At 51.2% G+C, this 142841-nt stretch overlaps 1 protein-coding gene across 4 annotated transcripts; it reads right to left on the bottom strand.

Annotated features, from left to right (window-relative positions):
- Nucleotides 1–54871: 54871 nt before the first annotated feature.
- LMX1B (LIM homeobox transcription factor 1 beta) lies at nucleotides 54872–142273 on the bottom strand. Of its 4 annotated transcripts, none has more exons than XM_054236833.2 (8): nucleotides 141648–142273; nucleotides 140666–140852; nucleotides 64165–64397; nucleotides 61971–62173; nucleotides 61716–61793; nucleotides 61527–61593; nucleotides 59503–59667; nucleotides 54872–59214 (listed from the first exon to the last, which is right to left on the bottom strand). In XM_054236833.2, the coding sequence occupies exons 1-8, from the start codon at nucleotides 141784–141786 to the stop codon at nucleotides 59057–59059; spliced, it is 1230 nt and encodes a 409-aa protein (XP_054092808.1). In that variant the 5' UTR covers nucleotides 141787–142273; the 3' UTR covers nucleotides 54872–59056. The 4 variants fall into 4 exon arrangements, with proteins under 4 accessions (XP_054092808.1, XP_035113661.1, XP_054092815.1 ...); XM_035257770.3 differs by having other exon boundaries at nucleotides 59524–59667; XM_054236840.2 differs by having other exon boundaries at nucleotides 61971–62152.
- Nucleotides 142274–142841: the final 568 nt, after the last annotated feature.

Here is a 142841-nt window from a genome sequence, read left to right as displayed (position 1 = left end):
TTGAGGACATTGTGCTAAGTGAAATAAGCCAGTCACAAATGGATAAATGTTGTGTGATTCTTCTTATATGAGGTACTTAAAGAAGTCAGATTTCTAAAGAAAGTAGAGTGGTGGTTGCCAGAGGCTGGAGAAGGGTGGATAGTGAAGAGTAAGTCTTTATTGAGGACAGAGTTTCAGTTTCATGAGATGAAAAGAGTTCTGGAGATGGCTGGTGGTGATGGTGGCACAACAATGTGAATTGAATATACTTAATGCTGCTGAGCTGCACATTTAAAAATGGTAAAGATGATGAATTTTACCACAATTAAAAATAAATTAATTTTTAAAAATCTAGACCTGGGCCAGGTGCAGTGGCTTACACTTGCAATCCCGGCACTATGTGAAGCCGAGGTGAGTGGATCACTTGAGATCAGGAGTTCGAGACCAGCCTGGCCAACATGGTGAAACCCTGTCTCTACTGCAACTTCCACCTCCTGGATAAAGCAATTCTACTGCTTCAGCCTCCTTCAGGGAGGAACTTGCTGCCCTGCCTCTACTAAAAATATGAAAATTAGCCAGATGTGGTGGTGTGCACCTGTAATCCCAGCTACTTGGGAGGCTAAGACGGGAGAATTGCTTAAGCCTGGCAGGCAGAGGTTGCTGTAAGCAGAGATCATGCCATTGTACTCCAGCCTGGGTGACAGAGTGAGACTCCGTCTCAAAATAAAAATAAATAAAAATCTAGACCTGGAGGGGCAAGAGAAGGTGTGTTTTGAGCACTCCTTCTTCAGGGATGTCCCCTTTCCAGGTATGTGTCTCTGTGAGAGCAGCTACTTTGTGCAATGTCAGCCTGATCCCATAAGCTCAGAGGATGGTCAAGGGGTGGACTGCATGTAGATTATGTTTTCAGGGAAGCAGGAACTGAGAAGGGGTTAGGAATGCAAACAACTTGTTGAGAAGTACTCCTGTGGAAGGAGAAAGGAGGAGGAAGTAGGAACGGGCGTGGGAGCCATGACATGATCGTGCAAACCAACAAAGGCTGTGCCCGCCCAGTGGAGAGCTCCAGAGAACAGTGACCGTCAGTTGGAGGAGTCCTGTGTTGGGGGCTCATCCACCACAGTCTTGCGCAGTCATTGGCTGGGACCACCCCAACGAGAGCATGACCTTGGCTGCAAAGCTGAGGCAGACCCAAAAGAATGAACAGTTAGGTTTGGCAGCTAACTCCCCTCCTCACAGCAGAGCAGCAAGTTCTTCCTTGAAGGGGGATCTGGGTGGTGCATCCCCACGTCTGCCATGGCCAGGGGCCCAAGCTGAGCCAGTAGTCCTTTCCCTAGATTTAGGATCTTGGATCTAGAGAGGGTTGAGTCAGGCTCTCTTGATGGCTGGGCTGTAACATGGTCAACCCTGGAGCCCTTGGTGGAAAAGTGTCCTGTCCTGTGGGCATATGGGCTGAGGGGCAGGGGAAGTTGGTTTACAGTGGGAGTGGAGGGTGAAGCAGGTATGCAGTGAGATGGGATGAGGAGAGATGGAGAAGCCCACAGAACTCCACTCTCCGGGTTCCAAGGACTGAGGCTTGGCCGCACCCCTGTCCTTCCTCAACTTGGTTGTTCACTATTCCCTAGTATTCTTCCGATAAATCCTCCTTTTTGCTTAAACTAGTAGGTTTTTAAATTTTTTTTGAGACAGAGTCTCACTCTGTTGCCAGGCGCCAGGCTGGAGTGCAATGGCACAATCTCAGCTCACTGCAACCTCTGCCTCCTGGGTTCAAGCAATTCTCCTGCCTCAGCCTCCGGAGTAGCTGGGACTACAGGCGCGCACCACCATGCCCAGCTAATTTTTGTATTTTTAGTAGAGACGGGGTTTCACCATATTGGCAAGGATGGTCTCAATCTCTTGACCTCGTGACCTGCCCGCCTCGGCCTCCCAAAGTGCTGGGATTACAGGTGTGGGCCGCTGCGCCCAGCCACTAGTAGGTTTTTTTAAAAATCACAATAACTCAGACTTTTAATTAATACAGAGAAGAGGTGCTGGGGCTAGAGGAGGAAGAAAAAGAACAACAGAAACAAGAAGACTAGGAGGAGGAGATGGCAGAAGTGTCTCTGCCTGGGGATGCTCTGCTGTCCTAAGGGTGTCTCTTGGGGTTCATCACAAACTCACCCACGCTGTGACTGCTTCTTCCTGGACTCTGGGTACTGATTAGTAAAGGTGAGGCTGGAATGGCACCTGGTCAAAGACTCCTGGTCTGCATAGGCCTTGGGGTGACTCTTGGCTGAACACCCAGCTCCTAGGGGCCAGGCAATCTGTTTTCCTGGCAGAGACTAAGAGAGCACAAAAATCTTGCCATCTTCCATTAAACCCAAGAAATGGTAGAAAAAGATTTATAAAATATGTTAATGAAAACAAAAGTGTACTCAAGAAGAAAAAGAGAACATTCTGAGCAATAGAAATAGAGAGGAACCTCTACAAGAAGGAAGCAGCTAAAAGCCACAGCAGAAAGAAGGCTGTGCTGCCACAGTATATGCTGGGGGCCCTTCATCAAGGTGAGCACCAGCTGAGAATCGGCCAGCAGCCAGGTGCCAGCACTACCAAGAGTGAAGAGCAACAGGCCAGGCGTGATGGCTCACACCTGTAATCCTGGAACTTTGGGAGGCCGAGGCAGGTGGATTGCCTGAGTTTAGGGGTTCAAAACCAGGCTGGGCAACACGGTGAAATCCCGTCTCAACTAAAAATACAAAAATTAGCTGGGTGTGGTGGCTCATGTCTGTAATCCCAGCTACTCGGGAGACTGAGGCAGGAGAATGGCTTGAACCCAGGAGGTAGAGGTTACAGTGAGTCAAGATCATGCCACTGCACTCCAGCCTGGTGACAGAGCAAGATGCCATCTTAAAAAAGAAAAGAGCAACAGTGAACTCAACAGGCTGGGGATGCACCCAAGGAAACAGATGAGCGAGCAATCAGAAAAGGACTTTTTTCCAGCACTTTGGGAGGCTGAGGTGGGTGGATCACTTGAGGTCAGGAGTTCAAGACCAGCCTGGCCAACATGGTCAAACTGTGTCTCTACTAAAAATACAAAAAAATAGCTGGGCGTGGTGACAGGTACCTGTAATCTCAGCTACTCAGGAGGCTGAGGCAGGAGAATCGCTTGAACTCGGGAGGCAGAAGTTGCAGTGAGCCAAGATCATGCCACTGCATTCCAGCCTGGCAACAGACCGCCCCACCCCCCAAAAATGACTACGAACTAAGGCTAGTCATGATCATAGCAATAAAGGAGGGAACGCCATTCATGGAACAATACAAATAGGCATTTATGAAAAAGAATCTGGCTGGGCATGGTGGCTCATGCCTGTAATCCCAGTGATTGGGGAGGCTGAGGTGGGAGGACTGCTTGAGCTCAAGAATTCGAGATAAGCTTGGGCAATGAAGTGAGACTCTGTCTCTACAAAAACCAAAAAAATTAACTGGGTGTGTGGTGCCTACCTGTGATCCCAGCTACTCGGCAGGCTGAGGTGGGAGGATTACTTGGCAGGAAAGATGTTGGCTACAGTAAGCCATGATCTTACAACTGCACTCTAGCCTGGGAGACAAAGTGAGACCCTGTCTCAAAAATAAAGAAAGAAAGAAAAAGAAAAGAAAGGAGGGAAGGAAGGAAGGAAGGAAGGAAGGAAGGAAGGAAGGAAGGAAGGAAGGAAGAAAGGAAGGAAGGAAGGATTAGAGACCTTATAATAAGAAGTAGGTAATTGTTGAAAAATTTTTTAAAGTTTGCTGAAGTGTAAATTAATGAGCTGGAAGATCAAGCTAAAATAAGGTTCCAGAACAGAAAGAAAAAAAAGGAAAAGTATCAAAGAAAAAAGACATGGAGACTGGATTTGAAACTGCAAACACCTATCTACTAGAGCTACAGAATCCTAACAGTGACCGTCCTTCCCAAAAGAGATAAATGACCTGTGAAGAACTGAGAATCAAATGGGCATCAGACTTCTCATCAGCTACAGTGGACGCAAGATAAAAGAGTAGTAATGTTTTGGATGTGCTGATTGGAAATAACTTTGAACCTAGAATTCTACACCATCATTTAAATTTCAGGGTATCTCAGATACTCAAGAAAGGCCATCTCTTACTAACCCTAAGTAGGCTGTGAGTGACCTACTTATTGCTAAAAAAAGATGAATTCTAGAAAGAAGACAAATAGGCCATGGTGGCTCACTCCTGTGATCCCAGCACTTTGGAAGGCTGAGGCAGGTGGATCACTTGAGGCCAGGAGTCAAGATCAGCCTGGTTAAAATGGTAAAACCCTGTCTCGACCAAAAATACAAAACAATTAGCAGGGTGTGGTGGCACATCCCTGTAATCCCAGTTACTCAGGAAGCTGAGGCATGAGAATCGCTTGAACCCAGGAGGCAGAGGTTGCAATGAGCCAAGATCCCTCCACCACTGCACTCCAGCCTGGGTAACAGAGCAAGATTCTGTCTCAAGAAAAAAAGGGGGAGGGAGGGAGGGAGGGGAAGACAGAGAGAGAGAGAGAGAGAGAGAGAGATAGGTTGAGAGAGAAGAAAAATAAAGCCAGAAGGAAATCGTGGCTATAGGAAGCAAAGGCAAGGCAATGAAACGTTAGCACATGATGCTGGTGATTTTTAGCGACTAGTGAAAGTCCAGGAATTATTTAAGTAACAAGCTGCAACCACAATTCAAACCTGAAAGTGTCTGTGTGTGTGTGTGTGTGTGTGTGTGTGTGTGTGTGGAAGAATCAGAAAAATATACAATTTCTTGCATTTTTGGGGGGTGAATTACATAGATTCGGATTAACTTTAGACATTGTTTGAAAAACGTATGTTTAATAAGCGTTAAAAAGTTGAAAGATAATCAATAAAATAACAGATATAGAATATATGACTTTCAAACTTGAAGAGGCAGAAAAGCCAGGGAGAGATAGGGCCAGATAGTGGAGTAGGAGGGAGGCCAAGATGTGGGAGGAGGGTGGTTGAGAAAGAGTGAGGAGAAAGATCACATACAATATATGTGATATGCATGCGTATATAAACATACACACATACATGTGCATGTACGTACATGTGTATGCATTAGGGAAATAGCGGCAGAGAGAGGCAGAAATGCAGAAAGAGAGGCATTGAAGTGGAGACAGAGAAACTGAGGGAAGGATAGACTGTGAAATAAATGCTGGGTGCTGTAACTATAATCCCAACATTTTGGATACTGGGGTAGGCAGATCACTCGAGTCCAGGAGTTCAAGACCAGCCTGGGCAACATGGCGAAACTCTGTCTCTACCAAAAATAAAAAAATAAAAAATAAAATAAAATCAGCCAAGCATGGTGGTGCATCTGTTGTCCCAGCTACTCAGGAGCTACTCTGGAGGCTGAGGTGGGAGGATCGCTTGAACCTGGGAGGCAGAGGTTGCAATGAGCTGAGATCGTGCCATTTCACTCCAACCTGGGTGACAGAGGGGGACCCCATCTAAAAAAAAAAAGAATGTAAAATGAAGAGAGAGAAAACAGACAGAATATAGTGAGACAGAGAAGGACAAAGAGAGATACACAAATGCAGAGGTGTCAATGGAGAGAGAAATGAGACCAAAAAAAAAACAGGCTGGGATAGGAAGAAAGAGAGAGGGAGAGAGAGAGAGGGTGGCTGGTGGGAGGAGGGCAAAGGAAAAAGGACAGGAAGAAGGAGAAAATCGTAATGAGAAAGAGGAAAGAGATGGCAACAGAAAGTGACAGAGACAGAGGAAAATCATGAGAACTAAGGAGAGGCAGAGGGAAGAGGAGGCAAAGGCCGGGCAGCGTTCGGGACTGCAGATCCCCTGAGCGCAGGGAGGCTGAGACCAGGGAGTGGCCGACTCCCCACCCCCATTGGGGACCACCCTCTCACTGCCACTGCAGCCAGAAAGTCCCCTTCTCCCATCCCCTGGCATCAACCCGAAATCAAACACAGGAGGGAGGAATTTGGGTGCAAATATTCCTCATTCGGAACAGAACCATTAATGTATTCTAAAAAGCTTTTTAGCTGTGGCCTGCTCTGCATGTTATTAATTTCTTTATTACAGATCTTGTTATTTTCAGAGGTCCCCAGGGACACATTAACAACGGGTTTTTATGGGAAAGAAGTCGGTTAAAGTGGTGGGAATAACTGCTCCTCAGCCCTGAGTCAGTAATCGGAGTTGCACTGAGGATAATGTAGGCTGTTTTAATTTCCAAAATAGCAACAGTTCAGACATTTAATTGCAGTTTTATGCCCATTTTTCATGCTGCCAAGTGTAAAATATGTGACCAGTAATATATAATGGCTAACCACTGAGCCGCAGACTGCCCCAGCCTCCTCATCTCTCCTGGAGAGGGGAACAGGGAGGAAGGAAGGAAGGAAAGAAAGGCAAGTGGAAGGAAGGGAGGGAGACTGGGAAAAACCTGGGCATGTTCACTGATCTCAAACCACTGTGTCAATTCAGTTCTTTTCAGCATCTCTCTCTCTTGCCCATTCTCCCCAGCCCTTTCTCCATCTCTATTGGCATCTTTTTTTTTTTTTTGAGATGGAATCTCGTTCTATCACCTCGGCTGGAGTGTAGTGGCACAATCTTGGCTCACTGCCACCTCTGCCTCCCGGGTTCAAGCAACTCTCTCGCCTCAGCCTCCTGAGTAGCTGGGCAGTCAATCAAACACCCGCTACCATGCCCAGTTAATTTTTGTATTTTTAGTAGAGATGGGGTTTCACCATATTGGCCAGGCTGGTCTCAAACTCCTGACCTCAGGTGATCTTCCTGCCTTGGCTTCCCAAAGTTCTGGGATTACAAGTGTGAGCCACTTTGCCCTACCTTGTTGCATATATGTGTATATATATATATATATATATATATATATATTTTTTTTTTTTTTTTTTGAGACAGAGTTTTGCTCTGTCACCCAGGTTGGAGTGCAATGGCTCTGTCTCAGCTCACGGCAACCTCTGCCTCCTGGGTTCAAACGCATCTCCTGCCTCAGCCTCCTGAGTATCTGGGATTACAAGTGCCTGCCACTGCGCCCAGCTGATTTTTGCGTTATTTAGTAGAGATGGGGTTTCACCATCTTGGCCAGGCTTGTCTCAAACTCCTGACCCTGTCATCTGCCTGCCTTGGCCTCCCAAAGTGCTGGGATTACAGGCATGAGCCACTGAGCCTGACTTGTATTGCATATTTTTAAAACTTCGTATTTTTTCCTGTTGCCTCCACGTCTCCACAGACAGGCTGTGAGCACCCTGCTAGGTGACTGGGTGCACCCATGTGACAGGGTGGGCTCCTGCGCTCCTCTGACCATGACCTAGTAACATTCGAATCAACAATGAAATTCCCTTGCACCTTTTCTTGTGCACTTCACCCTGAGCGTTGACAACAGCACTCAACCACGAGTCTTGCAGTGATTCTGTCTCTACAGGAGCTGTGAGAATAATACACTTTCTTTTCCTAAGCCTCTCCTATGTCCCCGGCTGTGGCCTTACCTAACTGACCATCACCTGAAAGAAGACAGAATAATCTCCTAGATGGCAACAGATGTTTAGGAAGTCTTTTTCGCTTTCGCATGTGAGCTCTCAGGTGACAGTGCAGGGGGCAGTGGTGGTCCCAATGATGAGCACGCCACAGGGGATCATTGGGGTTGTTGGTGGGAAAAGCTACTTATCTCCTGGCACCAGCAGGCTCAGCATCTTTTCTGATCCCTTCTTATTTTGTGTGCCAGGCTCCAACTACTTCAAACCTTCTAATTTGTAAGTTCCACAAAAGCTGATACTGTGTTGGTTCTGAAGCCTAACGCAGTTCCTGGCCCATAGGGAAAATATTTTGAGGATTTCCATTTTCCCTTTGGTTCCTGCCATCCTGGCACCCAAAATGGAGTATGAGCCCCTTCTCTGGGCACAGCCTCTACTTTCTCTTGTAATCAGGGTACCTTACATTAGTAAGCTGCTCTTCAAGTTTCTCGATTCCAGCTGGGTGCAGAGGCTCATGCCTGTAATCCCACTGTTTTGGGAGGCTGAGGCAGAAGGATTGCTTGTGGCCAGGAGTTCAAGACCAGTCTGGGCAACATAAGGAGACTCCATCTCTACAAAAATAACTTAAAACACCTGGGCATAGTAGCACACACCTGTAATCCTAGCCACTTGGAAAGCTGAGGCAGCAGGATCGCTTAAGCCTAGGAGTTCAAGGCTGCAGTGAGCTATGATCATGCCACTGTACTCTAGCCTGGGCAACAGAGTGAAACCCTGTCTCTAAAACAAACAAGCAAGCAAATATTCTAGCAAAGTTCTTGATTTTACACAATACTAGTTGAGGGCTGTGAACCGATTGATTCCCTTTTCTTGATTCTCAGGAGACGGCCACAGGCCATGTTTTACCATGCGACATGTGTCCCTTGGGCATAGCTGATTGGACCAGTTGTGAACACAGAACCCAAGCTGAGATCATCAGATTCTCTCTCCTTGCCATTTGGAGATTGCTTTGACAGAGCAATCTAGTCTCAATAGGCATCTGAAATAATAACTTGTAAGTTTATGAGCTCTAAAGCCATTATATTCCCTGTACTGCAATGTTCTAGTGCCAGCTTGGTTAAGCTATGAAATACCACTCCCAGAATCTCCTTCCAGGGGACACTGACCAATAGAGGAGGTGGCAGGTGGAAGCGCAGGAGTTGCCATGGTTCCCTGATCGTCGTCATGGTCAAGTATGGTTACAGACAGATGCTGAGGTGCTGGGTGGGTCCTAGTCTGTCTTCCTTGTTCTTGGCTCCACAACTGGCTCTTCTTGTTCACCAAAAACAGCTCCATGGTGCTCAGCTGTGGACTCACAGAGGAGGAGCCACCAAGAGGCAATAGCATCCCCAAAACCTCCTTACAAGGACCCCTTTGCAGTCCCATTTTGGTGGCTCAATGTGCTTGGTTTCCTAGATTCCTACGAAGCCAGTGCATCAGGAGGATGACTTAGTGACTTTTCCTCTGATCCTCCAGTTATCCCTCTGACCTTCACTTCCCTAGCTCTATCCACATTGTTCAGGTCTAATCCCTGTAATAAGTCTGTATCCTGTGGCTCACAGTGGCTTTGCTTCCCTAGCCAAACCCTGACTGATACAGTTATTGATACTGATGATACTTTCTGGGGAAGAGAATGTGAAGGATGGAAATGAATCCTGGTTCTCCAATCTGAGTAGATATAGAGGCATTAAGGATACTGCTTTTAGGAGTAAAGGGGATGCCAGTGGTTGATGGCATGTGCTGGAGAAGATGGATAAACAATCAAGATGCACTTCTGTCTTCCCTGAAAAAACACAAAACAAAACAAAACAAAACTTCACCTCTTGAAGCTGCAGGTTGATTTCTAAAAATCAAACTCCAAATCTACCCAAATCCTGTAGGTAGTTAAACTATGATGCTGATTGAATTTACAACCTTGGAGGGTCTCATGTTAAAGTTAGAGGTCATTGATTGCGAAGGAGTGGAACCCTAAATATTGGGGTGGGATATCTGGGAAGATTCTGATGAAGATAAGAACCTTGAACTCCCAATCCCACCAAACTTTTTGGCAGTGGAAGCATCCCTTCCTCTCCACCTGGAGAGTTTACTCACTAATTGCCTGGAAAATCTCTAATGGCCTCTCCTGAGATGATATTCCTACAAGGGAATGGCAATCTTCCTTAGGACCTACACCTCCTCCCTGCTCCCGCCCCCACACACAACTCATTGCTTCTAGAACTATAACCAAACTCAAGCCCCAGCAAGCTTCAGGGGATCAAATACAAAGTGTGACTCATGAGGAGGCATTGTGCATACTGAAAAGAGTTGTGAGGTGTCTCCAACTTATATCAACATAGGAATGGACCCTAACTGTCAGATTTGGGATCAATATAATGTAGAATCTGGCTGAATTTATTGATATAAATATATAAGCAAAGAGTCTAGATTTATTGCAGTAGTTTGAGTGCCTGAGAGTGGTTCTAACAGCTGCTCAGTTGGTTGATTGAATCTGGGTCCAAATATGGACCATACTGAATATGGATGAAATTTCATAACTTTCTTGATATACTATAGAGGGAGGTAACCAAAACTTAAGGACAGAAAGCTGGAATAGAGTCGTTATTTATGACCTACTCACCTACCCTCTCTCTATGTCCTCCAGGAAGGCCCTAAGTTTTTGCTTACCAAGGCTTTAGGAAATAATTAGCTCACCAATAATTAGTTGTAGGAAATAATATGCTCACCAAATCTTTAAGAAATAAGGCTGGGTGCAGTGGCTCACTCCTGTAATCCCAGCACTTTGGGAGGCTGAGGCAGGAGGATTGCTTAAAGCCAGGAGTTCGAGACCAACCTGGGTAACATAGTGAGAACCCGTCTCTACAAGAAAGCTTAGCTGGGCATGGTGGCACATGCCTGTAGTCCCAGCTACTCAGGAGGCTGAGAGAGGAAGATCATTTGAGCCCAGGAGTTCAAGGCTGTAATGAGCTATGATCAAGTGATAAATGAGATCTTGTCTCAAAAAGAAGGAAGGAAGGAAGGGAAAGAAAGGAAGGAAGGAAGGAAGGAAGAAAGCAAGCAAGCAATGCATTTGTATTGATGAGGGGTCTCAGCAACTCCAAGGAGTTCCATAGTATCAATTCTCCGTAAGAGAGGAATTACAGTGGGAAATGATGCCATGAGCCGTGAAACTGAGCTCTCTGGATTCAATAGGAATGATGGGATCCCGGAGTAGCAGAGACCAAATGGTAGCACTTAACAGAGACAAGGTGGGCATGATTCCCATAATGGACAGCCAAGCCAAAGCAGTATTCAGAATGGTCTGATCTGAAGAAGGCTTTAGCATTTGTGGTTGATTATTGAAGTCTTGCTTGATTTAGATAAGAAAAAAGCTCCAGGTCTGGTGAATGAAAGTCTGACTTGAATCAACACAAGGAATGCTACACTGCCAAAAGTGTGTACTGTAGCTTTTCCAATACATTATGACTCCTCTTCCTAGACTTTCCTAAAGGCACCAGCAGCCGTTTCCCAGGGTGACTATACACTGAGGAAGGGGAAACAACCAGATTTTTGGAGATCACTGCATGCTTAGCGCCCCAACGTGACACTTTGAAAGAAGGGGATTACAGCAATTGAAAGAAGGGGATTACGGCAATTGGGTGATTAATGGAGTTTTGACTTGTGTCAGCCTCACCATGGGCCTAGTGGGCCCCCAAACAACTCTGTGGTAGCTACATTATCATATTCCATCAATCCCTCCACAAGCAGAAGTGTTTTGTACTAGGTCGAGCTTGAGTGGATTTGAAAGGTACAAGTGACTCCTGGTTCTGCTACTTTGCCTCCTCCTTTTCAGTCATGAGAAGTTTCCCAGCGACCAGTTAATTGAGAAAGAAAACATTTGGACTGGAAAATAAATGGTTCTGCAAGACAGGCTGGAACAATCTCTAGGCTGCCCACTGTAGTACTAAACCACACTCTAGGGTGGTTCTGAAAAGCAGTGGAATGGAAGTTCTCCCAGTGGAGAGTTGACAAGTGTACCTTATTGTTCATTTCTCCTGGAAGGAGAGCTGACAAGGCATAGATCTGCACTGATTAATAAAAATTAATTGCAGGAGGTGGCTGATGGTTTGGTTGGATGCAGGATTGGATAGTTGGTGACAAAGAGATCTGGGGAAGAGATATGTGAATAAACCTCTCTAAATTGTCACATGGTGTGAAGATATTTGTGTCCATGTAAGTGTTCATCAAAGAGCAACCTTAGCAGACAAGAATCCTAACACTCAGGTGGACAGGATGCCCCATTCTCTGGACTCCAGTCAACCTCTCTCCCTCGTTACTCCTGTATGGGATCATTAACTAAGTGGCTATGTAGCCAGGGATGGAGGTTATTCATGGGCTCAGCAACGTGGTCTTCCACTTACCAAAGCTGATCTGGCCACAGCCGCTGCTGTGTGCCTGACTGGCCAGCAGCAGAGACCAACACTGAGCTCCCAAGATGGCCTCATTCCCCCCGGGCCCCACAGGGGCCCTATTCCCCCCATGTGGTGGCAGGTTGGTTATATGGGCTACTTATAGCATAAAAGGGGCAGCACTTTGTTGCCACTGGAATAGATACTCTGGACGTGGATTTGCTTTCTCTGCTCACTATGCTTCTTTGAAAATTACCATCCACAGCTATCTTAGTCTGTTTTGTGTTGCTATAAAGGAATAATACCAGAGACTGGGTAATTTACAAAGAAAAGAGGTTTATTTGGCTCATGCTTTGCAGGCTGTACAGGAAGCATGGTGCCAGCATCTTGTTCTGGTCAGGGCTTCAGCTTGCTTCTTTTCTTGGCAGAAGGTGAAAGGGAGCCACATGTGCAGAGATCACATGGCGAGGGAGAAAGCAAGAGAGCAGGAGAGGTGCCAGACTCTTTTTAATGATCAGCTCTTATAGAAACTAATAGAGTGAGGGCTCACTTACTCCTGACCCCTGAGGAGGGCATTAATCTGTTCATGAGGGATCTAACTCCGTGACCTGAACATGTCCTATTAGACCCAATCTCCAACCTTGGGGATCAAATATCAACATGAGATTTTGTGGGGACAAACAAATCATATCCAAACTAAGCAACAACCTTATTCACAGTCATTGCATTCTGTACAACACCACATCTTTTTTTTTTTGAGACGGAGTTTCGCTCTTGTTACCCAGGCTGGAGTGCAATGGCGCGATGTCGGCTCACTGCAACCTCCGCCTCCGGGGTTCAGGCAATTCTCCTGCCTCAGCCTCTTGAGTAGCTGGGATTACAGGCACGCACCACCATGCCCAGCTAATTTTTTGCATTTTTTTTAGTAGAGGCGGGGTTCCACCATGTTGACCAGGATGGTCTTGATCTCTTGATCTCATGATCCACCCGCCTCAGCCTCCCAAAGTGCTGGGATTACAGGCGTGAGCCACCGCGCCCGGCCCACAACACCACATCTAACTAGAGAAAACTCATTTTACAGAAAATAGGTGTGGCAGAAGGCTCCTGGCTCATTGAATTCACTGGTCTTATCAGGTTCCCCATTATTCTGTGGCAGCTGGCCTGTGGCTTTTGGAAGACTCAATTATGACACCAGATGTGTGGCAACATCTTGTAGGGCTAAGGCAGAATCTTCTAAGACATAGTACATGCTCGGAATCATTGTGACCAGTATGTGGTCTCATTTGTTCCATAAACAGGATTCAAGGCCCTGGAATCAAAGGGTGGAAATGAGAGTGGCTCTTTTCACTTTTACCCCAATTGTTCACTAGCAAAATTTTTGTTTCATGTCCCTGACACTTGGGACTCTGCTGGTTGAGAGGTGTTGGTTCCAAAGGGAGGAATGCTCTCATTAGAGGGTATAGATATGGTTTCATTAAACTGGACACACTGGGCTCCTCATACCAATGAACTAATGGGCAATGAAGGATTTATTGTAGTGTTTAGGTTGATTGATGCAGAAATCAATCCAGAATTTGGATTTCTATAATAAGGGCAGGGAGGAGTATGTCTGGAATACAGGAACTCTTTTCGGGGTACCTCTTGGTAGTCTCATGTCCTGGAATAAAGGTTAATGAAGAACTACCACATCCAATACAGGCAAGGCTGCTAGTTGTACAGACTTTCAGAATAAAAGCTTGGGTCAATCTAGAAAGCAAGGAACCACAGCCAGTTGAGTGCTTGATGAGTGCAAAGGGACTATGAAATAGGTGGTGGAAAGAAGGAAATTCTAAAAACTGACTACAAGCATGTCATCCATTGCAGAAATGAGGACTGCAGTATTTTTGAGTATTCCTTCCATACTTTGATATAAATATATGAATATACATATATATTGACCAATTCTTCAGAAGAGTTGTACTCTGAATGTGAAAAAGTTTTAGGAATTCATTGATTTCACTTACATTTTTCTCTTATATATTCATGAGAGTAATATATGATAAACATCTATGTCAAAATAAATCTTCGAATAGGTGTTTTTAACAAGCTTTCAGTAAGTGTAAAATTGAAGCACTGCATCAGAGTTTTGTCAGTCTCATTCTTTCCTGTAAAATGCTTTTCTATATTTATTGGCCATGTAGTTCTTGTCCTTTATTCATTAATATGGTGCATTAATTACATTGATTTGCTTTCTTATGTTGAACCAACCTTGTATTCCTGAGATAAATCCCATTTGGTCATAGTGTGCACTCCTTTTTAAATGTCAGTGGATTTGGTTTGCTAATACTTTGTTAAAAACTTTTATGTGTATATTCATAAAGAATTTGTTCTGTACTTTTCTTTTGTGTGATTTCTTTGTCTGAGTCTTGGTATTAAGATAATACAGGCTTTATAGAATGCATGGGAATATTTCATTTTCTGTTTTTTGGAAGAGTTTGTAAAGGATTTGTATAAACTCTTCTTCAAACATTTGGTAGAGTTCACCAGTGAAGCCATCTGGACCTAGGCTTTTCTTTGTGGAAAGCTTTTTGTCACTAATTTGAGCTCTTTGTTTATTATAGGTCTATTTAGATACTCAATATTTAAACTTCGTTTCAGTAGTTTGTGTCTTTCTAGAAATTTAGCCATTTCATGTAGGTTATTATGTTTTTTTCTTTTCTTTCTTCGAATTCCTGCGGATCATGTACATTATTTAATTTGTTCATCGTATTTGCTTATAATCGTTTTTATTTCTATAAGTAACATTTTCTTTTTTTCTGATTTTAATAATTACATCTTTTCTTGGTCAGTCTGCTAAGGGATTGTCAATTTTGTTGATCCTTTCAAGGAACAACTTTTGGTTCCGTTGTTGTTTTTTCTATTCTTTATCACATTTATTCCCATCTTAATCTTTATTATTTCTTTCTTTCTGCTTTTTTGGGGGTTTAGTTTATGTTTTATTTCTAGTTTTTTAAGGTGGAAGTTTAAGCTCTTGATTTGAGATCATTATTTTTAAATGCATGCATTGATAGCTATAAATTTCCCTCATAGCACTCTTTTAGCTAAGTTTGGTATGCTGTGTTTTTATTTTACTTCATCTCAAAGTATTTTCTAATTTTCCTTTTGATTTTTTCTTTGATCCATTGGTTATTTAGAACTATGTTATTGAATTTCCACATATTTAAGAATTTTCCAAATTTCCTTCTGTTATCGATTCATAATTTCATTCCATTGTGGTTGAAGAAGAAATACTTTGTATGATTCATATATATATATATAATTTTTTTTGAGACAGAGTCTTCCTCTGTCACCCATCCTGGAGTGCAGTGACACAATCTTTACCTCCCACTGCAACCTTTGCATCCCAAGTTCAAGCAATTCTCCTGCCTCAGCCTCCTGAGGAGCTGGATTACAAGTGTGCACCACCATGCCAGGCTAACTTTTGTATTTTTAGTAGAGATGGGATTTCACCATGTTGGGCAGGCTGGTCTTGAACTCCTGACCTCGAGTGATCTGTCTGCCTTTGCCTCCCAAAGTGCTGGGATTACAGGCATTAGCCACTGTACCTGGCTGATTCAAAAATTTTTTTATTTGAGGCCGGGTGCGGTGGCTCAAGCCTGTAATGCCTGCACTTTGGGAGGCTAAGGCAGGTGGATCACAAGGTCAAGAGATTGAGACCTTCTTGGTCAACAAGGGGAAACCCCGTCTCTACTAAAAATACAAAAAATTAGCTGGGCATGGTGGCGCGTGCCTGTAGTCCCAGCTACTCAGGAGGCTGAGGCAGGAGAATTGCCTGAGCACAGGAGGCGGAGGTTGTGGTGAGCCGATATCGCGCCATTGCACTCCAGCCTGGGTAACAAGAGCGAAACTCCGTCTCAAAAAAACCAGAAAAAACCAAAAAACAAAAAAACAAAAACTTTTTATTTGTTGAGACATTTTGGTGACCTGAGAAGAATGTGTATTTTTCTATTGTTAATAAAGTGTTCTATTAATGTGTGTTAGGTCTAGTTGGCATACAATATTTTTCAAGTCTTTTATTTATTTGTCGATCTTCTAACCATTAGTGAAAGTGGGTATAAAGTCTCCAACTATGAATATTGGATTGTCTATTTCTCCTTTCAATTCTCTCTGTTTTTGCTTCATGTATTATAGGACTCTGCCATTAGGTTGATATATGTTTATAATTATGACATCTCCTTGAAGGATTGTCCCCTTTCTTATTATATAATGCCCTTTGTCACTAGTGACAGTGTTTGTCTTAAGGTCTATTTTGTCTAATATTAGGATAGCTACTCTAGTACTCTTTCAGTTAATGTTGATGTAGTATACAGTCTTCCGTCCTTTATTATACTATCATTCTATTTGTATGTTTAAATTTAAAGTTTGTCTCTTATAGATAGTATATAGTTGGATCTTTTTTTTAAACAAATGGTTCTCCCAAACTCTGCTTTTTGGTTGGAATACTAGATTCACTTACATTTAATGTGATTACCAATAAGGTAGTGTTTAAATTTGCCATTTTGCTGTTGTTTTACATATGTTCTATGACTTTTTTGTTCTTCTATTTCTCTATTACTTCCTTATCTTGTGTTAAATACATTTTTTCCAGGGTACCATTTTCATTATCTTGTAATTTTTTAAACTTACTTGATTTATTTTCTTAGTGATTGCTCTAGGGATTATAATTAATGTTTTAACTTATAACAATCTAGTTTATAATACGACTACAATGGCATATAAAAACTTTATTCTTACGTATCTCCGTCCCTTCCTCCTTTTTTGTGCTATTATTTTATTTTTCTGTTTTCTTTCTTTTTTTTTGTTTTTTTGAGATGTAGTTTTGCTTTTGTTGTCTAGACTTGAGTATAATGGCTTGATCTTGGCTCACTGCAACCTCTGTCTCCCGGGTTCAAATGATTCTCCTGCCTCAGCCTCCTGAGTAGCTGGGATTACAGGCACCCACCACCATGCCCAGCTATTTTTTTGTATTTTTAGTAGATATGGGGTTTTCCCATGTTGGCCAGGCTTGTCTTGAACTCCTAACCTCAGGTGATCCACCTGCCTTAGGCTCCCAAAGTGCTGGGTTACAGGAGTGAGCCACCGCGCCCAGGCTGTGCTGTTATTTTCATACAAATTACAACTCTATACATTTAGTGTCCATCAGCACAGATTTAAAATTATTTCTTTATTCCGTTGTCTTTTAAATCATATAGGAGAAAAATGTTACAAACAAAAAATACATTTATACTATTCTTTTATGTTTACCTATGTTGTTACCTTTACCAGTGATTTTTATTTCTTCTTGCAGATTGGAATTGTTGCTTAGTGTCCTTTCATTTCAGTCCTTTCATTGGAGGGACTTCCTTTAGTTATTTCTTGTAGGGTTATAGCAGGCCTGCTAGTAATAAATTGTCTAGGATTTTTTCTTCATGTGGGAATGTTTTAATTTCTCTTTTATTTTTGTAGGATAACTTTGCTAGGTATAGAATTCTTGGTTGACTTGGTTTTTTTCTTTCAGTATTTTGATATGTCATCTCACTGTTTTCTGGCCTCCATGGTTTCTGATGAGAAATCAGCTGTTAATATTGTTGTGGATCCTTGTCTGCAGTGAGTCACTTTACTTCGGATTTTTTTTTTTTTTTGAGACAAGGTCTCACTCTGTTTCCCAGGCTGGAGTGCAATGACATGATCATAGCTCACTATAATCTTGACCTCGTAAGCTCAAGCAATTCTCCTGCTTTGGCCTCCCAAGCAGCTAGAACTACAGGCATGGGATGCCATGCCCAGCTAATTTAAAATTTTTTTTTGTAGAGACAGGGTCTTGCTATGTGTCCCAGGCTGGTCTCAAAGTCTTGGCATCAAGTGATTCTCTCACCTTGGCCTCTCAAAGTGCTGGGATTACAGGCATAAGCCACCATGCCTGGCCTACTTCTGATGTTTTTAAGATTCTTTCTTTGTCATAGTCTTTTAACAGTTTATGATGTGTTTAGGTGTGGAGCTCTTCAATTATCTGACTTGGAGTTCATTTGGAGTTCATTGAAACTTTTGGATTTGTAGTTAATATTTTTAATCAAATTCAGAAATTTTGAAGCCATTATTTCTTCAAATATTCTTTCTGCTGCTTTCTTACTTCTCTCCTTCTAGAACTCCCATTTTACATATTTGCTTTGCTTGATAATGTCCTGGAGGTCTCTGAGGCTTTGTCCATTTTTCTTCATTGTTTTTTTCTTTTTGTTCTGTTTCTCATACTGAAGAATCTCAATTGACCTATCTTCAAGTTTATTGATTCTTTCTTCTACTTGTTCAAATCTGCATTGAGCCTCTTTAGTAAATTTTTTACTTCGGTTATTTTACTTTCTAACTGTTCTATTTGGTTCTTTTCTATAATTCTTTTTTTTTTTTTTTTTTTTGAGAAGGAGTCTCATTATGTCACCCAAGCTGAAGTGCAGTAGCATGATCTCCACTCATTGCAACCTCTGCCTCCTGGGTTCAAGCAATTCTCCTGCCTCAGCCTCTCAAGTAGCTGGAATTACAGGTGTGTGCCACCACACCCGGATAATCTTTGTATTTTTAGTAGAGATGGGATTTCACCATGCTGGCCAGGCTGGTCTCAAACTCCTGACATCAAGTGATCCTCCTGCCTTGGCCTCCCAAAGTGATGGGATTACAGGAACAAGCCACTACACCCAGCCCTTTCCTATACTTTCTCCTTATTGATATTGATATTCTCTACTTAATAAGAGATTGTTTTCATATTTCATTTTAGTTTTTAGATGTGGTTTCTTTTCTTTGGACACACTTATAATAGCTGACTTAAGTTCCTTTCCTCATAAATTCAATGTCTGGATTTCCACAGGTACAGTTTCAATTGATTACTTTTTTGTTTTTTGTGGGTCATATTTTTTTGCTTATCTCAATTTGTGTTGAAAAATTGGCCATTTCAAATAATTTAATGTGGTAACTCTGGAAATCCAATTCCTCCTCTCCTCTCTGCCCCACAAGGTTTGTTTTTATGGAAGCTTTTCTTTGTTTGTTTAGTGACTTTTCTGAACAAATTCTGTAAGGTCTATATTTTTTGTCATCTGTGGCTACTGTGACATTTCTTGTCATGTATGGCTACTGAAATCTCTAATTGGTTACCTTAGTGGGCCAGGTAATAACTGGACAGACATTTTCTTAAATGCCTGTAATCCCAGCACTTTGGGAGGCTGAGGCGGGTGGATCACGAGGTCAAGAGATCAAGACCATCCTGGTCAACAAGGTGAAACCCCGTCTCTACTAAAAATACAAAAAATTAGCTGGGCATGGTGGCGCATGCCTGTAATCCTAGCTACTCAGGAGGCTGAGGCAGGAGAATTGCCTGAACCCAGGAGGTGGAGGTTACAGTGAGCCGAGATCACGCCATTGCACTCCAGCCTGGGTAACGAGCAAAACTCCACCTCAAAAAAAAAGAAAAGAAAAAAACGCCTGGAACCACTAAATCCCCACATCTCTTTGAGGGGCTGTATTTTTGTCTATGTGTGTTTCCGGGCATGTCTTCAACATCCAGACAGGCAGTGTCCACTTTCACCTTCACTTCCTGCTGACACAGAGCTTCAAGGTTATCCAGAGGTGAAAGTTTAAGGCCTTCTCACATCTTTTCTGAGCATGGGTATAGCCTACAGAGGTGTCTGGCCTTCTTGATTCCCTGGGATATGTCAGAGCTTTTAAAAGTCCCCCTGTTGTCATTTCACTCCCCAAATTTTCCTTTTAAGCTTTTTGGTCAGTTTCTTGCTTGCCCCAACAGCCATGGCAGCCTCCGGTACCCAATATTCAACCATTACCTCGAAGTTTTTAGACACATGGCCTTGAAGAAAGGTTGTTTTTATTGGCCGAGCTCTGAATCAGGTGGAATGAAGACAGCTTTGTAAGTAGGATCTTCTGTGGAACCACCAGGCAAGTCAAATAATGACAATTCTCTGGGAATGGGATTTTGAAGTGCTCCAACCCTTTCTGCCCCTTCCACTGGCTACCAGGCTGTTGACTTTTTACTGTAATTGCAGTTAAAAGGCTACTTCACAGCTGAGGACAGGAATATGGGAATAGGGAAAGTTAAAATGCCACAGAGCTTGCTGTTCTTACTGAGATTTAGCTGTTGGCTTTTTAAAAAAAAATACTTCCCAGATTGCTCCAAGCCTTTGGTTAATTTCCAGTTCTCAAAGAGTTGTTTCTGACAATTGTTGCCAGTGTTTTCATTGCTTTTATGAAGGAAGGAACTTTCAGAAGACCTTACTCTGCCATATTTGCTGATGTCACTCTCTTTTTTTCTTAGGGGACCACATAAAATACAGTGTTTCTTACAATTGCTGAAATCTTAGATTTGATAAAATATGGTAAGCCTTAGCTATAAAACATAACCAACTAACTAATGGGAGAGTTAAGAATAAGGGGAAACTAAAAGCTAGACAATAAAGATATGGATGATGGGGCTGACACATGAATTAAATATCTTGGTCCTCACACAGCTACAGAGAATAACAGATACTTATTATTATCGCTTGGCTTTGTTATGTCAATTATGTTAAAATTCATGAATAACTACTCAAATAATATAAGTAGAATATATAACTTATGAACCAATGGGGAAAGGGGGAAATGATTAATTTAATGGATGGCAGAAAAAAAGAAATAAAGGACAAAGAAAAATATAGTGAAGAGACTCATGTAGACATAAATAAGATGTTATAAATAGTTTTAAATAAAATGATAGTGCCAGTAAATATAAACAAATTAAATCCACCCATTAAAAGACAGATTTTCGGATTGGTTTCAAAATTCAGCTATAAGTGCTCTTTACAAGAGACACGTCTACAAGAATGACATAGGTTGTAGTAGATGTATGAAAAGAGACAAACAGTAAGAAAAAGAGCTGGTATAGTAAGGTTAATTCTAAACAAAATAAACTTCAGGGAAAAGAGGACTATTAAGAAAAGTGGGTGATAATTAAGGATAAAAAGAACTTCCCAGGAACATAGAATACTGAACTTGATGTAGCCTGAAATGCATTAAGCAAAAGTTGACAGATCCCCAATTACACTGGGGGATTTTAACACTTTTCAGCAGAGGGAATATGAAAGAAAACTAGTAAAGATAAAGAAGATATAGAATACTAAATAACAGAATTAAGCTAATGTAAAGAATCCATGTAGAATTCTGAATGTAGCAAATGGAGGATATACATTCTCTTTCTGAATATGTGGAATATTTATAAAAATTGATTGATTCTAACACATAAACGAAGAATCAAAAGTAACTAAGAAGCACTATCAGGCCTCAGGAAATTGGCTGGATGCCGTGGCTCATGCCTGTAATCCCAACACTTTGGGAGGCTGAGGTGGGTGGATCACCTGAGGTCAGGAGTTTGAGACCAGCCTGACCAACATGAGCTTACATTCTAATGCAGGAAGCAGGCAAAAATAAACCAACAATTTATATCAGTCCTAAGAAGAAAAATAATGTAGGATAATGGAATAAAGAGCACTGTATACATGTGTATTACTTTATATCAAGGAAGCCCTGACTGATTAAATGATATTTGAACAGAGACTTGAAGGTTGTGAAGAAATAAACTATACAGATATTTTGGATAAGTGAGTTCCAGGCAAAAGGAATAGCAAGTGGAAATATCTTTGATATGATTTTCAACATTGAAAATTTACAAAATATATTAGAATTAAGAAGATAATTTAGCAAGGTTGCTAGATACAAGATAAATGTTCAAAAACCAGTTGGGAGATTGATCCAAGATGGCCGACCACTAACAGCTCAGGACTGTAGCTCCCAGTGAAAGCCCAGAGAACAAGACGACGCCACACTTTTAGAAAAATTTTCGTCACTCACCGATCAGCCGATTCCCAGTGGAGGAGCCCCACGGGTCGCCAGCGCTACTCTTGTGGCCGCCGCAGCGGTTTTGCCGTCTAGGCGCAGCAGCTCTTCATGCAGAGCCAACAGGACTGCTTCCCCTACTGATCGGAGTTTGGAGCTCCAGGAAGTCAGAGCCGCTTGTTGCGGACTCAAGAGGGAAGCCAGACCAGAGATTCCCGGGCAGAAGAGCACCATCAGTCTTATCGCTGCTATTTAGGCCGCCACAGTGTGTTGCTCGGATCCCAGCACTGGGAATCAATAAGTCGGACGTCGACTCAGAAAACTAATTAGAAAGGCGGTTCATCTACAATGAAGGGAAAAAAACAGCCTAAGAAGGCCGAGTTTACTCAAAATCAGAACCCATCAGCAACAGAACAAGCCCTGATGGAAAAGGACTCATCAGCAACCGAACAAGCCCTGATGGAAAAGGACTCATCAGTAACGGAACAAGCCCTGATGGAAAAGGACTGTGTTCCATTATCTGAAGTAGGCTTTAAAAGGTGGATGATAAGAAACTTCTGGGAGTTAAAGGAACTTGTTCTAACCCAATGTAAAGAAACTAAGAACTTGGAAAAAAGGTTAGATGAAATGTTGAAAAGAATAGACAATATAGAGAGGAATACAAATGAACTTATGGAGTTGAAAAATACAACACGAGAACTTAGTGAAATTTGTACAAGCTTAAACAGCCGAATGGATCAAGCAGAAGAAAGGGTATCAGAGGTCGAAGATCAACTTAATGAAACAAAACAACAAGAAAAGAATAGAGAAAAAAGGATAAAAAGGAATGAGCAAAGTCTCCAAGAAATATGGGACTATGTGAAAAGACCTAATATACGCTTGATTGGTGTACCTGAATGTGACGGAGAGAATGAATTCAAGCTGGAAAATACTCTCCAGGACATTATCCAGGAAAATTTTCCTAATTTAGCAAAGCAGGACACTATTCAACCCCAGGCAATACACAGAACACCACAAAGATATTCCTCAAGAAGACCAACCCCAAGGCACATAATCATTAGATTCACCAAGATCGAAACAAAGGAGAAAATATTAAGGGCAGCCAGAGAGAAAGATCAAGTTACCCATAAAGGTAAGCCTGTTAGGCTTACAGCAGATCTCTCAACGGAAACCCTACAAGCTAGAAGAGAGTGGGGGCCAATATTCAATATACTTAATCAACAGAACTTTCAGCCCAGAATATCATATCCTGCCAATTTAAGCTTTACATTTGAAGGAAAAATAAAATCTTTCAGGAACAAGCAAGTACTCAGAGATTTTATTACCACCAGGCCTGCTCTACAAGAACTTCTAAAAGAAGCATTATACGCAGAAAGGAACAACCAGTATGACCCTTTCTAAAAATACACCAAAAAGTAAAGAGCATTAACATAAAGAAGAATTTTTATAAACAAAAGGACAAAATAGCCAGTTAATATCAAATGGCAGCAACCCTAAATTTAAATTGACCAAATCTCCCAATTAAAAGATACAGACAAAATCTAACGGTATATCCAAAGATATACATAGACTCAAAATAAAGGGTTGGAAAAAAAAAATGTACCAACCAAATGGAGAGCAAAAATAAATAAATAAAAAGCAGGAGTTGCAATTTTCACATTTGACAAAATAGATTTCAAAGCTACAAGGATACAAGGGTAAAAGGATTAATGTAATAATAAGAGATCTTAACACCCAGATACATAAGACCCATAATGAGATTTAGATTCAACGAGACAGAAAATTGATAACGATATCCGGGACTGGAACTAAGATCCAGAACAAATAAACTCAATAGAGCTCTCCATTTTAAACACACAAAATATATATTATCCACAAAATCTAATGATATATCTAAAGATATACAAAGACTCAAAACAAGGGGATGGAAAAAAAACTCACCAACCAAATGAAGAGCAAAAATAAACAAATAAAAAGCAGGAGTTGCAATTCTCACATTTAATAAAATAGATTTCAAAGCTACAAGGATGCAAGGGTAAAAGGATTAATGCAACAGTAAGAGATCTTAACACCCAGATACATAAGACACATAATGAGATTTAGAGTCAACGAGACAACAAATTGATAACGATATCCAGGACTTGAACTCAGAGCCAGAACAAATAAACACAATAGAGGTCTCCATTTTAAACACATAAAATATGCATTAACCACTTTAAACACTCAAAATATTGATCGGCCATTATTGAAACCCATTTTAGGAATGAAGTAATATTCCTTTTTCCCTCTTTTTCTTTTTTTTTTCCCTTCTTTAAAAAAATTAAAAAAAAAAAAACAAAAAACCAGTTGGGTTTCTATGCAACAGCAGCAACCGATTCAGACATAATGTAAAGAAAGAAAAATATTAATTCACAATGGCAACAAAATCCACATAACTACAATTAAATTTAATAGAAGATACACCGACCTATGTATAAAATAAATTATAAATCTTTATTAATCTAATAATATAAAATCAAATAAAATCTAACAACATTTAGTAAATAATATCTAAGTAATTGTGGACTGTGTTTATGAATAAAAAGACTCAGTATTGTAAGGATAGTAGAATTAATATAGAATTAATTAATTCTATATTATTAATTAATTAGAATTAATAATATAGAAATTAAATGGAATTCCAACAAAAGACATAGCAAATTTTTTTTTAAAGGAAGTCAGTCAATAGATCTTCAAATTCCTGTGCGTATAACAGCCAAGAACAGTCAAGACCATTTTAAAGAGGAGGAACAAGGGGGAGGGTAGCTATATACTTAGCCATGCTGTATTAGGGTAACACTAGCTGCTGAAACAAACAAACCTCAACATGTTTAAGGCTCAAGCATAATAAAAATGTATTTCCAGCTGGTGTAAAATCCAAAATGGGTGTTTCTGCTCAGTGGGCAGCTTTCTTTATGTAGCAATTTGGAGACTCAGGCTTCTTCCATTCTGGGATCCCATCTTTGAAGGTCATCATGCTTGTTTGCATCAAGATGGTGGGAGGGGAAAGAGAACGGAGGGTCATGCACAGGAGATTTTATAGGCAATGGCTCGAAATGGTGTACGTTGTTTCCATTCACGTCACTGGTCAGAACTCACTTAAGTGGCCACAACTACTTACAAGAGAGGTTGTGAGATGGAGCCCAGTTGTGGTCCAAAGAACAGGAGGAAGCAGGTGTAGTGAAGAGCTAGCCAGTCTCTATGGCACCTGCCCACTGCTAATATTTCTTATACAGATACAATCATCAAAACTGTGTGAGTGGGGCAAATGATAAACCAGTAGATCAATAGAACAAAAAGCAGAGCCCAGAAACTGACTTCCTTATGTATGAAAACTCTGTATATACATGTGACAGCTTCATTAATCAGTACAGAAGTGGGGAACTGTGTAATATATAGTACTAGGAGAATTGGCTATCAATATGAAAGCCAATATAAAATAACATGTAATATTTGAAAGGTTATATATAGAAATAAATTATAGGTGATTGAAGGCCTAAAGGTAAAAGAAATCAAAGTGTTTAAAACAGAAAAAATCGGCTGAGTGCAGTGGCTCATGCCTATAATCCCAGCACTTTCGGAGGCTGAGGTGGGTGGATCACCTGAGGTCAGGAGTTCAGGACCAGCCTGATCAACATGATGAAACCCCATCTCTACTAAAAATATAAAAATTAGCTGGATGTAGTGGTATGCACTTGTAGTTCCAGCTACTCAGGAAGCTGGGACAGGTGAATCGCTTGAACCTGGGAGGCAGAGGTTGTAGTGAGCGAGACTCCATATAATAATAATAATAATGAGATAGAAGAAATTATTAAAGAATATCTCATGGTCTTGTTTAGGGAAAATTTCTTTTTTTTTTTTTTTTTTTGAGACGGAGTCTTGCTCTGTCACTCAGGCTGGAGTGCAGAGGCACGATCCTGGTTCACTGCAACCTCTGTCTACTGGGTTCAAGCGATTCTCCTGCCTCAGCCTCTTGAGTAGCTGCGACTACAGGCACGCGCCACCATGCCCAGCTAATTTTTTGTATTTTTAGTAGAGACGGGGTTTCACCATGTTAGCCAGGATAGTCTCGATCAAGAGATTGAGATTCACCTCGTGATCCACCCACCTCGGCCTCCCAAAGTGCTGGGATTACAGGCGTGAGCTACCGCACCCAGGAATTTCTTCAGCATTGGAAAGAAAGAAAGAAGGAAGGAAGGAAGGAAAGAGGAATGGAAGGAAGGAAGAATTAAAAGGAGAAAGGAAGGAGAGAACAAGGGAAGAAAGGAAGGAAAGAGGGAAGGAGGGAGGAAGAAAAGCACCAACTCTGAAGGATGGTGAATTTGACTCTTCATTCTGTTCTATTGTTTTATTTGCCTATCCTCATGCCAGAACCATTACATATAAAGACATCCTAAATTTTTAAAAGTTTTTACATCCATTGAAGTATAGAAAAAAAATTGTCAAAATTACTGAGTTGATTTTATGTTTTGACCACGAAAAATTAAGAATGTGCAGTGATTGATTTAATTAGCTTGCTTTGATCATTCCACAATGTAAACGTGTATCAAAACATCACATTGTACCCCATAAATATATAATATATACATTTATGTTTGTCATCTAAAAATGAAATAATATTTGAAATAACACTCTTCAATGAAAAACAGTAGTCACTTCTGAGTGAGTAGAGGTGACGAAGGTAATAAAAAGATATGAGGAAGGCACAATCAGATAGAAATAACAAGGCAAAATCTTTCTTTTTTATTTCTGGAGATGGGGTCTTACATATCACCCAGGCTGGAGTGCAGAGGTGCAATCACAGCTCACTGCAGCCTTGAACTCATGGCTCAAGAGATCCTCCTGCCTCAGCCTTTCAAATATTTTCAAAAATATTTTAAAACCACGAAGTTGGAGAAAATATTTTTCACAATCAAAAATGTAAAGGATTTATATTCAGTTTATATAAACAACTTCTTTAATCCAATAAGATTATTGGCAAACAACCAGTAAAAAAGTAGATAAACGGTGTGAACAGCCAATATGCAAAGGAGAAAATGGAAATCCGCCTTAACAAATGAAAAAATGCTCAACTTCACTAATAATTGAGTGAAGACCGTTAAAAGGCGCGGTGGCTCAAGCCTGTAATCCCAGCACTTTGGGAGGCCGAGGCGGGTGGATCACGAGGTGAAGAGATCGAGACCATCCTGGTCAACATGGTGAAACCCCGTCTCTATTAAAAATACAAAAAATTAGCTGGGCATGGTGGCACGTGCCTGTAATCCCAGCTACTCAGGAGGCTGAGGCAGGAGAATTGCCTGAACCCAGGAGGCGGAGGTTGCGGTGAGCCGAGATCGCACCATTGCACTCCAGCCATGGTAACAAGAGCAAAACTCCGTCTCAAAAAAAAAAAAAAAAGATTAACAAGATATCGTATCCCATCCTTCAAATGGGCAAAAATGTAAAAGTCTGGCAGTAGCAAGTATTAGTAAGGACGTAGAGAAATGTAGACTTGCACACTGCTGGTGGGAGGGTGGATGAGGGCAACAACTTTGGAGAGCAATTTGGAAATACAATTTGACAATATACACACCCTGACACCCAGCAATTCCACTCCTTAATATATGTGCCAGAGTCATTTTGCTGTAATACACAAATAGAAATGCATGAGGATGCTCATTTGTAATTGCAACAAAATCAGGAAATGATCAGTATGTCTACAAACAGTGGAGTAAATAAAGAAATTTCGGTTGTTTTGTGCAATGGACTACTCATCATCAGATAAAATGAGTGAATGAAAGCTGCATATTTCAATTTGAACAAATCCTAAAAAATAATGTTTTGTGAAAAGTTGGGAATGGTTCTTTTCAGGCAAATATGTATGTAACAGTTTATAACAACTTATGTAAATACATGAAATAATGCTACATTTTTACAGATACCTTTATAGTAAAAGTGTAAACATGAGAACAGGCAGAATACATACCAGTTAAGAGAAGTAGTCACCTGGGCACGGTGGCTCACACCTGTAATAATCTCAGCATTTTGGGAGACTGAGGAGGTCAAATCATCTGAGGTTGGGAGTTTGAGACCAGCCTGATTAACATGGTGAAACCCCGTCTCTACTAAAAATATAAAATTAGCTAGGTGTGGTGGCGCATGCCTGTAATCCTAGCTATTTGGGAAGCTGAGGCAGGAGAAGTGCTTGAACCTGGGAGGTGGAGGTTGTGGTGAGCCGAGATAGCGCCATTGCACTCCAGCCTGGGAAACAAGAGTGAAACTCCATTAAAAAAAAAAAATCACTTCTGGGTGAGTAGGCATGAAGGAGGTAATAAAAAGAAATGAGAAAGGCACAATCAGATAGACATAAGGCAAAAACCTTTTTTTTTTCTTGAGACGGGGTCTTGCTCTATCACCCAGGCCGTGGGGCAGTGTGCAATCATCTTGAGATGGGGTCTTGCATATCACCCAGGCTGTGGGGCAATCACAGCTCACTGCAGCCCAGATCTCATGGCTCAAGAGATCCTCCTGCCTCAACCTTCTAAGTAGCTGGGACCACAGGCATGTACTACCACATCCTGCTAATTTATTTTATTTTCAGTAGAGACAATGTCTCGCTATGTCGTTCAGGCTGGTCTCAAACTCCTGAGCTCAAGTAATTCTCCCCCCTCAGCCTCGAAAAGTGCTAGGATTGCAGGCATGGGCCACTGCACTGGGCCAGCAAAATCTTAATGTTTGCCAAATATGGGTGATGGGCAGGGGGTTGTATTAGATTACTCTCTATCCTTCCAAATGTATGAAATGTCTCATATTTTAAAACTTTAATAAAATAATTTCTAAAAATCCCAGAGAAGGAGTCTGGTTGGCCTATCCTGGGTCAGTTACCCATTTCTGGACCAATCACCTGCATCATATCAGAACATGGTAACTTGTGCTCCAGCCACACATGTGCAAGTGGGCTGGGGCTGGGGAGTGATCTTGAGATGAGAAGGGAGCTGTCCAGACAGCACCAAAGATGCTGTCCACTTTGGTCCCAGGGGTATAAGCAGCCGTGATATGTTGGAAATGAACCAGGGAGCCCATCAGAATCCCCTAAGGTCATCTTTCAGGACCCAAACTCAGCCTGCTAAGTCAGAATTTCCCGGGCAGCCATATTTCAAAAAAATCCAGCGGTGCTTCTGATGGAAACCCTGGATAAAGAACATTCATCTAAGGCCTTGGGTTCCTGCCATGGTGTTGAATCCCTGGCTCAGGTAAGCAGGAACAAGCCTTTACCTGCCTAGCATGTGCAGGGGTAGGAACTCCTTCCTCATGACAGACAAACTCTGGTCCTCCAGCCTGCAGCCACACGAAGACAAAGGAGAGGGCACACACAGGTGGACTGGTTCTAGGAAAGCTCCACTCCCAGACTTCACCCTCCAGTATACCCTTGGCCTTAACCACCCACCTTGGCTCCTTGGGGGTGTGGCTTAGCGGTAGGTTCGGGAAGTGAGGAACCTGAGCTTTCCTAGAGGCCAAAAGTTTTCATGCTAGTGATTCTCCAAACTCCAATGCATGTCGAAAAAGAACAATAATGAAAACAATGACTTCCAGAGCACTTCTGAAGTGCCAGACACTGTGCAGAAATGACATGCCCAAAGTCCCTAAGCCAGGGGGTGGCAAAGTCAGGATTCAAGCCCAGGTCCTTCAGACTCCCTAAGCCTGGCTTTTAATCACTGTGCTACAGGAAACTTGGGTCATTTTTTTTTTTTTTTTTTTTTTTTTGAGACGGAGTTTCGCTCTTGTTACCCAGGCTGGAGTGCAATGGCGCAATCTCGGCTCACCGCAACCTCTGCCTCCTGGGTTCAGGCAATTCTCCTGCCTCAGCCTCCCGAGTAGCTGGGATTACAGGCATGCGCTACCATGCCCAGCTAATTTTTTGTATTTTTTAGTAGAGACGGGGTTTCACCATGTTGACCTGGATGGTCTCAATCTCTTGACCTTGTGATCCACCCGTCTCGGCCTCCCAAAGTGCTGGGATTACAGGCGTGAGCCACCGCGCCCGGCCCTTTTTTTTTTTTTTTTTTTTTTTTTTGAGATGGAGTCTTGCTTTGTGACCCGGGCTGGAGTGCAGTGACGGGATCTCGGCTCACTGCAACTTCTGCCTCCTGGGTTCAAGCGATTCTCCTGCCTCAGCCTCTCGAGTAGCTGGGATAACAGGCATACACCACCATGCCCGGCTAATGTTTGTATTTTTAGTAGAGACGGAATTTCACAGTATTGACCAGGCTGGTTTCAAACTCCTGATCTCACGATCCTCCCGCCCCAACCTCCCAAAGTGCTGGGATTACAGGCATGAGCCAGGGCGCCCAGCCACCTTGGGTCATTAAAGATCCTTCATGGTGTGGCCCAAATCGGTTTCCTCTATTTACTGCCTGCCCATGACTGCCCTGTCTGCCTGCTCCAGAGAGTGCTCTTCTCCAAGCACACGGAGCACCCCATCGTAGCAATGACGCTGTTGACAGTTGCATGCCTTTCTTCTTACTGTGGTCCTTCCTGCCTAATGCCATCTATGTGGCAAGCCCTCATTGTTCCTGAGGGCTCCGCAAAATGCACCAGGCTGTTGGCTGCTTTCCTCTCTGCCTCCCCCATTTCAGCTGTGCGATCTCAAAAGTGGAGACCGACTGACTCATCTCTGTATTCCCAGCTGATGAATAAATTGAGGGGATGAGTGATACACGAATGAGTGAATGAATGAATGGAAATGGTGATGGGAATCAAGTGGCAGCAACGCAGGAGAGAGAGATGCGGTGCCTGTAACCATGGTAACGACGATGTCGCTGAGTGATAAGGCTAGGAAGATGGTAACCATGGTAACACTGATGGTAAGGCCTGCTCGGACAGTCCTGGCCCGGCAGCTGTTGTGGTCCATGCCAAGCCCGACCTGCTCAGTGGACAAACAAGATGCAGAGCATAATTAGCCACTGCAGTTCTGCTCCGTCCCAAGACTCCCGGCCAGGGCTGAGTTTCACTGTAGTCACACCTTCTTCCAGGGTGGCTCCAAAACTCAGGAAGGAACACATGTTGGGTCCGCGGGGGTGAGGGAGAAGGGGGCGTGCATCCTGCCTGGATGTGTGTGTGCGTGCGCGGAAGAGGCAGTGTGATGGGCAAGTGGGTAAGGTGTGGTGTGCGCTAAGGGCAGTCTTACTGGTGCGAGCGCCAGGGGACTGGGAAGAGGAACAGTTCCCTGAGTGCGCGCCAGGCAGATGTGGGGGGTGCCGCGTGAGTGCGCGGGTGGCTGGGAGTCCGGCTGCCGCGTATGTGGAAGTGGGGCAGTGTTTCTGGGAGGTGCTCCCGGTTCCGGGGCTGGGGGGCAGGGAGCTCCGCCCCATCCATCACCCGGAGCGCAGCGAGCCAGGCGGATATCACCGTGTCAGGCGGCTCTACTCTCAGATCTTATCCTCTTCATTTCCGCCCAAGCGTAGCCCGCCCGCGCGGGCTCCGTCAAAGCTCCATCCATCACCTGGGATCGACCGAGCGGCCCGGGGCGGGGTGGGGGGGGCGGTCTCAGACTGCGCTGGGAGGGAGGGGGGGCCGGGAACCAGACCCACCGTGGTCACCGGGAAAGGAGAGGGACTAGTGGCGGGGGTGGGTGGTCTGGGTCTGCTTTTCCACGTAGGGAAGGGGACGCTGTCTGCCCTGGAGGGGGAGAGCGACTCCGGCCAGCTCGGCCACCTCCTGAGACTGGGGCCGCTGGCTGGGCCTCGATCCCTGAACTCCTGGGGGAGCGAGGGGAAGGGAGCCCGGCCTCGACCGCCGGGGGAGAGGCTGCTGAGCTTGGGGCCCGCACCTGGACCCTCCGGGGTGACCTGCGGCCCAGGCCGCGCAGGCGGGGCGGGCGCCCCGGGGGGAGGCCTTATTTCATTTCCCCGCGCCGCTGAGGTTTCTGCGAAGTGTCTCTCTCACCTCTTTAAATTTTACGGCGCTTGGCCCGTGGCCGCCGGCCCCGCCCTGGGGAGGAAGCGGGTGCTGGCTCTGGGAGCCTCTCCGGCCGAGGGGCGGCCCCACCAGGCCGCGCGCGGGTCAGGCCCGGGGCGTTCGAACTCCGCGGGGTGCCCGGCCTGCGCCCCACTCTTGTTCCCCGGGCCTTCCCAGAGCGGGTCTGGGCTGTCGGGGCGCAGGGGGCGGGGCTGGCCTAGGAGAGGCTCAGGTCCGGCCCCACCCCCTTTCCGGGCCACGCCTCTCTCCGGCTCCCGGGGAGCGCGGCTGGGTGGGCGATGGGAGGGGGCTGCTGGGGGAGGGAGTCAGAGGAGCAGAACTGCGGGCCAGCCTGGAAGCCCAGTTGCCAGCGCCACCCGCAACTTCCCCTGGGGGGCTGAGCGGTGTTCCCAAGACCCTGAGTCAGGGCGGAGTATTCCGGTCGAGCCGGGTAGGCCAGCCAGGTCCCTGAGGTCGGCTTAGGCTGGCACCTGCCTGGAGACCAGGATGGGGGCTGGAGGTAAAGGGAGGGGCGTGGAGTGGCCTCTGGGCCCCAGGCTCTTCCCTCAGAAGCCTGAGGTGACTGACCAGCATCAATCTGGAGACAGTGGGAACCTGCCCTAGGTGTGGGCGTTAGAGGAGTGTGGCTTTGAGGGGAGGGGGGTTCAAGGGGGAGAGGGGGGCATGAACAGGAAATAAGTGTGACAAGAGGGGACCTGAGGGAAGACGGGCTTGAACCGCAGAGGGGTGAGGGAGGAGGAAGTGTGAGCAGAGGGCATGAAGGGTTTAAGGAGCCACGGCCCAAGACACAGAGCCAATTAGGATTTGAACGCGGTTCTGTCTGACTCCCAAGCCACCTGCCTTAAATTTGCAGTCACCAACTTGATTCCTCTGCAATGTACTCCTTATTAATTCAGCTCCAGGCTACACAGCAAGCTGACACAGACATAACTTTGTGACTCACATGCAGCCAGAACAAGGAAACAGGACACGGAACAGAAATTTGGTTCCACTGGTCTGGGAGATGCCCCTGCAGAGGCTGTGCACTGCAGAGTGGGTGGGGGCAGGGCGAGACTGCAGCTGGCACTCCCCACAGAGTGACTGGAACCTGCTAGAAGCCTCCAGGCTGAAGAAGGCTCTGGAACATTCTTTTTCTCTATTGACCTGGAGAGAAAATGTCCTTCATATCATACTCCAGGGAGCTCAGCCCCAGCATCTATCTGTGTAAGGAAAGCATGGCCACCCCTCCCCGGGTCCCTCTTTGATCCTGTGCCCCCCTCAGGTTGATGCTCCCATCTTTTCCACCCCAATATCTCACTAAGTCCAGCTGCTCTGTCCTTCTAAATGTCTCCGCAGTCCACCCTCCACACTTTTTTTAAGACGGGGTCTGGCTCTGTTGCCCAGGCTGGAGTGTAGTGTCCTGAACTTGGCTCTGCCTCCTGGGTTCCAGCATTCTGGTGTCTCAGCCTCCCCAGTAGCTGGGATTACAGGCATTCATAATCATGCCCGGCCTTTTTTGTGTGTGTGTTTTTGGTAGAGATGGGGTTTCCCATGTTGGCCAGGCTCGTCTCAAACTCCTGGCCTCAAGCAATCCACCTGCCTCGGCCTCCCAAAGTGCTGGAATTGCCCCTTTCTTGCATATCCCTGCAGCTACACCCCTTGTGCTGGTTACTGTGGTCTCTCCTTGCATTACTGCAAGGGGCCCTTTGCTGAGTTCCCTGACTCCTATCTATCCTTGATGCCATGAAGACAATAAGGCCATGTTGCACCTTCCTAAAACCATTTAAGGCTGCCCACTCTTTCCGGGATAAAGCAAGTTCACAGCAAGGTCCTACAAGCTCTGGCATGGCTCTTCTCTGTGGTCCCCTCTTCTACTTCCCTCCGCTTGTTTTACTAAAGTCACTGCTGTTGCCTGCCTCTGAGGTTACCGAATTGTGCTTCCTTCTGCCTGTAGTGCCCTTCCCTCCCTTTTCTTTTCTTTTCTTTCTTTCTTTTTCTTTTTAGAGTTAGAGTCTCAATCTGTCACCTGGGCTGGAGTGCAGTGGTGCAATCTTAGCTCACTGCAACAATCTCTGCCTCCTGAGGTCAAGCAATTCTCCTGCCTCAGCTTCCCAAGTAGCTGGGATTACAGGTGCCCGCCACTATGCCCAGCTAATTTTTTGTATTTTTAGTAGAGACAAGATTTCACCATGTTGGCCAGGCTGGTTTCGAACTCCTGACCTCATGATTTATCAGCCTCAGCCTCCCAAAGTGCTGGGATTACAGGCATGATCCACCACACTCTTCCCTCCCTTTTCTACCATGCTAATTTTTTTGCGGCTTGGCTCAAATATCTTTGCTTTGAGAAGCCTTGCAGGGAGCACTCACTCTTCTGTGCTCTCATGGCCTCTGTGCTCCTTTGTCCTCTGGTTGTAATTGGTTTTTAGGACCTGTCTGGGTCTTGCACTAGCCAGAAAGCTTATTACAGGCAGGGACCCTCATCTGTCAAAGGAGCCCTGAGGGCCTGGTCAGAGGAGGCCTGAGGGGACTGTTGTGGAATGAAAAAGGTAGACCTGGTATTGTGTGGGGCTTAGCAGCAGGGTTACTCCAGCCTGTTTCTGGACTTCCTTGGACCTGGGACTCTGGGGCCATCATAATTGGGCTATGGGCAAAAAGAAAAGGGCTAGGAAGTGGCCTTGTGGCCAGTTTGAACATGACTCCTTCACACAAATGCTTTCTTCTCTGAGCCTCCCTCACACTGTCCCCAAGGCTGCTGGAGACCCACCTGCAAAGAGGGCTCCAGATTTAGGAATGTTCCACTCACTGCCTGTGGCTTTTGCATCTCATCACACAGGGTGGCTGGTTGCCATGGAAACCCAATGCCGGAAGCGCCTGCTGGCTCCTTCCCAGGGTGGGAGGAGGTGCAGGCTGAGTGCCCCGCGCAGACCGGCTGATCCAGTGCTGGATGCCCGGGGCCTGCCCTCTCTGGGCTGGGCTGGGTCTCCTCATTCCTTCCCTTGCAGAAGCTTGTGGGTTTATCCCAGAGCATTGGCTAAGGCTGCAACCCTGAAAATGCATTTCCTCTTATTTGGCGAGCAGCAGCTTCTGGTTAAACACTCAGGCTCTGGTGTGTTATGTGGTCTCCAGCAAGACATTTGATTTTATAAGCCTTGGTTTTCAATCTGTAAAATAGGGATCATAGTAGCACCATGGAATTTCTACTTTTGGCAAGATGGTGGACTAGTACTCTCAAATGTCACCTCATGAAAATATAACTGGATTCTGCATGAATTACAAAAACAAGGCTGGGTGGGGTGGCTCACGCCTGTAATCCCAGCACTTTGGGATGCTGAGGTAGGTGAATCACCTGAGGTCAGGAGTTCGAGACCATCCTGGCCAACATGGTGAAACCTTGCCACTACTAAAAAAAAAATACAAAAATTATCTGGGCATGGTGGCGGGTGCCTATAATCCCAGCTACTCAGGAGGCTGAGGCAGGAGAATCGCTTGAACTCAGGAGGCGAAGGTTGCAGTGAGCCAAGATCACACCATTGCACTCCAGCCTGGGCAACAAGAGTGAAACTCTGTCTCAAAAAAAAAAAAAAAAAGAATTACGAAACAAAACAAAAATCCATTATTTTAATGCATTGCTGGACTTCCTAGAGAGTAATGGAAATCTCTAAGGACTAAATGTCCTCTGCCAAGAAAAGCATGGCAAGACAGTGGGGGCTGAAGCTAAAGCACGGAGTGATGACTAACAGGGATACAAGAAAATCGAGCTAAATGATGAAATAAGCACCGTGACAGGCAAATTAAGTCTAGGGCAGAGGCGAGGGGAGATAACATGAGGCTCCTGCCTTGTGCCAGAGTCTCTTAAAGGTGGTTAAAGTCATCCCAGGTTAATCTCAGCCCCTTGCTTCTGGTAGAAGCAAATGCAAATGCCTCAGTAGAAATAGACCTTCAGTGTAGGTTCTCAGGATTCCCATAGATTACAGTTCAACAAACTATGAGCTCACAATCAGTGCTCACCAAACTACACAGAAACAAGCCACTATGAGTGAGAGCAAATAAAACAATATGCATAGACACACCCCTTTAATACTTCAGCTGTTGGAATGACCAAATACGGAAAATAACATAATTATGTAGAAAATATTTAAAGAAATGCAAGATGAATTCACACACACACACTAAATGCATAATACAAACTTACCAAAACTGTTCAGGAAGATTGGAAAATCAACCAAAATAGAACTTGCATAAATGAAAATGATAATTGATGATAGAAAAATCTCATCAGATGATTAAATAACAGATCAGATGCAGCTGAAGAGATAACTATGAACTATTAGGTTGGTGCAAAGTAATTGCAATTTTTGCCATTAAAAGTAATGGCCAATACCGCAATTACTTTTGCAGCACCCTAATAGAAAATAGCTCTACCAAAGTACATATATCTGCATAATTTGCAGCACAGAAAAAAGGAGATGTAAACTATGAAAGATGCTTAAGAGAGAGCGAGGGAAAGATGAGAAGGTCTCCTGTATAACTGAGACCCACAGGAAGGAATAGAGAGAGTAAAGGTGAGGTTACATTCAAAGAGATAATGGGTGAGAACCTTCCAGAACTTATAAGAAATATGAATTCACACCTAGGCACATTGTAATAAACTTACAGAAGACCAAAAGTAAAGAGAAGAACTTGGAATCAATCAGAGAAAAGAAGTTGGCTGCAAAAGAATGACATTTAAAATACTAGTAACTGAGGCCAAGGCAGGTGGATCACTTAAGGTCAGGAGTTCAAGACCAGCCTGGCCAACATGGTGTAATGCCATCTCTACTAAAAATACAAAAAAAAAAAAAAAATTTGGCTGGATATGATGGTGTGTGCCTGTGATCTCAGTTACTCAAGAGGCTGAGGCAGGAGAATTGCTTGAACCTGGGAGGTGGAGGTTGCAGTAAGCAGAGATTGTGCTATTGCACTCTAACTTGGGTGACAGAACGAGCCTCTGACTCAAAAATAAATAAATAAACAAATAAATAAATAAAGCAAGATACTAGTGACATCAACAGCCACCATGGAAATCCCTAAGAAATGGAAAAGTATCTTTGGAGTGCTAAGACAAAGTAATTATCATCCTAAACTTGTACACTCAATATAACTATCTTTTCTTTTTTTTTTCTTGAGACAGAATCCCACTTTGCTGCCCAGGCTGCAGTACAATGGAGTGATCTTTGCTCACTGCTACCTCTGTCTCCCAGGCTCAGGTGATCCTCCCTCTACAGCTTCCCAAGTAGCTGGAACTACAGGTGTGTCCCACCATGGCTGGCTAAGTTTCAAATTTTCTGTAGAGATGGGGTTTTGCCATGTTGCCCAGGCTGGTCTCCAACTCCTGGGTTCAAGTGATCCTTCCACCTTGGCCTCCTAAAGTGCTAGGTGTAAGTGACCGCCCCCAACCAGTGTGACTGTCTTTAAAGAATGAGATCAAAATAATGTTATCTTCACATGAACCAAAACTGAGGGAATTTATCACTGTTAGACTTTTACTAAAGGAAATGAAAGGAAAATGATCTCAAAAAGTAATTCTAGTTTACAAGAAGACATGGTGACAAAAAGTTGGCAAACATGTAGGTATATCTAAGCAGAAATTGTCTGTATAAAATGGTATCAATAGTAATAATAACATCTACTTGGTGGACAAAAAAGGGCAGAACTAAAATACTGGATATCAGTTGTATGCAAGTTGGAAGACATGATTGGAGTTAATATGCTTTAAGCACCTTGTATTATTCAGGAGGATAAGATAATTATTAACTTTAGACTTTTTAAATTTTCAATACCAAATTTACCGGGTAATTACTGAAAGAATAGGAAAGAAGTATGAAACTACCAAATATGTACAAGAAAATAAATGGAATCTTTTTTCCTTTTTTGTATTAATTTTAATTCCTTCCTTTCCTTCCCTTCCCTTCCTTCCCTCCCTCCCCCTCTCCCTCTCTCTCTCTCTTTCTTTCTTTTCTTCTTTCTTTCCCCCTCCCCTCCCCTCCCCTCCCCTCTCCTCTCCTCCCCTTTCCTTCCTTTCCATTCCCTTCCCTCCTTTTTTCTTCCCTCTGTCACCCAGGCTGGATGTAACATGATCATAGCTCGTTTCTACCTTGAGCTCCTGTGTTCAAGCAATCTTCCTGCCTTAGCTTCCTGAGTAGTTAAGACTACAGGTGCACACCACCACACCCAGCTATTTTTTTTTAATTTTTTTTGTAGAGAGAAGGTGCCCTATGTTGCCCAGGCTGGTCTTGAACTCCTGGCCTCAAGAGATGCCTCCACCTTAGGCTCCCAAAGAGCAGGGATTACAGGTATAAACCACCACACCCCCGGCCACCATCAATTTTTTAAAAAGTAAAAGGAGCAACAAAAACTATGGAAAAGATGGGTGAATCAGAAAGAAAGCAAAAAGTTAGATGGCAAATGCAAATCCACATTTGTCACTAGTTTTTAAGAAATGTAGATGTGCTACTAAGCTTCTTAGGTAAAAAAAAAAAAAGAGGATTATCAGATGTAAGATTTAAAAAATTCAACTATAGATTGCCTAAAGACCCACCTCTAAAATGCAAGGACAATGAAAAGCTGAAAATAAAGATATTCAAAGGAGTATATTAGAAAAAATACCAATCAAAATAAGAGCGGTTTTATTAGTATCAAAAAAATAGTCAGCTGGGCCCTGTGGCTCACTCCTATAATCCCAGCACTTTGGGAGGCTGAGGCGGGTGGATCACGAGGTCAAGAGATCGAGACCATCCTGGTCAACAAGGTGAAACCCCATCTCTATTAACAATACAAAAATTAGCTGGACACGGTGGCGCGTGCCTGTAGTCCCAGCTACTCGGGAAGCTGAGGCAGGAGAATTGCTTGAACCCAGAAGGCGGAGGTTGCGGTGAGCCGAGATCGCGCCATTGCACTCCAGTCTGGGTAACAACAGCAAAACTCCGTCTCAAAAAAAAAAAAAGAAAGTCATTAAGGTCAACATTATTATAGAGATAAAGAAAGTTTCTAATAATGATAAGTTTTAGTGCACCTGGAAGATATGCCAACTCAGCTAATAAAGTAGCCTCAAAATACACGAAGCTAGAAGGGATAGAGCCACAGAGCAAACTTAATAAATCTATGATTATTATGGAAGAGTTCAACATATCTCTTCTAACTATTGATATTTCAAAGTAAAAATTAAGAAAGATATAGAAGGTTAAAACTACATAATTAAAAAACTTGAACAAATGGATGTAAATAAAATCCCAAATCCAGTAATTAGAGAATACAAATGTATTCACGAGCACATAGGAAATTTATTAAAAGTCACTACATATTGTGGTCATAGAACATAAAGTAATTCTCAGCTGGGCTCGGTGGCTCACATCTGTAGTCCCAGCACTTTAGGAAGCTGAGGCAAGTGGATCAGGAGGTCAGGAGTTTGAGACCAGCCTGGCCAACATGATAACAACATGATAAAACTCATCTCTACAAAAAGAAAAAAAAAAACCACACAAAAAAGAACATAATATAATAATTCTCAACAAATAACTATATACAGATTATGTTTCTGTGACTCACAATGCAACTAAGTTAAAAGTCAAAGACAAAACGAATAAAAAAATTTCCATATGTTTATAAATAAGAAAAACATCATACTATATTTTTCTTTTTTGAGACTGAGTTTTGCTCTTGTTGCCCAGACTGGAGTGTAGTGTCGTGATCTCAGCTCACTGCAACCTCTGCCTCCCTGACTCAAGCGATTCTCCTGCCTCAGCCTCCCTAGCTGGGGTTACAGGAACCCACCACCACGCCTGACCAATTTTTTTGTATTTTAAGTAGAGACAGGGTTTCACTATGTTGGTCAGGCTGGTCTCGAACTCCTGCCCTCAGGTGATCCACCCACTTCAGCTTCCCAAAATGCTGGGATTACAGGCATGAGCCACTCTGCCCAGCCCACACTGAAAATCTAAAAGGTACTTAGAACTGAATGAAAATATTACACATCCAAACTTGTGTAATGAAGCAAAACAATACTTTATGGAAAATTTAGAGCTTTAATGCCTTTTTTAAAAGGCTAATAACTAATGAGCTAAAGCATGCAACTTAAGAAATTTAACAAAAAACAGAGCTCAAAAACAGTAGAATAAAGGATGCAATAAACCAATTAAATAGAAAAATAAAGACTCAATAGAATCAACCAAGCCAAAAATTGAAAATCTTTGAAAGACTAACAAAGTAGATAAACATTTGGCAATATTTATAAAGAATAAAAATATATGACACAAAGAAATATCCTTAAGAATGGGAAAAGAAATATTGCTACAGCTGGAGCAGAGATTAAAAAGATAAGGAGAATATCCTGAGCAGCTTTGTATTAATAACGTTAAAAACAGCCAAAATGGACAAATTCTTTGAAACACATAACCTACTAAAAATTGACCCAAGAAGAAACAAAAATCCTGGTTAGTTTCATAACCACTAAACATAATTGAGGCAGTAGTTAAAATATTTCTACATAGAAAACACCAAGCACTGGCTGGGCATGGCGGCTCACACCTGTAATCCCGGCACTGAGAGGCTGAGGCAGATGGATCACTTGAGGCCAGGAGTTCCAGACCAGCCTACATGGTGAAGCCCCATCTGTGCTAAAAATACAAAAATTAGCCAGGTGTGGTGGTGCAGGCTTGTGGCTACTCAGAAGGGTGAGGCAGGAGAATTACTTGAACTGGAGAGGTGGAGGTTGCAGTGAGCCAAGATCACCTGTCTGCGTTCCAGCCTGGGTGACAGAGTGAGACTCTCTCCCTCCCTCCCTCTCTCTCTCTCTCTCTCTCTCTCTCACACACACACACACACAAATATTAAAAAACAAAACAAAACACAAAGCCTAAATTATTTTAAACATCCAAAGATTAGATACTATAATTTTAAATAGACTCCTTTAGAAAATAAAAATGAAGGAACACTCATCAGCTCACATTGTGAAACCAACATAACCTTATTGCCCAAATCAGGACAACCTCATGCACGTACCTAGGTGCAAAGATCATGAAAGAATAGTAGAAAACTGAATACAACAAAATACTTTAGAATGCATGGCCAAACTGGGTTTACACCATGGATTCAAGGGTGGTTAAACATTAATACATATTATAGATTAACATCATATTAATATCAGAAATGTGGCTTATTTATAATATGTTACATATTAGTATATCATATGTTATATATCATATAATACTATTTTTATGTATATGAAATGTGTAAATAAATGTAGTGACAGTGGACTAAAGGAGAAAAATCTGTGCAAAACTGCATTTAATAAAAATCAATATCCTTTCATGATTAAAATTTTTATCTCACTAGGAATACGAGGGAATTTTCATAAGTTGCAAAATTTAGCAAAATCACACCTAGTAGTAAAAAGTGAAAAACATTATCCTTAATAGAACAAGGCGAGGATCCCAGTTGATAGCTACCTTAATAGAATCAACGTTTTATTGGAAGTTCTAGCCAAGGTGTTTAAAACAAAAGAAAGAAAATGAATAATGATTAGAAAGAAACAAAACTATCATTTCCAGATGCTATGATTGTCTACATAGAAAAATCCAAAGTAATCTACTGAGAGTTGTGAGAATTAATGAAAGAGTTAATTGAGGTGGCAGGATATGTGACTAATATTCAAAACTAAATTGCTTTTCTCCATACTTGTTTATAAAAGTAAACAATTCAGGAAAAGACAATGTTTATAGTAACAACAGACAGGAATGTGAAAATAAATCTAATGTACAAGACCTGATACAGAAAATGATACAACTTTATTTAAAAAAACATTAAAGAGCCAGGTGTGGTGGCTCACACCTGGAATTCCAGCACTTTGGGAGGTCAGGAGTTCGAGACAAGCCTGACCAACATGATGAAATCCTATCTCTACTAAAAATACAAAATTAGCCAGGCATGGTGGTGCATGCCTGTAATCCCAGCTACTTGGGAGGCTAAGGCAGGAGAGTCACTTGAACCCAGGAGGTGGAGGTTGCAGTGAGTGAAGATCACACCGCTGCACTCCAGCCTGGGGAACAAGAGCAAAACTGTCTCAAAAAAAAAAAAAAAAAAAAAAGTTAAGGAAGACCTAAACAAACAGGGGGGATTTATTTTTTTCAGTGGGGGAAAGACTAAAGTTGTCTTTAATTTTATCAATTCCTCATATGGATCAAGAGTGATTATAATTTCACTCAAAATCCCAACCAAATTCTTCAGGGTACTTTACAAACTTTCTAAAACCTACACTGAAGAGAAAAAGCTTAAGAGTAGCTGTACACTCCTGAAGAAGAAATGGTAGAAGAACTGGCTGTAAGTGCAAGAGACGTTGTTATAAAATATTAGTAGTTAAAATGATGTGGGATGGCACAGGAATAGACCAGCAGACCAGTGTGACAGTAATAAACACAATAATGGAAACCTGACGTATGATGGGATGGGTATTTCGGATCACTAGGCAAGGCCAGCCTAGGGTGATGTAGGATGCTGGGATAATTTATCCATTTGGAAAAATGGGACATTGGATCCTTTCTTTATCTCTACCCAAAAAGATAAGTTTTTTTTTTTGAGACGGAGTTTCACTCATGTTACCCAGGCTCGAGTGCAATGGCGCAATCTTGGCTCACCGCAACCTCCGCCTCCTGGGTTCAGGCAATTCTCCTGCCTCAGCCTCCTGAGTAGCTGGGATTACACGTGCCACCATGCCCAGCTAATTTTTTGTATCTTTAGTAGAGACGGGGTTTCACCATTTTGACCGGGATGGTCTCGATCTCATGACCTCGTGATCCACCTGCCTCAGCCTCCCAAAGTGCTGGGATTACAGGCTTGAGCCACCGCGCCCAGCCAAAAAGATAAATTCTTGATGGATTAACATTTTAAATGTGAAAGTCAAAACCTTAAAATGTAAGAAGAAAATATAACAGAGTATCTTTATGAATCAGGTAGGAAAGGATTTTGTAAATGAGACAGAAGTAGACAAAGAATCACTAAGAAAGTATGATAAATTAGCCTACATTAAGATGAGCAACTTCCACACGTCAAAAGGCAACATAAAGAAAGGGAAAAACCCATAAACTGGAGGTCATTATCTGTAACCCATATCAGATACAAAGGATTTATATTCATAATATATTTTAAAACTCCTAGAAGCATAAATGAGAAAAAGACTAAAAACCCAAAAGAAAATTGAGCAAAAGAGAAAACACAAATGGAGAATATAGATACAAAAAGATGCTCAAACTAGTATAGGTGCAACAAATGAAGAAATGTAGCTGATATATTACTCACATGTAATTTATATGATATATTAGTATATCATTTATTATATGTCACATAATATTTATATATGAATGAAATGTGTAAATACATGCAGTGACAGCAGGCAAAAAGAGAAAATCTTTGCAAAAATACATTTTTGGGGAAGGTAAAAACTGACAGGTATGGTCAAGGATGGTCAACCATAGGAATCTTAGGGATTGCTCGTTGGAATGTAAATTGGTAAAATCATTTTGGCAATCACTGGTTTGTCTTATAAAGTTGATCCTGTGCATACCCTGGCAACCCAGCAATGCCCCTACCAGATTATGTCCTAGAAAAGTTCTGGTGTGCACACATGAGGAAACATGTAGACAGACACTCATTGCAACACTGTTTATTCTAGTGGAGAATTGGAAACAACTCAAATATCTGCAATAAGAAAACAAAGAAATAGGCCAGGTACTGTGGCTCATGCCTGTAATGCCAGCACTTTGGGGGGCTAAGGTGGACGGATCATGAAGTCAGGAGTTCGAGACCAGCATGGCTAACATGGCAAAACCCTGTCTCTACTAAACATACAAAAAATTAGCTGGGTATGGTGGCGCCTGTAATCCCAGCTACTTGAGAGGCTGAGGTAGAAGAATCGCTTGAACCCAGGAGGCGGAGGTTGCAGTGAGCCAAGATTGTGCTACTGCACTCCAGCCTGGGCGACAGAGTGAGACTTTGTCTCAAAAACAAAAACAAAAACACACAAAAAACGCACAACAACAATAAACTGAATGCCATTTTTTATTTTTTTGAGACGAAATTTCGCTGTTGTTACCCAGACTGGAGTGCAATGGCACGATCTCAGCTCACTGCAACCTCCACCTCCTGGGTTCAAGCAATTCTCCTGCCTCAGCCTCCCGAGTAGCTGGGACTACAGGCACACACCACCATGCCCAGCTAATTTTTTGTATTTTTAGTAGAGATGGGGTTTCACCTTGTTGACCAGGATGGTCTCGATCTCTTGACCTCGTGATCCACCCGCCTCGGCCTCCCAGAGTGCTGGGATTATAGGCGTGAGCCACTGTGCCTGGCCCGGAATGTCATTCTTATATAGCTTAGTGAATGTGGCAGTGTGAATGCAGCAATGCGGGTGAATGCTAGAAACAATCTTGAGAGAAGAAGGGAATTAGCAGAAGACTGCACGGATATGATATCACTCACATGAAGCTCAAAACAAGCATAACTGAACAATATATCATTAGGGGATAAGAAACTATTTTCTAAAAAGCAAGGCAACCGGTCAGGCACGGTGACTCACACTTGTAATCCCAGCAGTTTGGGAGGCTGAGGTGGGAAGATCACTGGAGCCTAGGATTTAAAGACCAGCCTGGGCAATATAGGGAGACCCTATCTCCACAGAAAAATAAAAATACAAAATTAGATGGGTGTAGGGGTGTGCAACTGTAGTCCCAGCTACTTGAAGCTCAGGTGAGAGAATAATGTGAGTCCAGGAGTTGAAGGCTGCAGTGAGCTGTGATTGTCCTACTGTACTTCAGTGTAAGGAATGGAGTGAGAGCCTATCTCAGAATAATAATAATAATAATTACTAGAAATAAATAAATAAAAACAACGCATGATAAACATACAACATAAGATAGTGATTACCTTCAGGGGTGGGATAGAAAGCTGAAATGCAGTGGAATACGCAGGAACACTCGATGGTTTTGGCAATATTCTAGTTCTTACGGTTGGCATTGAATTCATAGGCATTCATTTTACTGTGCTTAATAACTTATATCAGTTGTATATTTTCTTGGTGTTTGTATAAAATATAACACAGTGAAAATACACTCCAGTATTGTGCTGCCTTTTTTTGTTTTTAAAGAAAGACAAGAAACGCCAGGCACAGTGGCTCACACCTGTAATCCCAGCACTTTGGGAGGTCGAGGCGGGTGGATCACAAGGTCAAGAGATTGAGACCATCCTGGCCAACATAGTGAAAACCCGTCTCTACTAAAATACAAAAATTAGCTGGGCGTGGTGGTGCGTGCCTGTAGTCCCAGCTACTCGGGAGGCTGAGGCAGGAGAATTGCTTGAACCTGGGAGACGGAGGTTGCAGTGAGCCGAGATTGCACCGCTGTACTCCAGCCTGGTGCCTAATAACAGAGTGAGACTTTGTCTCAAAAAAAAAAAAAGGACAAGAAACAAACAAACAAAAAAGGCAAAGAAAGATTGTTAAATAAAAGGTTGGACAAAGACAAAGATATAGTAGATCAAGGTAAAGAAAAAATAATGTAGGAGCATCAACAGTATTACCAAGGTGGAATTCAAGGCCAAAAGCATTTAACAGAACAGAGAGGGTCAATATTTAATAAAGAAAGATACAGCCTTCCCCAAGAAACATAAAACAATCATAAACGTTGTTGTACCAAACAACACAGCAGCTACATGTATCTATATATACGCATATATAAAATGCAAAACCTCCAGGAAAAATCACAATACTTTGTCTTAATATTGTCCGGCTCAGTGGATATCCCTCCCATGCAGTGTCCTGTCCTGAGGAGTCCTGGCTTTGAGCGTCTTCCTGTGTGTGCTGACTGGTTATATGACCACTGGGACAGGTTTCTACCTTCTCCAGTGATTTGAAGAGGGCCCAACGAGTATGGTCAGGCTCCCCAGCACTCCCAGTCTGACCTTGTCCAGCCTCCCAATCCCAGTTCCTACACCTGTACCTATACCTGGCCTCCCCATGGGATGATCCCTGCTCCTTCTAGCTTCCCCTGACCTGCTGTATTAGTTGGTGCTCATGCTGCTAATACTGGGATACCTGAGACTGGATAATTTATGAGGAAAAATAGGTTTAATGGACTCATAGTTCCATATGGCTGGGGAGGTCTCACAATCATGGCCGAAGGTGAAGAAGGAGCGAAGCAATGTCTTACATGGTGGCAGGCAAGAGGGGTGTGCAGGGGAACTGCCCTTTATAAAACCATCAGTTCTCAGAAGACTTATAAACTGTCACAAGAAGAACACTGGAAAAACCCACCCCCATGATTCAATCCTCTCCCACCAAGTCTCTTCCACGATTTGTGGAGATTAAGGGAGCTACAATTCAAGATGAGATTTGGGTGGGGACATAGCCAGACCATATCACCTGCCTATGGTTTGCCTTTTTTTTTTTTTTTTTTTGAGATGGGGTCTCTCTCTGTCACCAGGTTGAAGTGCAGTGGCCTGATCTCTGTTGATTGCAATCTCCGCCTCCCAGGCTCAAGTGATTTTCCTGCCTCAGCTTCCCAAGTAGCTCAGACCATAGCTGCATGCCACCATACCTCTACCATATTTAGTATTTTTGGTAAAGATGGGGTTTTGCTATGTTGCCCAGGTTGGTCTAGAACTCCTGAGCTCAGGCAGTCCACCTGTCTCAGCCTCCCAAAGTGCTAAAATTACAGGTGTGAACCACTGTGCGCAGCTGTTCTACAACTTTCTAGGCTGCTATTCTACCCAGTGCCTTCTCCTGGAGGGTCTTTATTCTGCCAAAAATGAACGCATTTTATTCCCTTCCCTTCCAACTCTATAAAGCATTTCCTACCTGTGCTTGGTTATGTGACCTTAGCAAGCTACTGACCAGTCTGAGATCTGCTTTTCCTCTCTGAACAGCACAAGGCAAGGATGTAAGGAGCCCAGATTGTGTCTGTGTAGGGCTGGGATGGGCCAAAAGAAGGAGCGTGGCTCTCTGGTCCTCAGTCCACTCTCTCCCTGTTCCTCTTGTCATGTCTGAACCAACCTGCTGGCTGGTGCCCAGGGAACAGCTTAGGAGGGGCCACACCTCTCACCCTGCCACTGAGTCCTCACTATAAAGAGCCCTTCACCCCTGTCCCTCAGGCCATTCCAAGGCACTCCTTGGCTTGGAGCTTGGGTTGGTGAAGGCTGCCCCACCCTTCAGAATAGCATAGTTGCAGAAAATTTGGGGCTTTTCCTGTCTGGGTCTGTCCCGGCTTTTCTTCTAGGCAGAGTTGCTTGTTTCTCCTGGTAACCTGCTCTCAGGAACTGCTGTTCACCAGCTCTGTGACCTTGAACAAGCCCTTTTGCCCCTCAGAGCTTCAGTGTCTTCATCTATGGAATGGGGATACTAATAACACTGTGAGTGAGAATTAATTGAGATAATACCATGGCTGGGCTCAGTGGCTCATGCCTGTAATCCCAGCACTTTAGGAGGCCGAGGCAGGCAGAGCACTTGAGGTCAGGAGTTTGAGATCAGCCTGGCCAAATATGGTGAAACCCTGACTTTACCAAAAAATATAAAAATTAGGTGGGTGTGATGGCGTGCACCTGTAATCCCAGCTACTTGGGAGGCTGAGGCAGGAGAATCACTTGAACCTGGGAAGCAGAGGCTACGGTGAGCCAAGATCATGTCACTGCATGTCAGCCTGGGCAACAGAGTAAGACTGTCTAAAAAAACAAAAAAACAAAGAAACAGAAAAAGAGAGAATGTCTGAGAGAGCTGAGCCGTCACGATAAGGACTCAGAGCCCAGCAGCATTCATTGCGGTGGCCTTCTGCATTATTACCACTATTACTAGGCGTCAGCAGGGCATTTTAGAAGCAAAAAGGTCAAATGCAGTAAGTTGCCTTCTTGCAGAATTGCAGCTTCTCTTCATTTTTGCAGAGCTTGCTTGCAGTTTTCTGCTCTTGTCACAATCACTCTGTTTGTGGACATCTTTGTGATGGGTATAACCTGATTATTTGCTTATTAGTAACTCAGCACCAATAATTCACTTTTTCAATTGAACTCTGTTGCATATGAAGTACCCTGCTGCCTGTCCCTGGGGCACACACTCGAGTTCCAGCTGTGGGTAAATCAGAGCTGTCCCCGCTCTGTGTGTGTGAGGGGCCAGAGGAGATCCCACACCAGGCAGGTGCTCATGACCACAAGAGCCGTGATGGCAGGAACCTCTCTTGCAGATATGATGTATGTGGTCCATTGTGTATTTTACATCAAAAATCAGCATTTTCATTTGTTCCCAGGAAATCTCTTGTCAATATCCTGTTGGATGCAATTTGTGGAAAAAATGTCTCCAAAATAATGCCTCTTAAATACCAGCTCAAAATCCATGCACAGGTGAGGTGTAGAGTTTTCGCAAACTATATTTGTATAAAAGTGGAGTGCTGTTTTGAAATGTGAAGGATAAAGGGCAAAGATAGTTACTTTTCTCTGTCGAAAATCATTTTAGCTACTTCTTTTTTGAGCACTAATTTTTTTTTTCTTTTTTTAAAATTTTTTATTGGATTTTAGGTTTTGGGGTACATGAGCAGAGCATGCAAGACAGTTGCGTACACACATGGCAGTGTGCTTTGCTTTCCTTTTCCCCTTCACCCACGTTTGGCATTTCTCCCCAGGCTATCCCTCCCCACCTCCCCCTCCCACTGGCCCTCCCCTTTTCCCCCCAATAGACCCCAGTGTTTAGTACTCCCCTTTCTGTGTCCATGTGTTCTCATTTTTCATCACCCGCCTATGAGTGAGAATATGCGGTGTTTCAATTTCTGTTCTTGTGTCAGTTTGCTGAGGATGATGTTCTCCAGATTCATCCATGTCCCTACAAACGACACAAACTCATCATTTCTGATTGCTGCATAATATTCCATGGTGTATATGAGCACTAATTTTTATACCAGAAACTTAAAAACGTTATCTCATTTGGCCGGGTGGGGTAGCTTATACCTGTAATCCCCGTACTTTGGGAGGTTGAGGAGGGCAGATCACTTGAGGTCAGGAATTTGAGACCAGCCTGGCCAATATATATGAAACCCCGTCTCTACTAAAAACATACAAAAATTAGCTGGGCGTGGTGGCGCACATCTGTGGTTCCAGCTACTTGGGCAGCTGAGGCAGGAGAATCGCTTGAACCCACGAGGCAGAGGTTGCAGTGAGCCGAGATCGCGCCACTGGACTCCAGCCTGGGCGATGTAACAAGACTACGTCTCAAAAAAAAAAAAAAAAAAAAAAAAAAATCTCATTTATTCACCTTAAAACCTAAAACTCTGTGAGATGGTGTGGGGTTTAGTGCGGAGTCTTTGGTGACAAGTGATAGAGACTCAAACTAACTTAAACAATAGATGCTTTATTGGCCATGTATTCGTTAGCCCTTTAATGCCTTCATAAACTGAAGCCTTGGGGCCCGCCCACCCTCTCTCTTTTCCTTCTGCCTGTGAATTGACCATGAGCTCTAGGGCTCCCTCGCGTGGTGAGGAACATGGCTGAGCGCATCCCCGCACCGTGATCGAAGAAGGCGCCCCAGCTTCAGCCTTCGATGGGTCACAGGAAAGAGGTGCTCTGGCTACCAGGCTCAGAGATGGCTGACTGGCAGGCACAAACTCCCACTGCCCAGGCCTGGATGCCGCCTCTGGCTCGGCCCGCGTGGTCCCGGGAGGCCCAGCTGTCTGTTCCCCTGCCAGCTGCCCATCAGCTTCAAGGAAGAGAGATGGGGCAAGGAAGGCGGTGTCAAGGAAGGCAGGAAACACAGCTGGCAGAAGCTGCCCTGGCCCAAAGGGGCGTGGGCGCCCCGGCATTGCCAGAACCGTTGCCTCCGCATTGCTGGGTCACAGTGATGAAATGATGACCAGGAAACACTGACCCCCCAGTCAGGGGCTCCCGGCTGTGACCTGTGACCCCGTGACCCCTGTTCTGGAGGTCTCCACAGGGACGGCTCATGCCCTGGATGGACATGGGCCTCGCTTTGGTCAGGGAGCCCCACTCAGTTGCCCCGAGGCGGTCCTGGGGAAGGGGAAGCTGGCCTGGGGTCTGGGCATGGCCTGAGCCTGCTAACCCTGCTGTAGGGAAAGGGGTCGGCTGGGCTGAGGCTGAGGGTGGGGGTGGGAGGTGGCAGGCAGCTCAGGGGATGGGGGTGAGAGGTGGGGGGTGGCAGCTCAGCTGTCCCCTGCTTCCTCCTCATGGCCCTGCTTCCGGCGCTCGGGGAGCGCCATAGGCAGAGGCCAGGCTTTTAGCCTTCCTCAGCCTCAGCGCCCCCAGCCATAAAACAGGGTGGCGACAGTCCCCATCGCACAGGTAGGCGTGAGGCGTCCGTGGGTGGGGCATAACACGGCTCCGAAGTGGTTGCTGTCAGTTTTGCTTTTTTCCTGCCTATTTCCTTCTATTTTCCTGCTCGCGTGTCTCTGCACTGCCCCAGGCCTGGTTCGGGCCCCATCCTGCCGCTTCCCAGCTGTGTGCCCTCAGGCAGCTTCCATAAATCTCTGAGCCCGTTCTCCTGTCCCATGAAATGGGAATGCGCACTTCCATCCACTCAGGGTTGCGGGGGGAATCCGCGGTGTCCTCGGTGCGCAGTGCCCACGCAGTGTGGGGCTCACAGAAGCCTCTGGGGAGGCGGCGTCCTCGCTCCTGCCCACGCGGCCCGTCAGAGCTCGGCTGGCTGCGTGGACTGCACATGCCTGACTCCCGATCGCCACCTCGTGGCCTAATGGGTGACTGCAGGTTTGCAGTGAAATTCAAACTCGCTTCTGGTCTGTTTTGGGGATTTAACGCAAAGCGCCCCAAGATTTGATGTGGGGAGGGGGGTTGGGGGCGAGGAGTGAAAGTAGAGTGCTTCCCGCAGCAAGCCACCTGTATGTTCGAAGCAGAGAGAAGATGTACCAGGGGCCTCCTGCCCCTGGGCCAGTTCCCACGAGATTCTGGGCTTTCTGTGCTGTGTCTGAGCTATTGGGATCAGTTTCCCCAGTGAAGAAACGATAGCTCTTGAGACCATGGTGGGGGAACACCCTTGACTCTAAGAAATTAAAAATGTACATTTTCTTTATCCAGGAAGTGGGCAAAGAAGTGTTTATCTTTCCTCTTTAGGCCATGAATAGGTATATTTGAGAATACATATACTCCTCTGATTTATTCCCTGCTAAATCAAAGTACAGGAGGTGACATGTCAAGTGCCTCTTGCTGCCAAGGGCCTGACTGACCCTGGCATGCCCAGTGCGGTAGCGCTGAGGCTCTCACCTCCCGCCACCTCCAGCCTTCAGACTCTGAATCCAAGCTGGGTGTGCCCTGATGCCCCAGAGTTCGGCAGCTCGAGCCTCTGAGCCTGTGGCTGCTCCCCACCAGCCTCCTCTCACCCCATGCTGACTCATCTTTGCAGTCTCATCGAGAACATCCCTCCTCTAGGAGGCTTTCTCTGATTTCCCAGGCAAAGCCATCAGCCTGCCATGCTTTGAGTCCTGTATGTCTTTCTCCTAACTCCTTCTAAGGCTCCACCCAGGTGGGCTGAAGGGCAGAGTGAGGAGCAGCCCAGAGCTGCTCTCCATTCTCCTGTCAGGCTGCAGGAGTTGCTCTGAAGTCAAAGCCATAAACAGAGTCCCAGTGTCCATCAGTGCCTGGGGTCAGGGTGTGTCTGGCATAGAGTCAGGGGACACTCATGCCAAAGGGGGCTTCTGGGGCAGACCAGTGGCAGCTGCAGGACAGGGAGTCCCGGGAGGAATGGGGGTTGGAGGGCAGTGTCCTCGTCTTCCAAATGTACATCATTTTCCCCCAGGGCTGTGAGGTGTCAGTGAGGCAGGACACCGGAGACTCAGCCAGCATCAGGTATGTGGGAGTGCTCCCTTCCCTGCTGATGGGGAAGTGAGGATAATCTGGCAGCCTTCTTCCAATACCCTGCCTCTCCTCCGGCCGACCACCCTGCTGGCCAGGCATTGACCTGCCACTGCACTGCCTGCATCTGGGGTGCCACTCACATGGTGCTAGGGATTGCATGGCCCTATGCAGTGGCCCTCCTGACTGTCCCTCCTGTGCCTGTTGGTTCGTCTAATGCCCATCTGTCCAGGCTGATTGTCAATCTGTGCAGCTGCTACACATACCTCACCTTCTCCAGTCTGGGGTGTGAGACTGGGATCGGCAGCAGTGAGGGGTTCCAGAGGCAGGACTGGGGGCTCTCAGAGCCCTTGAAGATGCGTTTTGTAGGGTGACCTCAGAGTCACCTTACTTGCCTGGGTCCTCTCCTTTCTCAACTCCACAGGATCTATGGCCTAAACCACCAACCACAAATTCCTGGGAGGAATCACAGCCTCAGTTTCTGTATCTGTGCAATGGGCTAGGAGCTGTTCTGAGTTGTTGTGAGGGTCAGTGGGCCAAAGCCTGAGACTGGCAGGGCGGGAATTGCACAAATATCCATCCTGTTTCATGTTGGCCCCTGGGCTGCGTACAGTGACTCCCACCTGTAATCCCAGAGCTTTGGGAGGCCAAAGTGGGAGGACTGCCTGAAGCTAGGAGTTCAGGACCAGCATGGGCAACATAGTGAGACTTTGTGTCTACAGAGAAACTGAAAAAATTAGCTGAGCATAGTGACAAGTGCCTGTAGCTCCAGCTACTTGGGAGGCCTGGTTTGGAGGGGGAGGCTTGGTTTGGAGGATTGCTTGAGTACAGGAGTCTGAGGTTTAGAGTGAGCTATGATTGCACCACTGCACTCCAGCCTGGGTGACAGAGTGAGGCCCTGTCTCTAACAAAATTAAAAATCTACTCCCAGAAAGGTGGCTCAGAGGGTGTATGCTTATCCCCCGGAAATCAGCATACATTTTCTCTGCCAACCTATGTCTTAACCTTCCGGGTTAGGGGAGGAAGACAGGCAGGTGACAAGGGAGAGACGGATTAGCACAGCTCCTCCCCTTAACCCTCCCACCCCACATTTTTTAGTGACAGGATTTTAAACAGTTGCTGTTGGCAAGAGCGCTGTCAGCCTACTATAGGTGAGGGTGGAGGTTAGAGGGCCCCTCACATCGATCCCAGACTGGGGCGTGGACAGGAAGCCCATTAGTCCTGCCTCCGTGCTGTGCAGTCTGGGCTGAGTGACTTGATTTCTCTGAGCTTCAGTGAGGCACTCTGAAGATAGGAGTTTCCTTGTTCCCCAGGCTCTGGGTCTGACCATGGAAGACCGATCACAGGGCCAGAGAGTCTGGCGTTGGGGGGCAGCTGAGGTGGTGGCAAGGCCACACAGCAGCATCTGGGTTCGAATCCTGGTTCTGCTGTCCTTTGCTAGCTTTGCTGCATTGGGCTGGTCGCTTTCGCCTTCTGAGCCTCTATTTTCCCTTCAGAAACATGGGGACCTGCCTCTTGGGGTTGCTGGGGTGTAGATGAGGACGTGAACCGGGGGTCCTTCATGTGGCTAGACTCCGGAGGCAGCTGACCGCCCAGGGGCTATGAATGGCAAGCCCAGAAGAGGGTGCAGGGTGGGGCCTGCCCCAGGGGGCGCTGGTGCCTGTGGACAGCCAGAGGAAGGAGAGGTGGCCTTCGGTGGTCCCCACCACAGGGGTGGAGAGAGGAGGCCGAGGAGCATCCAGAAGCCTGGGGGAAGGGAGAGAACACTGGGACATCAGTTCTGTGGACAGGAGGCCCAGAGGCATCCCAGATGCAGACATGCAAAGATAGGCAATGATGCCCCGTGTTGGGCAGGCAAACGTCCCCATGAGCATACCGCCACATCGGGGACTCACCTCTCTGGGTGCAGAGACACGCAGCCACTCCAGGAGACACAGTCATGCATGGCGCCCTGATACTTCTGAATGCCCAGCTTCATGCATGACACATCCAGGCAAACCGGCCCACAGAACTACTCCATAGACACATGCGCGCGCCCACACCCTGAGATTCCTCATCACATGCGGAGGAACCATGAGACTTCAAGGAACCCACCTTGAAAGCCAAATTCCTTTGAGGCTCTACTGTCACCACCACACTTGCCATCCCTGCTGCCGTCTCTGGAGAACCCCAGCCACATCCCATCCCAAGGCATCACGATTACTCAGAATTTGGCTTCAGCTTCTTCCTTCTCCCATGCCATACTCCTCTGGGAGCTCATCCATCCCGTGCCTCAGTGGCCAGCCACCTGGTTCCTGAAGAGCCGAGTGTTCGGCATCCAGTCACTTTGAGGCCCAGCTCTGGCCCAGGACGTCTTCACTTGGATGCCCATGAGATCCCCAGCTCACATGGCCAGATCACACATCTCCCTACTTCCTATGCCTCCTGTGCCCCCATCTTGGTGATCCAGAGACCTAGATGCCGCCTGGACAGCTCCCCACCAATATCTCCAGGATCTGCCCCCTCCTTTCTCCCCACCATTGCCATCCTAGTCAAAACCATCATCACCTCTCACCTGCTGACCTAATTCACCTCCCTCCTTCCATCCAGTTCCCCTATCTAGTTGGATCTATTCTCTACTCGGCAGCCAGGCCCTGACTAGTCCGGCCCTGCCTTCAGACTTTACTGTTCTTTCCGTTTAGGAGATTCACAGGATTTTGCCTGCCTCAGAGGTTTTGGACAAGCCTGGAATGCTCCCAGACACCCCTCCCCACTCCCAGTCCCCCCGGTGTCAGGTAACTGCAGATCTCAGTTTAATATGTAGCTTCTTCCAGGAAGCCTTCCACGATGCTCCACCCTCTAAACAAGGTTGGGTACCCAGGTAACGGGGCTTCTTTGTACCACATCTGAGCTCATATCACACTGTTGATCTCCTTGAAGCAGGGATGACCAATCCCCAGTTCTCAGCCTGGGGGCTGGCACTTAAGGGCCCTTCGCAAATATTGGTTGATTGAATGAATGAAAGTGTTGGAAAATGGGATAGAATGAAATGGAGACCAGGTGAACGCATTTCTTTTAAGGTTGGAGATGGCTCTGGGTTGGGATGAGATAAGGGTGGAAGAGATGAGAATCACGGGAGGATTGGGCAGGAACAGGGACCTCAAGCCCTCCTGCCTCCTGACCTGCTGTCCCTGGTGGCCATCAACAAATCTGCTAATGTCACATGCGGGAGAGGCCCAGGCCCAGGAAGCCCCTTCCTACATCCAGGCCCTGCCCCCCAAGAAGAAGCACCACAGGCGTGTACAGGTCGGTTTATTTACAAATATACTGATGTCTCGTCTTTTTTTGTTGTTTCCATTTTCTGCTGTTGTGGGAAGAAGTGGAAGGTGAGAGTGGAGGGCAGGGCGGGGGTGATGGTGTGGTAAATGCTAATAAATAATTTAACAATGACGAGTTATTAAATAAAATGTGTCTGGGGATGGCGGGTGGGCAGTGAGAGTCTGTCTGTACAAGGAAAACAGGCGTGGCCGGTGGCCCATCCCCACACCCGGCTGGACTGGGCTCCCATGGGACCCCCGTGGGGGGAGGGTGGGGGAAACCAGCAAAGAGGCTCATTGGTAACAGTGCCTTCCAAGGGCCAAATGTTAGAGGGTTCGTCTTTCCTGCTCCCCTGGGCCCCCAGGCCCCATGTGCCTGCGAGTGTGGGTCCGTGAGCCTCAACATGCATCCAGGTGTGAGTGTGTGTGTGCGAGTGCGTGTGTGCAAGCGTGGGGCCCTTTCCCCACAGGGCAGACTTAGCCCCAGAGCTGCAGGCTCTCCCTCACCCTAGGTGGTGCCTAGAGCTCAAGGATGGAGCCAGGCAGGCATCAGGCAGTCCTCCTTCCCAAGGCTCCCTGTGTGCAACATGAAAAGGGTGTTCAGAGGGAGTTTGGGGGAGGCAGCTTCTTGCTAGTAGGCTGCAGGGCTTCCCAGAGGAGAAGAGGCTGTCCCCAAACCTATGCTGGGAGCTTGGCACTCATCTGATGCAGTGCCAGGGCCTTCCCACCTTCACCCACCCTCAGGAAGCCTCCTAAGATGCCCAGCCGTGTGCACCAAGCCCCTCTCCGGCCTCTTTCCAGGCTATGCTGGCACCTTGGTCTGACCCTTGTGAGGAGCGTATCTGTGTAGCCTCCCTGTGTGTTTCCTGGGATAGCGAAGCGGCTGGGAGGCTTCACGGAGCAAGCAGATGAGGCTCTGGCTGGGGCCATGAGCCGGGCTTCGTGTCCCTCCTCTGCCCTGTGTTAGCTGGGCTGATTCTTTCCTCTTTCTAAGCCTCAACCTCCCCAGCAGGGAGGTGGAACTTGGCTTTTCGTCAAGACCCCTCCTGCACACCTCTCATTCTGTGTTTTGCTCCGGAGACTACACAGTTATCTCCCTCTTCCCAACCCAGCCCCCCTAGTGATGAAGATCCCATGTCATGGCAGGGGTGAGGGGTGGTCCTGGCTACTCCCTGCCCAGCTCCCAGCGAAGGCTGCACCTCCTCCCATAAGGTGGGAGAGGCCTGCCCGGCCCTGCAGACCTTTGCTTGCTGGCCCTGAACACATCGCCTCCCTTCTTTGAGCCTCAGGCTCATCTGAGAAATGGGTCCCTGCCATGTCTAGACTCTCTGGCTGGGCTTTCCTTCTGGGAGAGAAGCCCTTGAGGGCAGGCCCTGCATTCTTGTTCATCTGTGTGCTACGCCCAGTCCAGGGCTGGGTGGAATGGGTGCTGGTGTCTAAGAGCCTGTGAGCAGCAAGGCACAGCATAGAGCAAAGTGTCCCTAGCCACGGCTGACAGGGCACCTCCAGCATGAGGGGCTCTCTGAGGTCCCTTCTGGCTTTAACAAGCGTGCTGTCCCTAGACCAGCTCCCAGCATGGGGTCCTGGCTAGATTCGGGGCCTTGTGAGGGCCCAGAATGGGAAGAGGTGACCCCAGGGGCTGGCAAGTTTGCTAAGAACAAGTTGTGACCCCCTGACCTGAAGGTCATTCACAAACCACAGGGGACGATGGGGCTGGCACGATGTACCTGTTCTCAGCTCAGCTGTCACTAACCCGGACCTCGGACAGGTCTCTTCCCCTCTCTTGCCTCAGGGTTTCCAGCTATAAAATAAGAAGTGGGGGGTGAGATGACCGTTTCTGATGTCGCTTCCAACGTATCGGGTCTGGGAGAGAAGGGCCAGGTCTCCTGCGAGGTCAGGTGTCTGCCCCTGCATCTGCCCAAAGTGTCCCTGGCATGATTCAGATGGTGCATGTGCAAAGGGAGAAAGAGGGGTGTGTCTCCAGAAGCCAGCACAGCTGCTGCCCAAGGGACCCATGGTGGCACAGTCCCTGGTGGGCTGAGGTGGCAGAAGGACCAGGACATCAACTGAAGTCCTTGAAGAAGCTCTGTTTGGAAGAGCTTCAGCAGGGCCAGCTGGCTGCTGGGACCCGATGGTTGACACAGGGCTGCATGTCAGGCGAGGAGGGTGGCCTAGGATGCACTGGGGGAGTGAGTTCCCCAGCAAACAGGGGAGCAAAACCACAGGACAGGTTGAACTCGGAGAAGTCCAGAGATCCAGGCAGAGGGTCTCAAAGGTGGAAAGGGATACTTGTCATCCTTACTTGCTCAAAGGTTGGATCAGGCAGACCTTGTGGTGGCGGCTTAGGGCTTGACTTTAGAGTTAAAGGCAGGGTTGTGAGCACCTGAGCAAGGACACAGTGACCAGCAGGGGCCAGGGTGGGCTCCCCAGTCAGGCCCCAGCAGCTCAGCCTCCTTGCTCTGACGGGGTTAGAAGTTGAGCAGACCGGGGCTGGGCTGGATCGAGTGTATCTGGCTTCCAGCACGGCGCCCAAAAGGATCTGCCATCTCCCTGGGGGAAGGGGGCAGGAAATGCAATTGGAATGTATCCCCCAAAGAGGATGGATTAATGGGCCAATGTCAAACACGGAGAGGCCACCCTGGTCCACACACCTCGGGTGAGACACCTAGGGCCAGCTCCTCACTGGGCAGGTGTGCTGGGAGAGAGCAAATCAGTGGTCACAGAATCAGGGTGCAGAGAAATTCCACAGGCGGGAAGGAATCGAGTAGGAGGGAATGGAACGGGAAAGAGGGCACGGTCCCTCACTCGGTCTACACAGTAAGTGCCCCCATCATCCTGTGTATACAGAGGGAAAGATGTGGCTTAGCTGTCACCTGTGTGTGGGGTCCGGGATTTAGTTACAGCAGAGCAGGGTGACTTTCCAAGGTCATGTGGCCAAATCACTCATTGGTTTTCAGGCCACATTAACAGGATCAGGGTGCCACAGCCGGAGAGGAAGGTACCTGCTCCCTTCTGGCCAGCTGACAGCAGCGGGAAGGTGAAGTGATACTGCCCCAGAGACAGCTGGAGGCCTGCTAGAGGGACAGTGTTGAGAGGAAGAGCTGGAGAAGCCTGGCTCTGGGAAGCAGAAAGGCACAGCTGCCTTGGCTCACTCATGTAGTGAGCCCCTTGTCATTGGAGGTATGTGAGGGGAGGCAGAGGGGCTGGGGAGGACCACATTGCAGATGGGGTGCCCAGCAAGTGCTTTTGAGGTCCCTGGCCACATGGAGTTTCTGCCGTCTGGCCTGATGCTATCTGGTTCTCGGGGCTCCATTTGCCTCCAGAGTTGGTGGGCCTGGGGCTGCCCTCCCTGCCCAGGAAGCCCCCATCTGGGCCCAGGCTGGGATACAGCTGAGTCCGCATGCTTCAAGCTCACCTCCCTCTCCAATTGCTCTAAGAAGCGGGGGTTCCCTGTCCCTATCTGGCCTCCTTTCCCCTTTCTGACAGGCCAGGGCAGACCCACTGAGCACCCCGTCCCTTTCGGGCTCCCCACAAAGCTGTGTGCATGTTTGCGTGGGTCTGCCTGCGCGTGTGCATGTGTCTGCATGTGCCTCTCTGTACCTTCGCGCCTGGCCAGACTCAGGCCACGAGCACACCTCCTGACCGTGCCTCCTCCTCGGGCCTTCCCCACTGCTGCTCCAGCCTATTCCAGGCAGTGGGCCTGCCCCCAGAGGCCATCCCTTCCCTGCTGGGGCACAAGTACACACACTTCTCAGGTCACCGCCTCATGACACCATTGTCTTGGGGGGCTTGCATGGAGGGCCACGGACACAGAGAGGACATTTAAAAAAATAGAGAGAATTTAAGCTTCCCAAAAAAGAGATGGGGAGGAGGCGATGGAGGCCAAGGTGGGGCTGGGAGGCAGGTGGCCATCCGAGAGCTCTGGGTCCCTGGGGATGACAAGGTCTCTGTGGGCAGGACACAGCCCCTGCCCAGGCTGTGCCCCATCTACCGGTCTGGCTGTACCCCATGGGCACAGTGGCCAGGCCTGGCTGGCCGAGGGGAGGGCACCGTATGGCTGTCTATAGTCTGTGCAGAGAGCAGGGCGGGGTGGCCAGGCTGGCCAAGGAGGCTGGCGGTCCCCCCCAGGCCCCTGCCCAAGCGTCCGTGCACCCGGCTGGCTCTCAGGAGGCGAAGTAGGAACTCTGCATGGAGTAGAGCCGGTCGATGGGGTTCCCCACACGGGCCTGCAGGGAGCCAACATCTGAGGAGCCAAGGAAGCAGTCACTGAGGCTGGTTAAGGAGGTATCGCTGTCGATGTCGTGGAAGATGGAGTCATTCCCTGGGGGGCAGAAGGGGTGTCAGGACCGGCATGCAGGCTGGGACTCCTGGGGGACCTGTTAGTCCTGTAGGCTGTGTGACTGGAGGCCAGGGAGTGGTGGGATGGCCTGCTGGCCAATGTCACCCAAGAGGGGCTGAGGCCCTTCCTGTCAGCAGGAGGCAGGAGGGCTGTGCTGGCCACGCTGCCTGAGGCCGGGGGCAGCAGGTGGCTGTCATGGCCCTAGGCCTGCCCAGCCTGGCAGGGGGCAGGGGTTGTGCTGGGGTGGGGGGCAGAGGTAGGGCGGCTTACCATAGGGGTTCATGTGGTCACCTGGCATTTGGGGTGGCGTGAGGCCCTGCTGGAAGGGGTCGCTGCTGCCATAGGGGCTCTGCTCCATGGCCACGATCTGCTGCTGTGGCGGGGCCAGCGGCGTGTAGGAGGCCATCATGCCCTCCATGCGGCTGGACAGGACCTCTGGGGACACAGTGAGCCTTCACCCACTGGCCCGGCCCATGCCCTCCCGGCTGCACCCCATGGCCCAGCTTCCCCAGCAGCCTCTCCTTCTGGCCTCCTTGGGACTCCCAGGTACCCCTCTCTAGCTGAAGCTGTCCAGACACTGACTCCCCAGCCCTTCCCCAGGTGCACGCTCCAGCTCCTCCTGCAGACTCGGTTTGATAAAAGCCAGAGTCCTCCCTTGCTATCTTCTTTCCTCCCATCACCCACCTACCCAGGGGATCCAGGGAACAGGGGGAGGCAGACCCCACACAGGCAATAGCGACTCTGCCCTGCATCTGGGAGTGCCAAGGTCTCAGACCCAGGCCAAAGAGGCCCCGGGAAGGCTTCCTGGAGGAAAGGGCATCCACCCTGGTGTGACTTAAAGAACTAGCAGGGGCTCGACAGGCTGGAGCAAGGGAGGCAAGCCAGGCTGAGGGGCAGCAAAGGCCCAGAGGAGACAGACCAGCAGTGGGTAAGGGTGCAGCACGCAGGCTGAGAGCCAGGGAGAGAGGTTGGTGTGTGGGGAGACCAGCTGAGAGGGACTGCAGGTCATGGGGAGCCCTGGGGGGAGCCCCCTAGGCTGTTGGGAGCCACAGGAGGGTCTTGGCAGGTGAGGACTAGAAAGGCTGGAGGGAGAGACCAAGGCTGGGGCCAGTGGGGGAGGAAGCCAGAGGAAGGGCAGGGTCTCTGTCAAGGTTGCTGTGGGAGAGAGCTCCTGGGAGGGTGGGAGAGACACAAGACTTCACTCCCCAACTTGGCACCTCAGCGGATCACAGCGTGGGACAAGAAGGGTCAGAGGTGACTCCTGGTTCCTGGTATAGACAGAGTGGATGGTGGTGGCATTTGCAGAGACAGGGTGGGGAGGAGGAGGGCATGCCATGTGCGTGTGGGCAGGAGGGAGGGGCGCAGGATGGAGGGAGGCAGGAGGGAGGGTGTGGCATGGGCTGGGATGAGCTGGGGGGACTGTGGGACTTCTCGGGCTGTGTCCAGCAAGTAGCTGGGAACACAGGGGTGAGACACAGCCCAGGATCTGGCTGGGAGACCAGAGGCCAAGAATGTAGCCTTGGAAAGGGCAGAGGGGGAGTGAGGAAGAAGCAGGCTCTGAGGCTGAGTCCAGCCTAGGTCACTGGCCTGGCCCCCAGTGCCCTGGCACCTGGCCAGAAGCCTCCCTCTCATGGGGGAGCAGGCAGCTGTGTCCCCCACCCGCTTCTGTAGTCCCAGGGAGCTCCCTGCGCCTCCCTTCATGGTCTTGAAGGTTCAAATTCTCATGCGTCCCAGTAACCAGCCTGGCTGGAGATTCTGATGTGGAAACAGCAGTTTTGGTGAAGCCCAGTGATGAGGGACCTGACTCATGTCCCTGAAACCAGTCCCTCACACCTCAGCAGGAGCCTCTCGCCTGCCCGGACAAGCTTTGCCTGCAGAATTCCAGCAGTGGGGTAGTGTCCTCCTGTTAAAGGCACAGGCTCTGAGCACCAGGCTTGGGGCCGAGGTCCAGCTTTGCACCTGACTGGCTGAGGGAGGGATCCCAGGGAGTCCCTCAGTTTCCTCATCTGTGAAACAGGACATGGCAATACCCTCCCTTGCAGTGATCTGTGAGGACGGCATAAGAGGGCGTGTGCTGAAGGCTGAGCCCGCGTCTAGCTGCCTCTGTCTCTCCTCCCAGGGTCCCCTAGTCCCCATGGCTTCTCTATTTCTCTATGTCTCCATGGTTTTAAGGCAGAAGTTCCCTGGGCTCTGATGGCCTTGGGGGAAGGCTTTTCAGAAGTTTTATTAAAGGACACATCCCGGGTCCCCTGGTCCCTAGCCTTGGGACAGGCACAGCCCCGGCCCCAGCTCACCCTGGCCCAGCCGCTGGGAATTCTGCTGCTCCTGCTGCTGCTGGTGCCGCCGAGCCAGCTTCTTCATCTGCAGGGAGAGCTGGTTCAGGCCGGTGCCACCCCTCCCCCCAGGCATGGCCAGCCCCACCCCCTCTGGACCCCTGTCTTCTGGCTGCCCCCTCTACTCCCACCCTACCCGGGGCCTCTTACCTTTGCTCTTTGGTTCTGAAACCAGACCTGGACCACACGCACACTGAGGCCCGTCTCAGCTGCCAGTGTCTCTCGGACCTGGCCCAGAGAGAGGGGGACAGGTCAGGCCCTCCAGGGGCAGCAGCTGGGAGACGGTGGGTTTAAGGGGATGATGAAATGTCGGGGAGAGATGGAGGGATGTCCCTAGCCCCAGCAGGAGCAGGGGGTGGTATCCAGAAAGGCAGCCCTCAGCCCCACCCCCCAGCCGCCCCTCACCTTTCGGCAGGGCTTGGATGAGACCTCAAAGGAGGCCTTGAAGGCTCTTCGCTGCTGTGTAGTGAGGATGGTCCGGGGTCGCTTGGGCCTCCTTGGGTCCTTCCCGTCATCCCCGCTGCCCTTGCTCTGGCTGCCCTGCCCCTTGGCCGGCTTCATGTCCCCATCTTCGTCCTCGCTCTTCACTGTGGGGGACACAACCCGGCCTGTCAGGAAGGGCCAGGGACAGCCCAGGCCTCAGTCTTGTCCCCTTTGGCAACCTGCTGCCCGACAGGAGACTGCACCCCTCTGCTGACACCTGCCATGGCTCCCCAGTTCCCGCAGGATAAGGCCTACTTCGCTCCTCTGGCCCTCGGGCCCTGCCTCACCTGGCCCCTCGTCTCCTGCCCGCTGTACCCTGCAACTCCCTTCCCCGGCACACACTCCTCACTTCCTCATCCTGGGCCGCAGGCACACCTGCACAGGAACTCAGACAGGTGCACCTTGGACAAGCACAGCATGGGCGTGCACACACATACATGCGGCCACACACACACTCAGGAAGCCAGGCCCACTCAGGAAACAGGCACACAGGCATACACACATGGTCATGCACGTGGCTCTGTGTGTGGACATACGCAGAAGTGTGCAAGACATGCACCTTAGATATTCATGCAAGAGTGCTCATGAGCGTCGCATACGCACACACTCATAAGACTCACACACTTGGTACAAGCGGCTCACAGGTGTATTCACACACACGGGCCCATGCTCATGGGCAATAACAGACAGGCATGCATGCATGTAAACAGACATACAGCGTGTGCATTCACCCAGCACTACAGCCACACCCACTACACACACACAGAACTTCCACGCCCCAGGTTTGGGTCTCAGAAATGCCAGCCCCAGATGGATGGCCAAACTATCCACTGGCCCAATTCTCCCCAGCCACCACTGGGCCTCCTGCTGCCCCCTGGGCTGGTCTCCCTTCTTCTATCCTGTCCTCTTCAGAATGTGGGGGTGATCTCCCACTGAGACCCCTCTGTTGGGCCTGGCATGAGGGGATCACTGGCGCCTGGCCAGCCTTTGCTCTTCCTCAGGAGTCTGGACAGCCATAGGGCCAGCTGCAGTGGTGCCCTGCCCAGGGAGGGGTAGGGACAGATGGTGGAGAACTCGCTGCTGGCCATGGCAAGCCCTTCCCATATGGCAGATCCTGTTGCCACAGGGCTGCAGGTTACCACGGGGCCTGGCAGACCGGGACACCTCCTCTCCACACCGCCTGCTCCAGTCCTTCCCCACTGTTCCCATGAACAAGGGCTGAAGCCACTTCCTGGGCTTTCCCTCCTTAAGGCTCATTCCTGGCTGGGCTTGCCCTGTCCACCAAGAGGGTTCCAAACTGCCCTCATCCTTCTGGGGGCTAGAGCAGAGTAGGGAGGGTCCTTCACCCTGGGAAATGGGGTCTTTCCCTCAAGCACAAAGGGCCCAGCCCCTATCCCTTGCCTGGGAAACAGTATGGCCCAGGGCTGTTTGCTTTACCGGATGAAGGTTTCAGGGGGCCGAGGAGGGGAGAGCACACCAGGCCCCTGCCTCTCAGGTGTCCCCAGCCTGTGGACCGGGTGCTGGTGAGGACCCCTGTGGAGCTGTGCTGTGTGTGTGGGGGGCATAAAGAAAGAGAGCACAAGGGGGATGGGCCAGAGAATAAGAGCTGTGTGTGTACACACATGCGCAATCCACAGTACATGTGAGCATGTGTACAAACATGCATGTGCAGCCGTGTGGATTGGTTAAATACCACTAAATGTGCACACGTGTGCTGTATCATATGCCTATGTGTGTGTACGCCTAAGTGTGGTTTTTGTATTCCCAGGTATGTGAACATATATCTCCACATTTATTTACATGTATATATGCTCAGGGTAGGGATACTCCTGTGTGCATTTTATGTGCTTGTGTGTACATGTGATCACACATGTGTTTATATGTATGGATGTATAGCTCTCAGGTAGTGAGCAGAGCACATTTTGTGAGCCTGGGGAGATGCACGTTCGTGTCATGTGCACGCAGGTGGACACATCAGTGTGCAAATGCATCGGGACGTGCATGCATCATCTGTGTCCAGCTCAGGTCCTGGAAGCAGGAGATGGCTTTTCCAGCCAGGACCCCCCCCCCAGGACACCCCAGCAAGCCCCATCCCCGAGGCCTGCCCCCAGCTCACCAGAGTCGGACTCGTCGGGGCTCACGGAGCTGAGCAGGTCCTTCTCCTTCTCGTAGTCACCCTTGCACAGCAGCTGGCCCTCCTTGAGCACGAACTCGTCGCCCTTGCGTAGCTGCCGCTCACAAACGCAGCAGCAGAAGCAGCCCAGGTGGTACACGCACTCCAGCGCCCGCATCACGAACTCGGTGGGGGCGATCTTCTCCATGCAGCCGCTGCACTTGGCCGCGAAGAGCCTGCGGATGCACAATGTGGGTGTGTGGGCTGTGCTCAGAAGTCCCTCCCAGAGGCCACTCTTGCCGAGGGCCTCTCCCTCTTGCCACCCTGACCCTCAGACCTAGGTGAGAGGGAGAGGCCCCCCTTGGGCACTGTCAATATAGTAGGAGGGCCCTGCAGCCCTATTCTTCTGCCTACAGGCCCCCAGTGGCTCTGGGACGGGTGCTGGCAACCTGCCTAGAGTCACCTCTCCCAAATGAGGCAGCTCAGGGCCCTTCCAGCTCAGAGACATGGTGGCCACTAGAGGGCAGTGTGCAGGGTCCACCCAAACTTTTCCTGGGGGCCAGGTCAGCCCCCGTCTGGAGAGGATCCCTTTCTACTCAAATTCCCCATCTGCCGCTCCTCTGATTCTCCCTCACCAACACATCCAAGCAACTCCCAGCCCCGACTAACCCACTGCCCAGCCTGGGCCTCTCCTCTCCTGCCCGAGCAGCTGCCTGGTCCCTTCCCTGGGCTCCTGGCCCCTTCAATCCTTCAAACCCCAGCCCACACAGCAGCCATCACACACACAGGAGCCAGGGAGATCTTTCTAAAATACAAATCGAATCAGGTTGCTTCCCTGCTCCAGACTCTTCCATGGCTTCCATGGGCCTTGGAGAACATCCGAGCTCCTGAGGCTGGTACTCAAGGCCCTTCATGATCCTGCCTCTCCCCTCTTTACCCTCTGCTTCCCCAGGCTTCAGCCCCAAAGAACAGCCTGAAGTTTCCCCAAAGCACCATCATGGCAGCCTTTCAACATATTCCTTCTCCGTCCTTTGGCTTGGCTAACATCTTCCTATCCCTCTGTCACAGCTTACGCATCTTCATCCTGAACAGATATTTACTGAGCACGTACAGAATGCCAGCCCTGCTCTAAGCACCTTATGTGCAGAGATGCATTTAATCCTTGCAACAACCCTACAAGAAGAGAATGAACATTAACCCCATTTTAGAGATGAGGAAACTGAGGCGCTAAGAGGCAGAGTCACTTGCTCTGGGTTGAATGGGTAGCAAATGCTGGAGCCAACTACCAGGCTGAGCCTAATTCAGTCCCTATGTGACAAAGTGGTAGCATCTCCCATCATCTCCGCAGACAAATGAGGGCGGGGGTCTCCGGGCCCTGGCCAGCACTAGCAGGAGGGGCTGAGCAGCACACCCTCCTCCGCTGTGTCTGCTGACCGCTCCTCCCGACACTCCTCCACCCTGTCACATGTCCTGCTCTGTGGGAACTCAACTCAACAACACTTTGATGGAAAAATTTATGAAGAATCAAATTATTGCTGCTGGGAGGGAATTAAAACCATTTTTCATTCCCGGCATCCCCGGGCCACGTCTGCGGGCGCCACCTTGGGAGTGCTGTGCACATCCCATCCCTCTTTATGGCCCGCCATCACGGGCACAGATTACAGCTGCAATTCTCTACTAATCGGTTCTGGAACAGAAATGGCCATAAATGGGAGGCACTGCCTGCCTCCCTTCTCGGGGCTGCCGTCAGAACCACCCATGGTGAGCTGGTGGAGCAAAGTGGGCAAGGCCACTTTGAGCTCTGCCTGCTGCCCGAGCACTGGCCAGGGCACTCAGCTGGGGGCATGCCCAGAGACCCCTGCCACCCACCTCTATTCTACCCAACAGGCTCCTACTCATCCTGCAATGCCCAACTCCAATGCCACCTCCTCTGGGAAACCTCCTCTGACGCCCCAGTCTGGGGGAGGTGGCCTCCTCTATGCTCCCTGAGCTTCCCCCAGCCTCAGTTTACTCCTGTAAAATGGAGATGTCAAGCCCTTCCTGAAGGCTGTTGTCAGGATTCGAGGAAGCTGAGCATGTAACTCAGTGTGTGGGTATCACGGTGGAGTGACCTGCATGTCCCTGTCGGTGCCCTACTCTACCAACTCTACCGGGGTTCCACGAGTCAGGACCTAGCCCCATTCGATCCTCAAGGGGGCCTCAGTGAGTGTTCATAGAGCAGGTGAGTAAAGGCCTGGGGTGAGCCGAGGCTGAGGCCAGGCTCTGCTGTGGACACGTTGTACCCCAGCAGCCCGCAGGGCATGGCTCTGTAAGGGGAATGTGGGCTGGATTTTGGCTCTAATTTGGCCCTCTGGCTGAATCACCTTGTTCAGGGCACAATCTACCCAACTGTCAGTGACAGCTTCAGGCAGAGGCCCTGGGAATCCGGCTTTCTGTCCAGCTCTACTGAGGGGCTGAGGAATGAGCCTGGGTTTGTAGAACCTGCCACTCTGACATGGAGGGCACTCCTCTCCCAACCCCCAGTGCCCCTCTGTCCCCTCCCCAGGCTCTACCTGACCTAGTGGCCCTACTAAGGTCTGTAGCCTGACCTCTGTGGCCTCCCAGCGGACAGACACTGGCTACGTCGTTGCTAGCATGGCAGGGCCAGGGTCTCAGGGTCCCAGGCCAGGGTCGGCATACCCAGAGAGAAGCCGTTTTTAGGCTGGGGAGGGGGCAGCAGGGCGGGTGACCTGCATTTGCAGTCAAAGCCACGGTGATGGCTGTGTGCAGAAGAGCCGCGCTAATGCCTTGGCAGCAGGGGGTCGATTGCTACTTTCTCCAAACTCATCAACACAATCTATTATTAATACTTCTCCAAAGGCTCGGTGCCGCCATTATGGAGGCAGCGCCAGCCACTCAGGGCATCATCTGTTATCTAGATTGCAAAAACTCGGGAAATAAAACAAACTGCACGCACTTTATAAACAGAATGCGCCATCCGTTTGGTCTCCAAGCATCTCTCCACCCAATAAAACATCGGGGGGGATGAATGAAATACTCACTCCCAATTACCGGGCTGCCTTTGTCTACTGGGCTGGGGTGAGAGCGACTAATGGCTCGTGTGGGAGGCGTTGGGGATACCAGCGGGGTCCCCTCTTCTCTGTGAGCCTCCATTGCCCTTCTCTTCGTGCCTCCTACCACGGAGGACTGTGGAGCCAGTCCCAAAAGCAGGCCCAGCCACAGACAGGTGGCACTGGAATCACGTGGACTTGAGTTCCATGCCTTGTCCCACCAATTGCTAGCTGGTAACCGGGAAAGTAATGTTGTCTTCTCGAGCCTCAGCTCATGTATCTGTACGATGGGCTGAAAGACACTGCCTGCATCTCAGCATGAAGATGTAGTAAGCTGTCAGTATAAAGCAATGGGTGTGGCAGGCACAACCTCCATAATTTCCTTGCTGTGTGGCTTTAGGCAAGGCATTTAACCTCTCTGAGCCTCAAATTCTTCATCTATAAAATGGGAGTGATCAGGCCAGGCGCGGTGGCTTCTATCTGTAATCCCAGCATTTTGGGAGGCTGAGGCAGGCAGATCACTTGAGGTCAAGAGTTCAAGATCAGCCCAGCCAACATGGTGAAACCCTGTCTCTACTAAAAATACAAAAAAATTAGCTGGTGTGGTGGCACACACCTGTAGTCCTAGTTACTTGGGAGGCTGAGGCAGGAGAATCTCTTGAACCCGGGAGGTGGAGGTTGTGGTGAGCTGAGACTGCGTCACTGCACTCCAGCCTGGGCGACAGAGTGAGACTCCATCTCAAAAAAATAAAAAATAAAAAGAATGGGAATGATCATCCCCAACCATGGGGTTGTTGGCAGGGGCTGGATTCCTTTAAAGCCCTTGGCACCATGCTGGCATGAAGGAGGTCCTCCACAGAAGTCTGCCCTTCTCTGCCTTTCTTTGGTTTGGTGTGTGCCCAAAACGCCTTTGTTACTCGCCCTTGCTAGGGTCTCCATGATTCCTGGGAGCAGCCTGCAGCCTCCCATCCTAACATTGACTGGGTTTACAGGGCCCCACTGTGCCTCCTTCTCACACCACCCTGGGCTCTGGCCAGCCCTTCCAGCTTGTCTGGCCTGATCTGGACAGAGCACTCCTGGCTCCATTATCAGTCTCAGAACATTATTGAGCACTAACAATGCTCAGTTATCAGCTACCTGTGTCACCTCATTCAATCCTCATAAAATCCTGAAAGGAAGACGCTGTTTCCATTATTCCCATTTTACAGATGACCACAGTAATGTGCACAGGCCAGGTCACTCTTTCCAGGTCACACAGCAGCATCACCAGATACTCCCTCCCTGCTCTGTACATCTCAGCGTGCCTTTGCCCATAAGATGCCCTTGCCCTGGGCCCCGGGTACCATGCCCGTGTCTGTCTGTTCTTGAGACTTGGGGACCAATTCACCCCACGTTCTTATTATTCAACATAAGCCCGGCCCCCAGAAGGTGGGGCTGGGCATTTGCATCTCCCGCACAGGCAAACACTTTCCTCCTGCTGTGGGATCATCTGAGATTATGGAGTAAGAAATTCCATTTTCAGGGATGTCCTTCCTATGAAGAGTCCCAGGGTGTGAGAAGATATCTCCATATCCTCTGAGTTTTTATGGGTGTATTTGTTTAATGCTCAATTTATTAAACTCATAAGGCTAATAAACAAAACTCCTGAAAACCAATTTTTTCAGGAGCATGTGAACATGGATTACAACTCTGATTAATTTCTTAAGAGACACAGAGTATGGCTGATTCATTGACAACTGCAGAGACACAGAGTATGGCTGATTCTTTTACCTCCAATAACATCGGCTTCCTAACGTCCTGGGAGCACTCCAAGCAGGTCTTCATGCGCAGATCTTAGGGTCCAGACAGCAGATGCCAAGCTTGGAATCCTGGGCCTATCACTTCCTAGCACTGGAATCTTGCACAAATCCCTTCTCTTGAGCCTGTGTCCCCACCTGTCCAATGGGATGATGATGGAGACTGCCTTACAGGGCAAGGCCCATGAGATGGACTCCATAAACAGCGACTGTGATCACTGTTACCAACTCTCCAGGACTTCCCAACTTCCGCTTACTATCCTTACTGAGTCAAGATGTCCTACCCTCTCCTCAGTGCCATTCCCACACCCTGTCACTGCCCTTTACAGTTGATGTGGCTCTTCCTTGGGTTCTTAGAACATTTGACACTCCACACTCCATGAGTGTCAACCTACTCTCAGTGGGCCTCTTCCACCCGTCAACACAACCCTGTCCAGCCCCTCCCCACAGCCTTTGTCCAGACACTGCCACCTCCCACTTCACAGAGAAAGCAGAAGGTTAGGGGAGAGACATCCAAAGTTTGGTCTCGACTCCTCATCAAGTTAAATCAGATTACAAACCCTCTTCACTTCCAAAAGTCCAAGAGCACCCAAAAATGTCAGGATGAGCCCAAAGACCTCACTGTGGCACTCAAGGCCCCACCCACGCTGTGACACCTGGCTTTTGTTGCCAGGCTTCTCACTACTCCTGAACATAGCAAGTCACTTCTTGCTTCCTTAGGGCTTAAAATTCCAACTGCTTCCAAGGCCTGGCTTCTCTACCTCCTTCCTTTGCATCTTGCTAAACTCTCCATCCTTTAAGACCCAATTCAAGTGTCACCTCCTCTGTGAAGCCTTCCCTGATGCCCAGAATCCCAGCCACTCTCTAGTTATTTGTGTGTCTGCAGTCCCTACTGACCTAGGGTCTAATTTATCCCCTAGGCTCTGGCATGGAGAAGGTGCTTAGTGAGTGTTTGTCAAATGAATGCACAACCTTGCGTGAAATGAAATGGGCAGCCAGGTAGCACAAGAAAACATCAGGTATTCTAATCCCAGGGGTCTGAGACTGCCACCAGGTAACAAGGTAAGTGAACTTGCCCTCCTCCCGCCTCAGCCCCTTCACAATGACACAACTTGGAGTCCAGTTTGTTAACTTTGTATCCATGGAGCTCCATGCATGCCTCCTGCGGGGCTGGGAGTCCTCCACCCTAAAAGCACCCTCATCCCCTGTACCCAGGGAAAGACCCTGGGGGTACCATGTTTGTACTAAGTGACTCTTGTGACCTGAAGTGATTGGACCAGGCCTGGACATCTGACTCAAGGTGGGGGCCAGTGGGACCCTCTATCCCGTGCCCCTTCCTTCTCTTGCTCACTCAAGAGCTCTGTCAGTCCCCACTCCATTTTCAGGGGTGGCTCCCATACCTCCATAGCCAGCTGCACAGCCTCCAGTGAGTCACCCTCCTCCTCCAAGCCTCAGATTCCTGTTCCGTAAAATGGAGGTTTGACCTTTCCCTCCGTGGGTAATTGAGAATCTGGTAATTTTAACCCATGTGGGAAGGCTTGGTCCAGGAGGGATCTCAATAGGTGTGTGCTCCCTCCTCCTCCCCAATCTAAGTCTCTGGAACTTCCTCTTTGCTACATCCCATTTTTGTCTGAAGCACCCTAATTGCACTGCTGGGTCTGTGCTCTCCGTCTGTCCCTTTATAGGTATAGGCTGCACTGGGGACCAGGAAGATTCTGGGCTGGTTTCCTTTAGGGCCTCTCCATGCCCAAGCCCCACAGCCCCTGGGGCAACGACTGCTGGAAACACCTTCTCCCTCCGTGGGGACCCCGAGGTTTGGCCCCTGTAATTGCAACCCTTCTGTTCCCACGGGCTACACCCTCTCACATTTACCCAGTAAACACCCATGGAGGCTGAATCTGGGCTAGGATCATGGAAGATGCTTGGGGCATGAGTTGGATGGAATCTCATCCCAAAGGATGCATGCTTGGGAGGGGTACTGGGGGCATGGTGGGCAAGCTGAGAGGCACAGAATGCAGCAGGAGTCCATCTGGGGACTTCCTGGAAAAGGTGACATGACACATACTTAAGAACCTGGTTCTGGAGGCAAAGGTGTGAGTCTGAATCCCAGCTCTGCCACTTCCTAGCTGCCTGGCCTGGGCAAGCCACCTCCACTCTCTGAACTGGTTTTTCCATTTGAAAGCTGGCGATCCCAATGCCCACCTTACAGGTAATCATCAAAATGTACTGACCTCCCTGTGTCACACCTCCCCAGGCTGGTCGGAGGTGCCCAGGGTAGCACCGCCATAGAGCCTTTCTTTCCGACAGTAAGTGCTCAGTGTGGTGGCCTATGTTATGACTGTGGGCGGCTCTGATGAGGCCGTTGAAGGATGAACTGCAGTTCACAGGAGCTATGGGACAGGACTCTAGACACTCTCGGGGGCCGGGGGCCGGGGGCCGCGGCAGCTGCTGCTGCTAGAGTCAGCCTGTCACTTGGAGAGGGAGCCCCCCCCAGCCCCCGCACCGGCCTCCTCCCTGCCGGACTCGCTGACATCTCCCCCACGTGCCTGCCGCGTCCTTATCATTCCGGGCGTAGCTGTTTTTTATTTTGAGACAAAAAAGGGCCTGTTGATGGGGATCCAACTCAAACCAGCTGCAAACATCTGCTTTGATGCGGTGGCTGCGGGCCGGGCGGGCGGCGGCGGGAGCCGCGGGCGGGGGCCCCGGTGCGCGCGTCAATCACGCGGCTGGAATGCGCAGCGAGGCGGGCGTTCCTCGGGCCTCGCGGGGCCTCTCCCGGCCTCCCAGCCTCCCCAGGCCTCCTCGCCGGGCCGGGGCCGGGCCTGCCGCGAGGGCTGCCCCGGCGCTTCCTGCAGCCCGGGCGCAGACGCAGCTGTGCGGGGCCACTGGCCCCTCGGCCCTTTGATCCGCGCCAGGGGCTCTGCTGGGAGCCCCCAGTCGGGGCTGGAGGTCACGGGCCGGGGACAGGGAGGGACGGGCACAGCCGGGAGCCCGGGAGCCATCCTAGGCCAGCCTGGCCAGGGAGGCCCACATGCACATTCGGCGATTCCACAAATATTTCTTTTTTTCTTTCCTTTTTTTTTTTTGAGATGGAGTCTTGCTCTGTCGCCCAGGCTGGAGTGGCACGATCTCGGCTCACTGCAACCTCCGCCCCCTGGGTTCAAGAGATTCGCCTGCCTCAGCCTCCCGAGTAGCTGGAACTTACAGGCATGTGCTACTATGCCCGGCTAATTTTTCGTATTTTTAGTAGAGACAGGGTTTCACTGTGTTAGCCAGAATGGTCTCCTTCTCTTGACCTCGTGATTCGCCTGCCTCGGCCTCCCAAGGTGCTGGGATTACAGGCCTGAGCCACCATGTCCAGCTCTACAAATATTTCTTTAGTGCCTCCTTTGTGTGGTGCCCAGTGCTGTCTGGAGGTGGGGCTAAAGCAGTGAGCAGAGGCACAGCCCTTACCAATGCCCTCACCCCCAGCTCCTTCTCATCAGTGGAGGACATTCTCATGGGCGGAAGGACAATAACACTGATCTATTTTAACACATAGATAAATCTATTTCATACAGAGTATGAAGAATGGTGACTACAAGACAAAGAAGAGTGAGACAAGGAAGAGAGACAGGGCTGCAGCTTTAGAAGGAACAGTCAGAGGCATGACTGAGGCACACATTTGAGCAGACACCTGGGGATGGTATCCACAATATTGGGGGAAGGAGCTCCCTGCAGAGGAGCAGACAGTGCAAAGGCCCCGGGGAGGCCAAGCTTTGTGGCTGACTCCTGGAATCCCAGCACTTTGGGAGGCCAGGGTGTATAGATTGCTTGAGCCCAGAAGTTTGAGACCAGCCTGTCTCAACATGGCCAAAGCCTGTCTCTGAAAAAAAAAAAAAAAAAAAAAAAGGCCCCAGGGACCGAGTATCTGGGGTGTGGCTGGAGCAGATGCACTCAGAGGACAAGGTACATGCAGAGATGGGGGGCAGAGGGGACAAATCACATGAGACGGGGACCCTGGGAAGGTTTTGAGTGGGGGCACTGTGATCTGATTGGCATTTAATTTTTAATTTTTATTTATTCATGGAGACAGAGGGTCGCTCTGTTGCATAGGCTGGAGTGCGGAGGTATGATCTTGGCTCAGTGCAACCTCTACTTCCTGGGTACAGGCGATTCTCCTGCCTCAGCCTCCCAAGTAGCTGGGACTACAGGCACATGCCACCATGCCTGGCTAATTTTTGTATTTTTAGTAGAGATGTGGTTTCACCATGTTGGCTAGGCTGGTTATGAACTCCTGACCTCAAATGATCCACCTACCTCAGCCTCCCACAGTGCTGGGATTATAGGCATGAGGCACCGTACCTGCCCCTGACTGGCATTTTAACGAGGTTCCTTAGGCAGCTGTAGGGGGGCACCAGGTTAGAGGGAGGAGCAGGGAGTGGCTTTGAGAAGTTAGCACAATGAGGCTGTAAGTTCAGAGCCAGGAGGGCAGGGGAAGCCTTGAGAAGGCAGACAGGGACCCGAGAGGATGCGCGAGAAAGGATGGCATCGGGGATGAGTCCAAGATCTCCTGGCCTGAGCATCCAGAATAATGGAGTTGCCATTAGAGGACATGGCGTCTGCGGCGAGGTGCAGGGAAGAACGGGGAACGCAGCCCTGGATGTGTTAGGTCTGAACTGCCTTTCAGGCAGCCATGTAGATAGTTCCAGGGACAACTGCTTGTTCGAGGCTGGAGTTCAGGGAGGGGCCCAGGCTGGAGATGCTATGTGGGGGCTGCCAGGATGGAGACACACCCAGAGATACACATCACACAGACACACTTACACAGACACACTTACACAGACACACTTACACAGACACACTACTACAGGGTGAGCAGCCATGCCCATGGGGCTTGGCAGCTGACAACTGGTTTCCCACCTTTGGGGCTCTGACTTCCAAAGGGTGGTGGGAATATGGAGGCTTCTGTGGGGCCAGACCTTCCCTGGTGACAGGCAGGAGCCCTCCTGCCATCAGCGAGACGGGTCAGGTACAGGTAGGAGGTGGAGCATCACATCCCTCTGACAATCCTTCCCTGCATCCTTTCTGGCTGAATTTGGGACTTGAGTCCAGGATAGAAGAGCTGCAGAAAATCCTGGGCCAACCAGGCATCAGAAAGGCTTCGAGCTATCCGCCAGGGACCACATAAAGGGCTTTACCTGTATTATTTCACGAACTTTTGGGTTCACCCTCTTCCCCCTTCTTTCTGGCCCTTCACTAGTGAATTCAATACATTTGACGATTTTGTGATTCTCCCCCTCACCTAACATTTACCCAATGCCTACTATGAGCCAGGTCCTCTCCTGGTCCGCAGTAGGAACCTTCTCCTCCCACCTGCTCATCAAACCCTTTGAGCTGGTCCCAGCTACCTTCCCCTATTCTCATTGAGGTCACCAGCTCCTGGTTGCCAAATCCAATGGTCATGATTATCATTATTATTGTTTACTAAGATGTATGGACTAGTTTCCATATAGCAGGCTCTGTGCTTTATTTGTCCATGGGCTCCTCTTCCAACAGACCCCCGAGGGGTCCGCACCATCACTCTTTGCTAGAGAGGAAAGTGGTGCTTGGAGAGGGCACATGGCTGCTTAGTGTCTGAGCTGGGGTTTGAGCCTGGCACACTGTGTCCCCGAGCTCCTGCTCACCCTCCCAGTCTCTGCTTGGATTCTCAGACCTCCCCGTTCTTGAAGCCCTTTCCTGCTTTAACCTCACCTGTCCTGGCCTCCTCCCAAAACAACTCTGCACTTGCTTCATGAGCATGGAGCTGCTGGCCTCTGGCCTGGGTTGGGGGCACTGGGGTTGTGGGAGGATGATGGCCCCTACAGTCCAGAGGTCTGACAACACACGTGGAAGGTGAGAAACCCTAGGCCATGGGAGACAGAGGCCTTTGGATTTCTCTCCGGGGTCCTGCATGGCCAGAATAGGCCAGGTCCAGAGCCAGGTGTCCAGGAAGGGCTGGGGGCTCCACGCAGTCTGAAGCCAAGCAAACTCAGCCAGGTGGAGGACAGAGTGGTGGGGCAGGAAGGACTTTCTGGACACTTCAAAGAGTTCAGAAGATTCCAATGGGGGAAGTGTTGGGGCTGGGAATGTGTGTGTCTGAGGCCAGAGTTAGGCTCTCTGTCGAGGTGGAAAAGCAGAGAGCCCATTCTGGGTGGGAGAAGTTGAAAAACAGCAAAGGTGTGAAGAAAATGGAGGCCATTTTCAGGGTTAGGAAGATAGTGGGTCAGGTTGGAATATGGGTGACAAAGAAAGGTCAGGCTGGAAGCCTGGTCATATCTCTTTTGTTCTCATCAAATCATACATTGATCTACCCATCAATTCATGCATCCATCCACCTACCCAGGTATCCACCTGTCCCCCATCCGCCCACCCCTTCAACCATCTATCCACCCATACGAACATCCACGTGTGCACGCATCCATCCTTCCACTTATCCATCCATCCACCACCCATCTATCTCCCCATCCGCTACCCATCCACCCTCTCAACCAGCTAGCTGTACAAACATCTATGCCTCCATCCATCCAACAAATACTTAGCTACTTGCTCTGTGCCAAACCCCATGTAGTGATTCAGCTCCTCCTGAAAGGGCAGAAACTTTGACTATACGACTTGTCTATACTGTAAGCACTCGCAAGCACCCACCGTGAGTAAGCTCTGTGCTAGATAATGGGAAATCAGCAGGGTCACAGCCTCCAGGGAGCTCCTGGTGGAATGGGGAAGCAGGTATTCCATGGAGTGGAGTCTCAGATCTCCAGGGCACCATTAGAGTGTCCAAGTGGTTGACCCAGCTCATATTTTGACCCCACCATTCTGATTCCAAGGATTTTGGACTGCTGTACATAGACCATAGCATTTTTTGTTTTGTTTTGTTTTGTTTTTCGTTTTTTTTTTTTTTTGGAGATGGAGTCTTGCTCTTTCACCCAGGCTGGAGTGCAGTGGCGTGATCTCTGCTCACTGCAACCTGGGCCTTCTTGTTTCAAGCGATTCTCCTGCCTCAGCCTCCCAAGTAGCTGGGATTACAGGTGCCCACCATAATGCCTGGCTAACTTTTGTGTTTTTTGGTAGAGATGCGGTTTCACCATGTTGGCCATGCTAGTCTTGAACTCCTGACCTCATGAACTGCCCACCTTGGCCTCTCAAAGTGCTGGGATTACAGGCATGAGCCACCGCGCCTGGCTGACCATAGCATTTTAATTAGGGTTATAACAACACTGATAAACTTTCATTGAGCAAGTGTTTTCTGGAACAAACTCTATTAAAGCAGTTTAATTTTTTGATCAATCTTCTTTCTTTTTGATCAATAATTTTCTACTTTTGCCATTATTTCCCTAAAATTATTTTCATTGAGATAAATTATTTTTCATGAAAAAATTTCCATAAAGCTTTGCTCTCTCATCAGGTTTTTGCCTATATTGTATCCTGCCGATGGGCTCTGGTTAATTTGTGACCAGTGACACATCTTACCGTGGTCATTTCACTGCTGTCAGTTATGTTTTATATGGATTATTTTACCAAGTTACATTTTCTCCAGGCTTAGGCAGGGTGGTTTTCAATGTTAACAAAATTACCAAAGTTTATTACTACAAATTTTACCAGGCAACTGAAAAAAACATGCTCGGGGTAAAAACCATGGGGTCAAGACAGATTTGGGGGTGTCGTATGTTGGGTTCAAATGTCCAGCTTTAGCTGGGGCCCCACAGATTAAGTGAGCCCCTTCTTGCCTTTCAGAGACTCAAAGACAGTGACACCTCCCTCTCTTGGTTAGGCTTCATGGCAGTTTCTCCACATTCTTTTCTTTCTTCTTCTTTTTTTTTTTGACAGAGTCTCGCTCTGTTGCCCAGGCTGGAGTGCAATGATGCAATCTCAGCTCACTGCAACCTTGGCCTCCCTGATTCAAGCGATTCTCCTGCCTCAGCCTCCCAAGTAGCTGGGATTACAGGTATGCGCCACCATGCCCAGTTAATTTTTTGTATTTTTAGTAGAGATGGGGTTTCACCATGTCGGCCAGGCTGGTCTGAAACGCCAGACCTCAAATGACCCACCTACCTTCGCCTCCCGAAGTGCTAGGATTACAGGCCTGAACCACTGTGCCCAGCAGTTCCTCCACATTCCAGTCACCCTCTGAATGAACCTCAGTTTGTCCATGTAAGCCCTTGAGGTATGAAGTCCAGGAGCTCTCTCCTCCAGAGGGAAAGACCAACCATCTCCTCCCTTATTTCCCATCCTATGCTCCTCTTAATGCAGCCAGGGATAGCATCAACTTCGTTAGCCCAGTCACTGAGAGCCTTACTGCCTAGTCTCTCTCCTTCTCAATGCCCTTGAGCATATGCCCTGTGCTCCTGCTTGAATGTTTGAATCCAGGCTGTGAATGAAGCTGGTAGACGTTCCTACTAGATGTTACACTCCACTCACTCATGGGAACCAGCCCAGCCCTGTGCTGGGAGCTTCACACTCAGGGGCCTCATGGATGCCTCGTGACCACTGCTGGAGGTGGGAGTCTCTTCCTTACACGGGTCACCCAGCTGGTGAAATGCAGAGCTGGGGCCTGGGAAGCAAATGCCCCAGACGTTTGGAAGTCTGATACCTGCTGCTAGCCAGTGGGCTGTTGTGTGCCGGGCTGACTTTTTGTGGGGACATAGCTGTATTGGGTGGGCAGGATGAGTCCCCTGGCTGAGTCATCTACAGAGGCCTGAGAGAACACTCTGAGAAGCAGGTGCCAGAGAGGAGCAGGACTCCATGCTGAGCCCAGGGAAGCCCGGAGTGAAGGGAGCAAGAGCGGGAATTAAAAGGAGGTATATGAAAATGTGGGTGGCACTCATTTCCTGCCAGAGACAGGGATCCTCTGCCAGGGAAGGAGAAAAGAATCTGGGGGACTACATCCCTGGGTCTCTTGCACTCTGGCTGGGGACGGGCAAAGGGTGGGCAAGACAGGTCGGGACCCGGCCTCTGGGACAGGCAGGGCCCGCTGCCCACCCATTTAGTGGGTAACAGATCGCCCCAAGCCCCACCCGAGCCGCCCGCAGCCTGCGGTAGCCGCTTAATCACCGCCCGCCGGCCACATTAGCATAGTAATGGCCTTTAAATTGAGCCTCTTTGTTTTTTAATTAAGCTCCCAGCAGGTACAGAGAAGAGCGATTATTGAGGAAGCTGCCAGTGCTAATCGCCCGCAGTCATTTGACAATTAAAAAGCGCCTAGCTTTAACCCTTTCCCCTCGCCCGCAGCGGTTCCCCCAGCATTTATCCAGCACCAACTGTGCGCAAGCCTTCCCTATGGGATCTGTGGACTCCACCCCTAGCAACTCAGAGATATCTGAGAGGTCTCTGCCAACACCCCCATTTTGCTGATGAGCAAACTGAGGCTCAGAGAGGGGAGGTGATTTGCTCAACATACCCAGCTTGGGCATGGAAGAACTGGGGTGGCAGACAGGTTGCTAGAGAAAGCTGGCTGCTTGTTCTTTGCACCTTGTCCTGTGCTCTGCTTGGAATACTGTCACGCTCTGGATCTGGCCAAATGCTCCTCATCCTTCCCAAGCCCCATGGCATGGTGTTCCCAGGGTATCCTCCTCTTCCTGCCAGTTCATCCATTCCCCCAAATACTGATGCAGTGCTTATTGCGTGCCAGGTGCGGTGTTGGGTGCTGGGAACGGCAGCGAACAAGCCGATGGGAGACAGCCCATCCCGGGGACTATGGTGGGGAGCGAGTCAGAGAAGGCCACTTTTCGGAAGACAGAGATTTGGGCTGAGACGGGGAGGGGAGAGGAGGGTGAATCAGCCAGGCAAGTATGGGAGGTGATGGAGAGGCCAGGCAGGAGAGAAACACTGAGTGCAAAGCTCCTGAGAAACAACAAGAATCAAAGAGAAGTGAAAGGTGCAGAGGGTTTTGAGGAGGGCGGGCTCGTGGAGCAAGAGGAAGCTGGGGAGTGCAGGAGCTTGCCCAAGTGTGCAGAGTCTTACACACTATCTGCTTGACATTTTTAATTTTTAAAAATAATTGAATATGTTTTTGAATAGGTAATGCACTTCGTGATTTAATACTGAAATGTACAAATACAAAAGGGTGTTCTCTGCATCCTCCTCCACCCCGTGCCTAGCCATTCGGTCCCCTCCCCAGAGGCAACCCAGGTCTTTTACTTGATCCTACACCAGAGATACGCCATACAGACCCAACCCGACACAGAAGAATCCGAGTATATCCATCATTCCACTCCCAAGCCAGGGTTTTGTTTTGGTAATGAGGACTCGTTGCGATTTTTTTTTTTTTTTTTTGAGATGAAGTCTCACTTTGTCGCCCAGGCTGGAGTGCAGGTGCAATCTCGGCCTCCCGGGTTCAAGTGATTCTCCTGCCTCAGCCTCCAAAGTAGCTGGAATTACAGGCAAGTGCCACCACACCCAGCTAATTTTTTTTTTTTTTTTTGAGACAATGTTTCGCTCTTGTTACCCAGGCTGGAATACAATGGCGCGATCTCGGCTCACTGCAACCTCTGCCTCCTGGGTTCAGGCAATTCTCCTGCCTTGGCCTCCTGAGTAGCTGGGATTACAGGCACGCGCCACTGTGCCCAGCTAATTTTTTGTATTTTTAGTAGAGACGGGGTTTAACCATGTTGACCATGATGGTCTCGATCTCTTGACCTCGTGATCCACCTGCCTCGGCCTCCCAAAGTGCTGGGATTACAGGCGTGAGCCACCACGCCCGGCCAATTTTTGTATTTTTGTAGAGACGGGGGTGGGGGGGGGTGGGGGGGTTTCACCACGTTGGCCAGGATGGTCTCTATCTCCTGACCTTGTGATCCGCCCGCCTCGGCCTCCCAAAGTGCTGGGATTACAGGCGTGAGCCACCGTTCCTGGCCTTTCTTTTTTATACAAACACTAATATGCTCTATAACTGTTCTACACCTCATCCGGCCACCTGCCACCCCCATCCCATGACTGGAGATGACTCCCGGTCAGGGCAGGAGAACCTGATTTTACAGCTGCCTGATCCTCTATTGCAGGGCAAACCCTAATTTATTTAACCCATGCCCTGTTGATGGCCTCATGGGCCATTTAAAGGATTTTTGTCTTAATCTCAAGAGCCACAGGAAGTCATTGAAAGGTTTTAAGTAGGGAGTGGCTTGAGTGATTTACATTTTTTACAGATCACTTGTGGGGAGACTGGCTAAGAGGTTCCAGGCTGGTGCCCTGCAGGTGGGAGGTACTGCAGTAGGCTGGGGATGCCAAGTGGGAAAGGGGGTGGGTTACCAAAAAGTGAAGTAGTTAGTTCCTGAAGTGGACAGGGCTTTGGGAGTGAATGGGAGAAATGGGGTTGCTCCCTCGGCCCTGTCAGGTGCCTGGTGGGTGTGGACCGAGGAGCCCTGGCTGAGATGGGGGCACAGGGTGGCAGATGGGGGACCATGTGGAGATGCCAGGCAGGCAGTCACCTGACAGCCAGCGTAGCATCCATTCATCTTTCGGTCAGGGATCTCCCCATGTCAGGCTCTCTGATGCCCAAGAGGAGATAGATGGAGCTTAGCTGCCCCACAGGTGGTCCCAAGCCCCATCTCTGCCAGGTCACACTTAGCAGGGGCCTGTTGTTGATGTCCCTGAATGCCCCCCCAACTGCCTCCACCCCAGACCCCAGGTGGAGCAGGTGCTCTTGAAGATGAGCGGTCCTGAGAAAGCCGGGCAGTGACTTTTTAATAAAGGAAGAGCGTCTGCAGGGCATGGTGTTGGGGTGAGGAGGGGTCCAGACACTCAGAGACATATTCTGCCCCTAGTCAGCACTGGGGGAGACCCCGTTCTCTTCTGTCCTTGGCTCCCTGGTCGGGGGAGGAGTAAGCTGTTGATGCCCTGGAACCCCCTTACTCTGTCCCTGACTCAGAACTACAGATGCCCCCTAGAGAGGAGCTGGGGGCACAGCCAGGACTACCATCTAGTTGCCTTGTACCCCATGGATGAAGCAGGGAGCACATAGCAGTGCAGGCAACAAGGGGTTAACAGTCTGCCCATCCCCATCTATCAGCCAGCATCTCCCAAACAGACGGACAGACAAGGCAGCTGTCCAAACAGGCCTGTGTACCTGGCCACGGCCGCAGAGAGGACAGGGCAGCGGCTGTTTACTCTGCTGCTGCCACAGCCGCACACTCACACACACACTCGAAGGCCATTTCCATCCAATCTCCCCATGGGGATGCACCCTCCACCCTGCCCCTCCCACCACCCCTACACAAGCAGATTCCTAAATGCTCATCTCCCAGACAAGGGCTGGGAGTCCCCAGGAGTCCGTGAGGAGGGGAGGCTCCCGAGGAGCACAGTGCTGGCCCCTAGCCATGCCTCAATGCTCCGTCTCTGCCTAGGGCAGAGGTGGAGTATCTGAGAGCCTGGGGACCTGGTGAAGCTGGGTGCCTGGGGAACCACCCCTTCAAAGCCCCCCTGGCCTCACTGTTTGGGCCCAAATCTGTGTCCCCTTGTCTATTTCCATTTCCCTGATGGTGCCAAAAGCGACCTCCTGCCCTGCCTGATTGACCCCTGGGTTAGCCTCTCTCTATACACTGGTCCCTGAGCTTGACCCCATCGGCCTCCTGTGAGGCCTCAGATCGCCCAGCTCCCTGGTGCTGAGTATTTGTGGGGCCTGGTGTGTCAGGTGCACACAACAGCACGCAAAGCCCTCCCCACCCTCTGTGGGTGGCTCCCCATTCACTCTGACAGCTCCCATCAATGCCCTTTCCCTTGGGAGGGGCTCTCCCCCATCCCAGCATGGATGCCTGCTGTGAGCCAGGCTCTGGGCTGAGCTCCTGGAGTTCTCATCTCCTCTCGACTCTGGAAGGCAGGGAGAGTCTTTCCATTTCTCAGATGGAAAGCCTCACAGCTACACAGTGCCAGAGCCCCCAGTAAGAGATAGGTCAGCGTGTGGTTGGACAAAAGCCAAAGAGCCTCTTGCTTTGTGTGTGCAAAGAGTCCACAGGTGGGCAGCAAGGGGTGCACAGTTCTGACCAAGTCCTGCGCCAGGCACCATGTACCTGGGCATGTCACCGGCATCACTTCTGGCATCACCGGGGCCGGCAAGTGATAAAAGCCAACCCTCGTGCTTACTGGTACCTCTGGAAGGGAAGCTCCTGCCAGGCTTAGCTGGCCAGGACATCGTGCAGCCAGGATTCTGTCCTGGGCTGTGCGCCCCCCTCCCTAAGGCCAGGCCCTGGACTGCTCCTCAGCCCCCCACGCCCTGTGTGACATCTTTACGGCACATGCTGGGTCTGAGAAGGCCTGAATGGAGCAAGAGGGAGGCAGGACATCCCTCAAGTAACGGATTGTAAATTCCTGGGCCCCGGCTTTCCATCCCTAACAACCTCCTCCCAGGCTCACAGTGCCTGTCCCTTCGAAGCCAATTTAAATGAGGGGTCCCAGACACGGGGTGTAAAGCATTCCAGACTCGGGAGAGGGGCAACTATTGTTTCTCTGGGAAAAAAAATAAAATAAAATAAAATAAACTGAGTCTCTGCAGCTTCTAATCACTCTCACATGTGCCGCATGGGTCCCGCCGAGGACAGCTCTCTACAGCGTGTGAGCCGTGCCCAGGCACAAACCCTGCCTCCCCCAAGAGCCTGTGAGGGAGGCCCCTGACCTCCATTGCTCCATGGGAGAAACTAAGGCAGGAGGAGCTGCGCAGACACTGGCTCTCATTCAGTCCCTCTAATAGCCTCACACTGTCACTAATGATCCCATTCCACAGAGGGTACAACTGAGTACCTTGCTCAAGGTCACCAGCCAGTACTGGGCCAGCCAGGATGGCCTCCAGCAGACAGGCCCAAGGGATTTGAAATCAGTCCTTCCCTGAGCTGGAGACCTTTGTCCCTTTCGGTGTGGCCTCCCTACATGAGGAGCATCCAACGACCCCTTGGAAGGAGCCCGGCCCCAGCAGCCCAGCCCCAGGCAGGTCCCACCATGGCCACATCTGGGGCCCGGGAGCATCAGGGCTGATTTTTAATAAGGAAGATGAATTTACTTGGAAGCCCCAGTTCAGGAGAAGGGGGTGGCGGAGGCTGCCGACCTCGCTTCCCTCTGCCCTTTTGGAGGGAGGGGAGTGGAGGCTTGGCCAAGTGGCCTCTGGGCCGCTGGGGGCCTGGGCTGTGGGGGGCGGCTGCCCTGGCCTGGAGGGAGCTGGCTCACTCTCTCTCCCCGAGTAAGCCCACAGGATATTACACTGCCTTTGTGTGCCTGGTGACCCAGCTGCTGGTTATTGAAAAATTCCACCGCTCGGCACAGGGCAGGCCCGCTGACCCCTCATCCCGGGGCGCGCCTATCTTTCAAAAGATACAGGATTAGAGAGCCAGAGCCGGCCTGGAGCAGTGCCCCGTCTGGGGTGTCTGTGTTTTTGCGGCCTCTCGGGATACTGGCTGGAGTGGGCTCTTGGCGCAGGATTTAATTAGTTGGAATCAGCCTGCGATTACTGCGGCGACTATTTACCCAGCCACTCTGCAGTCTGAGCTGTGCTCGGAACAAAGATGGGCCCCTCGGCCCCGGCTGGCCAGGCCAGGGGCCCCAGCTGAGCCTGGGCCCAGCTGCTGGGAGGGGAGGGCTGTGGGCCTGGCAGGCCTTCTGCTGGCGCACCTCATTTAGCTGATATTTGTGGGTTTTCGCAATGCAAAGCATCTACGTGGGGCTTTTAAAAAATTAAAGCATCTCGAGAAATTTATGACCGATTTCCGAGCGGGGTCCCCTCCCCCAGCTCAGGGCTCCGCAGTGGCCACGCAGAGCTGGGTTTACTGGGGTAGGACTGAATTCCTGCTGATGGCCAATAAGCTGGGCATGGGGCTGTGCCCACTGCCAAATTCTGGAGAGTAGGGGAGGTGCTCGAGCTGATGTTTCTCTTGCCCCTGCTCTGCCACCTGGGATGGCCCCCTGCTGTGTATCTGTCCTGCACTCCCCTCCAGACAACTACAGGGGTGGCAGCTGGTGTGGGAGGTCCGTGTGTGCTCCTGATGCCTACCCACAGCTATACCCACACCCACAAGAATTTGCCTGTGACACGTACAATAAGTCTTCACGTACCCTTGTGGAGGGGTTCTTGGGAAACTGCGACTTTAAGAGAGAAGTCGTATAATGAAATAAACTTTTTTCATGCCCGCTATATGGAAACGTTATTTGAGGAACTGCTGTCTGTGGTTTCACTTAATGTCGCAGTTTCCAAGAACCTATCCAGGAGGGTGAGGGAGGACTGACTGTACTGCCGCCCATAGCAGCGAGGTACCACGCATGTGTGCACACCTGTACTGCATGTGCCAACAGTCTACACCCTCACATACCTGCCAACACATAGGTGTATGTTGACCATATGTGTATATACCTGTACTCAAACATGACTACCTACACATACTTGTAATCCCAGCACTTTGGGAGGCTCAGGTGGGTGGATCACCTGAGGTCAGGAGTTAAAGACCAGCCTGGCCAACATGGTGAAATCCCATCTCTACCACCTGTCCATTTGCATCTGCCCAAGCCTACTATTTACACATGCCCACATAAGCCAGCACAATATGCCGGCAAACCTGAGTGTGTCTGCACCCACATGCACACATACAGGCCACGTACACTCACGTGAACACTGATACATGACCGCTAAACCAAGGATGCGTACATGCACAACTCTACCTACAGGCGGCTCTCAGAGCATGCTGACACATTTACAATACACACAATTGCTGATGCATATGTACACACATGCACACGTCTCCAGCCGTGGGGAGGTCTGCTGTCTCTACTCATGTATGCATATGTCTGGCCCTGGGAGGCACTGTGGGGGCAGTTTCAGGCTCTGCCCCTTGGAGGAGGTCACTCAGAACCAGGGTCAGGTGACTGCTCTGGGGGCCCAGCTGGTATATTCTGGGAAGCTGAGGCACACACCAGGGATGCTCTTGGGAACTGGATTTGGGTTAGGGCACTCCCAGAACCAGGTTTCTGGAAAAGTTGCCAGGGTGGGGGTTTCCTCGTTGTCTGCTTGGTAACCTTGCCCCTAGATGTTACCGATCCTCTGCCCAGGAGCCCTGTCCTCAGCCTCCTCTGAAGGCTCATTTCTCTCACCTGCCTCCTCCACTTCTAACCACGGCCACCGTGGTTCCTGTCCTCCCTCACAACCTGGGGAGTGCTTGGAAGCCATCGTGGGGGAAGGGATGGAGGAGCAGGCTGCCCAGATCCAGAGGAACTTTGGGCTCTGACGATCTCCCTTTCTGCTCTGCTCTGCCCTGCCCTGGAGACAACTGACCCCAGCCCTCACCCCATGGACACACATGCTACCACATACAGAGGTACATACAGGCACCTGGGGTCACACACAGTGTGCACTGACACACCCGGAGGAACACAAAAGCCCAAGGTATACACTCACACACACAATCACAAGAGATGCTAGACAAACAAGGACACATCAAAATGACCCCCAGGCCCACACAGACGCCCGAGCAGGTTGCAGGTGCCCAGGGACACGTTCAGATGCACATGGAGATGCTCAGATGCATGTGCACATACAAATACATAATGCAGACCTGAAGGAAACTTTTCTCAGAAGTCCAGGGAGGCCCAGGCAGTGACCCAACAACAGACCGAGACTGGTTGGTGATGAGACCAGGAGCCCTGACTCACGGACTGGCCCCTCTCCCTAGCCCCCATCCGCCCGGAGTCCTCATATCCACAGGAGCCCTCATCCCTGTCTCCACCCTCTTGGTCAGACCCTGTTTCAGGCCTTACCCTCTTGGCCCCAGGCAGCCCATGCCCTCTCAGGTGCACCCTCGCTGTGTGGAATGCCCTTCCACCTTCCCTGCCCACGCCTGCCACACTCTTCCTCTTGTCCCCTCCACCCTCCGGCCTCGGGGCCAGGACTGCTCAGAGCTCAAGCTGCCGGAGAGTGCCTTCAGGGTTGGACCCCAGGCCTGTTGCCATCTCTGTGTCTATTTCTTTCTTTCTTTCTTTTTTTTTTTGAGACAGAGTCTTGTTCTGTCACCAGGCTGGAGTGCAGTGGCGTGATCTCAGCTCACTGCAACCTCCAGGTCCTGGTTACAAGCTATTCTCCTGCCTCAGCCACCTGAGTAGCTGGGACTACAGGTGCCATCACCATGCCCAGCTAATTTTTATATTTTTAGTAGAGTTTTACCATGTTGGCCAGGATGGTCTCAATCTCTTGACCTCATGATCCGCCCGCCTTGGCCTCCTGAAGTGCTGGGATTACAGGTGTGAGCCACTGTGCCCGGCCCTCCGTGTCCATCTCTGAACAACAAATGAGTCTAGCCATGACTCAGTTTCCTCATCCAGTCAAGCATTCTTGATGGCATAACAAAGAAGGGCAAGTGCAGCATGCTTTTCCCAACTGTGGGTACAAAGAGCCAATTCCCAGAAAGCTCCTCTCTTCCTGCCTATCATCCCTTGCCAAGCACCACCCAGAGGGCCTGGGGGATATGGAGTTAGGGGGACAAGAGGTGGGTGGGGCCTCTTTGTGGTCTGAAAGATGTGGATTTAAATCCTGCTTCTGGGCCAGGCACAATGGCTCATGCTTGTAATCCGAGCACTTCGGGAGGCCGAGGTGGGCGGATCACCTGAGGTCAGGAGTTGGAGACCAGTCTGGCCAACCTGGTGAAATACCATCTCTACTAAAAATACGAAAATTAGCTGGGTACGGTGGCACAGGCCTGTAATCCCAGCTACTCAAGAGGCTGAGGCAGAAGAATTGCAAGAACCCTGGAGGCAGAGGTTGCAGTGAGCTGAGATTGTGCTACTGCACTCCAGCCTGGGTGACAGAGTGAGACTCCATCTCAAATAATAAAAATTAAAAAAAACAACAAAAAAGTCCTGCTCTATATTTCTGTCTCAGCTTTATGACCTTGGGCCTGTGACTCCACCTCCAGAGCCTCAGTTTCCTTGTCTGTAAAATGGAAGGTTATGATCTGCCTCTGCAGCATTCTGGTAAAGGTGTGATGAGATCGTTAGCGCTGAGTGCCCAGGACAGTGCTCAGGAAGTGACAGCCTGACTCAGTTGCCCTCTCCAACCCAGAGGGACCTCTCCCTGCAATGCTGAGGTCTCTGCAGATCCCTGGCCTCAGTAAGTCTCTGTCCCTGAGCCTCAAACACCAAAGTACTTCCTCAGCATGTCTCTTTCTGCCCTCCGTTTCCTAACCTGCCAGGACGCTCTGCTCCCTTTAGCCCCTTAACCTGCCCCTGTCGCACCTTCCCCGGCCAGCACTGCTCTGTACACACACAGTGGTACCACATCATCACCTGCACTTCCTCCCTCAATCAACCTGCATTCAGCCCCCTCCACTTGCCCCAAGCCACCACTCAGCTGAACGCAAACAACACCTTCCAGCCCCAGCAGTCTCCTTCATTGATTTAGTGATTGATTCAACTGGCCCTTGCTTATTGAGCAGCTACTACGGACCAGGGGCTGGAGGGCTAAGCTCACGCTGCCCTCTGCCACTGGCCATCCCTTTCTTCTGGAAACTCTGAAGGCACACAAGTCTGCCCAGAGACTTGCAGGTTCCTAGCTCTCCACCTGCTCTCAAATGCCAGGACCCTCAAGGTTCTGTTCTTTTATGGCTTTGAGTGTCACTTAATGCCAAAAGCTCTCAAACTACCACCTCCAGATCTATAGCAATAACCCCTCCCTCAAGCTCCCACCCTTCCTGGGGATCCAGACCCCTTTACTGGCCTGCTTCCTGGGCTGCTCTGTGAATGCCTCCGGGGCAGCACCGCCCAAAGTGTTTACACTCCAGCTCCCGTCATGCGGCACATGTGCACAAAGATATATGCACCAGGATGCTCACTGATGTATGGCGTGTGTGACAGCAAAGCACTGGCAGCAGCCCAAAGGGCTGTCAGTGGGGAAATAGGTTCATAAATCAAAGTTCACCCATTCCCTGGACTGTTACGTCGTGGCTGCAAGATAGAGCAAACCCGCCTGCACTGATGTGCGCAGGAGTTCTCAGCGTGTTGCTAAGTGGGACAAGCCAGTACAGAGCAGAGCAGTTTAGAGGAAATATGGCTCCCGTCAAAAGGAAAACCAAGTGGATGTGCACAGAACGCGCTCCCAAGCTTGTAGGAAAGGCCTGGAACGTAAGTTACCCGTCTGTCAACTGACCGCCTCTGGGAAGGGAGTGGGGGAAGGGATAAAGATTATCCCATTTTGTTTGACTTCTGCTTTGCCTGAATTTATTTTACAATGAGCAGCAATGATATTTGTAATAGAAAAAATATGTAAGAAATAGAAAGAAGAAAGAAAATGACCAATTTGTCATTTCCTCCTAAGCTCAGTTCTCTTTGACCAGCTCTTCTGGAATTGACACCACCGTTCTGCCAGGGCTGTGAGAGAAGAAACCTCGAACCCTTGGCCCATGCCTCTTTCTCTCCCATTCTTCCCACGCGGCCCCTCTGCAGGCCCTCGTCCCTGTACACCTGCCTGGCACAGGCCTCCTTGTCCCCTCTGCTGTCTCCTGTCTCTTTCAGAATGAAAATCCAACTGCTGCTCGGAAGACATCACAGCCTGCTCGGAAGACTTCAAAATCTCTCCACTTACACACGACAGGACAGAGCAGCCCTGACTACCCAACATGTCCTCAGCGTACAGCATCATGGAGAGGGGGGCCAGAGAGGTTATTACTAGCATCGCTTTTATTTTAACAACCTGTTCTTCACACTTCCATTCTTCCTTTTGCCCTCAATTTCCTTTCTTTGCCCTCACTTACTTTTCCACCCTCTTTCTCTCTTCCTGCCTTGCCTTCCTCTTTACAGAAATGGATCTGCAGCTCCAGCCACACCAGGCAGGTTCTCCCTGATCCCATCAGCCTCCCTCACCCAGCTCGGTTGCTCTCAACTCCGAGGTTCCTATCCTCAACTCCACGCCTTGGCTCTCCCTGTCCCCTCTCCTGGGGCTGCCCCCAGCCCCTCCAGGGCTGTCAGCTGAATGCTTTCCATCCTTCCAAGCTGGATTCAATGGGCGCTTCCTTCAGGGAGCCTGCCGGTTCCCAGCATCTTCCAGCAGGCTGTCCCCAGGAGGTGGGGAGCAGAGCACCAGACCTGGGTTCAGACCCGTCTGTGCCTCCCAGCAAATCTCTCAAACCTCAGTGTTCCCATCTGTAAAATAGGCCAGACATGAAAGCTGCCTGGTAGGTTGTTCTGAGGGTTACTGAGGTGCAGAGTGGAGCACATCGGAACGGTGCCTGGCTTGGAAGCCTCTGTGTGGGAGCTGTGATGAAAAGCCTCCTCCTCCCATCTTTGTTCACCAGCACGTCTCAGCCTCTCCGTGCATGCTGCCTTCTGTGTTCTGGTCAGCGCCTGCATTCACCCTGGAGACAATGATGCAGCCCTCAGGGAGGGCCCATGCCTGCCTTGTTGGGGGTGTGGGGAGGTCTCCATGCAGGGGGACACAGCTGAGCTGCCCCGGGCTGGCATGGGCTGGCCCCACCGAGGAGGCGGGCTACCCAGGGGGCTGGTGGGGGGCAGCTGGTGCCTGCTCTGTTCAAAGGCCAGCGATTCTCCACGGCTGGTGAAGGGATGGAGGGTGTCCCACGAGCCCCTCCTCCCAAAGACATACCACCCAGGGGAGGGAGTGGTCCAGATCAGAGACAGGGCAACCCCACCCCTGCAGCCCAGCACAAGGAATACCAGAGGGGCTTTTGTTTCTTTGGTAAGAGGAGCCTCCCACCTCCTCCAGACTCACCCTCCCCGAGCAGCCCTGCTGGCCGGCGGCCTCGGAGTTGCAAGCTGGGCGAGCCTTTTCTCCAACACTCAGTAAATACTCAATACTGCATTAAAGCAATAAATAGTCATTTTAAGGAAACCGAGACTCAATTTAGTCACCAGAGTCAGGAGCAGCGGTTAGCAGGGCTGCGGAATGTCACTGCACAGCTGGCAGCCCCGCCCCCGCCGCCCCAGCCCCAGCTCCAGGGGGAGGCCCAACAATGGGCCATGCCAGGCTGCACCGCCCCTCCCCCCAAATCAGGTTACAATGGACCGTGGAGGAGGGGCACTGGCTCAGCCAGCAGCTCCAGGGAGCCGGGGAAGCCAGAGAGGCGCGAAGGCATGGAGGAATACCCCACCTCCACCTGGGGATAATAATGATAAAACTAACAGCAGCAGCAGCACGGGCAGGAAGAAGACAAGCCACTCCTGAATGGACCAAATGGATGCTTGCCTAGTGCAAACACCGCACTAACGACGGCACAGGCATCCCTGTGTTTAATGCTTCAGCCTCTCCAGTGACAGAGATACCTTCATCCCCACTTCATAGGTGGAGAAACTGAGGCTCAGAAAGCTGAATTACTTTGGTCAAGATCAAGAAAGACTTACACAGCTTGTGGATTTATTAAGTACCTAGTATGGGCCATGTGCTATCTCCGTGACATGTTCCCATTCTACAGACAAGGGAAGCGAGACACCCGGCAGGAAAGGGACTTAGAGGTGACACCTCTCGGCTCGGCTCCTTGCCCACATGGCCCCTTGGCCTGCTTCAAGGGGAAGGGGTACACTGCCCCCCCATCCCTGGACCTGACCATGTCTGGGTGGGGGATTGGGCTGGACTTGGGTGGGGGAACTTGGGGGGCCTGGGCCTGTGATTTGGTCTCCAAGTTATGCAGGCAAAACAAACAAGGCTCCTCTGTGCAGTGCTGGGGGGTTTGTGCTCACCACCATGGAAACTACACAGAGTGTGGGGGAGGGGAGTGTGGCTCAGCTCCCCTTTACAGATGTGAGATCTCCCCAGCCTCAGACCTGGGGGCAGCCATGGGTGGCCTGGAGGCAGCTGGAGGCAGATGAGGGCTGGCTGGACAGGCATTCTCTACCTGGTATTCCCCTGGGCTGGGGTTGGGAGACAAGAGCCTGGCATAGGACTCAGACTTGGGCTCTGTGGGTGCAGCTGGCATGGCAGGGCAGAGGAGCCCTGGCAGTCAAGATGTGCCAAAAATACCAGGCAGAGATAAGAGCAGCAACTCCTACCCACCTGGCTAAAAATAGCCCCATACTGGGAGGCAGAGAGGCCCCCCGGGATCCCCCAAAGACAGCCTGGCCTGCTGCCCCTTCCCCATGGGTGGCCTGGTCCGGGATGAGCCCATTTCCCAAGCAGGGCAACCACAGCCAAAGAGAGGGCAAAGGCCTAGCGCATCGTCTTGGGAAAAGTGCTCTCAAGTACTGTCTATCAACTATGTGCCAGACACTGCCTGGCAAGTGATCCACAAGCCTGGTGGATCAACTAAAACAAATTGAAATGGTGATGACAATGGAGGCAGGCATTAATGTGTACTGCACACTCGTTCTGTGCCAGCCACCACTCCAAACGCTGTATGTGTTTCACCTCATTTTACAGTCAAGGGTTACTATTATCCCCATTTTATAAATGAGAAAACTGAGGCTCAAAGAGGTCAAATCCCTTGCCAAGGTCACACAACTGTGAAAGTGGCAGAACTAGGATTTGAACCCAAGTCCCTCTGCTCTCAAAATTCTTTTTCTCTTCTTTCCTCTTCCTCCTCTGTCTTGCTCTGTTACCCATGTTGGAGTGCAGTGGCACGTTCTTGGCTCTCTGTAACCTCTGCCTCCTGGGTTAAGCAATTCTTCTGTCTCAGCCTCCAGAGCAGCTGGGACTGCAGGCATGCACCCCCTTGGCTAATTGTTTGTATTTTTAATAGAGATGGGGTTTCACCATGTTGGCCAGGCTAGTCTCAAACTTCTGACCTCAAGTGATCCACCTGCCTCAGCCTCCCAAAGTGCTGTGATTACAGGTGTGAGCCACCGCACCAGCCTCAAAATCCTTAAACCTTAGGTTGTTCAGCTGAGGTCAGTAAGGCTCAGAGGACATTTGCTTGCTCTGGGTTGCACAGCATTAGAGCCAGGATTGGAACCCAGGGTTTTCTGACTCCAAGGTCCAAGCTCCTCTCCAGATCCCAAGCAAGTCACCACTGCCAACGCCACTCTCCATGTCAACAGTGTGTTTGTATTGTGTCTGTCTGTTCTTCCTGACAGGCAGTCCTGCCTCTGCCCCAGCCTCCTCTGTCTGTTGGGTCCCATTTGAGCTGAGGGCACCAGGCTCCCTATCTGCTTCTAGTGGCACAGCCCCACCTGGAGGGAGCCCAGGTCAGGACCTGAGCTGCCCTGTCTAGACACTTACTGAAACTCGGCAGTGGTGGCCGCTTTCGTGAGCCTGGCCTGGCTGAGCCCAGCAACAATGAGCCCTCTGTGCCCAGCTCAGGGCCTGCTCCAACAGGCCGCCCACCGGCTCTCAGCCCAGCCCACACTTCCACCCATACCTCTCCGGGCCCGGTGCCCACCCTGGGAGCAGGCCTCCTTCCTCCTGAGGGCAGGGCGTGGGAGCCTCCCATGGCTAGACCAGGGAACTGGTTCTGCAGAATTCTCAGGGCTGTTCTCCCAGACTGGGTTGGGAGCCAGGAGGTCTCCAGGAGCAGGAACCAGTCCCTGCCACTACCCTCAAGCAAAGAGATCCTGGCCCCACTTTACAGCCAAGGAAACTAAGGTTCAAAGGGAATTCCCTGACACGGATCACTGGGAACTATACACAAATGAATGTCTCCTGACAAGGTATAGTAATGATAATCATTATTATTATTAGGCCACCATGTACTGAGCAGTCACTTGCCCCATGCTCATGCTAAGCACCATACAGGGGCCAGCACTCTCAATCAGCACAGCTTCCCAGCACAAGGCACTATATTAAACCCCATCGTACAGATGAGAAACCTGGAATCCAGAGAAGTAAAGACACTTGCATAAGGACACCCAGTGGGCAAATAGCAAAGCAGGAGCTGGTAGCAGCAGTCCTGTGTCTGTCTGACTCCAGCTTTCTTTATCCTGCAGGGCGCTGCGGGTACAAGGCCCTGGGTGGGGGAGGGGCGCAGAGGGCTCGGCTGCCCTGCAGGTGTGTCATGCCCAGTGGGCCTAGCGAGGGAGCAAGGCCCCTTCCTGCTATAATTCCGCCTCCACAATCCCTGCATTGTTGATTCATTAGGTAATTTCCCTGGAAGCACCAGCTGTTTGGAGGGTCCAGAGATGATTGACTGAGGTGGCTGAGGGCTGCAGGGGTTACCGGGCCAGGGGGCGCTGCAGGCCTGCCCATGCCTAGGCAAAGGGTGCACCTGACCAGGTGTCCCCCTCCCCTCTGCAGTGGTCACACCTTGCAGGGAACCCCCAGGGCTCCAAGGACAGTGAGGGGCAGGTCCAGCCCCTCCCACTAGGGCCTGGCATTCCCCATGCCTGCTCAACTCAGGCTACAGCCACACTGCAGGCCGGCAGGTGGGGAGTGGTGGGCAGGGTCCCACGGGGCCCTACAGAGCCCCAGGCTCCTGGTGGCCCAGCTGAGCTGGGGCAGTTAGGGCAGGAGGGAGGGGCCTCCCTCATCCGGTGTTCCTCTGAAAGCTACCTCTCCATGGCCTCTGGGGCTGGCCCATTAAACCTGCTCCTGGTGCCCCACAAATAGACAGCAACCATGTGCCTCTCCAGGGTGGCCCTCCACCCACCATACCCAGAGATGCTGCCCCATCCTCGCTGCCTAGTTTGTCCTGTTGCTCAGAAACCCACTGTGGCCCCACAGGGCCTTGAAGGGGGCCATGCATGAGGTGTCCATGCTGGCCAGAAGGTCACGCTACATGGGGCATCCACACTGGTCTGAGAAGTCACTCTGCATGGGGTGTCACACTGGTCTGAGAGGTCACCCTGCATGGGGTGTCCGCACTGGCCTGAGAGGTTGTCCTGTGTGTGGGCATGTCTATTGTGGTTAGAGGCTGCCCTGTGTGAGGCTGTCCCATGTGGGATATTTTCCAGTTTTCTTCCCCTGGCTACCTCTTACCCATCCCAGATCCCAGCTCTTAGTTTAGATGTTGCTTCTGTAGGGATGTTTTCTGTGGGGTCCTTGACTAGTTGAGCACTCCCGCTCTGACTCTCCAGCAGCCGCCTGTGGGTCCCCTATCATGGCATCTCCCAGGATGCCCTGTCACTGCCTGTTTTATCATTTTATCAGTGTGGTTCTTGGGTCCTCAGTCCAACCCAAGAACCACAGCAGGCATTGCCTTCATCTGACTTCACTGGAGCTGCCGCCACAGCCACACTAAGGGCTCAAGGAATACTGTTGTTAGGGGAAGGAAGGGACAGATAAATAGGACATCACCCAAGGGTTCACATCAGCCTTTGCCATCCCCCTGACATGGATTTCAACCTCTTCTATGTGTTTAGCACATTCTAGGCTTTGATACAAGCCTTTTACAAAGGTTAGTTCACTCTCACAGTGACCAGTGGAGGTGGCTACTGCCACCAACTCCAGTTTACAGATGAGAAAACTGAGGCATAAAGAGGTTAAGTGACTTGTCCAAAGTCTCACAGTAGTCGGGCTTCGGTTTAACCCCAGGCCACCTGGTGGCAGCAGTCGAGTTAATTGCTATACTATTTACACTGCCTTAGAAGTCACTTCTTAGGCAGCTCCAAGCAGTTGTACATAGACCACAGAAAGCTTACATTTCCTTGGACACACCGGGATAAACTTATAAGGCCAGAGTAGACAAACACACGGGACAACCTCTGAAGCCAGTGTAGACACCTCCACACAGGACAATCTCTAAGGCCAGTGTAGACACCTCCACACGGGACAGTCTCCAAGGCCAGTGTAGACACCCCCACACGGGACAGTCTCTAAGGCCAGTGTAGACACCTCCACACAGGACAGTCTCTAAGGCCAATGTAGACACATACAGAGGACAATTTCTAAGGCCAGTGTAGGTGCCCCCAGATAGGACAATCTTAAGGTTAGTGTAGACACACACACAGGACAATCTCTAAGGTCAGGGTAGACGCCCCCACACAGGACAGTCTCTAAGGTTAGTGTAGACACACACATAGGACAATCTGTAAGGTCAGTGTAGACACCCCCACATAGGACAATCTCTAAGGTCAGTGTAGACACACACACAGGAGAATCTCTAAGGCCAGTGCATGTGCCCCCAGATAGGACAATCTCTAAGACTAATGCAGACACCCCTGCACAGGACAACCTCTAATGCCATTGTAGACACCCCTACATAGGACAACCTCTAAGGCCTGTGTAGACACCCCCACACAGGACAATCTCTAAGGCCAGTGTAGACACCCCCACCCAGGATAATCTCTAAGGCCAGTGTAGACACCCCCACCCAGGACAATCTCTAAGGCAAGTGTAGACACCCCCACACAGGACAATCTCTAAGGCCAGTGCAGACACCCCCACACAGGACAATCTCTAAGGCCAGTGTAGACACCCCCACATGGGACAGTCTCTAAGGCCAGTGTAGATACCCCCACAGGACAATCTCTAAGGCCAGTGCAGACACTTCCACACAGGACAGTCTCTAAGGCCAGTGCAGACACCCCCACACGGGACAATCTCTAAGGCCAGTGTAGACACCCCCACACGGGACAATCTCTAAGGCCAGTGTAGACACCCCCACACGGGACAGTCTCTAAGGCCAGTGTAGATACCCCCACAGGACAATCTCTAAGGCCAGTGCAGACACTTCCACACAGGACAATCTCTAAGGCCAGTGCAGACACCCCACACAGGACAATCTCTAAGGCCAGTGTAGACACCCCCACACAGGACAATCTCTAAGGCCAGTGTAGACACCCCCACACAGGACAGTCTCTAAGGCCAGTGCAGACACCCCCACACAGGACAGTCTCTAAGGCCAGTGCAGACACCCCCACACAGGACAGTCTCTAAGGCCAGTGCAGACACCCCGACATGGGACAGTCTCTAAGGCCAGTGCAGACACCCCGACATGGGACAGTCTCTAAGGCCAGTGTAGATACCCCCACGGGACAGTCTCTAAGGCCAGTGCAGACACCACCCCACGGGACAGTCTCTAAGGCCAGTGCAGACACCCCCACACAGGACAATCTCTAAGGTCAGTGAAGACACCCCCACATGGGACAGTCTCTAAGGTCAGTGAAGACACCCCCACACAGGACAGTCTCTAAGGCCAGTGTAGACACCTCCACACAGGACAATCTCTAAGGCAAGTGTAGACACCCCCACACAGGACAATCTCTAAGGTCAGTGAAGACACCCCCACACAGGACAGTCTCTAAGGTCAGTGAAGACACCCCCACACGGGACAGTCTCTAAGGCCAGTGTAGATACCCCCACAGGACAATCTCTAAGGCCAGTGCAGACACCCCCACACAGGACAGTCTCTAAGGCCAGTGCAGACACCCCCACACAGGACAGTCTCTAAGGCCAGTGCAGACACCCCGACATGGGACAGTCTCTAAGGCCAGTGCAGACACCCCGACATGGGACAGTCTCTAAGGCCAGTGTAGATACCCCCATGGGACAGTCTCTAAGGCCAGTGCAGACACCACCCCACGGGACAGTCTCTAAGGCCAGTGCAGACACCCCCACCCAGGACAATCTCTAAGGTCAGTGAAGACACCCCCACACAGGACAGTCTCTAAGGTCAGTGAAGACACCCCCACACAGGACAGTCTCTAAGGCCAGTGTAGACACCTCCACACAGGACAATCTCTAAGGCCAGTGAAGACACCCCCACACAGGACAGTCTCTAAGGCCAGTGCAGACACCCCCACACAGGACAATCTCTAAGGCCAGTGTAGACACCCCACCCAGGACAATCTCTAAGGTCAGTGAAGACACCCCCACACAGGACAATCTCTAAGGCCAGTGCAGATACCCCCACACAGGACAATCTCTAAGACCAGTGCAGACACCCCCACACAGGACAATCTCTAAGGCCTGTGTAGACACCCCCACAAAGGACAATCTCTAATGCCAGTGAAGACACCCCCACACAGGACAATCTCTAAGGCCAGCGTAGATGTCCCCACATAAGACCACCTCTGAAGCTAAGCCAGTGTCAGCAGAGCCAGCAGAGCCCTGAGTGTGTGGAAGAGGCTAGATGGGCCATGCCCACCCTGCTGTTATGAGGAGGGATGGGGGCCTGCATGGCTGGCTTAACCCTGGCCCAGCTGGAACACAGGGCGGCCTCCTGGGGACAGTGTGAAATTGCCATTCTCCACTAAGGGGCCGCTGCTGGAGGGAGCCTTCCTGGCCCAGCTGGGAGAGGGTCAGCAGTGCCCCTGGGCATGTTCTGCCCAGGCCTGGGACCCTCCTCACCACCTGCCCAGCACTGGTGGCCAGGACAAGAACCAGACAGGCCTGGGGCATGAGTTGCCTAAAGCTGTCACTCTCCATGGGGGCAGAGGGCCCATTCAGACCTGTGACAGGGCCCTTCTGGGGCTAGACAAAAGGCCCCAGATCCCAGCAACAGACAGTAGGAAGTGTGCCTGTGAGTGCGTCTTGAGCATCTGTATGTGACTGCATGCCTCTCTGTGCGTACATGAGGGAGAGCAGGCCTTGGCAGACCCCAGCCTCAGAACACCCACCTCTCAGCCCCCGAAGGGTCCTCCCACCCTGTATCCCAGCTGCGGGTCTGGCGCACCCCATCCTATGTGGGCCTCTGGGTGCCTCTCGCCTCCAGTACAGACTTCCCACCTTCCAAGGAAGTCCTCCTTCCCTCCCCACCAAACTAGGCCTGGTGGGGCAGGGGGCTTTTGGAATTTGAACCCCAGTCTCTCCTGCTGCAATTAATGCAAATGAGTTTCCCAGGTTTTGGCTTGATAATTTGATTATTTGTTTGGCATTTATCTTAAGCAAAGTGGATGACAAATAACTGCAAACTAATGTGATAAAAACCATTTATAAAGCTGCCTCGTTTGGGGGCCTTCCCCTAACTATTTATGACAAGGTAATAATGCTGCCGCGTGCGGCCGCCTGCCTTTAAATTGGTTACTTAGAGGCATGATGGATGAGGGGCGAGGCTACCTTCTTCTGAGGAGAGCTCCTGATTTCTGATCTCATTTTTGAGGATAATGAATTATATCTAATTAGTCCTTCCCAAATCTAATCAGGAGCTGGGAATGTGGACCAGAGGCAAAGGGCTGGCAGGCAGCAGGGAGGGCAGGGGGTCAGCAGGAGGGGTGCCCTGGGTCCAGCAGCTGGGGGGAGGGCCAGTTGAATTTGAGGCTGGCTTGCTGCTACCCACTCCCTACACCCTGGCCAAAGGGATCTATTGCTGATAAGTCCCTCCCTCACTTTAGAGCCTTCTGGACTCTCCTTCTCCAAACGCCAAGCCTGGCATTTGGTGCCCTTTGCAGACTCGCCTTCCCCTGCCCTGTCCTACTCCTGCAACCCATCCCCCACACTCAGCAAACAACCCCCCTGATCTCTGCGCTGACTGGGGATTCCCTCTCTGCCCTTCATACCCAGGAGTCTCTGGCTTGGTTGTTCCCACTCAGGTCCCTGTGCCCTCTTCTGAGACTTTCCCATCCCTCTGCTTATTCCCCCAAGCAAGGACCTAAGTAGGAACTCTTGCCCATCCTCCTCTGGAAGCTTTGATCACTGGACAGCTAGTCCACACTGCACTGTGCTGCTAAGTGAGGCAGGCACCCCTTCTTCTGGCTAGACACAGCCCTGTGCCAGGTGAGCAAAGTACCAGGTGGAGTCCAGTCCCCCACTCACCCCTAGGCTGGCTGCCCTCATGCAGTGAACATTCTGCATCATGGGAATGGACATCCGTAGGTGATCTCACAAGACTGGGAGCTTCTTGCGGTTCCTTAACTTCTGTTGGTATGTTCCTCATCTCATACACTGGCTGGTGCAAGCAAGTCCTCACTAGCGACTGAATGCCTGCCTGAATGAATGGATGGATGCACCAAAATCCTCCTCCTTCCAAAACTGGCCCAGGAGCTGCAGAGCCAGGGTGTGTGTGCCCCTGTGGAAGCGGCAAGGGCTCTGCAGTGAGGATGCCCAGTCAACCTCCCTGAGGAGGCTTCTGGGATCCAAAGTCCATAGATCTTCTGCCCTCCCAACCCTAGTCCTGGCCCCAGATGCGGAAAGGCAACCCCTGCTTCCAAGGATAAGGTGATCCTGGAAACACGTCGCCTTTGGGGAGTAGACTTGCACATAAGCAGAGTTCAACTTGCAGAGAACTACAAGTATGGTCAGATTCTCAAATACACTTTGGCTGTTTCATGCATTTTGTCTATCATATCAGATACCTGACCAAGATTGCCAGCGTTTTATGCACTACCATATTTATGTGTTTAAATGTCATTATTTCTCTTTGCCATCAGATAGTCTTATGTTCACTTTGTCTGTCTTTGTGGGAAGAATATTTCTTCCTACTGGCAGTAATTGCTTTTATTTTGGCCCAGTTCTCACTTGTCTTACTTTTTCGAAATCTAGAACAAAATGCAGTAAAATATTGAAAAAATTGCCCAAGTGCTGCTTAAAAGGTGGCAGTAGGGCCAGGCGAGTGAACATTAGGTGATCAGGACCACCCCAAAGAGTGTGAATCCTTCTTTCATGAGGTGATAGGCCAAAGCCAGAACTGGGATAGAGGAGGTTTGGGGGTTGGGCTCATTAAAGGTCTGAGGGCCTGACGTCTTTCCTACTCATTGTTTCTCAGTTAGAGGTGATTTTGCCCCAGGGGACATTCAGCCATGTCTGGAGACATTTTTGAGGCCATGGGCTGGGGGATTTGGTGCTGTGCCAGTAGCATCCTGTGAGTGGCAGCTGAGATGCTGCTGAGCACCCTACATGCACAGGACAGTCTTCCACAACGAAGCAGGAGCTGACCCACCACGTCAACATGCTGAGCCTCAGAAACCCTGCAGTCTAACTGTTTAGATTCATGTCAGAGGACTCAGCTCTCACCTGCTGAGGGATGGGCAGGAGGAACGCCACTGCCCTCCTGCTGGGCTCCTACCTCTCCCCATGTCCCAAAAGTTCCCTGGGGCATCATATCCCTTCCTTCCTCGGCACAGTGACCTTCAGAAATGCCTCCTCCAGGCGGCTTCTGAGGCCTTTGTCCTTGTCTATATGAAACCATGAGCCTGGGGAGATGGCCTCTGAAAATCTATCTATCCTATCTATCTACCTACCTACCTACCTACCTACCACCTACCTACCTACCTACCTAATCTAATCTATCTAATTTATCTGTCTGCCTATCTGAGGTGGGATCTCACTGTGTTGCCCAGGCTGGTCTGGAACTTCTGAGTTCAAGCGATCTGCCTGTCTAGGCCTCTCAAAGTGCTGGGATTACAAGTGTGAGCCACTGCACCCAGCCTGAAGATCTTGTTTAATATTTTACTTCAACAGAGGTGCTCACTGACACCTGTCTGTTTTCCATTCCTCATATAAGGCAACTACAAAAAATAAATTTGGTAAAAGAAAAAAATTCTCCCAATGAACTCATCATCCTCCTGTGGTCAATGTGAATTCTCTATCTCATCCTATTTTTCCTTGCATCTGGGCTGCTAGGATGCTCAGAGTTCAATTTAATCCTCTACTGTCATGGCTACTGGCCTAGGCATTTGACCTACTTCCCCAGCACACTGTAGGGATTTGATCCTCTGCTTTTATTTTTAAGAATCTGACTGACTCTTCGCCTCCTCTTGGAAGCTGTCTCTACCCTTTTGGGAAGTAGCAGGTGTGCATCATAAACAAAAAGACAACCCAACATCCACGGCGCAGCTGTTAGCCAGGCGCATCGTGGATTGCTCACCCATAGCACTGCTTTCAGTGATCAAAACAGTGCATTCAACTTTGTGAACACACTAAAAACCGCTGAATTGTACACTTTGAAATGGTGAATTTTGTGTTATGTGAAATTTTATGTTATGTAAACAATATCTAAAACAAAAGAAACAGCATCATTATATCTCCGTTTCCAAGGGAAGCTTAGCAAAGTGATTCACCCAAGGTTGATTCATTCATTCAACAAGCATTTTTCTGTTAGCTCCTACTATGTACCAGGCATTGCTCTGGGTGCTAAGAATACATACGTGAACAAAACAGGAGAAACCTCTCCCTCCTTGTTGCTTACGGGGTGGATGGTCTCTCAGCTAGTAGGGGATAAAACCGGGATTCCACTCAATGACACAGTCATCTTAAAGCTCCCCTTCCCGTCTGTCTGTCTTCCCTCTTGAGACAGAATTCCTCTGTGCTAGGCAGGTGTCCCCGACCAGCTCCCTCAGCCCTACTGGCAACCTCCTCCAGCACCCACCACTGCTTCCAGTGCTGGAGGGGTAGTCTAGGGCAGCCAAGACCCTTAGGCCTCCCATCGAAGGGAGCCACTACATCGGGGTGACCTCCAGGGCTGAGCAGTGATCAGGGCTGAGCTTCGGACAACCTCCTGACAGTGGCCCCAGGCCAGGGTATCTTTGGGCACCCCCAAAAAGTTGATTACCTCATGAAAAAAGTACACATCTTCATCACATTCACACCTACTGTCTCTTCCTTTGCTCCTCCCAGGAGTGCATGAGGAAGATCCTGACACCAGGTGGATCAGTTGAGCCCAGAAGTTCAAGACCAGGTTGAGCAATCTGGCAAAACCCCATCTCTACAAAAAATACAAAAATTAGCGAGTGTGGTGGTGCTCGCCTGTAGTGCCAGCTCTTCGGGGGGGCTGAGGTAGGAGAACTGCTTCAGCTCCATTTCACAGGGAAAAGGGACTTGCCCCAGGTCACAACAGGAAGCAACAGACCCAGGACTGGGTGTCACAAGTGTCCCTACCGCCTCCTCTTCTCATGGGCCCACCTGCCTCCCCGTGGCATGCTCAGAGTCTGGCATCCAGCAGGCACTCAGTAGTTGCTCCTCATTTCCTTCTGTAGAGCCAGGTGTTCAGACCTTGGCAGTGGAGTCACTGGGAGAAGACAGAGGTCACGTGGGAAAGGCTCTATTCTGGGATGTGTAGCTAGTTTGGGCAAGAGAGAAGCACACAGTCCTTCCTTCTACCCGCTCCCCAGCCACTGGCTGGCTGCCCCCACCCTGAGTGGGCATGCAAGGCCAACCTGGTACCTACCACCAACCTACCCGTTCACCATTCATACAAACGAGATTCAGGTGCTCGTTCTCCACCTCACAGACATAGGCTTACCCCACTCAACCAGACACAGTCTCTGCCTCCAAGTTATTTGCTGTCTCTGGGGAAGGCTGCTGAGTAAACAGACCATGACAGTACGTGAAATCAGGGCTAGAGTGGGGGAGGCACAGGGGTCTGTGGGGGCAGCAACCCTGAGCAGAGTGTCAGGGAAGGCTCCCGGGACAGGATGCTAGGCTGAAAGCTGTGCAAGGGCAGGAGCTGCCCCAAGAGGAGGAAGCCCGGGTGGGTGTTGCCAAGACAGTGTGGCATCTCGGGATGTCTCCAAAGGGCTGGAACAAACACAGAGGGTGGAGACAGGCGGGACGAGTAGGGCCCACCGGCAGCATATTCCACATTCTTACCCTAAGAATGGTGGAGCTGGGGGGAATTGGGGTAGGGCAGTGGATGCTGGGTGGGTTGGCAGAACTAAGCCTGGAGGCAGGGAGCCCAGGTCCAGTGGAGAGAAGGGGAGAGTTCCAGAAATGATTAGTAGGGTGCATGTCTAGGCCTTGATAGCCAACCATTGGCCTGATGCCAGGGTGGGGAGTAGAGAGGTCAAGACGATGCCCTAATGTTCAGCTTGGGGGCCTGGGAAGTGGAGGTGCCATTTACTAAGATTAAGTAACACAATACAACACAACACAACCCAGGGGGCTGGGGATGGAGGGTGGGAGGGAGGCCAGTGTGGTCATTAAAGGGCAACAGGAGGGATCCTGCGGGGGTGGATCCAGGAACGCTCACATGTGATAAATTTGCACAGAACTACATGCGCGCGTGTGCACACACACACACACACACACACACGCAATACTGGAGAAGTCTAAGGGCAACAGTGCACCGTGTGCTTGTTGGCGTCCTAGCTGTGATGTTGTCCTGTAACTGTGCAAGACCAGGCAAAGAGTATGGGGACCTCTCTATTATTTCTTGCAATTGCTCATGAATCTACAATTATCTCAAAATAAAAAGCCAAATAAAAAGTATCCACTTGGCCAGGCACGGTGGCTCACGCCTATAATCCTAGCACTTTGGGAGGCCGAGGTGGGTGGATCACCTGAGGTCAGGAGTTCAAGACCAGCCTGGCCATCATGGTGAAACCCCATCTTTAAAATAAAAAAAAAAGAAAAAGTATCCACTTAGGGCCAGGCGTGGTGGGTCAAGCCTGTAATCCTAACACTTTGAGAGGTCAAAGCAGGCAGATCAATTAAGCCCAGCAGCTCAATTCTAGGTTGAGCAACATGGCAAAACAGCATCTCTACAAAAAATACAAAAATTAGTGGGTGTAGTGGTGCTTGCCTATAGTCCCAGCTCATCAGGGGGCTGAGGTAGGAGAATTGCTTCAGCCTGGGAGGTTGAGGCTGCAGTGAGTTGTGACTGCCACTGCACTCCAGCCCGGGCTAACCAAGTGAAACCTTGTCTCAAAAAAAAAAAAAAAAAGCATCTACTTGAAACAAAAAAGAAAAAACACCACTGAGAGGGGAACAGGTTTGGAATGGGGGATAGGTATTAAACAAAATCAGCTCCCGGCACAAAAAGACCCAGGCCCCACTCTTCCTATCTTCAGGCAACGCTGGGCCTTCTGCTGGGTTTGTGTTCAGTCTTGCCCAGCCCTCAACCGGCCCATCCTGCTCCCCTGATCTGGCCTGTGCCTTGGCCTCTCCCACAGACTCTTTCTTTTCCATCAACATCCCCTGGGGCCACACTTCAGCACCCATTAAGCCTCTTTCCCACTGTCCCTGCTGTGCCCACAGATGAGCTATGATGCCACAACCTCTGCTCCTAACCCATCCCCTTGTTCCCACAGGCTCCAGGTATTTCACTCTGGAGACAGGACATTGGTGGGATTGGCAGGGACCCCCATCATGACGGAAGCCAAGCAGTGCCTAGTCCAGTCCAGATCTGAGCCCCTTCTTTTTTCTGTGCAGAGGGCAGATGCACTCTGTGCCCACACACACACACACCGTCATGCACAGGTGGGAGCACAGACTGGCCTGGAGACATGCGCACACGGACAGACCTGCACACGCAAAGACCATGGGGTGCACACTCACATAGCATTAGCAGTAGCCATGTTCCTGCGTGGACACACACCCTGGAGCCAGCTCCGCCCAGGCTGCCGCACCCCCACCTGCAGGAAGGCTTCCTTGCCAGGTGCAGTTATCTCTCCAAACAAACCCCCAGCTGATAAGGAGACTGCCTTTGAACGGAGCCCTTCCCTCCTCTGTGATCAGATAAGCAGGCTGGGAAGAAAGAGAAAATCCCCCCCTTTCTCCTCCTCACACTCCTGCTGCTCTACACAGGGGCTGCCTGGGGGCCTGCAGCCCCTCTCCTGCCGCGCCCCCTCTCAATCATGCCTTGGATCACAGGATCACAGGCAGCGTGACAGGCAGCTCCTCCGGTTTGAGTTTCAATCGGGGGGAGCTGCAGCCTCAGGCAGACAAGCCAGGCCCCTCCACCTGGGTCTGAGGGGCCACTGGGTCTCTGTTGTGAGGACCCTGCCTCAAGGGTCCTGGCTGTTGGGACCCCCAAGCGTTCGAGTATCCCACCGCAGGCACATCCCCCATCTCAGGCCACTACTGAGGCTGCTTGTGGTTTGGTTTGGGTTTTTCTTTTTTTTTTTTTTGAGACGGAGTCTTGCTCTTTTGCCAGGCTGGAGTGCAGTGGCACGATCTCGGCTCACTGCAACCTCCATCTCCTGGATTCAAACCATTCCCCTGCTTCAGCCTCCTAATTAGCTGGGACTACAGGCTCAAGCCACCACGCTTGGCTAATTTTTTTTTTGTATTTAGTAGAGACAGGGTTTCACCATGGCCAGGATGGTCTCGATCTCCTGACCTCCTGATCCACCCACCTCGGCCTCCCAAAGTGTTGGGATTAGAGGCCTGAGGCACCGCGACCGGCCTGGTTTGGGTTTCTTTTTATCTCGACGGCCCTGGCTTGTAGGGTCCGCATTCAAACTAGACTGTGGGATCCTCCACCTAGGACCCTGGCTTGTAGGATCCTACTCATAAAGGGATTCACAAGTTTGTCGGATTCCTCAGAGCAGACCCAGCCTGTTGAACCCGTAGCTCAGACCCTGGTCTATGGGATCCTCATCTCAGAGATACTGGGGATGGGGACCCTGTTCTCATAGAGGCTCACATCTCTGAGCACTCCATGTTCCTGAATATGGGTCTGTGGGACCCCTCTTCTCCCTGCAGTGAGGACTGAGGCAGCCTCAGGAGAGGAGCGGGGCTGGGGGAGAGGGTCAGGCAGTGGGTTACAGGGCAGCGTTCCCACGGCCCTGCCTGGGGCTAATGCATAATTAGAGGTCTCAGGTGTGTGTGTTGTGGGGCGGGGTGGGCTCCAAGGGCCTTCGTTTTGTTTATCCTTCACAAAGACCCCCAACAGGAGGCCACTGTCCTCTTGAGACAAGCCTGCAGTCTCAGCTCTGGGCTGACCCCCGCCCCCTATGCCCCACCCCCTGCACCTGCCAGCTGCCTGCTGAGGAGGATGGCAGCCCTCGGGGTCTGGGGACAGATAGGCCAGGCTGTCCTGCAGCCCGGGGCAGCTTGGAGCCGCCCCCCAGTCCCTCCTTCCAGGTGCCTCCCCCACTCAGCTGACTCAACAGAAAACCCCATGATTTATTTATGCCCAGGAGCAGCCTCTGCCCAGGATGGAGGAGGATCAGTCAGCCCCAGCAAGGAGAAAAGGAGGGAGAGGGAGAGAGGTGGGGAGGGAGAGAGGTGGGGAGGAAGAGGGGGGCAGGCCCTTCTCCTCCACCCTGGAGCCCCATCCATGCCCTGTCCCCATGTCCCCACATCCTACGGAGTCCTTCCCCATCACCGCCTCATCTGGGCCTTGGCAGACCCAATTACTTATAATAAACAATTCCGTTTATCTTTATCAGAATCATTATCTAAATTGGCTACATGACACATACTGTTCTCTAAGTGCACCCGGGGGAGGAGGGGCCATAAAAGCCGGGTTCTGCACTCCGTAATTATCCCTCTATGGGCCATAAACCATTACACTGGTGTTTAAAATAGGTACGGTGAGCAGTTTCCCTGCCCGCCGAGGGCCGCCCAGGGCACCCACAGAAAGGCCGCTAGGCAAGTTTTGCTGCAGCCAACAATTCCAGCTGCTGGAGGCTCCTAGCGGGCTCCTGCCTGCTGGGCCATGCTGGCCTCAGGAAGGGTGAGGGGCTGGGGAGAGGTCAGGAGCAAGGGGGCCCCCTGGCCTGCGCTGGGGCATTCCCGTTGTCCTCCTGGCGTCATTAACGTTCTCTTTCAGGATACCGGCCCTTCTCCCTGGCCACTGCTGACTCGGGTTTCCCTCACTGTTTGCAGAAGCACCTCCACCGCCCGTGGGGCTGGCCTCCCCTTCATCGTCCCCAGGGAGGGTCACATCAGCATCTCACCCATGATTAAAACAAAACAAGGCTGCCCCCTCGGAGCTCCCGCCTGCCTCTCAGCTGACTGGTCAGAGCTGCGGCTCTGGTCTCAGCTTCCCAGAGGCCTCTGCTTCTGCTGGCCCCTAGAAAAGATGACCAAAGTCTGTCACTCTACAAATGGCCCACATCCCTGGCAGCCAGGTCCCTTGCTTGTCGTGCCAAGACATACCACTGACTTTGGGACAGGGCAGGAAGCTCCTTATCTGAAGTCTCCTATGCCCAGCCCTCCTCAGTGGGCTCAGGAGTTCCCAGCATGTGGGACTGACAGAGACAAAAACCTGCTGAACAGAGAGGCTCCTGGCTGCTGCCTCTGCCAGACGATGTGGGCAAGGATGAACAGGGACTCACCAGGCTGAGAAGGGGAAGAAGGAATTCTCAACAGCAGGCATGGCAGGTGCCAAGGTTTGCAAGCAGGGATGAAACTGATGTTTGAGAACAGTACTAAATTTTGTCTGCTTACAACAGTGGTTCTCTGCCAGGCACAGTGGCGCACACCTGTAATCCTAGCATTTTGGGAGGCTGAGGTAGGCAGATTGATTGAGCTCAAGGAGTTCGAGACTAGCCTGAAAAACATGGCGAAACCTGGTCTCTACAATGAGATACAAAAATTAGCCAGCTAATTTATGGGTGTATGCCCATAATCCCAGCTACTCGGGAGGCTGAGATGGGGAGGATCACTTGAGCCTGGGAGGCAGAGGTTGCAGTGAGCCAAGATTGCGCCACTGCATCCAACCTGGGTGACAGAGCAAGACCCTGTCTCAAAAAAAAAAGAAAAGAAAAGAAAAGAAAAAACAACAACAGTATTTCTCAAGATGAGGTTCCCCTGATCAGTGGCCTCAGCATCACCTGGGATTTTGCAAATTCTTGGGCTCAGCCCAGACTCACTAAATCAGAAACTCTGGGGAAGTCAGAGTGGCAGTCATAGTTTAACAGGCTTGCCAGGGGATTGTGAGTCCTGCTCAAGCTTGATAACTCTGTTTCTAGAGCACACATGGGACAGGGCCTGGAGGACGCAGGGAGAAAAAGCTGGAGAGATGCCTCTGGAAGACTGCTAAACGTCTTGAGTCTCTGCGAGGGCGGTAAGAGCATGAAAGGCTTTTACGCAAGCGAGTGACAGGGGCAGACCACAAAAAGTTTACTCTGACTTCAGGGTCGGGGAGGCAGACAGCAGGCAGGGAGGCCAGGACGAGGCTGATGCAATTGTTTAGAGAAGGGATGAGGAGGCCTGAGATAGTAGAGGCCAAGGGGATGGAGAGAAGGGGACACATTTGAGTGATGGTCAGGGGGTCAAATGGTCAGGCTGTAGGTGAAAGAGAGGGAGCACCAGACACAGGTAGCTTTGACCTAAGAACCTGGGAAGATGGTAGGTGCTTCTCACCAAGACAGGGAGCCGGGAAGCAGGTTCTGGATGGGCGGGTAGGAGGACGCTGACTTTAGATCATGCTGCCTCTAAAGGACCAGCAGAGTCTCCCATGCGGCATGGCCAGATCTGGTGGAGCTCTGCCTCTGGGAGTTGCCCCTGTGCAGAGGAGGCTGCAAGCCATTGCCTCCCTTCTCCCAAATACCTGGTCCCAACTTGCAGTCCCTACCATCACACCCTCCTCAGTCCTGGTGACCTTTATGCTCCTAGGCAGCTTTGTCACCCCTGGTGCCTCCAACAGGAAGCCCAGCATCCCCCCAGATTCTAGCACTCATCTTCACCTGGAGAGTCATCACCCATGCACCTGACATCAATCTATCTATCCAGCTTGCTCCACCACCAACACAGCCAGTCTCTATGCTCCTTGCTTTATATTAATGATCGTCCCCAGTCCTCTCATGCCCCTGAGATAAATAACACCATTTTACAGATGAGAAAATCAAGACTGGGGGAAGCCAAGTCACCTGTTCTGGGTACCACAGCACACAGGAGGGAGGGGTTGAGATCTGACGCCAGGTCCTGCCCCCAACACTCCATCAAGATGGTGCTTGCATTTTTCTCTAGCACAGAGCTTGGCCTGGTTCTCCTAGGGCAGGCAGGAGCTGATGCCAGGGTGGGCAGACCTGCAGGGCTGGGACCTGCCTTTGAGGGAGGAAAGGGAGCCTCGCAGCCTCCTTAATAGGTCCATAACTCATTCCCTGGGTTCACTAATGTTCCCAGCTATTAGTGCCGAGCACAGCTAAGCAAACTACAAAATATTCCTCCGATTCAACAATCAATTTCCATATTGTTACAAATGGAGTCCATGCCTGCCATGGTTCATTTTTCTTCTAGGCCCCTTTTTCCCCCCTTCCCTTTTCCCAGTTCAGTGAGGAAGTCATTACTGGGTGTTATGAATTTCACAACATGCTGAAAAAATAAAAATACAGTCATGCATACAGTCAGGGCCACAAGCTGGAAAGCTGCCTTTTCCATCACCCAGGGAGCTGCCAGGGTCAGGAGAGCAGAGGCGGAGGGCAGAGATGGCAGCTCCCTGGGGACAGGAGGATGGAGGGTTGGGGGCAGATGTCAGATATCTGGGGAGAGAGGTCTGTGTCCCTGTGAACTCACCTAGTCCATGCCTGGAACTGCCTGGGGCTGGCTGCTCTTGAGGCTTTCGATTTCCCAAAGGACACAGTGTGGGCTTGCAGAGTTGGGCCTGGGGTTGTGCTAACATCCCTGGGCTTTCCCAAGAAGCTGGTAACCTCATGCTTGGGCCAGGGCTCCACACCGCCCTGGGCAGGAGCCATCAGTTGCAAGGGTCTTCCCCGATGGCTTCCTGGGAACTGCTGGATCATGGATTTCCCCTTGAGGCAGGCAACACTTCAGCAACCTGAGCCACTGACCATTCTTAAACTGGGCAGATTTGAGTGAAAGTCAAGGGGTCAAAAGGCCAGGATGCAAACCCCACTGTCCATCATCAGGGGACTAGTTACATGAATGCTGTGCCAGTGCACTGTGAGGAGGAGTTGAAGGCGCCAAGGTGAAAGGAATGGGCCAGTAAGTGAAAAATGCAAGGTGCCAAATGGCATGTGCAGCATGATCCTACTGTGTCCCGAAGTTATGTGTGTAGAACTGAATGTAAATGTATAGAACAATGTCCAGAGACATTTACTTCACCTGCTAAGGGAGTTTATCTTCGGGAACTGGGCGTGGTCGGAGTGGCGGGGCAGTGATCTTTCATTTCTTTGCTTATATAGTCTATATTATTTGAAATCTTCCTAACATGTTGTTTTTTTTTTCTTGAGATGGAGACTCACTCTGTGTGCAGTGGCTCTTCACAGGTGCCATCATAGCACACTGTGGACTTGAACTCTGGGCTCAAGTGATCTGCCAGCCTCAGTCTTCTGAGTTGCTGGGAATGGGCATGCACCATACTGCTTTTGTAATAATTTTTAAAAGCATATTTGCTCGAAAGAGTGAGCTCATTTGTTTCCTCTTACATAAGACTTTCCCTGATCCACCAAAGCAAAATGTGTTAGTCTTTCCTTTTGGCGACCCCTGAACCTCAACACTGGAGCACCTATCGCATTGTGTGTTCCACACCCTGCCTCCTTGTTAGGCCGTGACATCGGTGTTAGGAGCCAGCTGTGAATGCACCTTAGCGGTTCCAGAGCCAGCATGCTCCAGAGGGTGAGCATGAACAGGAATCTTGGCTGCTGTGTCCCAGTGAAAGGGCAGGGTCTGCACCCGGGAGGAGCTTGACAAAGATTTGCTGACTGGACTGAGTCTGGTTCTGGGAACATGGTCTCTGGCAGACTCTGCTCATCTACCATAGGTAGAACCCAGGGGCTGAGGGGCTCATCTTACAGGTGTGCAACCTGGCCCTGGCCCCACAGGAGAGGAGCAGGCTGCACCTGGCCACCTGGCCAATCTCTCCCCTGGACTGTGAGCCCTCGAGGGCAGGTGATGCCTGTAGGTTTCACTGTTGTGTCTTTATTTGCCTAACATGGGGTCTGTATGAAGCGGATCCTTGGTGACTACTGCATGGATGGAAAGACAGATGGGGGTTGGATAGATGAATGCATGGATGGATGGATGGATGGATGGGTAGACTGATGGACAGGTAGGCGGAGGAGCGATAGATGGATGAATGGGTAGGTAAATGGATGGATAGGTGGATGGATAAATGAGACTGGGAGAGGTCATCACTCCTTCATGCTTTTTTTAGACACAAAGACTTCTCTCTTGTCATCCATTCTACCCTAACACATCACTTCATATCACCATAGAGCAAAAAGAGGTTTTCTGAGAGAAGGAACAGAGTTTAGCCCAGCACTCTGCCCCTGATCACACTGCCAAGAAGGCAGGGATCTCAGGCCTCAAATGAGGAGAAGTGAGCCAGGATTCTAACCCTTTCCCCTAGGTTAATAATGGGCCCAGGAAGTATTTCTTGAGCGCCTACTAGGCAGCAGGTACGGTACCATGCATGCTCTGGGAGCTAGAGCAGCCCCTACCTGCACTGGACTTCTATCTCAGGGGCATGGTGGGGCTATTTCCCTGGCCTCCCTCCCTCAGCAGCTTCTGCCCAACCCCATCTTCCACAAGGCAGTTGGGGTTCCAGAGTTCTATTGCTGGAAATCCCCCGGGGCTCCCTTTGGACATGAGAGTCAACTCCAACTCTTAAACATGGAATTCAGGAATTCTGAGGATGAAGCCCACTTCCTCAATAGCTCCTCCTGCAATGGTGTCCCAAAGACATCATCCCCTGCCCTCTCAGCTTGTATGGTCAAGGCTCCTGGAGGGCAGGTCTTCCACCCTCAGCCTTGCCAGCACTGTCTTTGACTTAAGGGATCTACACCATTGACTTCTCCTCTGAGGATCTTGTCCTCCCAGCAGACTGCTGTATATGGTTATGCAGGTTGTTCACTGAACCAGATGCTCCTCAGAGGGGTGAATGGGTTGAAATTCAGTCTGTGCCCAGCTTGGGAATGATGTCCCTTGCAGGAAGGGCTGGGTTAGAGATGGCCCTGCTCTCTGCCTGGCCCGAGGGCAGCCCTCAAGCACAGCAGGATTTGGCATCCATGTATGTCTCCCTCACAAGACTGGGTGCTCCCCAAGGACAGGGTCTGAGTCCTCCCTATGTCCTTCCACAAGGCTGACTGGGCCCAGGGGAGGTGCCAGTGAGGAGTCTGCTAGAGGCCAAGTGTAGAGTTCTGGAGAAAGGTGTCCATCTGTTGTGGGAGAGGTGGTCTCTGGGAGGTGCCTGGTCTGAGTGATGCTCTTCCACAGGGACCTCCAGTGGGGCGACGGAGGGGATGGGGAGCAACCCAGCCAGGTGAATACCATTCACAAGCGAGCTGGAACAACGCAGCGCGGCAGGAGGCCTATGCCGCTGGGCCAGGTGGGACAGCGGAGCTGAGTGCCTCCACAGGGTGGGGGCTCTATCAGGGCAGACTGAAAGCAGGTGGGCTGGGAGGGCAGGAGAAGCCCCCAGGCCCGCCGTCCTTGTCAGCGCTTGGCAGGGATTCTGAGGAACTCCGCGTAATTGCTGAAAGGGCCTGTCTTGTTTGAGAGAATCCCAGGTGAAACATGCCAGTCTCCACCAGCTCCCGCCCAAGGAAGCCACAGCCAGGAATGTCCGTCAGCTTCAACCCCCGACTACATACCCCAAGAGGCTGGTGGTCCCATTTTACAGACAACGAAGCCGAGGCTCTGGGAGGGACAGTGACAGGGACAGGAAGTGGCAGGGAGGGTAGAGTTCTCAGCTGAGCCGGAGGGCAAAGCAATTCTCTTCCCGGAGCCCTGTTTCACGGAAGGACGGCTCTGAGCATTTCTCCATAATCCCACAATGCAGGAGGCCATGGGGCTTTGCAGAATGAAACGAGAAGCCTCAGACTAGGGAGCAATTGATCCCCAAAGATAACTGTCCTAAGGCTATGGGAAGGGCGAGTACTCCCTCCCCTGTCCTGGAGAAGGGAGCTGGTTATGGGGGAGAAGAATAGTGTGAGAGAGTGAACTTCCCCCCTCCCTCTTCTGTGCCTGACCCCACCATCCTCTATTGGATTTAAGCTTAAATGCTGACTGGGAGGGGTCAGTGGATCAATAGCTCACCCAACAAACAGGTTTTTCCAAACTCACACTTTATGGATTTCTCTCCTCATCTCATTCTTTAATCCTGACAGCTGCTGAGCTGATGGCAGAGACTCTCCAACCTGGGAAACGACTTCTGCAGATGCCCGGCAAGTTGGGGCACAGGACACCGAGGACCCAGAGAGACCAGCATGAGCCCACCAGCCCGTTACCTGGCAGGGTGAGATGACTCCCACCTGGCCTCCAGATGGCCTTTATCAGCAGGGCCTCCTCTCCTCTCTGCTGCTGGGCAGTGCAGGCCAGTGGCTGAAACTCCTGTGGTGGAGCTGGCCAGACCTGCTTCTGGTTGTGCCCTTTTCTGGCTGTGAGACCTTGGCAAGTCACTTGACTCCCTGAGCCTCAGTTTCCTCATGTGCAAAGTGGGCATAAAAGTGGTGTCTGCCTGGTAGGGCTACTGTGGCGATTCAATGAGAAGCACAGTGCCTGGCAGGCAAGAAGTGCTCCATAAAAGTTATACAGTATTGATTCAAGTTCATTCCTTTCTAAGACCCCAGGAGCCCTTCACCCACCAACAAGTACTGGGGACAGATAAGGGAGTCCATGAACACACCCTGTGGGCCTGTATTGATAGGTGACCAGAGATCCAGGAAGCTCAGGCCAGTCCTGGCTTACACCTACGGTCCCAGCATCATTACCAATGACACCCCCTTTCACTCTGAAAGCGTCCCACTTGGAATAATGAATGATTGACAGGTACACCTAATTCCTTGAGCTACTCAGTTGTGTCAGGGACAAACAGGATATCATTAAATCTTGTCAATAATCCAGGGGAGTAGAGATCATGCTCCCCAGTTACAGAGGAGGCAGCGGAGGTTCAGAGAGGTTTTGTGACTTGCCCAAGGACACACAGTGGTAAGTGAGCGAGGGTCACACTGCTGTCTACATGACCCACTGCACCATGCCATCTGCACTCATCTGTTCTGCTGGCTCTGTCAAAGATGCACTTGAGGCTTGAAGTCAGAGAGCTGGCACTCCCTGGGGCAGACAGAGGCCCCGAGACCCCCAGTTCCTCCTGCAGCTATCGGGAAAGTACCCAGCTCCCTACCCCACCACAGGCAGGTTACTGAGAGCTGATCTAGCTACCTAGAGAACTCCCTTCTTGCCTCCACCCCTAGCCCCCAGCTGTGCACACAAGTCAGCCTGCCTGGGATAACAAGCTGTGAAGATCTTATCAGGCCCCTGATGGCTGATACTGACACCAGCAGGCTGTCCCCCTGCCCACTGCAGCCTCAGCTCCTCCCAGGCTGGGGAATCCTGTTTTCTTTCCTAAGTGGAACATCAGATTACTCAGGTCTGATTTCACTGATTGGGGGTGGGAAGAGGTCGCACTCCACTTAACACCTAGACACGGTGAGGCTGATTCCCAAGCTGCCAATCCATCATCCCTGGATGGGGTCCCTGTCCATTTTCCCTTCCACCCTAGGGTGGAATTTCTGAATGAGCAGGCCAGTCTGTCTCACGCCTCCAAGACAAGGAGAATGATCTCAGATGATTAACAGACGTGTTTCTTCCCCTTACTTCACTCCATTCACTCAGCAGGCCCTCCCCAGTGTCCACACTACAGCAGTAGAGACCCACGCTCAGGGAACGCCCTCGAAGTGAGGGAGATGGTGGCAAAACCACGTGACAAGGGCTGGGGCAGCTGAGGGTGCCCAAAGGAGGCAGGGCCAGGCAGCTGGGGTGGTTGCTCAGGAGATGATCCGGGAGGAGCAGAGTTTGCTCGGTGAAGAGAAGGGCAAAAGCGTTCTTGGTGGAGGGAACAGTGTAGACAGGGAAAGTGAGAGTGCGGGTGGGGCTGAAGCCCTGGTGATGCACCGAGGGCGGGTGGAAGGAAGATACCCCAGGGTCTGGCATAGGGGCTGCCGTCTTTCCAGAAGGGGCTAGGAGATCTTGGAATGGCTGTGAGGACAGGTCTGGGACACAGGCTCTGGGGACCTCGCTCACTCACCCACACACACACTCACGGGTCCACTCAGCTAGCTGCGTGCTCAGGAATCTTTCCCAGGCCCGTGTGTGCCAGGCCCTGTTGTAGCAGCTGCAGGCTGACTGCAAGCAGGACAGACCCTGCTCCAGCCTCCTGGGCTGGCCAGGGACACACATATGAGCACAAATTGCCTTGGCATTAGGTGCCACGAGACACACAACAGAGCTGTGGGGCAGAAGAATTGTTCCAGGTGGGGGGCAGAGGTTGCTGAGGGAAGCTGTGAGTCTTAGCTAGGACCCCAACAGAAATGTGTCTGCTCTGAGGCTGTTGTGTCATCTGTAAAACAGGTCCCTATCTCAGAGTCCTGAGAGAATAGGGGTGAAGTGCTCGGCCCAGGGCCTGACTGGGGTAGGGGCACGTCAGCTGTGTGAGTGGCAAGAGGCCCGGGTGGGGCTGGTGCTGTGGACAGCAGCTGTGTGGAAGGTGGATTGGACCCAGCAGAAACCTGGGAAAGATGGTGAGGTGAGAATCCCTCAGGAGGAGGGAGAAGATGGCCCCCTGCGCACACGATTTCCTTGAAGACAGAGCTTCCCCAGTTCAGCTCAGCAAGCAGCCTGGTGGGTTGTGGGGGTGGGACTGGCTCGAGGACAGAAACTTGAGCTGCTGAACAGGAGTGGGAGGAGGACCCCAGCTGGTTAGGGGGTGGTCTCTCCCTGAGCGGGCACACCAAGCCCAGCCCAGCTCAGGCTCAAGAAGACCATACTGTCAGGCACCATGGCTAAGTGCAGGGCCCATGAAGATATGCACACACGGGTTCATGTCCTGTTCCTGCTATTAGCTATGACCTTAGGGAGGTGATTTAAAACTCTCAGAGCCTCAGTCTGTGCCTCCAAAAAACAAGGATATTGATGGGACCTGTGCTTCCAGAGGATGCAGAGAATGATGCTTGCAAGGGACTTAGTAAACACTCTGCCCAGCACACAGTAAGTGTGTCAACAGCAGCTTGAATTATGACTATAGCCTCAGAGGCCTGGAGTCCAGGATCCTCTGTGCTCCAGGAAAGGGGAACTTCCAGACCAGAACTCGGGGCCTGCAGGTCAGAGAAGCCTGTGCAGACCTCCCAGAAGGCCCAAGGCTGTTTCCCATGGCTCTCTCCCTCCATGGGTCCCTGTGCCAGGCTGCCTGCCTGCCCAGCTCTGTGTCCTGTGGAGAAACTCAGTGTACCTGCCTTGGACCATTTCCCCTGCTCACTTCCAGGCAGGTTACATGGAAGAACTTCCAGAGTTTCTCTCAACTCCTTTTCCCCACAGGCTGTTTAAGAAAGCCCAGAACAATTGCTGGTAGTCTGATCTGAGCTATCCTGCTATATGGCTCTCTGAGTGTCCCTTATGACCCCACCCTGCCATGTGAGGGCTGAAGGCCACCCCTGGCTGGCCACCCAGCCAGCAGACTCACTGTCAGGAAAGCAGGAAGCTCAGCTTGGGGGAAATGCCTAAAGAGGTGGGAGCCTCTAGCTTGCTCTGGGACGTCACTATCCTCTCTGCCCTCCCTTCAGCCTGAAGAAAGGACCAGCACAGCCTCCAGGAACCCAGCTTTAACATAGTGACCAGCCCATGCCTATTCTGGCCATGATTCCATACTTGCCCTTCCCAAGGAGGCCAGGACAAGGAGAGGTGCAGGCGGGTGCAGAGGTGGAGACATCCCTGGCCTGGGAACTTGGGAGAGGACACATCTGGTAAACGTGGTAAGACCTCACAAGGATTTGTCACACAGATGACAGGCATGTCACAGAATCACCTCCTGTCCCAAAAGCCCTGGTCTGGTGCAGCCTCTGCCCTCAGATGCAGGATGCAAAAACTGATGCCAGTGGAAGGACTGGCCTTCTTGGCTCTCCAGCTGCCCAAGACTGGGTAAGTCACCTGAAGCCACCTGGAGGGGTCCCATGACAAGGCCTACAGGGCGCAGAGCTCAGGATACCTGATGCATAGGACTGCCTGCTGGCCCCTGTGCCTGAACCTTGGTACCTCCATCAGCACCCCCATACCTCAGCCCCAGCTCCCTAGGCCAGCCCTAAGAGGTCCCCACTCTGGAGGTAGCATACATCTGGGGGCCCAAAGGGTTCCTTCTTCAATGGACACATCTTTAAATATATACAATGGGGTGCTCTAGTTTTTTCCTCCTCCCTTCTTTCTATACATTGGGCTCTAAAATCTGGGCCATCCCACCACCCACATTAACTGCGTTAAGGAGGAATTATAAAAAGAAATCAAATTTCCCACAGCATTTGAGCGCCATTAAAATGCCAAACAATAAACTACCAGGCTGCAAATTAGATCAGTGGAAATATCAAACACATTGAGGTATAAAATCCATAATTGCATTTAGTGGCAGCCGTCCCTGGAGAGGCCCTGCTAAAGATCATCACAGCCCCACATATGAGAAGCTATTGACAGAAGAATAAAAATCGACAGGCCAACCAAATAAACCGCACGGGCTTCATTAAATATTCAGCAATGGAAATTTGACTATCCTGGGCCTCTCCCCTTGGTCCCATCCTGAGCCCTCCTCTGCCCCTCCCCAGTCACTAACAGCTTGCACTGGCAGGGCCAGGGGAGGGTGTCAGCCGGGGGTGGTGGGAAGGGGCCAGGCTGCAGCAATAACAGGGGGGCTGCACCGGGATTATTATTGTTGGGCGCATGTTATTAGCTTTCACCCCAGAGTAGGTGGCCCTAACTCTTTAATTAGGTCATTACAGGGTAATTTCCAGGGAGGTTTTAACTCCTTAGCAGCTCAAGAGCCTCCACCCCCAGTCCAGTGGGGCTTAGGGCGAGACACTCCAGGCGGGTAGAGGGGTGGGGCATGGGCCAGGCTTTGTTCAAGGCCCCTGGAGAATCAGATTCACCTGCTCCAGACCAGACAGATGATGGAAAGGCAGGCTGGCCGGGAGCTCCATCACCCAGCTCTCAGGAACTGGCCCTGGATGCAGAGGAACCCTCACCTGGTAAAGCAGGACCCCAGCCCATCTGGGGGCCCCACCCTCTGGGGATGGCTTCTGGCTCTGCCCCTGCCTCACCGTCTCTCCCTCCCCTCCTCTCTTTCCTCTCCTTTTCTCCTGTCCAATTATACCCTTCCTTCCCCTCCCCTCCCCTCCTCTTCTTTCTCCTCCCCTTTCCTTCTCTCCTCCCCCTTCTCTCTCCACCTCTCCAATTCTCCTTCCCAATTATTCCCTCCCTCCTTTCCTCCCTCCTCACCTAGAGCCCCGAGATCTGCCCCTCCCTCCGTCCGCACCTAGGAGCTGCCATGTATAATGCATGCAGTGGAAGCGCCCAATAGGATTAGGCACCTCCGCCGGTCCTGGGGAGAGAAAGTTTATGTAAATGACTGATGACAGCGCTATTGTGTGAGGAATATCAATGGAGTAATTACAGTTACATCGGGCGCCCGCGCCGCCGGCCCGTGTTAATTTTTCACCGGCTCCCCGGGGAGAGATAGGAGCGCGCTCCGAAGAGCACAGCTAATAATGGGAGCTCCGAGCCGCCGCTGCGCCACGCGCCCCGAGGTCTTTCTGAGCAGACTGCTAAGCACTGGCTGTCTCCCCGGAGAGCCGAGAACAGAGATAAAATGATTAAAAACTGCCAAGCGGGCCTGGCAATCACTCGCTCCGCTGTCAGCCCCAGACAAGACAAATCTCTGCGATTTTGCTCTTCCCTCCTCTCCCTTTGTGAGCCCCCGAGCTGGGACGTGGGGGGCCGGGTGGGGTCGGGGTCAGCTCCCCAGGGTGGCAGGGCCGCAGGCAGGGCAGCCGGTGGCAGCAGGGACGGCGCTGGCCTCCTGGGCTGCCGGGTGGTGCAGAGGCTGCGGGGAGTCCTAGGGAGCCCGGGAGGCCCTGCCGTTCACCTTGTTTCTCCCAGGGAAACTCCATCCGGCACACCTGTCAGGGCACACCTGTTGAGAGAGACAGGCAGGCGAACCTGGGAGGGCACAGCAGTGGGGCATGCTCACCGGGGCAAACCGGTCGACACCCACCTGCCAGGGGCACCAGCAGAGAGAGGCTCACCTGGACCGGGAGCTCCCTGGGCTTCGGAAACCTGCCCCATGCCCTGGAACTGTGTCCCCTCTCCCCATGCTTCCCCAGGCAGCCTGGTCGCTTCCAGACTCTGAGAGCCAGCCTTGACAAGGCTCTCTGCCAAGGGCCAAAGCCTGTCCTAGGGCAGGGTTGCAGAGGGGGAGGAGTGGGGTTTGTGCCTCCTCTCAGGGTTTAGGTCCCGTGGTGAGAGGGGGCCCTGGGTATCCAGCCCTTTGACCCTGAGGCTACAGCAGGGCCCAGTCCCTGAGAAAATAGAGAGGAAGGGAAGGGAGGAGCTGCCACAGTTCCCAGCTTGGAGAGGGAGGGAGGGCAGGCACCACAGTCCCTGGAGCCAGTCACCTATCATCACCCCACCCTCCCCTGCACGTGATAGAGGTGAAAGGAAATTCCTGCCGAAACCTGGGCTGGCTCTGGGAGCCTTGGGACGTCACTGGCCAGGAGGGGCCATCTGCTGCTCTGCCTGTCACACCCAGCCTGCATCCATATATCACACCTGCAGGACCCACAATGACAGAGGTGCACACCCTCCTCTTGCCCTGACACATCAGCCCACAATGGCCAACACCACAGGAACACCCAGACCCATACAGCATCCTCAGGATGAACCTGTATGCCACACACAACAGAATCACCCATGACCATACACACACAAATGCACACGCAGTTGCCTGACTGCACTAGGGCACACAGATACAGGACACCCTGAGCTGTGCTCACAGACAAGGTGGCAGTCGGGCACCCTCAGCCATAGGCACAGAGGGTGACGTGCAGGCTCAGGGACACACCCCCAGCACACACAGGGACACACACACTGACACAGGCGCCGCCCCTGCTGTATGCTCTGGCATCTGAATTCAGAAGAATAAGCCACAGTCCCCAAGGAGGCGTTGAGCCTGCCTCTCCAGATGCTGCTGGTTCCAGAGCACAGTGCCACCACCCACCACCGCCTGTGATCAGTTCAGCGCCGTGAGTAGGGCAGGTATGCAACCATCAATTGTTTGGAACACTTTGCAGCAGTGATAACTCCCTGACTGACAGCACTAGCATGAAAGCTAAGCAGAGTTTATGCTGGTGGCTTCTGGCCGGGTGCAAGGTGTCTATGCCAGGCTGGGCCAGTCCAGACCAGGCCAACAGCTGCCTACCCTCTTGCCAAAGGTGCCCTGGGTCCCTCCCAGGGAGTATGGCCAGAGAGGTGCCATCTCACAGCTTGTCATGTACACACACATCTCTAGGGATGCATGGACACAACCCATCCTCTCTGACACACTCATACATACGTGTGCCTGCATGCATGCAAGACAGTCATGGATGCCTGGTACCCATGAGATCTGAACCGCACATATTCACTGAGTCTGGATGCTGGGTGACAGCTCTGACCCAGAGGACAAGGGCAGGCTCTTATTCAGTTCAAGTCCTGACACCCCCTAGATACACCTATGCACACGTGTACTTACAGTCTGGTGCACCAGGGTACACACACTTGAACGCTACCTTGCAGCGCCCCTCTCCCCACATCCACAGCCTCCATTCACTCTCTCCTCTGACCCGCAGCCTCCCTTTGCAATCTACACAGCAGCCAGAGTGAATGTTCTAACGTGAAATCTGACATGATACTCCCCTGTTTAGAACCCTTTCACAGCTTCCAGGGGCCCCTGGAGTAAAGGCCAGACTTTCTAGCACAGACTTCAAAACCTTTGTGACCTGACTTCTCCAGGCCCTTGTGCATGCTGATCTTTGCCTGAAACCTGCTCTCCTGCCCTCTTTCCCTGGATAATTCCTCTGCTCTCAGATTCAGCAGCTCTTCCTCCAGGAAGCCGTCTTCCATCCCGCAAGTCTGGGTGAGGAGCCCTATCCCCTGGGACCACAATGCTTTGTGTTCCCTCCATCAGAGCCTTTACAAGCTACTGCCACTGGGCAGGGCTGTGTCTGCCTTGTGTCCATAGTACCCAGGACAAGGCACATAGCAGCCTCTCCGCAAATATCAGAAAGGAGGAAAGGAGGAAGCTGCTAGTGGAGTCCTAGGGGAGGGCTCCAGCATGAAGGGCACCCAGGAAACTCATCAGGCTGTCTTCTAGCAGGAAGTGGCTGTCACTCCTATCACTCGTCCCGGGCCATGGGAGTGGAAGGCCTTTCCCTGCACACCCCTGAAGGGCTGGCAGCCCATAGGGCAGGGTCTAGCTCAGCCTGCAAGCATTCAGTTAAGCCTCAGGCCCGCCCCTCCTTTCCTCTGAGAGGCCCCAGCCCAGGGCACCTAAGGTGTGCAGCCCCTGGTACTATTTACTGTCAGGCCCCAATCCAAACAACTCACTCCACAGCTGGGTGGCTTCGGGGCACTTAACCTCTCAGAGCCTGTTTCTTGAGCTGCAATTTTGAGAGACTTGGATAATAATAATAATTTAGCAGCTATCATTTCCTTATTTGATGGAACCTCTGATTTGGGTTTTTAGAATAACAATTTTATAGGCGAAAAAAACAGGGTAAGTGGCAGAAAGCGATGAAACCAAGGTTGAGACCACCAGCCTCCTCTGAAACACACAGTTATTTCCCCTGAATCTCAAAGGTCATGTGTGTGACTGCTGTGACATCAATCATCAGCGTGGCTGGGTTTGTCAGCTCCACACTTTTGCCCGGGCAGTGCCCTCAGCCTGGAGCGCCCTCATCATAGCATCTCCTCCCACTGCAATTGGTTTTGCAGAAGCTTCTCGTGCCTGCCTCCTCTATGAAGCTGTTCTCAGTCTCCTGAGTCCCAGCGGCCTACCTCCCTTGCCTTTGTGTGAGCCCCAGGACATCTTGTCTGCTCCCTGTGCAGGCAATGAGCAAGGGGGTGACAAGCAGCAGACCAGAAGAGAAGTGGGAGGGCTGGGGGAAGGGTGGGCAGGAACTGGAGTCAGACCTGGTGGTGAAGCTCCCCAGCTGTGTGGTCCTGGGCAAGTGGCCTCTGGGTTCTTCTGGCGTCAGTCCCCTCATCTGCGAAATGGGAATGATAGTAACACCTGTCTCCCAGGCACAACAGGAGGCTTCATAAGGTGCTTGTGGTTGGCTGGCATGCAGTAGGTGCTAGGACTTGGAAGCAAATCCGCAGAACCACACTGGTGCCAACTTGATGGTGAAAGGACAGCCATGGGCACAGAGGAGTGGGCTGAGGGGGGAGCCCTGTGCTTCTGAAAGGCCTGGGGTTTCCATGTCTCTGGGCTTTGGCCCACACTTACCCCACACTGGCAAAGGCCTCCTCCTCACCTTTCCTGACTCTGTCCAAATGTCACCCACCTGGAAAAAGCTCTCCCACCTCCCCAGGAAGCCTCCCTTCTTCCAGGTGCCCCTGCAGCAGGACCCTCCTATGGATTAATCGCTACAAAATTAATCCCTGCAACAACCTGGAGAGTACGAATAGCTTTACCCATTTTATAGATGAGTAACTTGAGGCTCAGAGAGGTCAAAGAACTCAAAATAGAGGCTCATGGTTGTGGCATTAGGGAGGGCCCAGGACCTGGCACGGGGGCTAATGCAGGAGGTGGGCAACTGATATTTCCATGGGGACAGTCCCTGAGCACCTACTATGCACCGGGTGTGCTCCTGGCATCTGCTGTCCCTTGGCTAGACTCGCCCTGTTCAGCACCATGGTGACAGTTGAGGGCAGGGCCTGGAGCGTCTTCTTCCCCATGCCTCCCTGATACCCACACAGGGTGTGAAGGGAGGAAGCTCCACACACCTTCTGGAATGCCGGTATGAAACTGACGCTCTGTTCAGAGACCGGACCAGTGAGGCCTCTCAATGATGTTCCCGTCACTGCTGGGCAGGGAGGCTGTCCAGTCTCAGAGTTTATAGTGCTTTCCAGGTGCCCTCTCGTGCCCCATCCTGCCAAAGTCAGTGCTTTTCCTTTAGGTGTCCCTGCCTGCTCCTCATCCCAGGCAGGCCAGGATAGGACCATCTTGCTCATTTGGGGTCCTGGCATCATTCCAGTCCTGCCTGGAGCAGGAGTCCTTCCGGTTGGATGAGTGAGCTGGGCTTCCTTCTTCCCTCCCTCCTGCCTTCCCCAAACATTCACTGAGTCCCTACTGTACCAGGTGCATCCCTGAGGCATCACAAGCAGGAGTCACAGTGGCAGTGAGGCATCTCGGAGGCCAGGTGGCAGAGTGGTCCCACTAAGGTGTGTGAACTTGGACTGCCGACAGCCCCTTTCTGTGACTCAGTTTCTACATTGCTGAAATGGGGATATCGACTGCCTCACAGACGATAAGGCTTAGGGTTGAATGAAACAGTATGATCCTTAAATCAGTGACTGCACAGTGTAAAGGCTTGAGAAATAACAATCAAACCCTTTACTTCCATCATGCTGTACAATTATGTGCATGCTCTATAACCTCCCTCTAGTTCTCCCCTCCTCCAAAAGGACTTCCCAGAATGCTGTAGACAGTCCTTTTGGAGGAGGGGAGAGCTAGAGGGAGGATGTGCTGGTGGACTTCATGGTCTTTCCCCACTTCCTGTCTCCTAGAGGGTACTAATTTTGTCCTTTCATCCCCCAGCCTGGCCCCCATGTCCCGAGGTTTCAGGACACTGGTCCCCAGGATAAGCCATGTGTCCTCCCAGCTGTCCTGTGGAACCACACTTGCTGCAACCCCACCCACCCATGCCAGGCAATGCGTCAGGCCCAGGGAACTTTATCCATCAAGATGGACAGGTAACTAACCACAGCTCATTCATTCATTCATTCATTTATTCACAATGACACCATACATGGACGTACCTACCAGGTACCAGGCCCTGTGCTAGGCTTGGAGGTGCCCTAGGCAGAGGTTCTCAGACCTCAGCATGCAAGGCTTCCCCCAGGGGCCATCTGGGAATGCAGATTCATGGGCTCCACCTCGAGAGTCCGAGTCCTTTCACAGACCTAGGATTCTGCACGTTTAACTAGTGCTGCAGGACAGATCCAAGCCTGGAGGACAGGGGTGGGGCTCAGAGCCAGAGAGACTCCATGAAACAGGTGACTCTTGTGCCAGGCCTTGGGAGCAGGGGAGTTTTCCAGAAGAAGAAAGGACGATGGAGGCTAGGGGACGTCTCCTGGGCAATTGCCACAGCCTGAGCAAGACCTCTATGTGGACAAGTGTCTGAGACATGTGGGAATGGCAGGTGAGCTGGGGGCTCACAGGCAGGGCCCAGCACAAAATGAAAAGGCAGAGGCAGGGCCACTTGTTCAAAAATTAAGAATTTCAAGAGTGCAACAGCAGAGTGTGAAACCAAGCTAAGGGCCCTCGTCGATGTGGGGCCTGATGGGGCTGCGCAGGTCAAGCCGGCCATTCCAGGGACTAGCTAAGTGGGTCATCCCTGCTGGGACCAGCCCAGAGTGCTCAGGACCCTAAGGCCTTAGCCAGACAGCTGAGTACCTGGGGGTTCCAGCCACCCCAACGCCAAGCCCCAGGCCTCTGTGACTCTCCCTGTGCCCTGTTCCTTCTTCAGTCCCCGCCACTACCCTCACCTCCAAGGTGGCCAATAGCCTCCTCCTGCCAGTCTCATCCCAGGCACATGCTGCCCCATCATCTCCATAAAGTGCCTCTCCAGTCCTGTCACTCCCCTGTCCAATAACCTTCAATGGCTCCCTCCTGCCCACAGGATAAAATCCAAATGCCACAGCACAGCTATTGGTTCCTGCCCTGCTCTGCAGCCTTCAGTCCCAGCAGCCCCTTGGCAGCCCCTCCACCAGACTCACTGTCCCAGCCCACCCATTTAACCCCTAATATTCCTGCTGCCAGGGCCCCCTCCTGGAACGCCCTCCCCAAATCCTCCTAAGCTCCAGCCTTCCAACTCACGGGCACCTGCCTGGGGTAAGCTAGCACACACTCTTGCTGCCTTCTTGTGTGACTGAGTAATGAGACCCCTGCCCACAACCCTACCCACTAAGAAAAATAGCTCCCACTGACTGGTATGGCGCTTTGAACACAGCATCTCACCTCACTCTCCCAGCAACCTGGAAGGTAGGTTCTTTACGTGTATTTTGCTTGCAAGAGAATGGAGTCTCTGAGAAGCTAACGGATTTGTCAAAGGTCACACAGCTAGAAAGAGGCCAAGCCCAGAGTCCAGCCCCCTCCCTACCCTTACACTATGAACTGAGCACCTGCTGTTCCCTGTTCTAGCTGAGACCTGATACATATGACCAAAGCCGGACCCCTCTGAGGCCCAGCACAAAGGACTATGGAAGCGTTGGTAACAAAACTGGCAGGAATCACTCACCTAATGAGGACTGGCATCTGCTCCCTCTGTAAATCTCATCCTTGCCCGGAGGCAGGTGTCTGGTCCTCAGGAAACTTTGAAGAAACTGAAGCACAGAGAAGTGAAAGCCTCTAACCTAAGGTCACACAGCTGGCCAGTGGTAAAACCTGAAGTTCCAAAGCACTGGTGAAAAATCTGGTTAAGTTCCTGGCCTCCCAAGGAATCGGTTCTGGGGTCACAAAATTCAAGAAGAGGCCAATATCTGCAGGCACAGGGACTGTGCTGGCCTGATTTCTGCTCAACGCTGCCCAAGCCCTCACCCTTACCCCACCCCACCCACTTAGCCTGTGAACTCTTTGAGGGCAGGGTGGGCCCGCCCCATCCTGGCCCAGCTGACCAGCACCTGGCTAGGAAGCTGAGCAACTCAAAGACCCCCAGCTGGTCTCCTGGTAATCAGTAGCCCACACCTAATAGGCATTAGGTCTCTTACCTAAGACCTCTTCTTCCTGACTTCCTGCCACGAGCTCTCCCCAAGCGGATGGAGCACAGGGTTGGGTCCCTGATACTCCCTGTGCCCCAAGGCAAGCTGTTTCCTTTTACAAATTATTATTACTAACATTACTGTTATTTTAATTTAAATCTTTTGACTTTCAGGCAGATGTTTCTCTGCAGCCATAAGGGCATGTCTGGGAGGATGGCACCTTGGGGACTGGCCTGAACTCTTGCCACGTGGGACAGTCCAACCAGTGGGCAGCCAGCTCCATCCTCCTCCAGGGGTCTGTTGCTACTCACTTATCAGGCTGACATCCCACAGGGGGCTATTGCCCTGCCCGCCCCTTTGGCTCCAGGCCTGCCGACTGGAACCAGAGCTGGAGGGGTGGGCAGGCGGGGGCACGTGGGAGGAGGCTGAGCCCTCACCACAGGCCCCTTTGCAGTTCAAAGTGACACAGTCAGGCAGCCGTCCCTTCAAAGGCCAGACAACGCCTGCCCCGAATTGCTGCACCGGCAGCCCGGAGCCAGGAAGGCACTGCAGGGGTAAAGGTGGCCCTCTGAGGGCTGGCCATGCTCCCATCCATGGGATAGACTTCCACTATCCTGGGCAAAAGGGCAGACCCCAGCCTGCCCCACCCTGTGGTGTAATCCTTGGAAAATCACCTTCCCTCCCTGAATCTCGCTGCTTTCACTATGTATTTGCAAAGTACTCAGAAGGCACTCAGGGGTGGTCATGCATGAAGCTGACAACATTGATGACGAAGATGATGATTCAGAGCCTCTCTTTGAGAGGCACCACCCCAAAGACAGGCCACTTGAGCGTGGTTCCTAACAGCTGCTCGCTAGCTGTGTGACCTAGGGCAAGACACTTAGGTCCTGTTTCCTCCTCTGTAAAATGGGGCTCGGAAGGGATGATGCCATGCCTATTTGGCACAAGACAGGTCACAGATAACAACCCTCCCCCTAGTGCTGAAATGTGCTACTGTCAGGAGGGTTGTTCAGGCCAAGTCAGACCCACTGAGAAGGCTCAATGCAGGTGCTCCCCCAAGCCTGGGTTCCCTGGAGCTGAGAAGCGATCCCAAGGGCAGGTTGTGGGACCTGCAGATGCGGACTCCATGCTGCACAGCCCACGCGGCTGTGTGACCCTGGTTGTGTGGCTTCCCCCCTCTGAGCCCCAGTTCTGTCACCTGGAAACCCAGGCAAGCAATAGTGCCTTTAGGAACTCTCTTCAAGATCTGGGGTGCCATCTGAAGCTGGCAGTGGTAAGTTTGCTACCTTGGGGAAATCACTGTACCTCTCAAGCTTCAATGTTGGCAAACTGGGAAATAATGTTAATAAAACCTGCCCCCAAAGCAGTGAGAAGATTCGGTGAGCGAATCCCGACCAAAACCTTACAACAAGCAGCATGAAATGAACACTGGCCATTCATCAGGAGCCATTCCTTCAACAAACAACATTGAGTTGCAGTGCCAGGCCACCACCAGGGCACCAATCCCAGCCAGAGGCCAGACTCCACCCTCCCAAAAGGCTGCTGAAAGTTTCTCATGACACAAGGCCTGGGTTCCATTTACTAGCTGTGTGACCTCAGGCAAGTTACTTAACTTATCTGTGCCTCGGTTGTCTTACCTAAAAATAAAAATAATAATAGCACCCATGTCGTAGTGTCGTTAAAGAATGAAAGGTGCTGAGAGCAGTGCCTGATGGATTACAAGTGCTAAGCAGGCATCAGCTGGGGTTATTATTGCTGCTGTTGTCATGCCTGCTCCAGATCTACCCCACCGCTCAGAAAGCCCTGTGTAGCTGGGCTTCCTTCTGCCACTCACAACTTGGGAAGTGTTAGCTCCTGAGAGGTGCCCCAAGTACCCTGCAGAATGGAGGCTTCTGTGGGCTTCCTCTCTGGTCTGTTTCCCTAGCAGCTGGAATGCTTAGAAAAAAAGCACCCAGCCTGCTGAGCTTGTCAGAGCAGTGCTGGCTTTACTAGAACCAGGTTTGGATGGTAATTCTGTGGTCATAACAACTATTTTCTTTACATACTGCTATAGAAAGGGGAACCCCACGCTTTTTTTTTTAAACCTAATTGAAGACACTATCAAGCGTAAATATGCTGGAGTTTTTAATAAAAACACGATGGAGAAAAGTAGTCAAAGCTCAATAATCAGAAGCAATTTGCGTTGCAAGCAGAGATGTGTCATTTCTCCCACACCCCCCTCCCCACTTGGCTGTGCTGTGTTCGGGACTGGCTTTGGGGCTGGCAACTTTAGACCTATGGCAAAAATAATGAACAGCAGTGAGTCTTAGAGATAGCCTGAAAAATATTCTGGAAAAGAAAAACATATGCCAAAGAGTGTGGTGTAAAAGTCGTATTTCATGCCTGACTTTAGAGAATGTTAATAAGGATTAGAACCATACTCCAACAGAACTACTATCAGTCAAGGCGGGGTAATTAATTTCACTTCAGATCTCTGTTTGGGAAAATGAAAGCAGTAAGTGTTATTTCACAGCATAGAGATTCCATTGCACTACAACAACCCAAAGAACTTCCAAAGCCACGTCCTGAACCCAGCTGAGACCTGGTTGTTGCTGGCGCCTCTCTTGATCTGTTGCCTTGTAGATTTGGGGACATTTTCCGAATTATAACAATATCAAAAAAATTTTTTTTTGCCACAGGGTTGGCTAATAAATATGATTAAGATAACACGACCCAAACCACATGTCCTCTGTTCGGCCTGCAACATGTGGAGGACAGATGTGTCTTCCGTGTGCAGATGACCCAGCCGACTGCTCCCCTGAGGCAGGGACCCTGGGAGATGGAGTCTCAAGAGGTCCCAGCAGCCCACTGGCCCTCTGAGGCCCCAGCCAGGCCTCTGGTCTCCCCGTGACCCACTGTAGAGAGGAAGGGCTAAGTCCAGGGTGTCTGGGAGTCAGAGACAAGAAAGATGGTGAGATGTGGCACTGTGCTCCCCTGGCTTTTGTCCCTCAAGGTCCCAGTTTGGTAGATAGAATTCCTAAGTCATGTGGCCCTATCCTTTCCAGAAAACTATCAAAATCATTTCATTGTCCAGGCCCACCTGTCATCTCCTCTTAAAGAGCTGGGATTGAAGAACATTCCTGTCCCTGAGACCTGGGCCCAGGAAGACAGAGTAGGCCAGTGTTAAAGCCAGAGTCCGGGAGAGGGTTCTTGAAAGGACTGTGAAATTGCCATGTAGATCCCAAGCCTGGCAGTGTGCAGACTGGGATCTCTGCCTCTGCTCTGCTACAACAGGACAAGCCCTAGCTGCACTTGAACCGTGGTTTTCCCATTTCTACTGGGATCTTGAAGAGAGCTTCAGCTGGGACATCCTAAAGCAGCCCCAGGTCCCTGTGAGTGCCGCCCTGCTGTGCTCAACTGCGGTCACTAGAGGCCATGCAGAAGACCAGGCCCTGGAAATGAGGGCAGGACAGCCTGGGCCTGCTGAGGTTGATTGCACTGCTCCAGCTCTGGGGAAAGATGGGGAGCAGACTCAGAGGCAGGGCTGGTGGGGGAAGAGCCCCTCCCACCCTGACCAAGCAGGGCTTGCAGCCCCAAGGCAAGGCTCTGAGCCAAGGTATGAGTGAGCCTCCTTCTCCGCTTTCCCTTAGGGACAGAAGGGAGAAAATAGAAGAGTCCCTCAAAGTTAGCTTGAGCCAAGCAGAAGGGCTCCAGCTGGCAGGAAGAAACAAGGCCCCTTTTTGAGCCCTTCATGGACACAGGGGTGGGGGGCTCCCGGGGTTTCACCCCAAAGGCTCCAGTCAGCAGAATCGGAGGGGGGACTTCAGAGGAATTTGTCTCTGATATCCCCGCTCCTTGGTCTCCTATTAGAGCTTGTAGAGGCTCTGCTCTGGAGTCCTCCATGCACAGAATGAATGAATGAATGAATGAATGAATGAATGAATGAAGTCATAGACAGGCAGGCTGAGGGCAGGCCAGGGCACCTCTCTGTGTAAAAAAGGGAAGAAGGGTCCCTGAGGGAGGGGCACTATATGATGGATGAGCCTCAGCTGCCTGCATGGCAGGGACAGGGTAACTCGACCACTGGGCCGAGACTGCAAGGTCTCTCTTCCTGCCAGTCCCAGCTCAGAGGCCACTCTGGAGACCAGGCACATCAGGCTCCTCCTGAGCTCAGTGAGGTCAGGACAGCCTGGCCCAGGAACCATCTGACACCAGCCTCCAAGGCCTCCTTTCCACTGAGGCCGACTGGGCGTGGACTGCTGCATCCAGACCCTTATCAATGCTCAGGCAGGAGCCTCCCCCAAGACCAAGGCCTCTTCTCTGCGGAGGAGCCCGGGCCGACGGGTGGGCGCTGCGAGCCCAGGGCGTGGGCCCCGCCGGGCTGATAGGAACCATCTGCGTTGTCTTAGGCCGCCTTTCGGTCCACTGTCCCTCTGAACTCGGCCGGTTCCCGCGGGCCGTTTGATGCTAGCAGGGTCACAGACCCCCGCACACAAATCACCGCCGCGGGGCTGGGGGTGGGGCGGAGGCGCTGAAACCTAATCCGCAGAGTTTGCTCCGCCGCTGCCTCCTAGCTCTTTCCCTCGCTCGCTCGACGCCCCCCACCCACCCCTTTCCAAACAAGGCTTATTTTTCTTGCCAAAAAAACAAAGTTGGTATCAAGTGTTTCGAGGGAAAAAATCTCTCCCCCACCCCTGACCTGGAAGGAAGGGCCGGTTGTCGACTGAGCCAGGATTGCAGAGGGGGCTCCGGGAGAGGACAGGCGGGAGGTGAGCTCGGGGCTTCTGGCTCCGTCGGTCCCCTTCCCCACTCCCGCCTGCGGGTCCCACACTTAATGGCAGCGAATCCCATGGTCACCGGCCCTGTCCTATCCCTGTACTCGTCCTGCCCAGAAAGGGTTTCCTCCATCGGAGCTCTCCGTTCCTTTGCTCCCAGAGATGGAAGCATCACTTCCTGCTCCTTCTACCTCCCCATAAAACAGCCCTTGCCTGTCGCTTTTACGAGGTGACACCCTGCTCTCAGTCTGATCCTCCCTGAGTCCGGAGCCGAGCTCGGAGCGCAGGAGGAGGTTGGGTGCACTCAGGCGTCCCCGAGCGCTGCCAGGGAGCATCGGCGCACGGGGGACTCCAGAGCGGAGCCTCTACGAGCTCTAATAGGAGGCCAAGGAGCGGGGACATCACAGACAAATTCCTCCGAAGTCCCCCTCTGGTTCCGTTGACTGGAGCCTTTGCGGTGAAACCCCAGGAGCCCCCCCCACCCCTGTGTCCATGAGGGGCTCAAAACGCAGCCCCTGGAGGCGCGCAGCCTTCATTTGCTGGGTGTTGGTTTTGCTTTTGGTTTTTTCAGCCGGTGCAGCGACCCGGAACAGCGCGGCTACTTCTCTGACGCCCGCGGCTCCCCACCGAGGCCAGAGGCAAGCGCTGCGGCTAAAGCCCGAGCCTCTGCGCCCGCAGCGCCGGCCGGAGTTCTGCGTGTCGGAGCAGGCAGCAGGGCTCAGGCACTGCGGCGGCATCTAAGGGCCAGTCGGCGGACATGGCTGGGTCTCTGCGGCCAGGGCACAGTGGGAAAGCCCTGCAAACGGTGGAACTGGGGTGGCGGCGGCTTCGGCGGAGGTGTCGAGAAAGGCGCCACGGGCCTGGCGGAGAAGCGGGTTTCCTCGGGGGTCGAACAAAGGAATTCACCCTCGGAAGAAAGGGGCTGAGCGTGCAGCTAGGAATGGCCAACCCTGAAGACCTGCAGGAGTGCGAGCACTGTGACATTAGTCCCAGGGATCCAACGAAATCTGCCCCACCGGGGGCCCCAGCCTGGCATCTCCATTCGGCCTCTCTCTTTTGGTTAATCCCGCTTTAAGGGGGATGGTGGGTGTGTACCCCGAGTGTCACCTTTCCTGGGAAGAGGGGACGGAGCAGGACCCGTGCTCTCTGTCAGAGGAGGCAAAAACATCCCCCTAACCCTCCCCCCATTGATCCTCTAGTCGTGGGGTCATTGTTCCCATTTTCCAGACGCTGCCAATTAAGGCACCAGCAAAATAACCCCTTCCCCCGCCTCCGCGGCAACGCGCTGGCTCCGGAGGCCCCAGCGTGCTCGGAAACGAAAAGCGCCAGAGGGCTACCGAGCCGGGGCCCCTCCTCCCGCGGGCCTCGGAAGGGGTGGAGGGGACACGGTTGTAAGGTGCTCGGCTTCTTTTCTGTGCTTGACATGAATAAGGGGATTAGGACGGCAAGTTTCCGTCGTTCACTCCGTGGGACAAAGGGCCCCGTGGTTTGAGCGGCATAGCCTCTGATTAAACGACAGAGCCCTGTCACTCAGCACCATCCTAGGTACTTGTGTTCGTGACATAATCTTATTAGAAGATAAAACCGGCGAAATCCTTTTCATAATGAAAAGTTACATTTAATGGCCGGACTCGCCCCCGACTCCCTCCCCGGACCCTGCTTGCCTTTCCCCGTTGCTGTTGGATATGGCTCGCCTGTAATTGGCATTTAAAGCACCAAGTCCGGGAGAAAAACGGGGTTTAGGGTTTTTGTAATCCCCCTAAACTGTCTTTGTTCGAAATCTCCACAGATACAAGTCTGTTAAGAGTAAATATTTGTGGATTGATACAACCACATTTCCCCCCTGCAAACCAATCTTAAAAAAAAAAAAAAAACGCGTTGCTTGCCACCCTCAGGGCCGGGGCGCAGGAGGGAGGGGGTTGGGGTCGGCCCTAGCGTCCGCGCCGGGAACTCGACTTTCGGGCTGCCTGGTTGACTCTGGGAGCTGAGGGACTTTGCACATTTCTCAGGTGGGAAAAGGGTCTTAGATTCTACCCCGAAACCCTTAATTTTCTGTTCTCTCTATAAACAAACCTCCCGAAGTTGCTGCTTTCGGCCAGCCAGAGGGGGTCGGAGGGAGGGCTTGGGGAGGGGCGAGGGCTGTGCTCAACCAAGAATGAAATGCCAACTCTCTGGGCTCCAAGGAGAATTGCTTGTTCCTTCTGGGCCTTGTAAGGCCCCACCCGGCGGGCACCCCCAAGCCCAGCCCAGAAGAGCCCCTGAGCCACCAAGGGTCCCCGAAACGCTGAGGAACCCGAAGGCAGCTGCAGGGCCCCGGACTCCCGGCTCCAGCCCAGCCTGTCCCAGGATCGGATTCCTCTATAAATCAGCGGCCGGGTGAAAGGGCTGCGCTTTAGAAAGGGCCGGACCGTGTGCGCGTATTAGAGCGCGCGGTTCCCAAATCCAGGCTAAACCCTTGGTGACACTGAAATTCATCAACCGCTGCTGGCGCCCGCGACTCGGCTGCGGAGCCCAGGAGACTGTGAATGGTGTCATCCCTCCCAGGAAAGAAGAATGTGGTGCAGGAACCGCCGAGAGGTGGGCCTGGGGAAGCCACGGGTGGAGGTCGCTGAAAGCCGTCCCACCCGGGTGTCCTGACTACGAAGGAAGCTCTCCCGCCCAGGGGAAGGCAGTTATTCTAACCTTTTTCTTCCTCTGACCAGGGCTGGCCCTACAGGGGGCAATCTTCGTGAGGGAGGTCAGTGACACCCTGCTTGCCCTCCCTCGGGTAGCAGCTCCCCCTCCCTATCCCTCCCAGGCTGGGCGCTCAGGGGGAGATTGGCAACTTTGTAGAGCCCGCGCCTTCCAGAAGTCGTCCCAGAGGACTTAGGGATCCCATCCAGGTTTGGGAGTTGGACCCGTTTGGGAGGAAATCTGCTACAAGGTAACTCTGGGCAGGGAAAAATCTGCTACAGAGTAACTCTGGGCCTGGGGGAAGTAGTTCAAGCTGCTCAGCCTCAGTTTCCTCCCCTATACACAGAGCTGGAGTGGTACAGTGAACTTCACACACACTCAACAAATGCCAATGCCTTGCCCTTTTAGATGCATTACTATGACCTGCCTCTCTGTTCAGTAAGGCTCTGCTCCTGCAGGTTCACATCTACACTGACCATGCTCAGGAGTCTCTTGGGAAAAATGGGACCTCCATGTCTCAGTAGTCATGAGGGCCCATTCACAGGCTGCCCTTGCTCCGAGGAGCAGCCTCTGGCATCCAGACCAGCCCCATTCCCTTTTCAAGGGAAAAAATAAAAACACAGGCCCCTGACCTGGGTGAGGAGCAGAAGGGTAGGCAAGACCCCTCTGGGAGGCTTGATCAGGAGGCTGCACTTTCTGGGCCTCCCACGCAGGACAGACAATGCATTCCTGCCAGACAGGGCTGCCTTCCACTCATTTCCCAGCAGGAAGAAAGAAAACATACAGTGACTGCATGCCCAACACTGGCTGGCATCTTGAATTTGTTCCACTTTATTCTCAGAGCAACCCGGTGAGATTGGAATGACCATACTACTTCACAGTGAAGGGAACTGAATTGAAGCTCAGGAAGAGTTGTCAGTCCTTCCTTGAAGGCCCTTGGCCCTTGTCACTGGGAGATGGAGACATTCTGGATCCCCATTCTTAACTGCCAACAAGCTTGCTCTTTCTTTGAGAAGATGTACCCCACCCAGGACCCCTCCATTTAGAGGAGGTCACCCCAGAGGACCTTGATCCTCTGGATCCCTGAAGGCAGCTCGGTCCTTGTCTGTTGCCCATACCCGACAGCCCAGTAACTATAGCAATCCAGGACTCATATGCCAAGAGTCACAAAGTCCCCTCAGAAAGCAGGCGGTGGGAGAAGCAGGAACAGCAGTCACACCCAACTTGTCCCAATCCAGCACCGCTCCTACCCTCCCGTCACTGCTGCTGAAGCTCCCTGGGAGGTGCTTGGGGCAGGGACCCCTGGCAGCCCTGTGTCTCAGCGTGCTCAGCTCATCTTCAGCTACCCAGCAGCTCGGTGGCCTCCTCATTCCTGCCAGCCCCAATGGGTATCGCTGTTGCTCTGGGTAGCTGTCAGAACCTTCCCCAGCTAGCCACCTCCCCACAGATCCTGGGGAAGCTGCTCTCACAGCACCAGCCTGGCCAGGAAGCAAACATTTTTGTTTCTTCTGGAACCAGGCTCCAGGAACTGGGTTTTTCCTTTAGCAACACTTACCCCCAGTTTACCAAGTGCCAAGGCCAGCTAGGTGTTCTGCCATCAGCCAGGACATTCATCCAGGGCTGGTCTGAGCCAGACTCTCAATGGGGACAAAGCCTCCCCACAAATGTACCCACACATCCCCAGATCCCCAGCCCCTCATCCCCACTTCAGGGCCCCAAGGTCAGCAGGGCAGGTCCAGCGGCTGCCAGTCAAGATGCTGAGTAGAAATGGATACGCTATTAACCGGGGAATAACAAAGGAAGGGCCCACGCGGAAATTTATTTGTACTGATCAGGCGAAGCAAAGGTAAAGGGCAGAGAGGAAGTGCCGTCAGCCAGCCTGAAATCCAAGAAAGTTGCCATTCCAAGCACAGTGGCCCCTTATACCCCACCACTCCTCACCGCAGCGGTAGTTAAAGCAAACACAGGCCCTTCACTGCCCCGTCAGTTACACCTTCCCCCCAAAATTACACAAACTTTGAAACATTTTTCTGAGAGAAGATGGATGCTTCAGGAGACTTGAGGTCAAGGCTAGGCTGTTTAAAGTATATTATTAACAAATAAACATTTACTGCCAAAAAAAAAAAAAAAGAGAGAGAGAGAGAGAGAGAAGAAGAGAAAAACCCTATAGGCCACCGGGGAACCAAATCATGTTGCTTTTGGCATCAAATAACAGGAGACATTTATGACATGAATGGAGAACACCAGCCAGTCGATGAAATGGCAAACGTCTGCCACTTTGCTTCCTCTACCTTCGTGAATCAACTTTTTCAAATATGGTTTTCAGCCTTAGCCCTCTCTTACTACCACCGACTCCCCACTTCTGACTGCAGTGGCAATAAATATATATAATTTTGGTTTTGCTCTTTGCTGCCATCGGCACAGAATCTGGGTTGGAGAGGGCTGGAGGAACTTCCGGCTGGGTCAGCCAGAGAGCCAAGAGCCCTGGGTCCTTGGGCACCCCCAACTGACTGACAGCTCACATGCAACTCCTCAGATGAGTGGACTATCCCTTCCTTCTTCCCTCCCTGGCTGAGGCTTGACTGTGGTGTCTAACAAATTGGAAGTTATAACTCATGTCGGTGAGAGTATCCTCCATCCTTCAGACTAACTGATGCCAAAGTAGGACTGTTTTTTTCCCCCTTCCTTTTCTTTATTTTTTAGAAACTCCAGAGCTGCAGGACAGAGGAGACTCCTTGGAGAAGCATCGCCAGCCACCCATGGGTGGAAACCTCACAAGGCCACAGAATCTGAGCTGGAGGGGCTTTCTCAGTTCCTGGAATGGTGTTTCTCTACCTTTCAAACCTCATCTTCCTTCTGAGAAATAGACAGATCCCTGGATCTCTCTCCCACCTACCCCCTTCTCCATTGGCTGAGCTTTATTTTTTGTTGTTTCAATCACAAAACAATGAGTACAAACAGTTCTTCAAATATGAATTATTAAGCTTTTCCAAGCTATATTCGGGCCCTGGAGGTGCCAATTGTTTCCTGGTGGAAATACTGTTGCTCTGGACCAACCTCCATCTGCCCCTAAGGAGAAAGAGCCTAGCACACCAGGACTGTTGTGGCCCTTTCTGTTAATGCAGTTGACATCTGTGCTCACCCACACAACCCGGTTTTCCACCTCTTTTGAGGTGCAGGCGAGGACAACAGATCCCTTGGAGAATGCAATATGTATTACAGTTCTACCAGGTGCCTGCATAATCCTCACAACCACCCTGCAAAGTCACATCATCACCCCCAGTTTGTTGATGAAGCCCAGCTCAGAGATGGGCAGCCATTTAGTGAAGATCACACAGCTGCCGAGTCTTGGGGCTGGGAGGTGAACTCAGGTCTGACTCGGGTCTAAAGCTCTTTTTAAGGATGAGGAAGGCAAGACTTTCACAATGTCTTATGAAGGCAAAAGCAATGGCTTCCCCGGGGTGCTCTTCATTCTTCCTGCATGGAGAGGCTCAAGGCAAACCCTGCGTGCCATGAAACCTGGGCATAGAACCTGTTGGCAGTCTAGTGTGTGTCCTTGGAGACAAGGTATTCCCTGCCATGCTGATGGTGAGAATAGTAACAACAATAACTTCCAGAGTATTAATAACAAGCCAGGCAAGATGCCAGGTCATTTGGGGCACCTTATCTCAAGTCCTTATATGAATACTTGCCCCCAGCAGAATAAGTCCCATTTCACAGAGGAGGATCAGCTAGGTGCCAGGGCCATGTGGTCTCTAAGCCTGGCTCTAATGGACAGGGCAGGAGAGAGTTGACAGTCACCAGTCATATACCCAGAGGAGATCCTCCCAGCCTGCTTCCCCCACTCAAGAAAAATAGGGCAAACAAATGAGGCCACACCAGCCCAATACCCAGGGAGTCAAGGGTGAGCCAGGAGTCACTGTGAATAATGCCTCCGTTCAGCAGCAGGGGACTGCAGTCTCAGGAAGGCCTGTGCTTACCCGCTTGCACACAGCCAAGGTGCTGGGTTAAATGGTGAGATGCCCTCCAAAGGCCCAGAGGATCCCCAGACTTGGGCTGCCAGGGTGAGCCCTTTGGTTTCAGTCCCCAGAGACAGCACCATGAAAGCCTTTTTGTAAGGCAATGTCCTGGCTCCTCCTCTCAAGCAGATAGTTTCCAGGACAGGCCCTCTGCAGTCCGGAGTGAGTCTGCTGGGGTGAGATGGGGGGCTCGCTGGCTGGGGTACACACTGGGGAAGGAGTGCTGCTGGAGAGTGGCACCCTGCAGGAGAGCCTATGGGAAGCCTTCCAGGCTGGGAGAAGCAGCAGCCAGAGAAGGCCAGAGCCTGACTGCTCTCCCCCTGGGCCACACCCGAACTTGGGAGCTGGATGGTGAGGGTGGGGGGAGAGGTGAGCCTCCCAGGAAGGTCTTTCCCAGGGTAAACACTTCCAAGGAAAGGAATGTGTAGGGAAGAGCCGTTGGGCAACGGGAGCTGCAGCCAGCTGGGAGAAATTTTTTAAAAACTCACTCCAGGACTCACCCCAGGGCTTTTTGTGAAATTCAATCAAAGCCTCGATGCTCCCCTTCTGCCAAGGAGGGCACATCCTACCTGGAGAGGCGAGCCCACAGGGCCCCCGGCGGGCCCGACGGAGCCCTGGAAGTCTGTGCAGCGGAGAGGCTCTGCCGCCTGGGCAGGCCTTGCGGGCGGAAGGGCGCCACGGCCTCGCCGCCGAGGTAAGAGCGCAGCCCGGGCTGGAGCTCCGTGTCTCGCCGCGCACAAAGGCGCCGGCTCGCGCCCCAGTAGGTCTTGGGTCGTCAGACCTGGGAGCTGTCTTACAAGCGATTAGACTCCATTTTGTGACAGATTTTTGGACTCTCCCACCGACCCTCCCCCCTTCCGGAGCCTCCTCCAGGAATTCGCCACCTCCTCAGGATAAAAACCCTTTCCAGACGAGCGACAGACGGCAAGAAAAGAGAGTTACATAATTCTATTTGGCCAAGCCGCCAAGGAAAAAAACAGGGCGGGTGGGGGGGAACGTGCCTTATTTTTCATTTGTTCTCTGGTGGAGGACGGGGAGAGGTGTTCCTGATTTGCAGGACGCTGCGTTTCCTCTCGTTTCTTAACCGGTTTTCTGTCCGAAAAGGTTTTTTTTTTTTTTTTTAAATGAGCCCCCAAAAATCACACATGGGGAAAAAGGACACTTTCGGAGTTAAGAATGAAAATGCCCAAACTCCGCGGCTGACCTCTGCTGTGCTCTGCCTACCAAGGATATACAAGAGGATTTTATCAAATTCGGCTCAATGTGCCCCAGTGTCAATTAATCACCCCCGTGGTGCGTAAAAGAACTTGGCACTTCTGGGTGTCCCGGATCTTGGAGAACAAATCGAAAGGAGGAAGAAACGCATACGAAAAACGGCAACTTCTTTTTAAGGATGGAGCCCTGCAACTCAATCAGGGTTGAGGACATATTTTTCAAAAGTTGTGTTTGGTGCGGGGATTGTTAATTTCCCAATGCCGCTGAGGCACAGACTCGACAAAATCAAGAAGGCACGTTTCTGTGCCCGCTTGCCTGGATTCTCGTCTGAAAATCATTTACACACAGATGAAATAAATATGCATCTGCGAATCTCAAAGAAAAGAAATGTGAATTAAAAAAATTATTGTGCAAAGAATATCCCTTTCCAGGGAGCCGCTGTCTGCCTGGAGTGGTGCTCCATCTCCCTGCAAAATGACTCCCTGGGTATTTGTCCCAGGACTGTCTTGATAACAACCACCCCACACCTCACCCCTAGCACATCCTGCTGGCCTAACGAAGATACCCAATTGGGACTATTGGGAAAAACGGGGTGAGAGTGGAGAAGTGAACTGCTGGAAATAATGCACTACCCGCCCCAGGCTTCAGCCCCGAAGGACCCAGACTGAGTGAGGTCTGGGGACCTGAGATTCGCCCTGTGCCAAAAATCATTCCTAACACAAGGGATTGCACTGAAGAAGCCGGCTCTTAGGTGACTTTTTCCTTTTCTTTTAAAAACAAATATACTTTGGACAAAGCAGTCACAAATGTTTAACGTTTGTTTTGTAAGATGAGGGGGTGAGCTGCTCATCTCTAAGGCAACATCCAGCTGAAATTTTGTGACTTTACCATTCTGTGCCTGAAGAACTGGAAGCATCCTTTCTTCTTTTTAAAGAGAAGTTCCATAAATGATTATGGGGTTGGGGGAGGCAGAATATGTACAAGCGATTGGTAAAAATCTTTTCAATATATTAAAAGTAGTTTTTGTTTTTTCAAACCGTGCAAATGATTCGGAGGCCCCTTTCTCGTTTTCCCGGCCCCCTTCCCCTGCGTGTGTCGCCAAGGTTGGTGACTGAGCTGGGTGGTGAGTGGCACTGCCAGAGCTCAGAGGTTAGGCCAGCAGAGACCAGGGGTGCAGGGCTGGTGGGAGGGGGCTGGAAGCTGGTGCACTCTACAGAGGCCAGCCCAGAGCCCACAACCACATCTACCCCAATCTAATTTCCCATTCTATTTGTGCTGCTATATGCTTGGGCTGTGGCTGAGCTGACTGGCGGTATTTCCGTCTCCCAGAACTAGAATCAAATTAGTCCAGAGCACAGCACAAAGCCGACCGACGGCCGCATGCCTGAATCTGGGGTGCTTCCTCCTGAGAAGAAGGCCTCACCTGCACTCTGGGACCAGCAAAACAGCTGACCCTCTGAATGAACTCCAATCCCTACCCAAAGATCCCTCAGCTGAAAGAAAAAGCTAAGAGCAAAAAGCAGCTCCGGCTCAGCCCCTAGACCACCGGGCACAGCCAGAGCCTTTTGGGGTAAAACCTGATGCCCTCTCTAGGGCTCTGGCCTGCACTATTTCCAGGCCTCAGTTAAACAGTTCAGCTGTGCTGCTTTCCATTAGGCCCTGGATTTTGGGACAATCCCTGGGCAGAGCAGGTAGGGTGCACTCACCATGAGGCGCCAGCAGCCCAGCTTTTCTTTCCCTGGAGACTTGGGCATACACAGCCCTCTCTGAGCACCAAACAACCAAAGCAGCCTACCCACTCTGCAGACTCATCCAGGACGGTTTTCTGGTGTCACTAAAAAGTTTTCACAGGCATCCACTTGACTCTGCAATGGGCTTTGGGGATCCCCGCACCCCTCACTGCCTCCCTCCCAATTGCACTGCCAGGCACAAAATCCAGCAGGTCAAAAGAAAAAGCCTGCATGTACTGTTGTTATCTGTCCCCAGCCCCGGCTATACAAATCGTCTCAGCTAAAAACTAGTTAGCAAGAAGGGCTCAACCCAGGTCTCTGGTCTCAGCGCTGAGGTTTGGGTTATACCAGGGCAAAGCGGGCCGTTCCCCTCCTCAGTATACACTACTAGAAAGGAGACCTTCTGGGGAGGGCTAACTCTGTCAGCTCCTCACTCCCACTGGGAGCTCCAGAGTGTAGCTTGCCACCTTTTGAGGTCCTCTTCCTGGAATTCTTCTCCAACCCAGAAAAACTGCGAGTGCAAAATTCCCGCATGGAACGGTTTGGGGAATATGGACACTCTTTTCTCTCCACCAGGGACTAAAAGTGCAGCAGGGAGCCTGGCAGAAAGGGGGCCTCCCTTGCTGCTCAGGCCGTTCAGTGGCCAGCACTCTACCTCCTGGCTTCTGGCTCCCGGCTCCCGGCTCCAGGAATCCCAAACCCCCACACACCAGGGCCTTGAAGCAGTCCACCAGGTCTGGCTCCCTAAAGCACTGTTTTCCTTTGGAAATAAATTTTGTGTTCCCAATTCTGGCCTCCGTAGGGCCAGACCCTATCCCAAGACCCAGGCACCAAATTCCTCAGCCGGCCCAGGGCCTTGTCCTGCACCCCAATTCAGCGGCCCAGAGCAGGATTCCGGGACAACGGGTGGCAACTGGAGGCCATCTGGAGGTTCCCTGGACCCCATCAATGCCGGCTGGGCTGGGCTGGGCTGCTCCACCCCAGCCCCAAGACGCGCAGCTCTCGGAGCCCTCAGAGCTGCCCGGCCCAGCCGCGCACAGAGCCGGCGGCAGAGCTGGGTTGGGCCGGGCCCGGCAGGGGGCTGGCTGGGCTCGAGTGCCGGGTGGTGGCGGGGAAGGAGGACGAGAAGCGCTTACTGTTGGTAGTCTTGTTTGCAGTACAGTTTCCGATCCCGGAAGTAGCAGCTGGTGGTGAGGGCTTGCTGACACGCCGCGCACTGCAAACACTCCTCGTGCCAGGACGACTCGTTGACTCGCATCAGGAAGCGGTCGGAGATGGGCCGCTGGCAGCCCTCACAGACGGCGGGATGCGGGCAGTCGGAGCCTGCAGCGCACAGGGCAAAAGCACGGCAGTCAGCACCGCCCGGCCCAGTTCCGGCGTCCCAGTCGCACAGGGCCCACAGTCCCCGGCCCCGAAGGCTCGGGACGCCCGGGATCACCGCCCGCCGCCTGCGCTCCCCCGACCGCCGCGCCAGGGGCCGGGCGGCCCCAGCTAGTCGGTCCCAGTCCGCAGGCTCCGGCGTGGAGAGGCCACGGGCCTCGAGCCTCGGCTCCGCGCTGCGCTCTCCCAGTCTCCGGAGAATCCGCGTTCGGTGTTAAGACAAATGAGAACGAGCATGGCGCAGGGTGGCCGGCTAGGACCAAGACAGGCGAGCTGAGGCTGGGGCACTCGCTGGCTGACACGCCCCATGGCAGCGTTCCTGGTCTTCTGTCCCCCATCTCCCCAAGATCTGTGGTTTGAGTGACCCGGGAGACGTTTTTCTCTTAGAAGCTCCCTCACCCCAGGTCACCCGGCGCCTTTCCCAAGCTCGCCAAGGTGACTGCTGGGTCTTCCATCACCCCTGCCACCCGCCACCTACGCCGCAGGAGTGGCAGCTCTAGAACCTAGGCCTGAAAGGATGGTGGGTGGCGACTGGAGCTATCCTGTCTCTTTAGGACGCCCGCCCGAGGCGTGCTTGCGGCCCTCTGGTGATCACTCCAGGCGTCCTGTCTCTCCCTCCATCCCAACGTCCTGCAAACCCATTTCCTTTATCCGTTGGCCCGGACGTCCGTGTCCACAGCCGGACGACGCCCCTGTCCCAAGCCCGAGACCACTCCGGCGTTCCGATCCCGCACTCACCCAGCAGCACCCCCAGAGTGGCGGGTCCGGGGCGCAGGGCGTGCTCCTCCATCTTGATGCCGTCCAACATCTTGGCGCAGTCAGTCTGCCCGCGAGGGAAGCACCTCTCCAGCGACTCGGGACCTGTTGCTATATCCATGGGACGCGGGGCGCGCTGCGGACCCCGCCGGCCCGGCTGCTCGCCTGCCGGCCCGTCCGCCCGCTCTCCGCCGCCGCGGCCCTGGAGCCGGGGAGGCGCGACCCCCGCGGGGCAGGGGCTGCCGCGGCCCCCGGCGAGCGTGGAGAGGCGGCGCGCTGGCCCCGGGCCCCGGCGTCTTGCGGGCGGGCCGGGGCGGCTGCAGCCCGCTCCGCGCTCTCCCGGGCACTCTCAGCCACGCGCGCCGGCTCCTCTGTCACCTGCTTGTCAGTCCCGGAGCCCAGCGGCGGCAGCGGCGGCGGCTGCAGACGGAGCCGCGGGGAGGAGGCGGGCGGCAACGGCGGCGGCGGGCGGGGGAGGGGGTGGGGGCGCAGGGGCGGCCCCGCGGGCCGGGGTGGGGGCGGTGCGCGGCGCAGCGGGGTCCCGGGCGGGGCGCAGCGGGCCGCGGGGCTCCGGGCGCGCTCCCCGCGCTACTCCAGTGCCATGGTGCGCCCGCGGAGCCGCCGGGTTTAGAGCTGGGGCTGGCGGCGGAGGGATACGGGCCGCCTCACCTCCCGAAACTTCCTGACATTTGAACCCCGCGGCCCGTATCCCTGCGCCGGGATGCGCCGCCGGCTCCACGTCAAATAGTGCCGTCCCGCCCCCCCTCCCGCGTCCGGGCGCCCCGCGCCGCTCCTGGCCCCGCGCGCGGGCCCCAGCGCTCCGGCCCGGCCGGCCGCCCCGCGGGCCCCTTGCAGAAGTTAGGGTCGCCTTCGAAACAAATCCCTCTGCTCCACCCGCTTGAAAAATTGATTTGGGAGTTGGGGAGCGAAGGCTTTTTCTTTTCTCCCCTGCCTTCTTTATTATTAATATTTTGTAAAGCTGCAGCGCTACGAGGAGTGGCCCGAGCGAGGCCAGGCTGCGCGGACCGCGGGGAGCGCGGCGGCTCCGCCCGGGGACGGCGCCGGCCCTGAGTGGCTGCCCGGGGACCCCCGACTGTCGGCCGAGGTAGGTCGCGGGGGCTGAGTCGGCGTCCCCCGGGCGGCGGCGCCTGCTCGGGGTGGATTGGTCCGCGGAGA

This window comes from Callithrix jacchus, chromosome 1, assembly GCF_049354715.1.
Source record: "Callithrix jacchus isolate 240 chromosome 1, calJac240_pri, whole genome shotgun sequence".
Taxonomy (NCBI): domain Eukaryota; kingdom Metazoa; phylum Chordata; class Mammalia; order Primates; family Cebidae; genus Callithrix; species Callithrix jacchus.
The sequence above is the reverse complement of the archived record's forward strand: the minus strand, read 5'-3'. Positions and strand labels throughout refer to the sequence as shown.

What these genes read in the sequence shown, in the direction of transcription:
- LMX1B (XM_054236833.2), bottom strand. Translation starts at nt 141,786, where the DNA reads ATGGATATAGCAACAGGTCCCGAGTCGCTGGAGAGGTGCTTCCCTCGC. An exon ending in TGCAAACAAGACTACCAACA is followed by an intron (nt 64,398 to 140,665) that starts GTAAGCGCTTCT and finishes GTGCATCCGCAG; the next exon opens with GCTCTTCGCGGCCAAGTGCA. An exon ending in CATCCAAGCCCTGCCGAAAG is followed by an intron (nt 61,794 to 61,970) that starts GTGAGGGGCGGC and finishes TCTCTGGGCCAG; the next exon opens with GTCCGAGAGACACTGGCAGC.